Source organism: Hetaerina americana, unplaced genomic scaffold, assembly GCF_022747635.1.
Source record: "Hetaerina americana unplaced genomic scaffold, ioHetAmer1.1.p SCAF_15, whole genome shotgun sequence".
In the NCBI taxonomy this organism is placed as follows: domain Eukaryota; kingdom Metazoa; phylum Arthropoda; class Insecta; order Odonata; family Calopterygidae; genus Hetaerina; species Hetaerina americana.
In genome coordinates this window covers 4,502,159-4,646,337 of record NW_027286625.1, presented here as the reverse complement: position 1 = coordinate 4,646,337, position 144,179 = coordinate 4,502,159, and the positions used below count along the sequence as shown (strand labels likewise).

Below are 144,179 nucleotides of genomic sequence, written 5' to 3'. Positions count from 1 at the left end.
AATGGGGAAAAAATAGAGTAAAATATATTTATGAAACCTATTGCATGACCTTCAGTTCAAAGCTGAATAATGCTCACATGTTCCAATTGATTAGCTAAAAATTTCCCTAGCTCAAAATACATTAAACATATTCTGGAAATTGAGTCAGCAATAAAATGGTCAAATCTGCTTGGAGGTACACCATGAAAAAGAGGAAGTTGTAAGTAAACTGCCCTGATTAATTTATTATTAGAATAAACCTACCTGATAATTGAGGAAAATTTTTATTTGCCTCATCCAGTTTTGGCAGTGATTAGTGCCAAATAGATATTTTCCACACTCGACTTTCACAATGCCTAGGGGATGATTGGCAGGCAGTTGAATTAAAAGTTCTGCTTCAGTATTATCCACAGTGTAAATGGCTATAACTTCACGAGCTGAATGATGAACTTTGATCTGAAAGAAAAATGTTCTAGAATAACAAGCTAAGCAATTTTTAAGCACCATTTGAACATTAAAAAATAGAACTAATTATATATATCTTCAAAGAATAACTAACTCTAATATCTAAACCAGTTTATCATACATAGGTCATTCAATAAGTTCTTGGAAAAATATAAAACCAAATTATTTTGAGCATATTTTATCTCCATCATTTTATTTCCTTTGGGCTCGATCCACTTTTCCCAGGATTTCTCCAACTTTTTAGGCCATACAAAAAGTGGGATTTTGGAAGGTCCTCAAATAGGCATCTGTGTCAGTGATGACCTCGTTCGATGTGAATTGTTTACCGCCAGGCACAATTTTTTAAGTTTGTAAATAAACAGTCGCAGGAGGCAAATCTGTACAGGTGTGCACTCGTGCACTGTCTTGATGGAAGAGAATTTTTTTCTCTGCCAAATTAGGACTTTTTTCTTGATTTCTTCCCTTAACCCCTTGCCCTGAAATGATGAGTCTAGCTCGTTATCAGATTTTCATAATTTTAGCATGATTTAGGGGAACAATATAATTATTTTGAAAGTTTAACAATATTAAAACATCACTAATGTATATAAAGAACTCATATTTCATGAAATATGATGCATTGGAAGTAATAAAATGATTTTCTACGAGAAGCGATAGCTGTGTCCTTGATCTTCTTACTTCATCGCACTTGCTCAGGAACTACTGCTTTGATCGCCATGAAATAAATTGAGTTCTCCTCCATTCATATTACGAATTCGAAGGATATATGCTATTTTAACAGAGAAATTAAAAAAATAGTTTTTCATGAGTATACCATTGGTAACATTATTTGTGAAAGGAAGTTACAATTTGGAATCTTTGACAAACTGTTAGTTTAGCCATCCTCCGTAATATTATTTTCTTTCACTTTCGTATTGGGTGTCCACCTAAAAGTATCAAGTTCCTACTACAGAGTTGCAAGTTTCGACTATCAAGTTTCTACTACAGTTTGTACAGAGTTCACCTTCTTGAAAAGGGTGTTCCTACCCTAAGAAGAGTCATCTTCTCAGCATTTCTTGCAGTGCCTACGCAGTTTCTTCACAATAAGCTTGGTTTGAATGCAATCATTGATGTCGTTAGGCGGAGTCGGTGGTCGTTTCAGTTTTTGTCCCAGTTTGTTTTTTGTCACTGTTTGTCCTTTCTGTGCATATTTGTGATGCACTATTCCATGGAAATCAAAGAACACATTTAGAATCACCTTAATTTTGCTTCACACCTGTTCTTTATTCGGCCTTGGGACTCTGAATGTTTCCATTGCAATGACAGTGCTTTTGTTTCCAGGTTGGACCCAGACACCCATGACTCATCTCTAGTTATCACAGTGTTCAGAAACCATGGATTGGTGCGGGTAGTGTCCAGCAGGTCCTGTGCAACCTCAAGATGGAGTTGTTTCAGTTCTGCTAACCGCAGCATGGGCACAAATTTTACAAATACTCTGTGTATGTTCTAGTCTTCATGCAAGACTGCATGTGCGGCATCTTTACTTATCCCAACCTATTTGGTAATCTCTCAAACAGTCAATCGGCAATCTTCCACTATCGCATTTTCCACCCTCTCAACAACAACTGCATTTCGAATGGTTTGTGGCCTCCCAGAACGCTGGTCACTCACAACTGTTGCATAGCCATTTTTGAATTGGCTGAAACATTCCTTAATTAGTGTCACTCCCATGGCTTCGTCTCAAAACACCTGCTGAATTTTATGAATTATTTCACTTTATCAATCACCATACTAGTAGTAGTATTTAGGGGAGGCGACCGACTGCTAAGGTCATTTGCGCCATTGGGGATGGACAGGAAAGGATGAAGGGTGGAGAGAAACCCGGCATCGGCATTAGCCTACTCTTTATGAAAGGCACCAAGGGGTCTGCAGCTTAACATCCCATCCGACGGACGGCATACTCACTCAAAGTGCCCTCCACAAAGCACCTCAAGTAGGGATTGAGATACCTCTGTAAATATTCAACACTGCCGGGATTTGAACCCGAGCCCTCTGGGTGGGAAGCCAGTACGATAGCCACCGCACCATCTCGATCCCCTACATCTCAAAACACCAGCTGAATTTTATGAATTATTTCACTTTATCAATCACCACACTTCACTTTGAAGCAGTATCTTTGCAGCACTTCACTTGGCAACCAGCAGGCAGTGACCGGTTCACTCAATAGGGGAGACAAAATTTAACCATGAACATTAAAGCTGTCTCCTTCTACTGCGCACTGTGGTGCTGCCCTAGCATCACCAATATGAGCCGGAAGATTCAAGGAGAGATACATTGTTCTACAGACCTTGTACACTCAAAACATACCAATTTGTGGCATGTGCTCTGGGATGCTTATGCGCAAAGTGGAACCATTTCATATAATTTATCTGGGTGTCTAGAAAAACTAGCAATTGCATTAATAAACCAGGAAAGTTACCTTATTTTTTGACTCAGCTATAACTCAAAGGTAAGTTTTGAATGGCCATAAAAGTAGAAAATTTCTCTTCCCATTCTCAACCATAAAAAGGTTTTTCTCAGCACAAGAAGAAAATTCACACTGTTCATCAAGACTATTACTGAGAGCCATGTATCTAAGCACCTTTCACCTTCACCTTTGCATTGTCAGCCCTGATTCACAGCAAGCAAAGGCTAAGCCGACTTTAGATACGTGACTCTTGGTACAGGCCTTATGTCTTAGGGTTAATAATTTCTTTCACATATATTTTACATTTTATACTTATGAGAAATGTAAATTCCTATAATTTATTATACATCATTATTGCATTCATTTTTTTAAGAAAAATTTGTCTTCAGAATTACATTTAACATTATAATTCTTCAACCACAGCAATCGTAGGATTATATAGTCAGTTAGCAATGACCAATAAAAACTTGCCCATTTAGGCAGGTCCTGCCCTGGGTCCTGCTCTTAATCATACATACCATCATGTTAGAAAATGTCTTTTCTTCAGCCTGAACAACTCGCATTTCCTCAGAACTAAGCAAAGGTGAAAGGTAGACAGTTGTCAATTGCTCCACGAGTGAATTGGATCTTGCCTCCAAGTCATTCCACCAATGACGAACAAGTGCTGGTAAGTAACGAAATGTATCTACCCAGACCCAGCATACCAACCTCTCCAAATTTTCTGTGGTAACAGCACCTGTTAGATATACAAGCATAGTGATAATATTCATCTATCCTCCATCAACATTTAATGATGATTAAGATGAGCCAAAATAATACACATTTAAGTATGTAGATACTGGATGTGGCAACATAACTTCCTTTTTTTATAGGGGTTTTTTGAAAAAAGAAAGTTATGTTGCCACACCCTGTACATAGACATGCATACAATATTCTATTGCCACTGCAATGAAGAATCATTAAAATACCCACTAATAGAAAAAATGAATTTTTCCCAATATTATTTTTGCCCAACATTGCCCAGAATTTTTTCAAGATAAATTTCAGGGATTGAAACTGCTAGCATCTTTTGCACTTGGGAAGTTAATTAAAAAGGCTCATCCCTACATCTTCAACCCATTGACCACCTTTTACAGATTGATTGGAAAGAGGTGCAAGTCATTTTTCCTTTGTGTTGAGTGATAATGGATAGTGAAATTTTTAGGGAGTGAGACACTGTTTTCCAATATTATCCTGTAAAAATAGTAACATAATGTATGTCCATGCTTGGGGCTGAAAATTAAGGGAGACAGCAAGAATTCTGGCTACTTTTCTTTGTACCTTGAAAATCATCACAACATGTGTAGGGGCACCCCAGAAAGGGATTCCATAAATGAGTTGTGCATAAATTTCTCCAAAATAAATATTAATTAGCATAATTTGATTAACAGCTTCCTTTAAACAGCTAAACATACAACAAACTTATAATATAGAATATTTTTGAAAGTTTTTAAGATTGACACATAGGTAAAGCTGGCTGGTTGGATGATAATTTCACTTAACTCAATAGGGGTTATATGATATAGAATATTTTGCTTCAGTCTTCCATTTGTTATGACAATATTCAAGTCATTGGGGAAGTAGAAAATGGAGCTAAGTTAGTTAGTTATTTCTTCTAATGACTGCGGGCTATGAAAAAATGACAGTGTCCTCATGCCAATCCAAAGTTTACAATCTTATGGAAAAATTTTCAATCAAATACATTTTTACAACTGTATTTATACACTGAGGGAATTGGTATTAATATTATAGGTAGTTAATCATTTAAGGGAATTACTGCAACACAGTCATTAGTGTTGCTAAATTCATCAAACGCCTTTTCAAAATCTACGAAAGAGGCAAATACAGTCTGATTATATTCTACGTTGGAATTAGTATTATCTACCTCAGATTGGAAGTGATATTTGGCTAAATTTGCTATTGACTTGAGGGGTGAATATTCTGGAAGGTGACATAAAAATATTTTCAGAATCATAATGAAAACATGTTTAGTACAACTTTTCACTTATTTTAAATTCAACGGCATGGAATTCATCTATCTCTGCACATTACAGGTGGATTCAGACAATGATAATTTACATTTGATCTCATCAATCGATTTTCACAGTTCCAGATACAGTGTGCGGCAACATAACTTCCTTTTATAAAGGGGTTTTGCTTTATAAAAACCGAAGTTATGTTGCCACATCCAGTTTATATCACTTATTCCATACTTTTGATTACGGACTTTTATTATTTTATTGCTAATAATATTAAATCGTAATATCATTAGGCAGTGAGGTCACATTTTTATCTGGCATTTTATCAATTCCAAACTTTTGACAAAATAGTTTATAAACACATTGTTTATAAATATTAAGGCACAAGAAACAAATATGAACCAATAAAAAAATATTTTGACATACCATAGTAGGTTTGAGCAGCCAATTTAGAATCAAAAAATCTTGATAGCATTTTTGAAGCAGGAGAATTAACTTGTAAACTGGCTGGAGAATCAACTTGCAAGAGCTGATCTGGCAAAAGACGAAACACATTATGAAGAAGGCTGCTTGAATGGCCTGTATCCCTAAAAAAATGATATTTACATAGAAATTCATTATAAACTTCATATGTATAATTGGTCAATTCATAACCACTATTTATAAAAATATTTAATTCTTACCGTAGCCATTGAACATAATGACATCTAAGTTCCGGCTCAGCAACTCTGCACATTTCAAGAATCACCTTCCATTGCAGAAAGTATGCACTGGTATAAGTGTACGTGTCCGTAAATGCCTGAACAGTGCAACTGTCTCCCACTCTAAAACAGTAAGGTGATAAAAAAATTCATTATTATTTAAATGCATAGCATTTAATGAATTTGGTTTGCCAAATAAATGATTTAAGGGCACAAACAAGCCTTTCTGGTGGAACACATTACTGAAAAGGTTTTAAAGTTCGCCTAATTTGAAAGTTTTGAACGAGGATTGAAATCTCATAAGTTACATTAAAAACATAATTATAATTCCTTGGCAAATGCAAACTAATAAATATAAAATATTAGTACATTCATAATGTGACAGTTGAAAAAGAGACGCCATTTTAATGTGAAGTGAATGTGTCCGGAATAATAATTTGGTTGATTAGCAATGTAGTGACCCTACTGGACAGGCCCTCAGAATTGTAAACATGATGGTTACTGAAAAAGCCTTCAAAATTCAGTAATTTTCGCTTGATAAAAAAGTCTCTGGACTTCGATACCCATTGCAACCAAAATAAGTTACTTCTATTTTCCAAAGTTGACACTCCTGCCATTGACTGCTGTAACATAGGCAACATTCAAAAGCTGTGATGTGAGAGTCTAGAACAGACAAATAGGGATTCCATTGGTTGCTTCACTACTGCAAGTGGTATAAATTTGAAACAAGGAACGGAGTTACTTCAAAGACCATGCAACAGGGTTGCCATTAATTTTCAAGATTTCATTCCTGACTTATCCCAGATTTTCCCAACCAACATGCCAAACTTTCTTCTGCTGCACATACCCCCTCCCGAGTGTTGGGAATCTGATCAGGCACATTTTAAAGTGGATTATCCCTATTCCCTTCATGTTCAAATGATTTTTACAAGTCAGCCCAACTACAGTTTTGGTTTTTCCCAGGTCCTGTAAACCTTATGGTAAACACAAACTGATCCAGTGACCCATATCCGAAACTGCGGTTATCTCTTTCTTAAAGCAAAAGATGCTCCATTTAATTACAAAAAGGACTCAAAACTTGTATCTCAGACTATAAAGACCTACAACTATGTTTTAACAAGTCATGTTCTTGTATTGAGAAAATGAAAATCAAGCAAGGAGAGAAACTCATACAACCTGAAGTCCATCAGCATGGTGTCCACAACAGACTGAGCTTCATTGAGCTGATCATCAAGCTGGTAACACGATAATTTCTCATACACTTTCTCAGAGTCAGAACCTTCAGTAGAAAGGATTTTCTTATCTTCTTCTATTAAGTCAGGAATCAGCCTGTAAAGAAATAATCTCATAAAATTCAAGTAGCGCTGACATTATTTTAAACAATTTAACCCATATTTGTGTCAATTTTATGACAAAAAATTTAGATTTCAATGCCTATTCTGTGAAATAAAATTTTTCTTTTCATCCATATCTCGTGATTTCATAGAAATGTGTCATTTTTATCAATGACCAACAGAGAAAATTCCTCAGACTGTATATTAACCATTTACTTATCTCTTCCAACTACTGTAATATTTAGCTACTGTACGAGGGGGCACACAAATATAACTGGATGGCTTTTGTCCATTAAACTATCATTCTATAACCATTGCCTATCCATTCTTCCATAAGAAAGCTGGCCCTGGTGGCAGCGGGGTAATGCCCTCACCTGCCAACCCAGAGGTCGCAGGTTTGATTCTTGCTAAGGTGGGTCTTTCTCCATTATGAGTTTTGGTGTTTGCAATAGCCTATTTTAAAATTATTATTAAAAGTCCAATGTAAAGGTCAAAGTGCTGTTTTTGGATTATTGTGAAATAAATACATTTTAACATAAGAAAGACATACTTCAAAATCAGAAGATAGGCTGCTGTCTGAAGAGGTATCACTGGTGACCTTAAAGTTGCAACTAATTCAGATGCAAGGAAGCTGACTTTATTAGAGTTGTTGTAGCTCAATAAGCATGGAAATGGACATTTTGACAGACATTTAGCAGGAACCACTCTAATAGACCTGACGATGTCTTCAAAGAGCAAGTTTTCCAGATGACTCCAAGCAGTGTTCCTTTGGGTTTTGCTATCTGTAAAAAAGTATGAGAAATATCAAATAAAGTGAAGACTTGGCAAAATAAATATCAGTAAAATTCACCATGCCGAAAGTTTACAGCACTATTTTACACAAGGAATCATTATTAGTTAAAAATTGGCAATATGGGAAATTAGAATTTTTAATTAATCATGATATTCCACCATATCCCGCCTGAAACGTCTCTTTCTACAAGCATTCATGCAATTCAGTCTTTTTTCCAATAGGCCAAATAAGAAGGGTATTCTAAAATGGACTGAGAACAGAATTTTATGAGATACTGGACCTACCCATTATTTATATTACTACACAATAATAATACTTGTAGATATCAATGACAACTATGTTACATGTGCATCCTCCTCAAAGTCCTTGGAAAATCCAAGAGATGGCGCTCATAGTATCAGAAAAAGTTTTACTTTTAGCTTAGTCTCATCTCTCCCCAAACTTCTGTTAAAGTTACATACATCACGTGGCTTCATTTTCACAATTAATTGAAGCAACAAACTTTTGGTATTTGTAAAATTGGAAAAAAATGAGTTTCGTGTGGCGATTAAACATTTTATTAGGAGACTTAACTCTGAACGAGATGAAAGCCAAATTGAAATAAGTTCATGGTACATCTGTTCCTCTCTTTGTGACTGCTTACAATTGGGTAAATTAGTTTACACTGGTTGTGCATAGACAAACGATGAAATTAATTCAGGATATCCAAAAAATATCTGCAAAATGGCTGCTGAATTTGCTCTCAACGGAAAATAAATGCAATCGTGAGGTCGATTCAGGGGCTGGTTTGGTACTTATCCATCCATTCCTGACAAGTTTCTTTGTCGAAACAAAACTGTGGAGGAAACATGGATAATCTAATACATAAACTCCAGAGACAAAGGAACAGTGAAATCGGTGGGTTTCTAAAGGCAATCCAGCTCCGAAAATGAAGAAAATGAAATTGGCCGACAAGGGGATGCATGAAGAATCATTTACATTGATTACTCTCAAAAAGGAAAAACAATAAATTAAGAGTATTATGCATCATTATTGCACTGGCTGAGTGAAGAAATCAAGACAAAATGTTCTCAATTGGCAAAGAAAAAATTCTCTTCAATCAAGACAATGCATGGGTGCACAACAGCACAATTTTGATGGCAAAAATAATGGAATCAAAGTTTGAATCATCACTACATCCACCGCATTTATCAATTTTGGTCTCCAGGGACATTTTTTATTATTTCCACAATTGAAAAACAGGCTGGGTGGAAAACGATTCATGTCAAAAAAAAAGGAGGTTATTGGCAACACAGATGCCAATTTTTTGCACCTTTCAAAATTGCACTTTTTGGATGGCTTAAAAAATCTGGAGAAACACTATATACAAAATGAAAAATATCTGCCCAAAATAATTTGTTTTTCTCTTTTTCTAAATGAAATATTGAAAAACCCACATTTTATTTCCCTAGCTGTTTTTCAACGGAATATGTTATTCAACATAAATACTTAACAACCTACTAATGTAACATATGTTCTAGTAATCCAATGGATGATATCAGGAATGTTTTACCAGAAATAATAGCACATGTATTGAGTTCATTTTACAATATCTTTATAGTACGATTGGTCCTGTACATTTAAGTTGGCCCTGTGCCCATTTCATGAAGAGGGGGACAACTGTACATGGATTTGAGGAAAAGCTAAACACGATTGTGGGGTGACAGCACATCATCTATAATAAAGCTTTTATTATTATTATTAATGCTTTATAATAACTAGAGAGCTTCAATTTTTTACTGAATGACAATCTAAACTAAATGATTCTAACTAATAAAATTCCAAGTAACTAATAAAGTTTCAGCTAATGAAATTCCGCTAACTTACACTCTAATATTTACAAATTTTATCACCACCTTTGAATTCAATTGAAAACCTTTTTTTACATTCCACCCGAGAAAAAAACCATGGGATATCACTTATAAAGACCTAGTAGAACTTTTAAATTTTAATGAAACCAACATACCTGTCATTAGGGAAAATATCCTAATCAAAGGATGATAAATTTCCGCAGCATAAACATCACGCCATTCTGAGATTAGATCTTCGGGGAGGCAAGCAGATATTAAAGCAGTTCCCTCATCATCAACATCAGCTACTTCAACTGAATCATATCCAAATCCTTCAATGGTTCCCACAACGGTGGCAACAAGACGGAAAATAGCTGAGGTCAACGCTGCATGATCCACAGTATGCCACCAACTCTCTGTAATACAAAATTGATAACTTTGTGGAACAAAATCACCATCGCTGAACAAATAATTTATTCATTGCAAAGTCTGAAAAAGCATTCACTTGAAATGTGCTCATGAAATAATTCAAAAGTTTCATTAATTTTATTTCTGAAATTATAAAAAAAAGAGATGGAGAAATATCCCTTTGAATGAAAAAACTGTCACAACACCTCTGACTTACTAAAAAGATAAGTGGTTTCTTTTAGCTCCCACAGGATAAATGATTGGGAGGAAACATGCGTACATGTTTTTCTAAAGCATACATCCAATTCATCAATACCCTTTTCAAATTTCAGTTTGATCAGTGATGCTATGTCATGGAATATACAATCACATATGATACCATTTATGATTCACATTCATACATTTTTGTAGATTTTCATGCTTTAACATGATTCAGAAAAAATATTAAATACAATGAGAGATTTAAACATTTCTTTCTTAATTCTTAACACTTATCTAATTATCTTTACCTTTACTCACCTGATTCCAGTAGATATTTTGTTTCTTTCCTCCTTTACTACACTCCTGCCGATATGCAAATCTCTCTAACTAATGGAACTATTTTATTTAACTATTGGTACCCAACTAAATACAATAATTAGATGTAGAATAACATTATTTTCATATTCCAGTGGTGCTTCTCAATAACTCCATCTTCACATAGCCTCATGATTTTTTAGCCATCAAATCTTTCTGATTAAACTGGCTTAGTATGAGGTTTGCCGTCAAAACCATTCTTTGTGTTTCTTACTATGACTTTAGAAACCAATGTCATGATGGTCATTAACTCAACTATGAAAGATAAATAACGTTGTTCCTTTACACATGCAATAGCATATTTGCTACAACAATACCTATTCTATAAATCGTGGATTAATGAAATGAAATAAGTAACTTTGGAATTCCACACATACACTTACAAAGTTACTCATTTCATCTCAATATGTGACGTAAATTCCATACAGTTAAAACGGAGACCACAAATTTCATCATGCATTATATAACACATAATGATCAATGTTAAATATATCCTTAAAGAGGCTTTTGAGGCATGGTTATGAATATGAATGTAGAAAATAAGCAGCGTGGTTGAAGAGAGAAAGTTATTCCGTGAAATTCAAAAATGGCAGAGAAAAGGGGTAGAAGAAATACCGAAAGGTTGAGGGATGTTGAAGGCTGTAATCTAAGTTAGAATGGCAAGCAATTCAAGGAGAGAAAGGAACAGAATATAGCTGTTTGAGTGGCATGAATGTTTGCAGAATGTGTGAATAATGAAAGAAGCAATTGATGTGAAGCAAAGAAGAGGAGGCTGATGCATTAGTAGTTATGGACCATTAAAAACATCTCTCTCATCAATTGACTCCCTAAAATGATGATGATGTATTTTGTGTTTTAATAATTTTAGCCCGATCATGTATTCCATGCTGAGCATTTCACCTAACAATTGACGGAAACACTCTGAAATTCCTTTGAATTTCAAACTTCTTATTTTAACAAGAAAAAATTAGGGAGGGGAAAATTATAATCTAAGCTTACTTCTTATGGGACCAAGATGAACATGTCCCTCTGAGGCTGATGCTAAACTCTGTACCCAGGCCACCATTGAGCATAAGAGCAAATCCCATTGATTGGGCGACAATATTTTTCTGCAATTTTTTACACATCCTTCCAAGAAATCAGCCACTTCCACCACAGCAGCCGCTTCCCTGTAGGTCCACAAAGACATATCCCTAGAAAAAATAACCAAAGTTTACAGTCAGTAACGATTGATTTTTCCAAGACAAACATTTTTCAGTTCAATAACTCATAGCTTAAAACCAAGAATTTTCTAACACCTTATGACACCCACTGTTACACATTTCAATTGCCCCATTCCGAAGGAAAAGTCGTTCATTTATTTACCTTGTGAATATAGAACAACTTCCGGACTGTCTCTTGAGAAGAATTGAATCTAGGGCTGTTTTGACAGAATTCTCCATTTTTTTATCTTCCCCTTCATTCCAGGGCACAGCCATACTTCTCACAGCACAAACAACAATGGATAAATAACCATAAGGCCAAATGCCAGCATGAGTATCGTCTTCTTCTGGCACATCAATGGAATGTGAATGCAAAGTATCGGCTGACTTTGAAGCAAGTTCTTCAAACTCTTCTTTGGGTAGCACTGATGAAAAAATCTACAATCATAAAGAAATATGGCTTTAGGATGAACAAGTATCATTTAAAAAACCTGTTTACCATTCAGTCCACTGTTCTCTTTGTCAGCAAATTTTTAAACAGATCTATTTGCTTTTCGTATCCATTAAAAGCACTTGAATATGCAAATACATACATTGAAGGATAGCCTGGTAAATTTATCATTGAAAATATTGTATATTAATTGTACATAATTATCATTTAACACAGCAGCAAAGCTGATTAATTTAAAACCTTATTAAAATTTTAAATAGTTATTAGTTGCAACCACTAATGGCATTGGCGAATATTTAGAATTGCTATTTGGGCATGTAACCACATAATTTTATTTGATTTTTGACAGAATTTTATCATCAGTTAGAGCACACAACAAAACTACAGTATAAAATTTATAATCAGGGGTTGGAATTAGTATTTAGCCATTAAGATATTCCAAAGAGTCTTATTCTAGGTACCAGTACTTACTTTTCTAGAGGCAGGGACCAAAAAATGCTAATAACTTTTCTATGTAAAACTAAACAGCAATGAGTTCACTTAAACTAGTCATATTCCTCAATACATAAATGCAAAATATCCTTACCTGGATTATCTGCACATGATATTGTTGTAAGGAAGAATTTGACCTCAAATCAGCACACACGCTAGTCATATCTTGATCATGCAACAGATCTGAATTTAGAAACCTAACTGTCCAGAGACCAATTCCATTATATTTCTCCACCCTATGAAAGCAAAAAGAAACTCAAAAAGTGTTAACAGTACGAAGCATAATCACACACATGCTATGCAAAACTTCAGATACCTACTGAGCTATTATCATGTCTTTCAACTGTTTTACACCTTGTTCACCCAATAGTCCAAGGACACTTTTAAGATTTGCTTTCAAAAGTTTGTATTTTGGATTGATTTTTGTACTAAGAGTATCCTGAAATATGAATATACAAATTATATTATGCATTGGTCAAATAAATACTCAGTTCAAAAAATTGGTCGAATTTACTCACATTTTTGAAGTGCAGCAAAAACATTTTACACAATGCAAACACATTTAAAGCTTCTGTTAAATGGCTCAAAAAGTTCAATAGAAACTCTTCATAAATTTCTTGCTTTGAGGATCCTTCTTTGCTGACTTCTTTTGGGTACGAGCTGTCCTCAACCTCTATCTTGGACAGGTCATCAGAAATGTCACCCTCCGTAACATTATCACAATCCTCTTCAACATAGCCACAGTGTTTGGCCAAGTTTGAAAGGACATTAACAGTGAATAGGGACACATAAATGAACAGCAAAAACTTCTCTGGATCAGTCTCCTCAACTTGAACCTCCCTCTTGAGGTATGTGGAATTTCTCATGAACTCGGCAGCCAAACACATCTGCATAACCGCTTTGTTACTCATGCCATCCCAAACACAGGAGGGTACATTTGTGCCGCACTTGAAGAATTCTTCACAGAGACTAACAAGGATAGTTTCTTTTGAAAGAACATCATCATCAGCGCATGAATCAAGAGCTGCTTTCATGAAGGAAACTGCTTTCATTGATGCCACTTCCAGTGAAGCCATCCCATTAGCTGGCGATATGGACATCCACGTGGCCAAGGCAAACTTTCTGGTGACCTCCAAGAAGGGTTTCACGTTGCCACCAATCCCCAAGGCTTGAGCCATCAAGGAGACTAGTGTTTGCCAGGCAGTTCCAAGTAAAGAGAGGGTTGAAGTATGAAGTATGGATGCATTATGTTGTCCAATGCAGCATGTTGTGAACATAGACAGAGCTAGATCACAGAGGACACTGTCTGGAAAATAAAACCTTCATGAGAGACTGACATGGTAATATATGGAACACATTTTATGAAACTTTCACACACCAAAACACAACCTCAAAATAATTAGGTGGCATCAATAATTAAGAAATGTCTTTTCTACAGTTGACGTGTTTTCCTACACAATTTCAACAACAGATATTTAATACATTATAAAAATATGAATTATCACCAAAGGAAATATATGAAATGTTTCAAAGGCAACAGTTCTGGAGTCTTCATGGCCTTATACTTGGCTTGGGTGACATATATGGGATCAAAAGTGAACACTATACTGTGAGCAGCCAAAGTACACAGGTATTAACAGGGTTTTGTTGCAGTGGATATGAACTATGAATTTTTTCAGCACTGATCTACTGTGTTCCTTGTTTGAGAGTTATCTTAATGCACTTATTCCTTGATATATGTATGTTATTGCATTGCCACAGCTAAAGAAATAATTAATTTTAACTCCTTGGAAAACAAATTTTGAAAGTCAGCTGGACTCAAATTACTTTTGTCCAAATTTAACAGCAAACTGGTTTAAATAGTATTTAAATTCAGACAATTATTGGATAAACAGTAACAAATGGAATGTCTTCATTTACATCAAAAAGGCTAATAACAGACAGATGTCACTTATGATAAATTTGAAGGCCACGTATAAATTGTACTAATAGCAAGTTAGAGACCTAGGCAGCTCACAGATGAAACTTTAGAGATTCTCTGGTAAATGGGAATTGGAGGAAATATTTTGGCACTAAAGGTATTTCTTACAACTTCAAAAACATTCAATTGCGGACAGCATTACTTTGTTGAATACCTTCATGATAAGTAAGGGAGAAAATACTTTGCGTGGTATAATCATGTGATATAATTTTATTTGCGACTGGTATTGATACAGAGATGATGGATACAGAGGCCAGATGATGCTACTGGGTATTGAATCCGGCTGCAAATTAAATTATATCATGTGGAACAGCAGAGTATTATATTTTCTACTCATCGTTTTGAAACCAAGGAAAAGCTCAACAACGAAACTTAGTATGTGATTAAACAAACTAATAACATAATACAGAGTACTGGCCAAAATGGCAGTATATATTGCTTAGTTTTTTAGCAATATGAATTTTTCTTTCAACTGGAATGCTGCTAAACACTACTGGCACAGAGTTTTGTACTATGTTGGAAGTACAGTTTAAATAATGTTTCAAGCCAGAAACAAATTTCAATTACAGGATAGGTTTTGAGGTATTACAAGTATCAAGGCACCATCACAGGCAATAACATTCTGAATCAGTCTGTATAATGGAGGGCACCAAATTTTCTTTTGAAATCATGAGCCGTACATGGAAGGCAGCAAGATGTTGATTATAATTTAGGGAACAAAATGTGAGAGAGTATTATTAAAGTGATAAATAAAACCAATAAAGAAGGATGGGAGTATAGCTGATTCAACTTTTTGCAGCAAACATATGCAATATGAACCTCTCTTTTAAATTAATATCACTTTTGATCAATGAAACATGAATGGGTAAAATTATATTGCATTAACATATAACTGGTGCTCATGTAATCTACCACATATATGCATGGAGAAAATTTACCGATGTTTTATTTATTCCACATAAATCCGAAAACAGCACTTTGGCATTTACATCGGACTTTTAACAATTATATATAACCAAGAAACAATTACACCTAAGCACTAGATGGAGAAAAACCCCCCAAGGTGGGAATCGAACCCGCGGCCTCTGGGTTAGCAGGTGAGGACATTACCCTACTGCCACCAGGGGCCGGCTTTCTTATGGCAGAAGAGATAGTCAACTCTAACTACATACTCTGCAATATGACAAGATTCCTAACAAATATTCAAAATTTATACATGACATGCCATTCATTGATATGGAATATTATTCATGACTTACCAGCTGCCTGAGTCTTTGGTGAGCCTTCTCCTTTTCCCAATAATATTAGAACCAGAGGGACTGATGAAAATGACTCCCGATTGAAAAGTGCACAGGTCAGCTCTGCAATAAACCTTGCAGATGAATTAGGATCAGCTTGCGTAACTTGTGGAGAAATCTTTGGAGAAAGACCATCCGATAATATTTTCACTATGCTAATCAGAGTATCCATAGTTACTGGAAAATCTGGATCGAGAAAAGAAGGTTAATTGATAATTAACTCACAGATGAATCATATTCAACGTAATTAGGATAAGTATATTCAGAAATAAATTATAAAAGCAGTAAGAATCATCCTCCTCACACCTTACTGCATTAAAAAAAATTTTCACAATTAAAGAGCCAACATTTTTCAATAATGCACGTATGTTAAGTAGTTGATCTTCCGCCATTTAAAGAAGATTTGATAAAATATAAAAAGCTAAAAAAATGGAAGCTCAAGATATAAAAACATTTCAATAAATTGAGATTGGAAAGTTTATAAGTATAATCTATCAATTCACGAAGAAATGTATCAATATAGGTAATTTTGTATGATAATTTCAATGCACCATTACCACTTTTTTCCAACCAAATGGATAAAAGTTACAAAGTTATTTCAGGATATGGCATAGGACAGAACAAGAAACAATTTTTCTAGATGCTTATGATATAAGAATTGGAATAAGAGGCTTTTAATGATTTTCCTAAAAATAGGCAGGACATACAGTTACATAACACAATAAAAATAATACAAACATTACCTATAGGAAGACTTTTAAAACTGATACAAATAAACGATATTTTTTAATATTCTTGATAAAAAAATTACATATTTACTTCATCCAAATTGTAGGTGGGGAAATTAAAGGCATAATTTACAGACATATCCATATCTGAGGTGAAGATGATTGCATTCAGTTAAGGATTATCTGCTTAGAATAGGCAATATTTAAAAAATTACACTGAACACTGGGAAAGGAATATCATAGAAATGAATTTTGAACAAATGGTGTCCTGAGCAAGTTTATGCGTAATGGCTCCTAAATTGAAATCAATAAGCCCTCCAGCTATTTGTTTTAAGGGGATATTATTATGCTTTTTCACTTTCCCTATTCCACTGCCATCCATATTTTTCCAAGAATCATACTAACTCCATTCATGGTAGCACTTCCTTTAACTGTTTCTTCAGTTTTTAAAACAGAGTTCAAAGTTGGCCAAATTTTCAACTAGGTGATGATGTATTTTAATGCTTAGTTTTAATCAAGGCGCAGACTCTATGAGTCATTAATGGCTGTACTCCTCACATGGTAGTACTCTCAAATGACAAAAGTATAATGAGGATGAACCTGAAAATCATCTCATACAAAAAAGTTCATCATCCACAGCTTTAAAAATAAATCATTCTGATTGCACTTCTTGCCTCTCTTGATTTTCTCCAAACAATCCTCTCTCCTCCCATTATTCTGAATACTTTGTTTTTCCTTCCCAATCATTTTACTTTTTCCATTCTTGTATGCACCCACAAATCAAAAGCCTCCAACCTACACATGTCATCTTGCATCATACATGCATTCAGAGAAATACCTAGAGTGCCTAGTGTTTCAAGTTGAAGTTTCTCAATAAAAATATAAAGGTCATAAAGAGGAGGGATGTATTTCTGTACTTACCCCCATCAGCTGTCTTCGAAAAACAACATTTCAACACTTTCCAAGTGGTCTGAAAAGATTCTGTGTCACGAGTTACACCAATGCTCAAACTATTGGTACTAATGTCTTTTACAAAATTAATTATGTTTTCAGACAGCTGAGAACTTTTAAGCCACTTTCTTACGCTGGCATCACCATAATGTGAAGTCACAGCATCAATTAGGCACCATTGTAAAATAAGCACATTCTTTACCTGAAAAAAATTTAGAATATTATTACAGTTAAATAGAAAGTACATATTTTCAAAATCAAAGCTTCTTTTGAAAAGGAACAAGAGAAAATATTCTTTACCTCAAAGAGTGACAGGAGGATTCTGTCTTTATTTTCAGTATCCAGCTGAACTAAGATCAAAAACAATACTTTAACAACATTAGAGGTACACATGGAAGGATCGTTTAGCCACGATAGCAATTTCTCGAGAGAGAAAGAGCTTTCATCTTCGCACTCTGCATTTTTGGCTAAATGTGACACTAATTTGGGGGAATTAAATTCGAGGATGAGATTTGATAATGCATCCACAAACACTTGTGAATTGTTCACAGATGCCCCATGGCAATACTCCACACAAGTTTCCAGGACCAAATTGATTAGCTGCTCCTCTAAATTTGCACTCTCTAAAGCTTCAACAGTAACGGTCTCACTAGAGTCAACAGCGGCAACGTTTTTCTTCTCCTCAATATCAACAAATCCAACCTTCAAATTATCTTTCCTCCTCTGCCGACTGGGATCTTTCAGGTATAATATGAATTCCTGTTGGTTCTTTGCCATGTATGCAAAAGCATCCACGGTCTCATGGACACTTTCTGCAATGACATCTGTGATTTGTTCCCAGAAAATCCTAGTCAGTGCCTCAAAGCATGGTATTTCCGCAGAATTCTTATGCCAGTGGTGAACCAATGATGAGATGTGAGAGTACAGAGCTTTGATGTGTAGTTTCCATTTCTTTTCCACAAATGACTCCTTTAAAACCGGAATGAGCTGTAAAATAATAATAACATACAAAACCTTATCTTACTCAGAAATGTTTAGCTTATATATAGCAAAATGTAGCACAAAGCCACATGATGTTATGATTAGAGCTAATATTCTTATGTCTAAGTACTTATGCGCCTACAATTAAATTATTTGGGTTGAACTATAATCCAATTTTTGAATTATCTGATACAGATTTTAAGTCAGTTTCTCCATAAAATATCTCCATAAAACTATGCATTGTTATAGTTGGTAGTAAAGTAATTTTTCTGTGATTATAAATGCATGAGTTGCCAAAACAATGTCCAATTGCAGAGAAATCCAACTATTACCTTGAACTAGAGTTTAGAATCATAAAATGAAATATTTTCCTCTGACGTGAAGAACACTCGCTATGGATCTAAATGAAGGCATCACCATTCACGATGGAAATGGAAACGTATTTTCTTCACAAAAGCCATTTATTGAGTAATTAAATAAAGCTGAGGAAGAGGGACCATGCCTTCCTAACCCTTTCAGTTTACTGAACTAGTAAAGTTACATTCCTTCAGTAATGCTAGGAACAATATCACAAAGAAGTGTATGGTGATGTTTAGATGCTTTACAAAAATTGAAGTTGGAAGGACAAACAACTGACACAAAAATGAAGAACAAATAACACCAACTACAAATTTGAATTCAAGAGAGCAAAAGGACAACTAAAAATAATAAAACTTTTGGATCAGTTTCAGAAAATTTTTTAACAAAATTAAAAATTCCTCAGTTGATGATAAAGAAGATATTGCTGATAAAGTAGACACTCTACCTGGCCCACAAATCAATTAATTAATTAATTATGCACATAAAAGAATTTAATTAACTCTATTGTCCAAAAAATTAATAAAATTGATTCATTATGCACATAAAAAAATTTAATTAACTCTACGACCAGGGCACAGCGCACAAAAAACGCTTAAAATCAATATTTTGAACAATCGGAAGAGATATACATGATAACATACCTGATTTAACAACAGAGAACTACAAAATGTTTCATCATCCTGATGCACCATAACAATATACCTTAGGCACTCAATGAAAGTAACTGACACAGAATTTGACTCTGACTGACTGTGCTGGACCGATTTTTGATTAAACCTGTTGAAATGAGAGAAAAGGAATTAAACATGCAACTTCAATACACACTGTCACTCAAATGTGCATTTAACTATGCATGAATATAATGCCACATCTTTTTGAATAAAGGGCAAAATGGAATGGTTTTTCATTCAGAAAACACTGCAAATAACCCAAGGGCTGGTTTGATAGGTCATTAAATTAAAATGCCTGGCTGGCAGAGCTCATCATAGAATTGACTATAGTTTTTTTTTTGCAGTTTAGATGTCGGAAAAAGTTTTTTTTTCCCGCCAAATATTTCTTAAATCCAAATTTTTTCTCCATGCATACTACTCATAGGAGTTTAAACTTTCACACAGTAAGTGATTCGCCATATCACATCAAAATCAGAAATGTTTCAACTCTAGTACCTTGTGCACTTTTTAATTTTTAATAAAGTCCACTTAATTCATACTCCATAGTATTGTGATTAAACCACTAATAGCATTATCAAAATAAAGCCAAATTTGTCACACACATGTTTTGGGATGCTACAGACAAAACCATAACTTATGGTATCAGTGCAGTTGCTCACAGTTGGAAGAGAGATCCTAATAGATGAGAAGTCACTAAAATAGGTGAAAGAGTGGGTGTGCAGATACTTTTCTAGAAAAGAGATACAATATTTGACAGCACACAAGACACCTTTTTCTGCAAGATTATGGTTTTAAAAAATCTCCAGCATCTTATAAGTGAAGCTTCGAACTCCATGGTTTAACGTTCAATAAGGAATGTTATTTTTACCCTAGATGGCCCTTCCAACTAATTTTTTGACTCCATTACATTATATATATATCATTATTATTAAATTGAAGAAAATTCTATCAGAGCTTGTTAGTATTAAGCTCATCACCAAAATGTGAGATGAATATTGCCTTGCTCTCTTTTGCTATGTCAAAATAGGTGTAAGTAAAGCGAGATTTTGATCGAACTTGATCGCATTGAAATGAAATGAAAATTATTGACTTTGTAATCCCACACACTTTTATTAAAAACACGACCTAGGTTTCAATGTTTAATGTCACCATCAGGTGGTCTTCGAGGACCATCTGATGATGACCTTCAACGTTGAAACGTCGCTCTTCTTACTGAATGGAATTATTTGACTTGATGGGCCATCACGGTTTCACTCAAACAGTTAAAACTTTTTTCTTGTGTTTGCCCCTCTGAATGAGACTTATACTACCTTGATCAAAAAGTTCCCGGAATAACCACCGTGTGGCGCTCCCATCGTTCCGATTTGAGTTCTGTTTTTTTTGTTAAATTGGTACATCTGTTGTTGATATTCCCTTTAAATCTTAGTGTCATAACTTGACATTTTCAAAAGTTACGGTCGGTTTTCGGTATGTCCATCAGTGCTTCCTGCGATTTTTCCATTACTTCCTCTCGGCTGCTAAAACGCGTTCCCCGTAATGGTTTTTTAACTCGATTGAACAGAAAGAAGTCACAGGGAGCCAAATCAGGTGAATTCGGTGGCTGTTGGATGGTATTTGTTGCATTTTTCGTCAAAAAATTACGAATAATGATAGCACTGTGCGACGGTGCGTTATCATGGTGCAAAATCCACGAGTTTTCTGCCCACATTTCTGGTCTCATTCGGCGAATTGCTTCACGCAAACGTCTCATAACGCCCAAATAATACTCTTTGTTTACTGTCTGGCCTTCTGGCAAAAATTCATGATGCACTACACCGTTGTAATCCATGAAAACCGTCAGCATTGCCTTCTTTTTTGACTGAAAACGACGTGGTTTTTTTGGTCTCGGCTCATTTGGTGAACGCCATTCACTTGCCTGATGTCTGGATTGCGTGTCGTACTCATAAACCCACGTCTCGTCTCCAGTAATGATCCTTTTGATGAATGTGGGATCGGATTCAGCCTCGCAAATCATGTCTTTTGCGACGTCAACACGGTCTCTTTTTTGCATGAAATTGAGGTCTTTTGGCACCAACTTTGCTGCTACACGACGGAAACCCAAATCATTAACCACAATGTCTTGGGCGGATCCATAGGCAATGTTCAAGTCCTCCGCTATTTCTCTGATGGTTAATTTGCGGTTATTGACCAACATTTCTTTTACTTTATCAATTTTTTCACCGACTTTCGATGTCGATGGTCTGCCACTGCGTTCATCATCTTCGATTGACTCACGACCACTTCTGAACCGCTCGTGCCACTGGTAAACGACCGTTTTTTTTAGAGAATCGTTGCCGAAACACTTTTCCAACATTTCCAACGTCCGCGCGCCACTAAATCCGTTTTTTACGCAAAATTTAATACAAGTTCGTTGTTGCAAATTTAAATCCATTTCTGCAATTGTAAAAAATCGCCAACACACACAGAGATAGATGTACTCTTGGCTACGTAACTTTTGCAAATGTCAAGTTATGACACTAAGATTTAAAGGGAATATCAACAACAGATGTACCAATTTAACAAAAAAAACAGAACTCAAATCGGAACGATGGGAGCGCCACACGGTGGTTATTCCGGGAACTTTTTGATCAAGGTAGTACGCCATCAAATATGTATTGTCTCACTTTGGTTTAAGGTAACAAACACGCAAGTACCACAGGTACTAAATGATTTCCTTAGCTGATACCACTGCACTATTCCATGCTTTCTAGCAAATCCATTCTCAATGAAATTAAGAATACAAAGTAACTTTCCACTGTTCTTTATTAGCATACAACCGGTTTCAACGCTCAAGCGTCATCATCATTTCTACGGCATATTCGTTAATTGCGAATATTTTCAATGGACTCGTCTGCCCATGGGGCATGCCCTAGCACCTGCAATCATGCAGAGATGGGCAAGGGCGGTGGCACAGGAAGATTACACACGATTTCAGGAGCCGATGATCGCCTATCTAGACGATTGGTTGTTCGTCTTCCCCCCGGGAACAGCCCAACCCGTCCAAGAAATAGTAAACTTCCTCCGACAGGAATTAGGTATAGCAATTAACATGGGAAAAAGTGTTCTAACTCCCACACAACGGTTAAAATACCTCGGCGTAAATATCTGCACCAGCACCAGGGAGCTATCACTCACCCAGGGATCACTAATCAGAGCAAAGTACATCATCGACATCATTCCAAGACTGAGACGTGCTGATTTCCCCAAGGCCTTGGGTTTTACATCATGGTGCGCCTACATCCTTCGCCTCCCATATTTCCTGATGTCCGACCTTGCTCGAAGACAGACTAAATGGGCATTGGAATTATGGGAGGCGGGGGTGTGGAAGAAAAAGAGACGATTTAGTAATTTCAGCCATCAAGTGGATGTCTACACGGACGCAACGCCATTCCAGGCGGCGTGGGTCATCCCGGCCTATGAAGTGGAGGAAATTTGGGCCTTTGATGACATAATCCCCATCCTGGAGGCCGAATCCTACGCCGCGTTAATGGGACTAACACACGCACTACAACTTTGTCCAGAGAATTGTTCAATTTCCATGTACTGTGACAACACAGCTGTGATTTATTCTATGTTAAAGGGTAAAGGGGCTCTGTTTTCCAACCCCCATTTGAAATATATGTATGTCAGTTAATAAAGGAAATGTCACAAAATGTGACCTGGCAGTACATCTCCACTGCCGACAATCCGGCCGATCGTCCGTCTCGGACCGTCCTTCCTCCCTATGCCAGATCGGCCGCCCATACGGCGGCTGGATGGATATATAGGAGGGACGAGGCCTGAGGCGGCAGTCGGTTGGAAAGTTGGCAAGGAGGGGTGCTGCCGGATCTCTCTGACCTGATGATGACGCTTGAGCGTTGAAACTGGTTGTACGCTAATAAAGAACAGTGGAAAGTTACCTTGTATTCTTAATTTCATTAACATGAATTTCCACAAGGTTGAGCCAGAAACAATTGAATATTTAAATCCATTCTCCTTTTACTTATTACTTTCTTGAGATGAACTTTCATTTTGTCTGCACATGAAATATGCCCTCTCATGTTTGCATTTGCCAGGTCACTTAATTATGCATTTATTGAACAACTACAATGCTTCCTGAACTCATTCTGATGTTCTATATGCAAGAAATATTAATCTTACACATTCTTTGTTAAAGCTGACTTTAGTTAGATAACATGTATGAGAATGAGCAATCATTTTAGTCCTCAATCAAGCACAAAAAGTGGAACCAAATTATACAACCAAAATATCTCTGTACCTTATGATACAGGCAGTACAAAAATGTGTGGGCCAACTAACTCCGAGCAATCCTACCACTGAAACCCCTATTTTGGTTTTTGCAAATTCCAATGCTTAGAGTTTATTAACAATTGGCTACTGTTCATTGCTTCCAAGTATCCAAATCAGCAAATAGACATTCAGGGCATTCATAATTCCTAACTGAGCAAGTTAATCAACTCATATTCCAATAATTAATGGGAATAAAGCAAATATTTTAATAATAAACTAATTAGATTACAGAAAATTTCACTTACCCTTCCCTCATGTTATCAAAAAACCTTTGGTAAAATAAATCTTTATCTTTCAAGAGTTCACTGGGAATTTTGCTTAATAGAGGTAATAGATTAGGAAATATAGTTGCAGCATTCCCTTGACCTCCCTCTTTGAGCACCCGCCACAATTTTGGGAACACGATCTTGTGAGGATCGACATGAGACCAGCAATTCTAAAAGAAAGAAATAAAGACTAGATTAGAGCTGAAAATGATTTGCATAAAGAAATGTTCAAAGTTGAATGAGTGGTCTGTTTCTGCCTAACGAGGACGACAACTTCTTTAATACAACTATGTGAGGTCTAATAGCTATGCACTTGAGAAGTAATACAATACGCCACTCAAAAGTTCACTGGCATGGGAGTCACTGTAAACCATTAATGTACATGTTTGTGATTGAACACACGAGTCAATGTCCAGTTTAATGAATAGGGGAACAATTGTCTCTCTTGTATGCGTGAATTATTTGTAACTCATCAATCCTTTTCACCATTCCCTGAAGACCCACCTCCTGGTTTAGGGCAAGTTTTTGATGGACCTAGGCACTAAAAACTAATGTACTCCTAAGCCCTGATTAACATGGCACACAGTATGATTTAACCCCATATTGCATATTAGAATAATACATATTTCCACAAACTGTTGTTTCTCAGCATTCCCTCCTTTCTGCCACCTTCAAATTTAACCAACAGTCATCACTCTTCCCCTCCCATGCCTAGAAATTAACGTTTTGTTTTCCTTTTTGTCCAACTTATTTTTTCTTCTCCACACCCACATCTCAAAAGCTTCCAATACATGTCTATCCTCTAGCCTCAATGACAAATTCATACAAAACTATACTATTCATACCAAACTCCATATTAGTTTCCACTAGTTTTACCTTTAAATTTTGATTTAAGGTGCCTGTCATCAACTCTTGCCTCTTTATGAAGCCTAGTATGGCTTTAGGCAATTACTATCCAACTGTTTAGTTTCAGATTTTATCAAAGATATTATAGCTTCAAAATGTTATAAACTTGATTATTGTAGTTTACAATGAAGGATAACCTATTGGATATGGTTCACTTCTTGTGAGGTTACAATACGTCCTTCCAGTATTCTTACCATACAATTTGCTGTACACATCTATGATTTTACTGACTAGACAACAAACCTTAATAGTGACGAGAGCATGCAGAGCTGCTTCCCAAACAACTGGTAATGTACTAGGATCTGTTTCATCTAAGTTTCCAAACACAGCATGAGCAACTTGAGAGCCTTGGTTTTCCAGAAGAAAAGGAGCATTTTGACAAATGGCTATTAAAGCTGAAAACCATGAGCTCCTAACCTGGAAATTAAATTCAAGCAGTAGTATCACAATGTTTTTGTTAGCAAAACAACGTCAAAACCCATTGCCGATGGATTTAACACAATATGGTTATTTTGTAATCGTTTCTTTAAGATATATTCTTCATTGGTTGAGTTGTGAGAAACTGAGGGAAGAATGGACACATGACACATTAGGCATAAGTTCCTCGCTCACACTTGTATATTTAGTTAGTAAGAAGGAGCCTCTACACTGGGAGCTATTACAAAACTATTCTGCACATTCTGAGAAACCGCAAAGGACTTGAAGAGCATACACATACTTGAGGAAAGCTTACAGGATTCCTGAGCTGATTGACTTCATTTGTTAAACATATATTGATTTATTTTCTTCCATGAATTCCCAAGCATAAGTAGAACTATGGTGAGCTGAAAATGCTATAACACAAATTCACATGAAAAGTCTTCTAAATTTTGGAGACTTAATTCATATTTATGCATACAAAACACAATATGCACTATCATAACTGATGGGAAATCAATTAATGAAATTATACATGGAGACTTTTGATCCTTGATTAGAACATGATGATATTGTGAAAGGAAAATACTATAATAATTTCATTGAGTAAATATTAACAAAATAAAATAAAAATGATTACAGAAATAACTGGTTTGTAAAAAATATAATAGTCATAACTAAACTTGTAGGAAAATACTGATTACCAGTGATGTCAGTACTTTTACTACATGCTACCACTATCGCATCATAAAGATTATTTGCTTGCATCTATGGTGCATTGAGAGCACACAAAAAACATATCTAAGGATGGTCTTAGGCACATTGTACTCATCACTGTGAGGGAAAAAACCCAATACGAATAATAACTGATCATTAATACTTCGCTTCAATGGTAGAGCCAGCATTGGTAAGATTTCATGATTTTGAACAAACAGATTTTTGACCAATGATTGATACCTGCAGCTAGAAGACTTACAGTATCTACAGTGATAACTGTAGTTAGTTAATATGAAAATTCTAATACCAAGGGCAGACATCTAAGACAGGCAGAGAAGCTATTTGAAGATGAAAAGAACATTGACTACCTTAATTAGGTTACATTGTTATAATAACGACAAGAATGTAAAATATGAGGCTAGCAATGGTTGTTACCAGTTGTTATCAAGCACAGATTTCGAAAATAATGACGTTTATTACTTCCTAAAAGACATGTATGGAACTTGTCACATTGATTTCACATATTGAAAACAAGCACAATTCATTGCAATCAGAGTTTGAATACAAACGATACAGTAAAAACAGTACACAGCGGCAGGAAGAGCGTGCCTAAGAATTAGATTACACACACACTAATCTACAGAGTGAGATATGAATTCGTCCACTGCACAGTATTGACGTAGGCAAGGTACCTGATAAATTTTAGACTTGAATGGCAAAATTACTAATTTCCCTCCGTTTTCTAGGAAATGATTTCAGGATTTTAACACGAGCATAAAAAGGGTTCTTAGCAAACTGAGCAAAGCTGAGTTATGAGCTGATATCTTTAAATCATTACAACCTCTTGTCAAATGAAAATTTGAAATATGCGAAACTGTGAAAATAACAGTTAATTTAACAATACATACCACTGGAGAACTGTTGCGTGCATACTTCCAAAATTTTGGTGAACTAATGAGTTTTTGGTTAGCCTGTTCTGATTTTTTTAATATCTTAACTGGAAGCTGTTGTAAATAGTATGAATAGCCTCGTAAACTAATAATTAATATCCGCGTGTATTTGGCCTCCAATTCTTCAGCAGATAGGTTCCTATGAAGAGTAGAAAAGTATTTCAGGGAACTTAAGAGAAGTACTTTGCAATGGGATGGTGAGACAGGACTACTTACTTTGGATTACCCAAGGTGCTTGCAGTTTGATTAATTAAATTGTCAAAAATATAATTGAATATCTCCTCTTGGCAAAATGTAATTGCTTCCACGATTTTTGAAGGCGGAAAGGCATCCTGCAGAAGAAATATTTTGTCAAATGAATGTCAAGTTGAAGAAAATCTGCATAGGTTTGACACCACAACCAATTTTAACCACCTGAAAGGCTTGGCGAGCAGCAGTTGCTGCAGGTGGGTAAGTGTCATACTGTCCGGTAAACCACGGTCCAGCTAAAGCTTTTAAGTAAGGCGCTAAACTCTTTTTGGTCGAAATTGCAAGCTGTCTTTGTGCTTGGTGGCTTGCTTCCCGGACTCGATGATCTGAATCCATGGCAATGAGGTTGTATATATGAGGCCATTGTGGCAAGGCGCCTTTAATGTCGCTTGCATCAGACCTTTTGCATAAATCTGCAAATTCTTGCAATGCCTGTTTAAATATATCAATATGAATTTGTAGTAGTTTAAACAGTTTTTTAAATTGAGAATCCTTCATTGTCTTACTTTCAACTTGGTGGTTGAATCTTTTTTGTACATTTTCTTCATTACGAGATTAAATTCTGGGTTTCCTTGAGTTTCGATGTCATCGGGATTGAGCGAAAATCCCGGTAAGACGGGCGTGCTTCCATCTTTCACTGTTGTGAAGGCAACGAACGCTGATGTATTCTGAAGTAATTCCGCACTACGACCACTGCTTGATGGCTGAAAATATTTTAAGAGTATGCGTGTTAAACGATGCAAACATATTGAATACTGGTTTTGTTTTAAGCGTGAACTTAATGATAGACATCGTTTTCTTACCCTGGTGTTATTTTTAGTTCGTTGAGCCTGTTTATGCTTACTTCCCATATTCTCTTTGAATCCTATTGCATATATTGCAGGGCGATTATGCAAACAACGTCAATTGCTCTTTGTTTTCCCTTGTGTCTATACATACCATAAGCCATCCACAGAATTCTAGCGCGTACTCGTACTTTTTCACTTTATTGCATATTGATGCCAACTTGTTTAACAGCTGCAACACTCTACCAGCTGCACTGTTGAGAACTTGGACGGAAATTTTTCATATCGTTTGTTATTATTTGTGTAACTCATTTGTCCAAGCGCCGTGAGAAATGTGTAATACGAACAAGATCACAGTCCATGAAAAACTTCATTTGTCTAACTTCGTACTTATTTTTTAAAAATAATTATATACCAGCAGTATAAAACATAGTGTTTGAGTTGAAATGTTACGCAAAATTTGAGAATGTTTGCGTTGAATGAAGAACAGACTTTTCAAAATATTTTCTTCCATTGTGCGACTTCCTTCTGCTATAGTTTAACGATATTTTTATTCTTGTTGCTTTCTGACCAAAAATATGGTTTAGGAAAACTGTCTTCAGTTCATGTCGCTGGAATTTTTGTATGCTTGGAGTGGGCAAAATACTTCTTATCTTTGTATTTTCTCCCTGTGATCGACGAGCCGCTTGGCCGGCGTGATGAGCGAGGGTCTACAGCCTTGAAGAGGCACTTCATGAAAACTAGAGTGAAGGAAATTTTTAAGTGTTTGTTATATTTCGGGATTGCAGTTTTTGTATTTTTCGTTACGTTCATAATTTTTGGCGCTGAAGTTTTTAGCAAACATGAAGAAACATTGATGCTTAGCCTGTTATTGGCTGTTCTCACCCTAGTTCACACGTACGTAAACCTCGGATCGCAGGCAGTTGTAAACATAGTGTCGGGATTGAAACCGTGTAGTGCCTCGGGACAAATGGTGTACAGAAACATACTTGGTGCTATTTTAGGAACTTGGTTTGGAGCATTTTTTATCCCATTAGATTGGGACAGACCGTGGCAAGAATGGCCTATTACTTGTGCTTTAGGTGGGATCGGTGGTTTTGGTGTTTCAAACTTAATTTCTGCCAATATAGCTCTGTATCATCATTCCAAACGAGATAAGTTTGGGCGAAAACTTCTGTGATGGTGCATGTAGCTTTCAACGACACTGTAACGGCAGATGATTGTGTTAACATTAGACAAAACTCTTCATTTGTATTTGAAAGGAGAAGTAACAACGCATGTGCTTCGAATATTCGCACTTCAGCCATGGTAAGAATGTTTTTACTGTCAATACATTGATATATGACCAAATGAACATTTTGATGCATTGGGATGGAATCTTGTCAACGACTTCAGTAATTGTGGCATTCATGTGTTTTTAAGAATCTTTGCAAGTCACCAGGATGCAACATGCTGAATTCTTAGAAAGCGAAGCGTTTAATTTAGTAATTTCTAATGGTGACAAATGGGAACCACAAAGGCCTCAAGAAATATCGAAATAAAGTAAAAATTCCTCTGATTTTCCCCTTCACCCATTGTCAGGGACTTGCTAATGAATTTTCAAACACATGCTCAAATTAGTTACCAAATTGCAACCAAGTGTGCGGCACAAGACGAGGAAGCATGTGTTGCCCAACATCCACTGTACCATTCTAATCCTTGATTAGAGAAGAGATATTGGCTAAAGGACGTTGCCTTCTTAAGATCAAATGAACATTGTACAGGTAATTAACTGAAACCACACTGATTTGTCTCTTAATGTAAATTGTGGATATCCAGAAGTTTTCATGAGGTTGCTGATATCTGAATATCTGTTAGTGTCAGTCTTCCTTTGTAGTTCAAGAAACATGCATCACAAATCACATTATTAATTGGCATTCTATTCCTGCACGAGGATAGCGCAACAAAGCTATTTTCGGGGCCAAATTGTGATTCATTGATAGAGGTTGTATTTTAGACCATGGCTTTCTATAAGCTTCTGTCAGCTTTGCCATTGTAGCCCTAGTGTTCAATAAATGTTGATCACGGAAAAAGAAAATCTGTCTGTATGATTTCCATCCTGTATATTGAGATATTCCTGGAATACTATTGCCGAGATCATGGTATGGTATGGCCCATACTTTTGACTCAGAATGTCATCCCTTTCAAGAAAGCTGAAATATTGAATTTCAAATGTGTACCTTAAACACTAAAATTATTTAAAACATTTCAATTAAGAGTAAATTCAGTTTACAGGTTGTCTTTCCCTTTTTGATTTGCTCATTAAGTCCATATGATTATGAGGAAATTGGAACGCTTGCCTATTTAACTTTCATAAATTACATCCTAATTTTTATGGTTCATCCCTTGAGCTATTAAAAATTTTAAGTGCTTTGGTGGTTATTATTTGGTAGTCATCATTTAAGGTAGGTTTTGGATGGAAAAAAGACTGAATATACCTACATTTCTTAGCCTCTCCTAACGAGACATAACCTGGCACCTCAAATTGCAATAAACTATTCATTCATTTGGAGATAGAAATTACGGAAAGATTCATATAATTTGTGAAAATATGCTTACTCAGGGAAACTGAATTTCATATTAGAGAACCGCTTAACCATAGTTATAAATATACTGCCCGGAAAACCAGATAAATTCTAGTGTCAGTGGCTATGATTTTTTTTTAAATTTTAATTCAATTTTCGTCCAAAATGATATTATAATCAATTTATTTTCTGAATCAAAGTGCAAACTGTGTGGTGAAATATATACATGCCCCTTAGAACTGTGCATAGACATAGCCAGTAACAATACTGAGTTGTATAACCTATTTTTTAGACCCTCAGACTTTGCCTTGTGGCAATTTTTCAAATGGAAAATGAGATTTGTAATATAGTCAGTTTTTATTTCCAACCATGCTTCAATAGTATGTTGTAATATTCAAGGTAATGGACAATGGTTGCATTCAGTTATCTGTTATATGAGACTGTTGGTAGGGCAATTATGTGAGGTTTGGCATGGGAAAACTTCCATGAAACAGTGGCAAAAGTATAAATCAGAGCTACTCTCTGCAAATTTAATGGCTATAAGGGCTTAGAGATGAAAAGTAATCATGAACTGGACTTTGAAAGATATGGCCATTTAGATAAAACCCATTGGGGCTTACAAATATTTCAATCCCAACATTTTAATGATGTTCACTTCATTAAAAATGATTAAATTTTATTTGATACCCAGCAATCAAATATTTATATTTACTTTTCACTAATTCTCTTAGACTTAGTGATGGTAAATGCTTGTACTTACAACTACTTAATTGGCATCAGTTTTGATGTAACTGCTTAAAATCATGTGTTACAAACTGGAGTGCCAGGGTTCAAATCAGGGTGGATTACCAATTATTTTTTAGCTGTGATTTTTTAGGTATCAGTGATTTTATTTGATGAGATTTACAATGATCTTTCAGACCAACTTTCATGTTGGTTGTGTACTGTGGTTTGTTTGGGGGCTCTGAAAGTCTCCATGGTGAAGAAGTAAATACATGAATTTACCACTTTACCATGTCCACCAAATTACATTATATTTCTTCAGTTGTTTAAAATGCTTTAATTTCACCAGTGATGTTTGAAAAATACTTATTTAAACTTCATATTATTTGAAAAAGTTTAGCATAGAAATTTGATCATTAAACCTGTGAATTCTTAAAAGACCATACATTAACTGGCAATCAAATTTCAGGGTTATCCAAGATTTAAGACATGTAAAATTCACACATCAGGTTACTAGAGCCAATTCATTTCCCTGTTCAACTTATGGTTGCCCAGGAAAATGAGGTACTTGATAAGTCACACAGCTTAGATGAAGTTGCCCAGAATCGAACCCAGGACATCTAAGCCATCATTGTTTCAGAGCCATAGTTACATTCATTTTGCATATACATCTAGTCAGTTGTCTATCTCCACACCCAATGGACTACCAGGCCTCCCCATTTGCCATTAGAGTATCATAACTCCAATCAGCCAACGCCAGTGACTTCCATGTGACTACTGTATTATTGTAATGTTTGAAAATTCTAAAGAGAATCTGGGAAGATAATATGCACTTCAAGTCCTAATTAATATTATAATGATAGATTTTTAGGTACAAATAAGCAATGGCTCAAAAGAAAAATACGTAGTTATTGTTAACGAACAGAGAAATGAGATAGAGACAGATATGAGATTGATAGGAATGTGCACAAATTGAATAAGAGGTGTTTTATCAGATTTATATTCCTAAAATAGTTTATTTTGGTGTTGCCATATATTCTCATAACTCCAGATTGAGATTTCATAGGAAGGATGGTGTCTTCAAAGTTCACTTAGATTAAACAAGATAGTCCGTGTTTCCTAATTTTTATCCATATTTACCAGGCTCATTGGTAATTATAAATTCATACAAATCAAGTAGGCAGTCAATTCTGTTATGTACTTCTACATATCAATGCATCATAATTTGAGATTCTTTGGGTGAATCTCCATTTTTATAATAGATTTTGCTATCCTTAGACTCGAAGACTATACTGATTTAAAATACTTGGATGAATAAGTATTACTTTAACAATTGTTTTTTCACTGGTTCACTTGTCAAGTAGTTAGTCGTGTTGTCAAAATTTTCTTAAGCAATAAAATTATTGATGCAAAATTCACAAATCTTTAGAATATTGACTCTTAATTGTATGCGAAGATAGTGCAGTCACCTAATTTCATAATGCAAATGCTGCTAAGCTTCCTATGCATTTTTTCCATACTGTATTTTTGCTTCTGGGCAATGGTCATTACCAGTTGTGCTGCCAGTCACCTTCTGGTTTGTATATCTTGGCCTGAATTAAAAATTATAACAGAGTATATTTTTACATAGATATGATGTTGCTCGGCAGTAGACTATGAGAATGGGAACTGCCATTTCAGTCTAAATGGAAATCATTACATCAACTTTCTACGGCAGAAATCTTTGACATGCTGGTGCTCAGCGATGAATGACCTCAGGAATCAACAAGATATTTTGATCAAATTCTTCAGTGACCCAGATAAATCTTGCAAGTGTTTTTCATGTGGATATTTTTCTCCATTGCATGTCTCTTAAATGACTTACGTCTGTTAAAAGTGTTACCTTTATTTTTGCCTGGGGCCAACTTTTTCATTTTTTCACGAAGCCATCTGAAAGTATAAAAAAATTGTATAAAAATTGAATTATTACTAACATTTATGATTGAACGATGCCAATGGGTTGAGCCAAATAACCTTGTCTTTGAATATATTTTCTCAATATATTTTGGGTTGACTGGCTAATTGGTACAACCAGCCCATTCCACTCGTCTATCAGGTGCACATTACATTTTTTTTAGGGTGAATGGGTGTCCTTATTCAAACCATACAAGAATGGAACTCATGCAAGTTTAATTGTCTATTTCCATATCTATTTGAAAATCTTTGTATATTTCTCTGACAATTCTCATGAATTGAGTGATAAAATTTATTTTTTATTATTGAAGTAGATGCGATGTGAAATTTTGGATTCATAGATAAAATTTGAAGCCTCACAACTGTACATAGGATAGTTTTTTTTATATGTAATTGAAAATTGTTCTTCATCCTGTCATTGCATATTGTCAGTAGCTAACATTAAAAATCTGTTTCCTTGCCCTCTCCCTAGAGCAATGCTTACTGAGATTGAATTACTCATAGGAGCCTCAAACTTGATAAAATATTCTATATTACAGTGCTTAGTTTCATCCACCAAAACCCTCCCAATTTCCTACCTTTACCATATTCATAGAGCCAGGTGAGATCAATGCCAAACACCAGAACTAAAGCCATGGTTGTCACTCATCAGACTTACTTGGTATAACTGTGCAGGTTTCTTCTATGAATATAATGATGCATTCAAACATGGTGACCATATCACTACTATATTTTATCTTTGGATTACCTTACAGTAGGATTATCAATAAGTAATAAAACACCTTAACTAACAAAACAATAGATACAACCAATAAATTTAAAAGCAAAGACCTTGAAACAGCTGCTAGGTGCATTATTATTAAGTTGTAATGCCTTCGGAATTTATTTCTACAAAGTTAATTGGTAAGCATTGTTGGATGTACGGTTTTACATGCATGAAGTCTCAGTGATTAAGTTTGGGTACTATGTGAAGCCCCCTGTGGGTATAGTCCTCAGCTAGTCAGTGATCAGCCTTAGTGTTGGCTTACAGATTAACCACCAGGGTCCATTTCTTAAAGCCAATATAGTCTATACCAATAAAAAAAATCCAAAAACAGTCTTAAATGCAAAGTAAATCTTTCTAATTTCTGTACTGTGTAATGCATATAAGTAGCAAGTGCTGCAGGATTTATTACCATACCATGCATGCAAATTATAAGGAATTGAACACTTGACTTGTAGGGGATAATGAAAAACTTTGTGAAACCCACTAAATAAATTCTGTCGATGCAACCCTGGGTTCCTCACATTGCAACATCATTAGGTCGTGATGCAATGAAACCTAGGTCCTATTAATAAAAATTATCAAGTGGATTTCATTAAGTTTTTTTATTATCTCCAAAATGGATAACTAAAACAAAATAATGCCTGAAACTATTTCCTTCATTGACTTGTGTGTTTGAACAAGTGACTAATGCTTCTCGTAAAAGCTGATCCCTGGTTGACCGGAGACCATAACTCTTCAGAGAACTAACAAATTAAGGTAGTCAAATTGTAATGAGTTGATCTATTCACCTTTTAAATTCACGTTGGCTCTCCTCATGCAATCGTCTTTGAGCTATTTTCTTCTCATACTCTCTTTCAGTATTTTTAAGTTTCTTCTTCTGCCTTAATTCTTTGGATTTTCGTTTGAGCCAGAGTTGGAATGCATTCTCTGCCTCCTGCCGATCATAAACATATTCAAAGTCATTCTTCCCTTCTGCTATCTTCTTTCTCTCAGCTTCCTTTTTTCTAAGCCACTCCTTGAAACTTTCATCATTTTCCTTTCTCTTTTGCTCCTTCATTTCTTCCTCTTGCTTTTTCTTTTCCCATAAATTTTGTCGAATCATTTCAGATTTTCTGGCAAAGGAGGCATTTTTGAGAAACATAAGAAAATTCTAGCATCATTGATACATAAGATCATATAAGATTGACACAATTAGTCACCCCTTCAGAGATTTATAAGTTAGCTCTTTAGGTATCTACCTGAACATTTCTGTATATAATCCCAAATACACAAAGCTAGGCTCTATTGAAATGAAGGTATCAAAATGCAGGGTAGAGTTTTCAGGTACATATTTGTCTAAAGACTATACCATGTGATGCTTGTGAAATCTTGACCATTCTGAAGAAAATGAGGAGGAAATGTATCCTTCAAAAATTGGTATGCAAGATTTCCTTATTAATTTTGATGTTAGTACAGTTCTACCGTAGCATCTACACATATTTATGGTGCTTGGTTGGGGGATACATTTATTCTTTGCACAGTTAACCACTTGGTTTGAAGAACAAACAATTGTCTCTACTGAGAGAATCATGGAATTATATATAATATTGAGTCATTCCTGAATTAGACACATAATATTCACTTTCCCAAGCATCTGAAGTTCTCTTCCTAGTGCATACTAAAAGAGTTCAATTTGATAAATATGAAGAAAATTTAACATAGATTTTTAATTGGGGGAAGAATTACTTTTGAAAACAAGTGGACTAAATATTTATGTGAGTTTCTATTTGATGTTAGAAGCACACTGTGGAAAAACAAACTCATTCCTGACCTTGTGCATGGCTGCCTGTCATTGTTTTATCATCAGACTCGTATGGATATGGTTTTGTTTATAACGATAGTCAAGATAGAAGTAACATAAAAATACATATAATATACGTAAAGTGTACATTAACTTATTGGGTTGATTTTTTGAGCAGCTTTAAAATCGTTAATTTGTTTTTCTATAACATTTTAATATGTCACATTTATATTATAAGTTAAAACACGATATTAAACATGAAATTTCAAAAGTAAATTCATTAGATGAAAACAGATTCTCATAAATGTGATTTGAGGCTGGTGCAAATATGAAGTAACAGAAGGGAAAACTAGAATAAGGCACTTCTACCTTATTTAAAGAAATGCAACTTCATAAAAGTCAATAATACTTAATTTTTTCTGTGAGAAATGTACATTTTTTAGCATCGTTTTTGTGGAAGCAAAAATATTTTTGTTTAAAGGATTAACTTAAAAATTGTAATCCTGAATTAACTCTATATATTAATAGGCTTTAACTTTTGCCTTTAGTCATTTAAAAAATGTTGCTTTTAACTTGATTTAACTAAGCTGATTACCCTTCATTCAATATACCATGCATCCATTTTTTTCTACCTTTTGTTTCTCCAAGCAATCTTCTCTTTCCTCCACCATGCATAGCACTTCTTTATTCTTTTCCCTTTCCGTCTTTTGTTTCCATTTGTCTCCATATTCACATTTCAAAAGTATCACTTGGACTCATAATCTTACCTCAATGACCTAAGTTTCAGATCCACAAAAACTAAAATCTTCATCAGAAACAGAAATATTTTCTTAATGTAAAGCTCCTGGTATTAACTCCATTCACTTGGTAAGGGCCTCTTTACCTAATGCTGTTTTTCTTTTGATGTCCTTATTGCTTAGCCTATCGTCGTCTGACACATGCAGGGTAGGTGAATTGTTCCACCTGCTCTAGTTGGTACCCTACAACTTTATTGTTTTACTTAGCTTTCCTGTTCTTGATAAACTTCTTACCTTTGCTTTCTTATGCTTGATTATCATCCAATACCTATTGCCTCTTAATTCACTCAGCAATGACAGTAATCCTCTGGCTGACTAGCCAATGAAAGCATGATCACTTGCAATTCTGGCTTGATGAGTTCTCCATCTACTTTAATTGCTACCTCCAGTCCTTCCCAAGCTTCTCTTTCTCTTATATTTCCTCTGTGTTTACTAGAGTGAAAACTAAAACACTGTTAAATCCTCCTGCTTATCACTTTCTACCTTATTCTTCATATGCTACCCACTTTTGTGCAATCTGAGCCAAGTGCAGGTTTTGGATAGTCAGGTATCCCATCATTGTACTTGCATTTCCTGTCATTAATTCATACCATTAACTTGGTCAAACCCTTTCTTGAATTATAGAATGCAAGCAAATACATCCTGATTATATTCTAAGTTCCTTTTTATCAACCATTTTATTATTGCTATGGCATGATAGCTCAATACTTTTTCCAAATCATAATTGTTCCTGCCACTAATACTTGCCATATTGAGTTGGGTAGGAGTGTGTATATAAAGGAATAATAAACTGATGTGGAAAAATAATTGGGCTAAAGAAGCATGGTGGAGGTGGGGGATGCAGTGAAAAGCTTACAGAGAAATGGTTAAATTGGCTTGCCAGTTGAAAGCACTTATGGAGGAAAAAGGGAAAATCAATGCAAATAGTCAAAGATAAATCGGGAAAAATATTATTTGGACCAGGGAAGATTCAAGGGAGATGAAAGGAATGTATAGAGGAACTATATAGTAAAGGCATTAGGCTAGCAAGATAAGATGTAGAAAGATTATACAACGTAGGTTTGGTTAGCTTAGGTCCAGGCTTACTTGACAGTGAGATAGAAAGGGAATTGAAATGAAACAAGACTGTGGGGGTCGACAGCATTATTGTGAAACTACCTAAAGGTTTAGGGAAATGTAGTAGGAAGAGTTTTTATGGGCTAATTCATAGCATTTATGAGGGAGAAATTGGGCTGGGAGATTTTGTCAGATCATTGATAGTTCCCATCCCGAGAAAAGGAAAGGCATCCATGTGTGATGGCTACAGAACAATAATTTTGATTTTGCTGGTAGCTAAGGTGGTTCTCAAGATCATCAACAAGAGGATGGAGACCAGGGAAAATGAATACTTAGGGGATGATCAATTTGGGTTCAGGAGAGGGGAGGACCGCTTGATGCCATAGCATTAATGCGGTCTTTAATAAAGACGAACATAAATTACAACCAGGATGTATTTGTTGGTTTTGTAAATTTTGGAAAAGCCTTTGATAGAGTGAATTTGATGGAATTAATGAATAGATTGCTGAAAATAAATTAGATTTGAGGGATGGGAGACTTATCCTCAATCTGTAAATCTCAGACAGCTCAGATGTGAGTGGTGAATGGAGAGTCTGGATGAGCAGTGTAAGAAAGAGGGGTGAGACAGGATTGTTCATTATCACCTGTGCTGTTCAACTTATATTTGGAGGAAATAATGAAAGAGGTAAGGGAAGAACTGGTGGTATGAATGACAATTGGTGGGAAATTCATAAAATTATTTACATTTGCCGATGCTCAATCATTAGATTGCCATATTGAAATGTAATGAAATAATTGACTTTGTAATTCCACACACTTTAAGTTACGCCTGAGACAACAAATTTTATTAGATTGCCAGTCATCCAAGGGTTTGCAAACATTGCAGAGCACTAATGTGATAAATATAGGATGAGAATAAATGTAAACAAAACATAGGTTATGTGGTTTTTAAGAAAGAGAGAAGTTTAAAGTATTAAAGTTCATGAATTAGAGCCGATGGAACAGCTTACATTACTTGGACATAAGAAAAATAAGTGCATGGGGCAATGAAGCTTTTACAAGGAGGAGGGAATTGATGACGGGGATATTTTAAAATTTTGATAAAGTGTGTGGTTTTGTACAGCTAGGAAACATGGTCACTGAAACAAGAGAATAGGCATAGATTGGAGGCTTTTAAAATGTGGGTGTGAAGGATGAAAAGGGTCAAATGGACAGAAAGGAAAACAAGTGAAGTTGTATGCCTGGTGGGGGGGAGGGGTGGGAAGGATTGTTGGGAGTAATCCAACATAAAAATGGATGCAGAGTATTTAGATTGTCAACTGGATGTTTAAATCTGTGATATGGGGGAGAATGTTAGGCAAACGGAGTAAAAATAGGATAGGGATATTGGACATAATGAAGGTGGGAAGAAATTTAGTGGAGTTGAGGTGGGTACTTATTCTAGTGTTGGATATCAGGCTGTTTTGTTAGGAGCGGCGAGTAAATGTATCACTGTACCATTGTATCGGTTGTGCACATCCATAACCTACCCTAACCAGTAGAAGATTGATGATGATAATAATAATAATTCTTTATGCTTAGCTTAAAATGGTAAGGTTAGAGAGACAAATCTCTTGAAATGAATGAAATTGTCCATGGGGAATGAAATTCTATTGGGTGTAGCCATCAACATTGAATAGGCCAAGACAGCTAATCCACCTTCTCCTTAAAATCAATGTTAGAAATCAGCGATTCTTGGCAATATGTGAGGTGAGACTTAGGGTAACTGAGAGTGGGGGCAACTTAACTTTAACTTCCCCACTTAACTCTCTCTCCTCCATGTGTATGCCACTTCTATCTTCACTATGTGCAAGAAATCCAACTTGTGGTCCTACATTCTGCTATTTTAACCTCTTTTGGGTGAGAATTAAATGATTTAATGAAGTTTCTTACTGAAACTACTTCTGCAGGGATGTTATCTAATCTCATGGGCTTATTCATTTTAATTTCTTTTAATGGCATTTCTATCTCAGATTGAAGTGTGCTTGCAATATTCTCTTTCTGTCTAAAATTTATGGCTGTGCCTTAGAATGTATTCCTTCTACCTTACCTGAATCCTACCTGATTTAATTATATATTCCTGTCGTACCTGTGAAAGGATTTTCCCTTCTTACTTTCAGAGGTATTTCACTTTCCTGTGGATAGCAATCCTTTTTACCCTGTTTCCATGAACTATGTAATTAATTTCTTTTCAACATGTTTCTTTTTCTGTGTTATTTTCTAAACTTGCTTAATAATTTAGCCCTGTGTTTCCTAATTCTGTTTATATTATTCCATTCCTTTCTATCATCCATCTTTCTAACCATTTCTTAGGCAACGCTTGGCTTTGTAATCATTTTTCCTATTGTTTTGTTTGCAGATTTCAATATCCCAATTTAAAAAACCATCTTTCTTTTTTGTATGCTCCCACTTGGCACAACTCAGGATTTTATCAAGTTCTTCTAGATATAATGTATAGCATGTTATTTTTCTTTATTTTCTCTAATAATAGAATTAAAAGGAATGGTTCGTATCCCGGTCAAGGTGAATGATTTTTACGCTCAGAAATTGTGTAATTGCATTGTATTTGAATAGTTAAAGCATTGAAAATATGAAAATGCACAAAACTTTAATTCATTATTTATAGATGGTGACCCATGCACTATTATTTTAAATAGTTTTAAAAAGTTACCTTTTTCTCTCTTCCAACATTTCTGCAGTGAGACCATATTCTGAGTTGAGTCCATTATAAGTAGGCAGTCTTGCAGTGTTCCACTTGTAATGCATGAGATATTTGTGATGATACTTACGCAAATCACTTCTATTTGTTTCATATTCAAAGGGGGAAAATGAACGAGGATTTTGATGGGTCATCATCTCATTCTGACAGAGATATTTGTCACTTCTTTTTGTCAGAAAATGATCATTATTATTCTCATTGGCAGAGAGTTCTCCTATACAAGCCTGAGACTTGCAGCTATCAAATGAAGTCAAGGTAGAATTCATGGTGCTTACCTGTTTTGGAAAATATTCATCATCATCTTTCAATTTTTCCCGTTTGTCATCCAAGGGTTCATCATCTTTTTCTTGCAGACTTTCTTTATGCATATCTGTATTTTCTGTCTTTGCGGCATGAAAGTTCATGCCTTCATGAACTAGGAACTTTTCATTTTCATCATCAGTTTTGTTGAACTCCATGTCTTTTAATACCTCATTGAAGCTAGCTAATGATATTTCATTGCTACTTGTATTCAAGTCTCCCAGTTTAGTTTGACTATGGTAATCACTTAAATTAAGAGTAGGTTTGTGGTTTTCCAATCCAAGGACTGCCTTGTCTGGTTGAATAGAATGTTTCCAAGAGTTGTCATTAATATATGCATTTGATTGTTGTGTATCCACATTACAACTGCTACTATTAATCCCTTCTTGTTTCTCTTGTAGTTTGAATAAGTTGGAATGAAGACCATCAGAGGACAAACCATCATTACTTCTGTTCACCGCTCCTCCAGTCACATTATCTGTACCATCTGTAGAGTCTTCACATGTAGTATCTGCAATTAAAAATCCTAGTGCTTTCATAGAAGCTTTTTTAAAGCAACGTAAATTGTACTTTATGTGTGTTAGCATCAGCAATGGAATTCTTTGTTGAATGGCTGTATACTTTTAATAAATTTTTTATCTAATAAAAGCTGTGAAATGAAAATTAATTCTATTGTAAATACATTTATTTACTGAGGCATATTGAATATTGTGTAAGCAAAACAACCACTCGACCAGATTATCTCAAACATGATAGTTTCAGGTTTAACTTTATGGAATTCCTTCATTATGAGGGTAAAAAAGAAAATTTACACTTCCACAATAGACTAGTTTTACAACACACATACTTTAAAAAATATAATAGATTCACCCAAAGAAAAAATTGACATAATGCAACAAAGCGGGGTTTATATACAATTGTGCGGACTGCAACACCATCTATATTGGACAGACAGGGAGGAAATTTGTAGGAGGATTAAAGAACACCGTTCATGCTTCAGAAAGAAATACAACAGATCTAAATTCGCCAAAAACCTCAGATAAAAATCACACCAGTAACTGCAAAGCAGGCATTTTTCACACTGAAATGAAAGGATGCAGGTTGAATGCTTTGGAGGAGTTGGAAATTTGGCAATCCCTTCAGTCTGACAGGTTTGAGGTGGTCAATGAAACAATATACCTCTCCCGTTCCCCCTTAAAATTCTTAAAAGACTCCAATATCTTTCTACACCAACCCCATCCCCACCAAGGCAGAGATGATCATCGACTGTCCCTTAGTAAAGGTCAAACCATTGTATACAGACCACCGTAAACAGACCTTAGTTAAATGTAGAACAATTTGTTAAAGGAAAAATTGAGCCATTTAGGCAGCATGGTCTGCTAATACACAGGTGGGATATTCTGAGCAGAATAGGTTTAGTGAAGACAGCATCTTATCTTACAAAATTTTCACTAATGGGTAATATTGTTAGTTCAGGTATGAGAAACAGTTGATTAAAATTTAAAAAAAGGAGTTTACTTTCCTTTGAATGGAATGATGGGTCTATCAGAGAAAAGAAAATTATAATAGATGGAAGTGTGGTGCTACAGAATTATCATGGAAATAAAATGTATTTTCAGAATAGCCAAACAAAAAATATTATGAAGAGAGGACAAAATGAAAGAAACCTACTAAATAGAAGAAGAGGCAAGCTACTTGGACATATCCTGAATTATTGTAGTTAACTAAAGACAATAATGGAAGGTAACAGAGAGAAAAATTTGACGAGCACCATGAATTATAACAAGCTGGTAATGGAAGACATCACTGCAAGAATTGTGAGAAATAAGTGTTAGTATGTAACATGATAGCCACGACAAAAAGCATTGGATTGATAACCCATGATAATGATCGTAGTAAGGGCAAAAAACCCTAATTAAAATGGCTAAGTGAGTTTTACCTTAAATGTTATCAAATTCCATGTGTCTTTTGTCAATTTGCAAGAAAGATTCCTCCACCATTATTAATTTCTAGAGAATTAAGTACTTTTTTCTGGGCCCTTTTGGGTTTCCTTATACTCCACTTCTTACATCCAGCGATACCCATAGTAGTAGATTGCGAATGACTACTGGGTAATTCGGTGTGAAGAAAAATACATGATGGAATGTTGAAAGCGAATCTTTGACTTCTCATTTAAAAATTGTCAACTGCTTTCGCTTGGATTTAGGTTTCGGTTTTATCTGTTACAAGGTTGAATTTCTCCATTGTATATATAAGAGAAACCACGTCATCAATTCCACGATTGATATTTATTGACGACCATAGTTACACCACCGTGGGGCATAATTACCTGATGATGCCATACAGTGTTGGAACCATGGCCTTATGGTGTCTGTTATATATAGGTTGTAACAATAGGTGCCAACTCATAATAGTGCCATTACTGTTGCTTTATGCCTATCTGCTGATCAAATGAACCAATGCAAACAATAAGAATCAGTATTGCTACGTTTTTAACCCACACAACAGAGTGATACTCCGGGAAATGATTCACATATTTTTCATTATTGTGATTTAACTATGTGCACAACCATTACCATGGGAACCCCTTAGAATATGCAATCAAAGGTAAAGATAGTTGCATTAGCGCTAACCTAATGACGCATAGTAAAAATTTACAAAAATTCGTCGACCAACCATTAAATCACCGGAGGAAATACAAAAAGTGTGATATGCCCTGGTGCGAATTCTCATTGTGTCCCACTACTAAAAGAAATCAATCTAGCCGCTAAGTCCTAATAATGCCACCAGAACGAGTACAGCGAGTTTTATGTTGTCGCCAGAATGATCGAATATAAATGTCTTACCTGAAAAACTGTCGACATCTGGTTCAAAATGCACTAAGTTTGGGCAAAACTTAACTTTAAATTGCTTGTCGTCTCTCGGTGGAGTGACGTCTTTTTTTAGTGCTTCGTTTGCCTCCTTAACTTTTTGGGATATATCATACAGAGGAACTGTTTAAAAAATGCTCAATCAATTCAATTTCGCAGAGAGAGAGAAGAGTAACTGGTTCCATTTGTATACTTACATGTATCTCCATGTCCTACTAATTCTTCAGTAGACAAGGAAATCATTTCGCTTTCCTGATGCGTCCATTTAATCTCAATAACCTTAGGTTTAGCCCCAAAATTTCACTCGACTTAATCCTATATCTTCTTTTCATTCCAAGTTCTTAAGCATCAAATGCATAAATTATATGGAAGGATCATCTAGCGCGACGAAGTTGTTTACATTACGTTGCTACAGCAACCAGTTCTTAAAGAATTTTCGGTACTCATTTCTTTTCACCACTAAATGCCACGCACAGAGAAAATGGCTTCGAGCAATTTTGCGAGGCTTTTTTGTCTCGCATTTTCATGTTTAATTCAAGTAGTGTTATGTGATGAGACGTGTTATTCATATGCTGGAGGAACAGTTTATCCTCAAGGCACAGGAAAAAATCTTGGACACTCGTTGCAATGGACTAATGCAGTTAGTAAGTAATGCCGGTGGTACGATGTTGCTTAGGGATTGCATCCACTCGGTAATATTCCGATATTTCTTTTCAGTCTCCAAACCGGCACCTCATTGGGAAGGGACAGCCGTTGTAAATGGTGAAATAACGGAAATAAAGCTCTCGGATTTCAAAGGAAAATACCTAGTCTTCTTCTTTTATCCATTAGATTTGTAAGTAACTTCAGATAACAAGTGAAATTCCCGTATATGCCAATTGTAAGCAACCCTATTTATTTAGTTAAAATAAATCTGTAAGTTTAACTGAAATAATACCTGCGAAATGGAATCTTGAGATCTCATTTCTTAGGAAATTGGTGAAAAGACTTGTCTAAAGCCGGTCACAGTACACACCAAGCATTGAGCGTTTGCATAACAATGTGCAGAACGTCGGAAATAAGGCAGAGAAGGTGCCAAGCCTAATATTGATTAGGAGATGATTTAATGATAAATTTCCATTTATAATTTTCATATTATAAAAAGTAATTAAGATTTTATGTCGGTAACAAAAAGCTGACTGATAAACACGTCTATGATGAACTCATTTATTTAGTGCAAATAGAACTGTTGCATTGCACCAATTTTCTGCATACATAAATTATTTTTCTCTAATTGTCTACTATCACATTAAATGAATACGTTACTCAACGAAAGTTTTGAAATAGCCATTGTCTTTCAGCACGTTCGTGTGTCCCACAGAAATATTAGCATTCAATGACAGGATACAGGAGTTCCGTAAAATAAACACAGAAGTAGTCGCGTGTTCAGTGGATTCTCACTTTACACACTTGGCATGGATGAATACGCCGAGGACGGAAGGTGGTTTGGGAAAACTTAATATACCTTTGCTATCGGATCTGAGTCACAAGATATCGAAGGATTATGGTGTGTATTTGGAAGATCTTGGCCACACATTAAGGTACTATTTCCTGAACAATTAATTTAAATGAAGATGTATGTGCAATTCTAGCCCAATTGTTAATTTTAAAAAATTATTTTCTAGAGGATTGTTTATTATTGACCATAAAGGAATACTTCGTCAAATTACAATGAATGATTTGCCCGTGGGTAGAAGTGTGGATGAAACTTTGAGGCTGGTTCAAGCCTTTCAGTATACGGACGATCATGGTGAAGTGTGTCCAGCAGGTTGGAAGCCGGGAGGGGATACCGTAAGTTATATTTACAAATGGTTTATCTAGCCATTTAGAATTCACAAGAAATTACATGAAATTTTGTTGCGATTCCAGATAATTCCGGATCCTGTAGCAAAGAAGAAATTCTTTGGAAAACTTCCTGATGGAGAGTTTTAGCACTTGAAATTGTGTAAGTTTGTCTTCCACTGGCATCAGTGACGTTTAAAAACTACAGTGCAAGCCAGTAGAAGATATTCCTAATTTTACATCACATGACTTCCTTCACAGTTGATTGATTACATTCTGATTCACATTGGAGTGTTTTGCTGCTCACAGTTCTCTTTGTACTAGGTGAAAGTTATTGATGCTCACTACTTATTTTTATTGTTCAAGTGTTTTTTTTTACTCACTGCTCAAGAGGTGAACTAATTTGGGTCCAAGATGTTTTTCCAGCTTTAAACCAAGTTATTTCCAAAGAATGTGCGTTGGAGTCATACCTCAATTAACTTGCATAAATTGGAAATATCCAGCACTTCAAGCCATGTGGCTATCACCTTTGATCTCAATAAGGTATTATGGTGCCGTTTAATTTTTATCAACCCAAGGATGTGCAAAGCCATTTTGTATTGGTTCTCCAGCAATTATTTTGTGTTAAAAAATAAAAAAAATGTCAAGGATAATTCATTCAAATCAATTTACTGCCCATACCTTGAAGCCCTATCTCATCAAATGGATAACTGAAGACAGGTTTTCAGTAATCTGAAATCAAATGACTCTGTGCCACTGAGGGCATACTATTAGTCCATGAAAAGGGACGCAATAAGTTGGTGACAAAGGGTAAAAAAAAACAGCTTAAATTCCTCTAACATAGTAAATCTTCCAGGAACCTGCCAAATTAACTGTGGGAGGATGTCGCAACAGTAACTTTGAACAGAGTCATCCGCTAATGTGCATTTCAATGCAACAATTTCAGAGTGTAAAGAGCATTCACCATAGTGAAGGCGAATGATTTTTACACTCTGATATTGTTGCATTGAAATACCAGGAACTTCATTAACAAGACTGATCAGTCCTCAGAAGTTTAATATTAATATTTTCTCCATTCCATAACGAGACTGCTCGATAGTATAAGTCAACAACTGATAACTATTGCACCATTAAAGGGTGTGCCCCACCATGCTCAATTTCTACACTGCAGATGACAAAGAAATTGACAGAATCAGAAAAAAATAAGCACTCAGCTGGGCATGATGATTTACCTTACTCCCAATTAAAAGAAATTGAAAATCCTTCAGACTTATGTCATTACCCATTAATGAATGAATCTCTATATTCAGCCATATTCCTTGATGGACTAAAGACAGCCACAGCCATCCCAGTATTCACAGATGATGATCCATACGACATGAATAACTATACCTTTTTCTGTTTTTTTCCAAGTTCCTTGAACAAGTTATGTATAATATATTGTATGTGCTTCTTAAGTGAATTCAATATTTCCTCAGATTCTCAATTTGGTTTCATGAAAAAAATCAGCTGAAACTGCCATAAATAAATTCATTCATGATATTTTAGACTAACTTGATAAAAAGAATAGAGTAATTGGCGTTTCTATGACTTTAAAAATGCATTTGACTCAGTTGATTAAGTACTATCACTGAGGAAACTCGAAAAAATGGAATATCTGGGATAGCCAATCAATAGTTAAAATCTTTTGTAACAGGGAGATTACCAGTTGTTGAGAAACATTGACTCAATGAGTGAATGGTGTGAAGACAATTTGTTTTTTATTCACAATGAGAAAACATTAATTCAATTTCATCTCCACCCAAGAAAAATTACACCCACCCCTCTTTTGAGGATAAATGTGTCATCTATTAAGTGTCCCATGACAAAATATAAAGGGATACATATTCATGAGTCTCTATTCTGGGAAGTTCATGTCATCAACTTGTGTCCTAAAGTAGCCACAGTAAGCCGCCTCTTGAGAAAAATTGTGACCATATTTACAAACTGCATAAAATTCTATTGGATGCCTTCCATGTGTAGATGAATTACTTCCCTTAAAAATTCTCTTTGCATGGGTAATTACAGTAATAATATTTTTGGAAATTCATGCCCGTTTACCTAGCATTTCCCAAAGTATCCATCACTGGATGAAAAAAAACCATTAGGCATAAATGTTAGGCTTTTTTTGAAACAAACACTAGTACTTTTTTGCCTATCAAAAAACCTTAACTAATGGTAACTTGAATTAAAATAAATTTGTGACTCGGATAGATGCCAGATGTAGGCATTAAATAGAGATCTGTAATTATAAGGAAAAATAGAATGTACGTACTTATAAAAACATCGCCTTCCATATCCATAAAAAAACCAACTACGCACTTGTGGGTCATCAGTAAGAAAGAAATTATTAGTTTAATAAATTTTTTATTTCGATAATAGTAGCTGATAGAAAGGAATAAAAAATGGGAAACTATATAGAAAAATCACATTAGGCGTTTTTTGCTTTTGGGGCTGGACAGTGTTATCAGCTGTACTCTTCGAGGTGTTTTCCTTTGCTCCTGAGCTGGAGTTTTATTCCCATTTGTGAGCATGGGGGATTCGTTTTTTTCGGGAGTCAGTTTTATAGGAGATGAATTATTAATGCTCTCACGACTATCCTTGGAATCAAGTTCACTAACTGATGGTTTCAATTTTCCTGTCATGGGCGATGAGTTTACAGAAGTCTCTTGTGGGTTAATTTCACCTCCTACTTTAGATTTTACATCGACACTTCCTTCAGATTCATTTAATTTTTTTGCCACTTCCTCTTCACTATGTCTTTTGTGGTTCTTGTTGCCATTCTTTCTGTAAGATAATAAAAAAACAGCATTTTAGAAGAGACAAACATAACATTGCATGTACTATCAACTTTCTAATTTCCGTCATTTTAACACTGTGCATGCAAATAAATATTTACTTTTTAATTTCAGCACCATCAGAAGATATTTCTTCTGATTTTCCCTTAACAGAAATGGAAGATTGCTTCATGGCAGTTGGAAGCTCCTCTGATACCTTTTCTTCTTTAGCAGGATTTTTTGTTGTTAATGGGCTCCTAGATATGTCATTTTGGGTTTCATCCTTGGGCTTATATGGAATGCCTAATTCTCCCTCAGTAAATGTTATCACAGAACAATATCCATCAGTGGATGAAACTACCAAAATTCGTCCATCAGAAGACCTGAAAAATATTTCAATGTTCGAGTATTCAATTAATGGGAGGTTCATATTACAACATTTCTTAAATTAAAACCACATTGAAGTAAACAGCATCATTAGAACTATAACCGAGTGAAGTTGCGATAAAAACAAAGAATTCCGTGCAGGAATGGAGAATGAAAATACATTCTTGAACTGAGTTTGGACTTCGTTTAACCTTGAACACTGGACTGAATAGATGGGAAGACTCAAGTTTATAGGCCAAAAACATTAAAATTTGCTTCGTATACACATTGAAGTGCTATTTCACAAGGTAAAAGAATATTAATTCTGAATAAAGGAGATTCATCCTTGGGACATTAAGGGTTTTATCAGGGTATATTTAAGGTTGCCCATTCACAAACAGGAAATATATACAGCCATTTTATTTTAACTAGAATAAAATATAAAATAACCATTGTGAAAGGTTGGAAATTAATGCTCATATCTGCAGTATTATTAGCAGAAGCAAGTTATATGACAACTTGGGAACAATAAATGATAAACATGATGCTTTCAGGTGAAAAACTGGATGAATGACTTAATGTTATGAAGGTCTTTCAAAACATACATATAGCAAACCGAACCAGTTATCAATCCGAAGATTGGTTTGATAGAGGGTAGAGCTCACCCAATGGCATGTGAAATTGGCACATCAAGGTAGAGGGACCAGTTCCTTCCCCTGTGCCATCTATGTTTATTCAGAAAGATCTGTTGCCCAAAAAATCACACACCTTGGGTGGAGCTGAAAGTGCCAAGAGCACTGAGATTCAAACCCAGGCCCTCTGGGTAGAGGCCAGCACTCAACCCACTGGACTACCATATCCCATTAAAAGATTAATGAATATTTTCTTTGATGATATGTGTAAATTGGATCACTTATTAGATATCTTATGTTATAGACTCCTTGAAAACTAATCTTTTTTAAATTGAAATCAGTGTTAAACAATGGGGAAAAATTTTCCAAAGTATATATTGATATGAATATTGTGGGAAATCAGATTTGACGATAATGATTCTTATGTGCACATACTGACAATTCTTTGAAGTACTAAAGTTACCCTAAAAAAATATATTTTTGATAAAATGTAACATATGAGTATTATGTTTTTTCAAAGCCTTAATAGCCTTTTGTTATTTGACTTTGGAAGGCTTTTAAACTACAGGAGTACACTCACTTATTGATAGTTAATATTTTTAGGGTAAGGTATTAAATAGATTACAAAGGGATATTTAAATTATTTGAATTTAAAGTCATCATTAGCTCTGATGTATGTATAATTTACTTATGCAAGCACTTTTTTCATGGTTTCTTGCTTCCAACTCAACTGAGTTCATTATATTAGGAGTGCGGGCCATGTTCTGTAAGTGAGTAACTTACCATGCAATATCAGTCAACCGAGTATAATGGATGTTGGATATTTTGGCAAATGGCAAGGGCTGCTGTGTGTCATATAAAATTACTGAATTCTGAGTGGCCACTGCAAAGACAACTCTGTAAGGGAGAGCAAACAGTGATGAATGCTTTTCCCACGGCTTCTCTTCTTCAATTGTTGCCTTTCTGTTTGGATCTCCTGGTGAACTTTTTTCGGCCGTAAAGGAACTATCAACATCCATCATTTCTTCCCCAGTCTCGTTTTTTGTGTCACTAGATACAGGTTTCTTGTCACTTTCAGCATTTTCTTTTGGTGACTTCGAGTTTTCATCAGTTTCCTCTCCACGTAATTCATATAATACTGGACAGCACCTCACAGCTATGGTATATTTGTCTCCTGTAGGCAAATAAACCACTGGTCTGGAAACAATACAACAATGATAAGATGTGGGTGGAGAAAATGTAGGGCAAGTGAAATATTGTATTAATTTGTCTTGTCCATTCACTGATGAAACCATGAAAATTCCTGGATCATGACAAATATAATTCAGCCAACGAAATGAGTCTGCCTTTTTTGATGCTACACTTATTATGTTTCAACAGAATGCCAATGCTCAAGACCAACCCGTCTACTACCCACTACCAAGGAATATTTTTATTAATTTAAAAAAATTAATTTGTATTAATTCTTATTCAGATTTCCAGGTTGTTCCACACACAAGTTTATGTTTAGGAAAATATTAGCCATGTGCTAGTAGTTTCGTGGAATAACATGGCGGGGTTTTACTGTGATAGCAGGCTTGTACATAATATCCTGCTGCTGTATGCTGGAAGTTGTGTGAAATTATGAAGAATATCAAACACACCATCCTCATCAGAAATTGCCACAATGGCAAAGCATTGACAGATGACCCTCCCATAGAGGAACATGGATTTTCGGGAAAATGAATACAAAATAAAAAACATATTGATTTACTAATTCACTAAAATGATACACCTTACAGAGAATGCCAACAGTGGTGAGGACACGATATTATTTCATTCACATTAGAAACCTATTGTTAACTTAAACTCTAGCCTAAAAATAACTCACTAGAAATATTATACGATTCTTGACAAGGGGTCAGTCAAAGATGAAAATAAAGCATTCATTCAAAAAAATCGCACGCATACAGCTAACACAGTAAAAAATTAATACATGAATCTGCTAGAACATAAAAATATTCAGCAAACACAATTTTTAGAAACTTACTGTATCGAACCAATTTTGATGAGTACAATTTCAACGGAGGGTCAAGTTGGGCAAAGACTATAGAGAGGAATGGAGATCCTAGGTGCAAACTTGTAAGACCTCCGAAAATGATGGGCGAGGTTAGGATTTTTCTTTCTTTTTCCTAGTTTTTCAGGTTGGTGGACAACCTGTATGTTTGTTGCTTCTCCAAAACAAAAAGTAATAACCACATGTTATCATTTGATTCGTCTCTGGTGCCCATATTATGCACATATAAAGTAATGCAGTCTCACGTTGAAATTAAGAGGACAGCAAAAAACAATCTCACAAGAAGTATATCAGGGTTAACATCATACTCGATGTGTGTCTTCAGGCCTCTCTAAAGGTTGATCAATATTTCCCAGAGTATTACATGTATGAGTCGGGATCTTTCTTTTTGCTATAACTTGAATCATGCTTAAATGGCAGTTCATATAGTTCATACAATTATGACTGATGCTTTCCCAACTCTGCTAAGTACAGTCAGAGAAAGTGCAGCCTCTTATGTACAGCTGAAGGAGAGAGAGAAGACTTTGACGAAGTGATCACCCAAAAATCTCTACATATAAGACTTCCCTGCCTACTTTTATCCTACCTCCAGCTTTTTGTAAGCCTCTTATCATTTATTGTGGGAAAAGATGCCGCTGAAAAACAAAGGTGAATAGGGACAGCTCATCTCTCTAACTAACACTGGTTATCTTGACTCTCCACCTGTGCAGCCTGAGAAATGTAAAGGTTTTGGATAAGTCACTTATCCTGCTAGTCTACATCCGTCTTCTACAATACCTTCACAAACCAATATGCCCCAGTTGCATTTTACATTCCTCTCTAAAAGTAACCTTATCATTGGTATGGCATCATGTGTGCCCCCACTCCTTCAAAACTCATATAGGTCTTACCCCAAGTAATCACTTGCTCAGATCCTAAGTAATGATTTATCTGAGAGTGAAATTGAACTTATGATTCTGTAGTTCTCACATACTACTGCCCTTCCCTCTTCCAGGCTGGTTATTAATGCTGGTCTAAAGATATTTTCGGGCCATATTCCTACCTCATACAAGCTATGAGCAGGACTGTAAAAATGTTTCCTTCTACGTTTTCCTAAACCCTTGAGCAATTCCACAGAAAATGTCATCTATAACCACAGCCTTGTTTATTTAAATTTCCCTAAATACTTTCTCAGTGTATCAAGTATGCCCCGGACCTAAGCTATCCTCATTGGAATTGTAATCTCCACCTATATCTAAATCAGTGGCATCTAGCTCTGCCATATAGTTCTTTGCAATCGTTTCATCTGGGCTGAATCTCCTATGCTGCCATTAATACATTTACGGTAGTATCTCTAAAAATATGTCTTGATTTTCTTCATTGAGTGTTGTTATATCAGAAAAGAAAATGCTTTGTTCTTCCATATATATTTTATTAAAGTATAAGACATACAAAAGGAAGAACAAAGTACGAGGGTCATCCGGAAAGTAGTACCCGTTCGTGAAATAAAAAGACAAAAGTAAATATTAACAAACATAAAAAATTTTATTTGAAAGAGGATACTTTAAACTACTTCTCAACATAATCTCCAAGCAAATTAAGGCATTTGTCATAACGTGTGACAAGTTTCTGTATTCCTGCTGCATAGTCCTTCGCCGCCAGCTCATTGAGATACGCGAGGGACCCATCTTGCACAAATTTTTGCATAATGCAGATGGTGTTTAACAATTTCATGAACAATTGTTCGAGAAACATTGGGAAAATGCTCACAGATGTCATCAATTGTGACGCGCCGATCGTTCCTCACGAATTCGTCAACTGAGCTCACCAGTTGGTCTGTAATGACAGACGGTCTCCCCGAACGCTCATCGTCGTGTGTGTTCCCCCTCCCCATGTTGAAGTTGCGACACCACCGCCGAACAGACGACTCGTCCATTACATTGTCTCCATACACCTCCTTTAATTGGCGATGAATATCACATGGGCGAACGTTTCTTGCATTGAGGAATTTAATCACTGCCCTCACTTCACAACTGGCGGCGTTCTCAATTTTTTTAAACATTGTAAACAATCATAGAAACAACACAGGCAATGCTAGCGTCACGCAACTTGGCTCAGAGAAGGCAGACAAGCCACTGAAGCTATCTGACCTCGTCCAGCGGCTACTCGCGTCGTCAGCACTTCATGCGGCACGAACGGGTACTACTTTCCGGATGACCCTCGTATTTTCTTTTCCGATATGAATCGCTTCCACAAAGTGATGCCTCAAACCATTCTATTCATTGAGTGTTGCTATGATCAATTTCATTCAGTAATTGAATATGATGAACTCTTCTCACCTCCACTGGTTTAAATCCTGTATTAGTATTAACATTTTGATGGAAGACTTATCTAACATTTTCAGTCCTGAAGGTGATGGATGAGTTTTCCAAGCATATGCCAGAAAAGCACCAGATCTTTCCACATACGAGTAAGTTTTGAATGCTTGGTAATTTAAATAATTTATTGGAACCAAATAAAAGAAATACAATATCAAGGAAGAAATCTCTAGTGCCGATGGTACCTCCACTGACCTTTCTTACTTAATCTGCCAATGCTTTTATCAATCATACAAACCAGACGTTGCCATGAGTACTCCTGACAGAGGAGTGCAAACATATATTAATCACACAGAGGAGAAGGAGCTTGGAAATTTAAAAACAAATAGAGTAAAGGAAATAAAGTAAAGAAACACATGAAAAAACACAAATAGAGAAATAAATTTACACAAAAAACAAGACATCAGGAATTTGAACCCGGAATCTTTCACTACCCAGTTAAATGATCACAATTAATCAAATCTGCTAAGTGCAAAATTCCCTGGAAATAACTGAAAGAGGGGGATCGAGATGGTGCGGGGGCTAACGTACTGGCTTCCCACCCTGAGGTCGCGGGTTCAAATCCCGGCGGTGTTGAATATTTTTCAGAGGTATCTGGATCCCTACTTGAGGTGCTTTGTGGTGGGCACTTTGAGTGAGTACGCTGTCCGTCGGATGGGACGTTAAACTGCGAACCCCTTGGCGCCTTTCGTAAATGGTGGGCTAATGCCGATGCTGGGTTTCTCTCCACCCTTCATCCTTTCCTGCCCATCCCCTATGGCACAAAAGACCTCAGCTGTCGGTCGCCTCCCCTAACAACTACTACCACTACAATAACTGAAAGATTTAATTTTACTGCATTGATATTTATTTTAATTAATGCCTTTATTGGCATGACATTGAAACTATTGTCTCTTCTTCTACCAAACCCCTAAGCACAACTGTGAAGACAACACAATTACCCATGCCCTAGGAGGAGGAAAACCCACCTGGGCAGGAGTCACCCCTGCAACCTCTGGGTTTGGCAGGCATATTACCCCACTGCCACTAGGATTGGCAAATGCTAATAATATAAATGCTGGTAAAAAAGATAGACACATAGATGGAGGACTCCAGACTGCATTGCTCTGACATGCTTTCAGGAGTGCATTAGGAGGGGAAGGGAAGTGAGGTAGAAATACCACACTCACACACTTAAACATAGATATAAACAAATCTATCAATTTCAGTGTTGCTTATTTCAGTCGGTATTCCCAAAGTAACTTTTATTTGGCACATTAGCTAAATCGGTAGGGCATTCAGCCACGGAAGTGAAAGATCACAGGACAAGGATTTAGTCATACGAGTAGTTTTGCAAATGAAAATACTAGTTAAATAGATGATTAATTCTCCATCATATGCTGAATATAAAAGCAAGATAAAAAAATTCCTTTGATTTTTTTCAAAGCCTTGTTAATTTTTAGATAGCCCTCTAAGAAAAGTTGAAATCCTGGTTGCATTTAGCATGAATGAAATTTCCGCTTCAATAAAAATTTTTCAAATTGAAAAACGTGATACTGAATATGGCTATAAGCTTTCAAAAGAAAACCAGCAGTAAGCCTTTTAATTACAAAATGAAACAGCTTACCTGTTAAGCAAATGCCTCGAATAAATGTAGGTTACATTGATGTTCTTGAGGTCACCATCTTGCTCAATGACACCAGCTGGTGTAATGAGCAATTCACCATCTGGCGTAAAAGATAATCTTCTGAAAAAAGTCTTCAGTGTGTCGTCATGGTAGAGCCTAAAAACCTTTTCCTCTGGGTTCTCTGAATTTCCCACTCCTGGAAGCCATGATTTATACAATCTGCTAACAGCTCGTTTGGTGTTTATGTTGTACACACGGCATAATCTATAATTAATGATCATCAATTTAGTCATTCATCATGACAAAAATAGCAAAATAAATCAAAATTGACAGTTTTTCTGCTGATTAGTTTACCTATCACTGCTCATGGTGGCCACAAACTGATTTTGTGGATCCCAAGCAACTCCCTGGACAAATCCTTTGTGATCACTGAGAATTCCAGTATTTCTTCCTGCAAAGTAATTTGAAAAAGTAAGAAAATTATAATTTATTCAGTGCGTCAACACCACATATACATTAAGGTGCAATTAAATGTTAGTTTGCGCAGATAAAATGGCTTTTTAGGCAAACTAAGTTAGAATATACAGGAATTTTTCTCGGGTTTCCAACCGGGTCAGGTTTCGGAGTACCGACGTTTCGATGGCTGACTCTGCCATCGTCTTCAGGGTTGAAGTGCAGAGCATGGAAATTGCCGGGTTATGCTCTGCACTTCAACCCTGAAGACGATGGCAGAGTCAGCCATCGAAACGTCGGTACTCCGAAACCTGACCCGGTTGGAAACCCGAGAAAAATTCCTGAATACTATTCGCCGGGAAAGCCTGAGATCCTTCATTAAGTTAGAATATATTACCACGATTGTGAAGACAAGTCATTTTCAGAAAGGGTTTTATGTTTGAGTTATGTGATGAAAAGGTACCAATGAACATTTGTAATGATGATCAGAGGGAATTAAAACTTACACCGGACAAAGTTCTGCATATTGAGATTAAGTTTCATAATTTCACACAACTTGTTTAAATGGAGGTGGTTCTTAATTATGAATATCTGAAAACATGGTTTCCTGATGTCATTACACATGTTCTAGGTGGTTTGCTTCATAATAAATGTATCACATGCCAAGGAATGTAAAAATCTTAATGTTTGTGTGATTAAGAATAACTTTATTACAGCAAAGAATAATTTTTTCCACTCAGGGTAAATTCTCATCAAACTGAATCCATGCCCACATTGTTCTCTGTTGTGTTTATCCCTTTTAAATTCTGAGTTTCACCATCACATACAAAAATTCCAATATTATGCTTTCAGTGTGATACTAGACCACTGACTTCCATGGCATTCTCCCCACTTAACTATTCAAAATATCAACCATCACAACTAAATTGCCCTTTCCTCATGTTTAATGAATGAAAAGCATTTTTATTTTTGGATCAAAAAGTGAATTACCTGGCATCCTGTTATCCCTTTTCTTAAATGAAAACTTTTAATTAGCAAGAAAAGATTTAATTGTAATAGCCACAAACTTCTTAAGTAATTGTGTGATCAAGTTAGAAATTTCAATAATAGCTCTAGTCTCTGCACTTGGGAGATGTAACACAATGGGCAAACACACTGGAGTTCATTGCCATTAATTAAAATACTCTGTAACTTCTCACACTTCCTTTATTATAACTGAGCATTGCTTCACATGCCATTAACAAGATGATGTTAACAACAGAGATTAAACCATGGTCGGTTGAATAAATGAAGGATGGAAATGCATAGATTTTTTTTAATTTACCATAATGAATATAATATTTCCACTTAGTAACTCCTGAGGATATTTCTTACATGCTGGTGTACCCTTACACGAGCTCGAGTGGTAGTCACAGTACTAATTCATGTTTCCATTTTCCATGAATTATGACATGACGTTTGGGTTTTTCAGCTGAAGGTTTACTCAAGGAAATGAGAAATGATTTGTTGTCTCAGGCGTAACTTTGTGGAATTTGCATAACATATTGAAATGTAATGAAATAATTGACTTTGTAATTCCACACACTTTATTTAAAAAACACACGACCCAGGTTTCGACGTTGAACGTCATCATCAGGTGGTCCTCATAGAAGCACGCTGGCTATATATACCTTCTGATCATAGGAGGGGGGGGTTGGTCAGAGAGGGAGGTCGGAGGGGTAAAAAGGTTACAATGTAGCTGGGAAGAAAAGACAATTACATTTTTGATTTAGAAGAGTGGTAGGTCTAGGAGTGGGGAGTGGGAGGGATACAAAATTTCGTTGGCAAGATCATCTTTCCAACGGACACATTTCAAAATTTCTAACTGCTCCAAAGCATCGAGCCTTTGACCTTTTTCTTCAAAATGAATAATTTTTGTCACAAAGTCACTTTTGTGATCACTTTCGATAAGGTGTTTTGCAAAGAGGGATGTTATGTTCTTATTTTTTACACATGTTTGGTGTTCTTTAATCCTTTCTTTAAATTTTCCTTCCCGTGACTTTGTGACAAAAATTATTCATTTTGAAGAAAAAGGTCAAAGGCTCGATGCTTTGGAGCAGTTAGAAATTTTGAAATGTGTCCGTTGGAAAGATGATCTTGCCAACGAAATTTTGTATCCCTCCCACTCCCCACTCCTAGACCTACCACTCTTCTAAATCAAAAATGTAATTGTCTTTTCTTCCCAGCTACATTGTAACCTTTTTACCCCTCCGACCTCCCTCTCTGACCAACCCCCCCCTCCTATGATCAGAAGGTATATATAGCCAGCGTGCTTCTATGAGGACCACCTGATGATGACGTTCAACGTCGAAACCTGGGTCGTGTGTTTTTTAAATAAAGTGTGTGGAATTACAAAGTCAATTATTTCATTACATTTCAATATGAGAAATGATGTCTAGACTTGGTGTGGATGATTTGGTCAGTATGTGACCTTTCTAAAAATGGAAAATTCTAATTCCTGGTTGAAATTGGAAACGGTTATGCTAGAAACTTTCCAGAACCTTGCCCTTCCTTCCTTTAAAAGAACCGTATCCTTAGGAATTTAATGAAATTGCCAATGCATGAGGTTGCAAAGCAATGAAACCTGGACCGGGAAGTAAATACTTTGAATTGAATAACTTGATATAATTGAATAATACTTGAATAACTATTTTGAGTTCCTATAATCAAGAATCAACTCCAAATAAACATGCCGAAAACCATTTCCAAGTTTACTGGTGAAAAAACATAAATAAGGGAGTGAAGCCTCATGTTAAGTGTGGTAAAACAAATAAAACAACCCCAAACGAAAGTATAAAATGTAATTTCACATTTTCAATAAATATATTACTACTTATACACCTCATCTAACAAGAAAAATAGGAGGGTCACAATTCAGGGTGAGCTAATCATAAACCCTCTAGTGTTGAGCAGTTTTCACCATCTGGAAATATAGGGATGATCATGTAGGTTGTTTTTCTCCATGTAACAACATAATTTTTATGTTACTCAATTATATAAGTGAATGATGTATCCATAAAAATTGGCTGCCTAAACTTTCTTCATTTTGAACGATGAGACTGACCGTAAGGAATTAATTTGCAATTATTGTTGCAGTGAAATTCAAACTTAAGATTGAAGAGGTCTACAAAGATGGCAACAATTCGCATGGACAATGGCCAGCTCATTCTGACAAACAAAAATTAGCCTAAAAATCAAATGTTATGGTTCTTTATTTTCCATGCCGCAATTTCAAAGCGAAGTAAAACAAAACAATTGAACTTCAAAGTTTTAACAAATATTAATCGGCTCTTCTCCTTTCACGTATGCATTTAAAATTAATCCATGTACTTAGCATTTAATCTGAACCCATTCGTGTAGTTATATATTTAATAAAAATGCTTTGGCTATGAACAGTTAAAGGAATACTGTTCAATTATTAATTTTTGAACACAGGAATTCTATGCTTTAACTTGTTGCTAGTATTATCGAAGCATATACTTTCTTTCAGAAATTAAATCAGAGTACTAAGGGCATGGCTGCAATTATTGAAATATTCATGATTTTAATGGGATAATAAAATTACACCAATACGTCAAAGAATCTAATACTATGGATTTCAATGCAACTACTGTGAAATACTTTTACCTTTCTGAACATCCCAAAATATAGCAGAGTTATCAACAGATCCTGATAAAATGCAGGTGCTGTCAGGGGACCAACAAAGGTCATACACATCTTCTACGTGACCACGAAGAACTTTCATGGAAATCCACTGTTCCTTCGCATTGCCTTCATCATCGTTTGTGGGGAATTCCGGTAAATCTTGATCAGTTTTTTGCTTCCATATAAGAATAACCGATTCTGAAAAACAAATCAGACGAACATTACGAGGGAATAGCATTTGAAAATGTTAAACATTTATTTTTAGAGAAATAAATTAATGATTTCTCGACCCACTCTCAGTGGAGCGGATGACATTTCTATTTTAAAATACACTCGAAAGAACTTCATCAACCAGAAAACACTTCTTAATTTTTAAATTAACATTATTGTATATGTATGTTGTACAAACGTTACTCTGAAATACAAAATCATTACCGTCATCCCCAGAGGCAAGAAATTCTCCCGATGGAGAAAACCGAACAACATTCACAGCCTTTTGGTGCCGAGTCAGATCAGCTGCAAATTCTAAATTGGCAATTCCAGATTCTTGAATTTTTATGTACCAAATCTAAGAAGATACAAGACATTTATGTTGTAACATAGCAAAACAGGTGATATAGTGATTTTCCGACGACATGTTACTAATAAGTCTAAATTTATATATTTTTTAACTAGCCCATCTCTCACATTATTCTTGATAGTTATTTAGTTTCACTAAGTAAACCATCCATTTCATCATTGTTAAGGAGAGAAGTGTCAAGGTCTTTCAGGAAATGTCATGGCCACAATTATGTTAAAAGGGATTTGTGGAAAATCAAGGTAACTTACCAAAACATGAGCGTCAGTTCCCCCTGATGCTAACCTCCAAAAATCATCCGAATTTCCACGACGTGGCTGAACGTCGACACTTAAAACAGGGTCTCTATTGTGCCAAGAAATTTCTGGTATGATACACTTCATTTTCCCGCTAGTTATTCTGGGTTTTACAACAAGTGGGCTCGAGGGTTAAACCATCACAAATTTCACAATAAGATGGATTATTTCAAATGATGATTTTCACGAGTAAATTTTCTTACTACACACGCAAGAACACCACGAAGATACGAACATATTAATATAGCCAAACAGATAGTTGTGGGCTAGCACGTAATCATAAACTTTTCCCGCCAACGTTCGTTCAACCCATAATAATAGAAACTTAAACTCGCGACTGCATGTGTACTTGAGCGCTCAGTGACAATTTTTAGAACTAATTAATAAGAAGCCAATTATAATATCAAGACACAGATATGATATATTATGAGCATTTAGCATAATATCAAAGTTACTTATCAATTTATCACTGCTCCTGGAAAATTATATGATGAAGCATCATATATACTCCATCTAAATAAAAGTGTTACCCCATCTCTTGCCGCCTAATTGAACCTAAAGACTAATAAGATATGAATTCCTTCTTTCTAACTCTATATAACATTCCGTGATATGTTGACATTCGAAATGCGTGGTGGCGCAGTTATGTTTGTTTTTAAAGGTTGTAAATTATGTTTTGCTGGTGTGCAGTAGTTCACTGTTACCTCGATTGAACTCTAATTTTATTATGAATTTTTATCACTTAAATATAACTAGAACGAACGAAATAACGAAGTCCTAGCGGCATGGAGGAGGAATTCCCGTCAATTGTAATAGGCGAAAACACATTGGCTGCTATTGAGGATGCCGAAAAGAGAGAAAATCCTTATAAAGTACCGATTCATAAAAGGAAAGCTAGTGGAAACTATAAATTTAGTGGTGAGGGCATGAATTCTGTGAGATTTCCAACGAATAATTGTATATTGCAAAGCTCGTCAAATCATCGAGAAAACGATGCAGTTGCCCTGGGCATCGACAAAAATAATCATAAAAATGTTTCGTTGTGTGGTTTAAGTTCATTTCTGGAAACATGCATGGATCCTCTATCACGTAGTACTATTCCTAATGACTGTATAGAAGTAATTGGAGAGAGTAAACCTGAGTACAGGCATGTAAATCAAAAGCCTACTAAGATGGAAATATTTCATTTAAAACGCTGTGGAGTGCCTCTAGGAATTCTAAAAGTTAGTTTTGATTTCAATTCTAGAATAACACTATCGAAATACTGTGCACTGAAAATAACTGCGTAATTTACCTTTGATTGTAGAAATATGATGAAATCGGTATCAAGAGTATGTTTCAATGGCAATATGAATGCATTTCCAATGAATTGGTTCTTTCTGGAAAGAATTTAATATATTCTGCCCCAACTTCCGCAGGTATTGGTAATATTATTATAGTTCTGTCTACTATTGGTTCTCATCCTTGAATTTAAGTGCCCTAAATGTGTTCAAAGTAATTATAGAAAAAATAACAATTCACTGTTCATTTTGAAAGAACAACTAATCATTCCTGGCATCTTTTTAATTTTTAAATCCTAGGAAAGACATTAGTTGCAGAGATACTAACGATAAGAAGTGTTTTCGAACAGAAGAAAAAAGCTATAATCATATTGCCATTTGTATCCGTTGTGAAGGAGAAAACTAACTATTTTCAGGTAAGTCGACTAGTTGGGCCTTGCCTATCGAGAGTGTTTGGTATGACCTGGTATAACCCGTTGGTGCGCAAAGGGTTATTTTTAGTCCTTTTTTGTGTCAAAAGGCCCGCTAGCACATTCGCGAAAATGTGAATATTGTGATTTCTAATGTTAACTGTGAATACGAAAGCATTTTTCATATCTTCATTGCAATTAAATGTGGAAAGATCCGATAATTTTCTCTTTGCAAACACATTATTTGTGTGATTACAGTATTATATATCATCCATGCCTGTCAGAAGGGCATCTTAAACTACTGCAATTGTAGATTCAGATCGTTGTGGTACCATCATCATATCTTTCTCTGCTAAACAATGCAATGTTCTCCAGTAAATTTGTTTCTTATTCCAATCTCATTGCAATACTCTTCGTCTATCACCAATGTCCCATTTATCCTGCCAACACTGGCATTGAGGAATATTTTCATAATTAAAACCAAGAAACTTTTGTGATGTCAACGAGTTGTTGATTTGATGGTACGACTGGTTTCAGCTGTCAGGCCACCATCCAGTTCATGGAGACAGTGATTCATATTTCTCTCATAAAAGGAATGGGGAAGGTGGGAGTTGAGGAGGGGGAGGAGAAGTATGCCTAATGGCAGCGGGAAGAAGTTTTAAACCAGTATGTCTGGGGGAGCTTTGACTTGGCCTCGAGGCATAAAACAGGGCTGACAATAGGAAAAAAGATATGTGATTCAGGGCAACATTAGTTATGGTGTGGGAACTGATAACAGCAGGGAAATAAAATAAAAGCTTACCATTTAAAAATAAATACTCTTAGCTGTGGAAACCTATTTCCTTAATGTGATTCTTCATTCTAGTAAAAGAAATGCTGACATGTTTGACTAATATACTAGGAAATGATAACATTTAACACCTTCTTTTGCATGCTTGAGTGCAATGCATGATGCATGCACATTATTCATGTGATTCATCAATAGTTGAGTCGCATATGCCAGCAAACTTTCTTTTGATTTTTTGTGTTGGTAAAAAGCTGTTTCATGTTGTCCCGCTTAATTTATGTCTTCTTTCCCAGAAGGGTCACACTTGCAAGATAGGCCGAAGGTTATGAGCCACACAAAAGGCAGTTGGCGAAGCATCTGCATGTGACCCCAATGGTGTGGTCATTTCAGTGATGATGCCACTTTTAAAATTATCTTGGGGAAGGGGAGCTACCGAAATTATTTTCTCCAATGAAGTACGATGGAACCAAGTATAAAAATTTGTGCGAAGAGAACTATGGGACTTGGCTCACAGAGCTATGTCATGCCTGGCAGTGAAGGCAGCAAGGCCTTCTTGGTTGTCATCATATGAAATCCTTACACAACCAATCAGATGGCACTGATAAACAGAGGTCTGAACCGGTTAGGGATCGGAAATGTTAGGATAATGCTGAGGACATGGAAGTTGGAAAACGTCAAATGAGAGTAGAAAGAAGATATAACTAATGCATAGTGAAGGGGCCAAAAGTCAATGTGGGCATTTGCAAATAATCAAGTGTTAGTTAGCCAGTCAACCAAAGAATTGCAATCATTACTAAACACATTGCACAATCGGTGTAATAATTATTGAATGAAAAATACTCATAAGAACATGAAGATAATGAGATTCTCAAGAAATAGGAAGGCTAAGATATAAATTAAAGTTGAGGGACATTAACTAGAAGAGGTGGAATATTTCTGCTATTTAGGAAGTGCTTTGGAGGGTGGGATGAGTAGTACTCATAGGGATATTGAAAGAAGAATTGCATTAGGTAAAGAAACTAATTCAAATATGTGGGAGTTGATGATTGGTGCTATATGTAGTTTTGTAAAGAAAAAATGAAATCATTGATATGGAGCCCAGTTATGTATGGCTCAGCAACTTGGTCAATGATAAACTTCGATTGGAGGCTTTTGGATGTCGGCACGGAGAAGATTTGAGAAAATAAAATTGACAGAATAGAAAACCTATGTACAATGATGTTGAGGCATGGGGATGGAAGAGAAATGGGCACTAGGAGAAATTCAAGGAAGACAAAATAAGTGGGTACAAGAGACACTGAAAGACAATGAAATGCTGAAGATGGTACTAGAGGGTAGGATGCTGGAAGAATGAGGTAGTGGGAGGAAAAGAATAGGCATTTTGGATGTAATTTGTATGGATAGCTAAATAATTAGTTATTTTGACACATATTATTTGGTTCAAGGATATTTTGTGCCATGTTAGTTAAGGCATAGGAGAATTATAGTATCTAGTCCTAGGGCCTTTGAAAAACCTACCCTAGCCTGGTAAACAAATGCTAATAATAATAATTCGAGTCTTAACAAACATCTGAATTTGTTTCCAACTTCTGCTTCTTTAACAGAACCTCTGTTGTCTGTGTTTCATCCTTTCCTTTTGGTATGCCCTTGTTGTCCATAAGGCAAAAGCTTTTATGTACTCCTGTTTTTGCTCTTTGAGGTTTCATCTCTGTCATAAATTTCAATATGCAATATCTCACACTTAAAACCTCAATTAGTATTCCTTTGCTATGTCTTGTGGAACTATGCCACTCAAGATCTCTTAAAAAATTATCTCTTGATCTTGAAAATCATCCCTTTAAACTTCTTGATTGTCTTTCTTTCACTTGCTTTAGATTTAAGCTTCACTAATTCCTGACTCTACCAAATGAATTAACCTACATAGCTAAATTCATCTTGAATGACCCAAATTTCTGAATAAAATCAGTGTCCAGCCTTCTGGCTGGTACCTTTAGGTAAGGGTGGATGATATCCTGAGCTGAAAAATGTCTGTGAAATGGATCAGGGTATGAGAAAGGATATTCCTTTCCCCATGCTGCCTACAGTTACCCCATGAAGTTCTGATGCATAAAATGTTGTAGCACTTAAAAATATAGTGCTGGGGTTGTTCAAGGTATCACCCAAGATTTGATTCCAGGATGTGCTTATCAGTATCTGGATGGACTACCGAACGCTCTGGACAATACTAATCTTTTGCTTTAGATTAGTGTATTACCCCCGTACCCTCCCTACGTGTTGGCTATTTTCCCTTCCACCTACAAATACTCAAGGCAAATTAGGAATATGATATGGGAATCTGGAATTCCCTTGGAGCAAATATTCATTTTTGTTGTGAGATCAATTGTAATAAATGTAGGCCATTGGAAAAATCAAAACTATAGTTTTGGACTGACTTCAGTAATAACATTAGCACACAATGAGGCATGATTCACGTAAAAATACCTAATCAAATTCCAAGCCCTGGAGAAGTATTTGGAAAACATTGGCATTTTCATTGGGAAAATATTCGGTAATCTATAAAATGAGGGGTCATCCTGCTAGTACTCCATGCTCTGCAATTCTTGTGACTATCAATGAAAACTGTAGTTATTTGTATTACATGTTCAATAGTGAAACCAAATGTTTGTGATTTCAGGAGTTGATGGAGGGCACTGGTGTTCGTGTTGAAGGTTTTATGGGAGGTTATAGCCCTGCTGGTGGTTTTCATCACACGGACATTGCCATATGCACAATAGAAAAGGCAAACAGTTTGATCATTCGGTGAGCACTTTTGAAATGTTTGTTTTCAATTTTTCATGTTTGTTTTACCTGCCTGTATTATTAAAAAATTTATTTGATCTCTAGGCTTATGGAGGATGGAAGTCTTAGTAATTTGGGAGTCGTTGTGGTGGATGAACTACATCTTTTGGGAGACACACACCGAGGTTATTTATTGGAATTATTGCTCACAAAGATAAGATACATGTGTTTTCGGTAAGTATTTTCTACAAATATTTAATAGGATACTGTCTCAGGCTTAACTATTTTTATATTCATGGAGTTCCTTTATACCTTACCTCGAGACGAATATTGTATCTTCATTTTTAATTCATCTCTCCTTGAGAGATTGTACCTTATAACCGCTATTTATAGCTACATTGGGGTATACCTAACTCATCTTGCTGACTGGAGATTACCATCTCCCCTTCCCCCAAAGTTTATTTACTCACTCAAACTCATAATATCATTTAAAATCACTTAATGTGACTGTGGGGATCGGGATGGTGAAGTGGCTAACATACAGGCTTCCCGTATGAGGGCCCGGGTTCAAATCCTGGAGACAACAAATATTTTTCAGAGGTATCCTGATCCCTACTTGAGGTGCTTTGTGAAGAGCATTTTAACTGAGTACGACGTCCGTTGGATGGGACGTTAAATTGCTGACCCCTTGACAAGTAGAAGGGTAGGCTAATGCTGACGCTAGGTTTCTGTCCACCTTTCCTTTCCCAATTATCCCTAATGGCGCAAATGACCTTAGCTGATCGTCACCTCCCATAAAAACTACTACTATGTGATTTTGTGGTCACTAAAAAATTTATTTTGATCACATTCTTACTTATGTACTTGGATAGTTTTGTATGAACTATATTTTAATATTTTTATTTCTGTATTTTTCTCCTAAGCCATTTTTTCAAAAGAGTGCATGTCATTTTTGGTGAAAGAAGACATTTATGTTCTTCTTTAAGCCCTATTTATGTTAGAGGCTTGAGTAAAGGAACTTGATGTTCCTCATGAAGTGTATTACATTTAACTTCGGGATGAAATATTCCTCCTTTGTCATTTAAAAGTTTAAATTCATAAAATTTAAAATTTATGATTGCCCACCCTGGTGTGTGCATTTCATGTGCCTTGAGGTATAGTATGAGGTGATGTCCTCCCTCACTCATTAAACCAACCTTCAGATTGATTAGCATAGTTTTTTCAATATACTGAGATGTGGACTGGACATTTGATGAATGTTAGGCTAGCTTAGGTTCTGTAACACTAGATATAGGGGAACCTCTATTAGCAGACACCACCGTGAGTGGGCACCTAACAGGCAAGAAATACTTCCCCTGAACTAGACCCATTGTACATATTAATGAACACCTCTCCTAAATGGTCACTCTGAACAGTGACTGGCCAGTTTCCTTATTCATAAACTCCTAACACCTTACATTATTTGTCAATCAAGAGGGTATCTATTAGAGCTAGCATGATTTGCAGTACATAAGGACTCTTAGCTTTTATTGCTACCATTATTGATGAAGATAAATCATAGGTGGTGCAAATGACCTCAGCTGTTGGTCGCCTCCCCTAAATACTACTACATAAGTCATAGGGTTAGACATATTGGTGATGAAAGTGAAGTTACCTATTCTCATAACTTACGAAGATGTTCTCTGATTGGTATGTAAATTAGATGTGTTTTTACAGAATTATGAAGCCACACACAACCCTAAAATTATTGTGAGAAGTAAAAATATATTTAGAAAAAATGAAGTGCTTAACATGGTACAAAAACTGTAAAGGAATTTTTAAAAGAAAAACAATGTATATATTGTTTTCTTGATCATATTATTATTATTGATATTCTACCAGTTAAGTTAGGTTTCGGATGGAAACTGCCTATACAATCATGCAAAAATACATTAACTAACATCTCTTAACAAAACACAACATGACATCAGATGCTAAGGTATGTCCCTCTTCAAGTTGGCATACTTCCTTCTTCCCTTCATTCCATCCAACATACCTCTAGTATTCCCACCCCTTCCTCATTTGCATAGCACTCACACTCCAATGATTCTCCAATCAAAATGTTATGCTTTTCTCCCAAAAATCCCCTCTGCTCCCCTACCGCACTAGGCGGCCCCAGTGGTAGCGGGGTAACTTCCTTGCCTGCCAACCCAGAGGTCGTGGGTTCGATGCCCTCTTAGGTGGATTTTCCTGTACCTGAGGCTTGGTTGTATGTAATTGTCTTCAATGTAATGTCTAAGGGTTAGGTGGAAGAAGGGACTATTAGTCTCAATCTTGCCCAATTAAGTTGAAAATTAAATACTTAGCACTTCCTCATTTATTTTCTTTTCTGCCCACTTAAACTTCTCCATCTTTCTCCACACCTACATTTCAAAAAACCCCAACCTATGCCTATCATATTGCCTCTGTGACCATGTTTCCTCACTGTACAAAACCACACTCCAATATTTGTTTAAAAGATATTTTTATATTCATGGCCTCTCCTCTCACCAGCAGACACATCATATGGCAGTCAATTCTTCATTCTCTGTTGGTGGCCATTTTAGGAATGTCCCACTATAGTATTATAAAAGAGTTATAGAGGTAATGATGTTGGCTTTGAAGCTCTTATCTACATGCTTGGTTTTTGCCAAATCGAGTGTGCGCTCTGCACTAATTTTTTTCTGAGGAAAGATCGGGTGACTAACAATTTTTTCCTTTTGCAGAGACAAGATCAAAATCCAGATTGTTGGCATGTCGGCAACTCTGCCTAATCTGGAGATGCTGGCAAACTGGCTACAAGCAGAGCTTTATCAGACTACATTTCGTCCAGTTCCCCTGCGAGAGCTCATAAAGCTAGGGAGAACTATTTATGATAACAGTTTGAAGGAAGTGTGTAAAATTGATTGTGGGTTACCGATTAAGGTAATTACTCATGATGTAAAAATAATTTTGTTGAGCACTAGCCCTTTCTTAAACTGTAAATTTTATTTGATTTATCGATAGGGTGACCCAGATGATGTTACGTTCCTGTGCTTGGAAACCATTGCGCAAGGTTTTTCTGTCTTAATTTTCTGCCCCACAAAAAATTGGTGTGAAAAGTTAGCGGAAGCCATAGCGAAAGACTTTTTCTTTATAGGTGAGAAATGTTTGCACTTTTATTTTTACGACTATGCTTTTGAGAAATGTTCACTCTAACATAGCTATTTTTGAATGATTCAAACTGGTTAACTGTCACCCAGGTACTTCATCTGCTCCTATGGATAAGGAAGAAAAGTCATTGATTGAGAAGTTCATCGATGAGTTAAATAAATCTCCTCTATCCAAAATAATCGATAAATTAAAAAGGTCTCCTGTTGGTCTAGATCCAATTCTTGCAAAGACAGTGCTGCTAGGTGTAGCTTTCCATCATGCCGGTGAGAATTATTTCATTTATTTTTTTTTAAATTAAAATTCCATAATGCTTTTCACAGTCCCACATCTCATTATTTAACCCTTTGGTTGCAGCAGGCTCTCTTCCCTTTTGTTGACAACCCTTTGAAGTGTAAAAATTGGATTCACTCCATGTCCCTCTGACTGCCAGAAATAGCAAACATAACTGCAGCAAAAAAATAATTAATCTATGAGCTAAGAGTTAAAAAGAATGCATTCCATCACACTTAGGGTAATTGAAAAATAATTCTATACGACCAACTAACAATTTTTAAATATGCATGTATGCTAATCCTCTGACTCATGTATTGCATTTAAATTCTTGTTTTCCCAGCTTCACCTTCCAATTTCATTCCAGACTCTCTCCCCTTCCCTTTCCTTTTACCCTCCTATGGGATGTTTTCTTAATCTGTCGTATTTGTTTACATTATGGTATCGATTAGTAAAAATAAAATTATCTAGCCTTTGTGTGCTATTATTCATGTGTTGCTTAATTTATAAATATAATCAGGACTAACAATGGATGAGCGAGACATCTTGGAGTCTTCCTTTCGTTCTGGTGCTCTCCGGGTTCTTGTTGCTACTTCGACTCTCTCATCAGGTGTGAACCTTCCAGCAAGACGTGTAATTGTGAGGACGCCCATATTTCATGGAAAGCTGGTGGACATCCTAACATACAAGCAGATGATTGGCCGAGCTGGTCGAATGGGGGTTGATACAGCAGGTACTCTTTATCAGTTTGTGTTATATAAAAATTGCAAGAGACTGTGAGCAAACATCTGAATTTAGACTACTGAAGCAGTTCTGAAAAATACATCTTTTATTATGAAAAACTTTAATTTTTGATAAATTAACTTTCATGCATGAATCTGCAGAGACATAGGGTGAAAAAGTACTTGATTGGAAAGCAGTCATTTTACGATAAGGAAATAATAGTTAAGCAAGAGATAATCCTGCAATAATTGTCATGTTCTTTCCCTTATCATAGCATGTGATTCCCAAGTCATTATTGTTTTACAAAGAATAATTCCCCGTTTAAATTTATATTATATTATTATTAGGTAATCTACCGGTTGAGGTAGGTTTTTGGATGGACATAATTACTAATTTAATAATTTGTGACCCCTAGCAAAACACAACATCCTACTCTACATCTTAAATTTATATATGGGTGCCAAACCCATATATGTGGTTACCCATGTTAACCTATGTTTGTTGTTGTATTGCTTACTTGCAGGTGAGAGCATACTTGTCTGCCATGAGAAAGAGAGGAATATGGTGGAAAGGCTTCTAAAATCTGATCTTCCTCCAATTCAAAGTTGTCTTGGAAATGGGAGGAGTTCTAAACTTTCAGCAAGTCTGAAAAGAGCTATTTTTGAGGTAATTAGAATTTTTTTTGATACAGTCTTGTTTTGCGTTTCCATTGTGTCTCTCTAAGGGATGGTTAGGCACATAGAGTCATGTCTTTTGGTTACAAGTGAACAGTTTTTCTTTGTTTCCCACGTTAATTAATGGTTGTGTGTTTGTCTATGCTATGTGTTAACCATAACCCTTAAACTACCCGAGAGTTATGGCATAATTAGTTTGCGTTTCTATTTAAATGTATTTTTATTACAGCTAGTAAAGTTTTCATTCTATTGGTCAGTGACAAATATAGCTGGACAAAAGACTAACATACTGACCTTTTTTGGAGAAAGGTCTGAATTTGTGGGATGGAAGGGAATGTGGTGATATGTTTAAGGGGGTCATTAGGATATAGATTTGTAGTTTTGATATCCATTTATTAAAAAATATAATTTATTCATTGGGGGCCCCCAAGTCATTTATTAAACAAATCATGGAATAATATGACTCAGAATTCAATGGGAAATTTGAAAAAAAAAATTATGAAGGGAAGCTCTATAAAATTGTATCCTCATACACGAAACACTTTTTTAAGTTATGAATGGTTGAATTTTAAGTAAATTCCCTCGACATTGTGCAGCTGATGGTGAAGTTCAATGCATGTGTATTATCTTAATTATAATTTAAGGAAAAGTTCTGATTTTTTTGTTGGGAAATGAGTGTCTTTTGATTATTTATGAAAAAATAACTAATGCAAACTATCAATAAGCTGACTGCGCAGGATGAGAAGTTGAAGTTGATATCAACTTATGTTCCTTTTAGTCACCCTTATTCTATGGACAAACCTTTCAAGATAAAAATTTCGTTCTGTAATCTCAGAATATCTATTTTATGATAATCTCTTAGTAATGATACAGTAATATCAAAATCATTCAGGTTATTTTATTAGATATTGTGTATTATTACCAATTATTTTTTATTAATTATGCCTACCTTCGTATGCCTACCTTTTGCTTACCTTCGTAGAATTAGAGTTCTGTTTTCTGTATAAAGAAGCTGAAGATCATATGCTTAAAAATGGACTTTTTTTGCAGTACCAAATCACATAATATTATATTCTCCAAAGCTTAGTGTATCATTACTTTAAAATTCTTGCTAAGAAAAAGAATTTTTCAGTGTGGAATGTGCTTTTATTTTATTTGGTCAGGTCGTGGCGAGTGGTGTTGCTTCCACCCCGGAAGAAGTGGAGTGTTACACGAATTTGACTTTATTGGCAGCAATCATGAGAATAGAAAAAAAAGTAGACCTGCAGATTCAGGATCCACTGCAATCTTGCCTCAAATATTTGGAAGAGAATGAATTTATAAGGTAAATTGTTCTCCTTCATCCCTTTCTGTTTCATTTTGATCCTGCAGAGCCATAATCCTCAATGCTTCAAGTGGGGTAAAATTCTTAATGCTGTATTTAGATGATTAATACAGCATTAAGAATTACAGTATTATTATACAGGTGTATTCATAATGCAAAGTAATGATACTTAAACACCATTGGTTTTAAGTTTGCAGAGATCTCCTTGTACACTTTGGAGAATCTCTGATTATCTTAGGTTCTCAAAACTAAACCACACTTAATATACCAGCACCCTTCTATGCAATAAACCATATTTTTAAAACTTAACACATGTGCTCTTTTCCTTCCTTCTGCCTATGATATCTAACCTCCTTATGTCAAATTTTCATTTCCGTGGGGTGGAGTCAATTGAACTGGAAATACTGCTATTATGTCTATCATAAAAACATGCGTCAAAGTGCTTCAGAATAAATGTTTTATTATCAAGCAATGGTTTTTCTTATTATTTTCATTATTTTCCTTTAGCAATGTGTTCATAGTTCATTATTTCATTACAAAAGGCGATTTACTTTGAAATGTTTATCAACTAGTTAGTAATGAACTTTTATGTGCGTAATTAAGTGAAATGAGTTGTGTATAGAGTAGACAAATATATTTGTATTGATGGATCCAGTCATTTTCAGGATTAGCCAATCAGCAAAATTTAGTTCCTCTCGGCTCTAGACCTTAAAAATAAATCCAGTCCTTGCTAAGCAAATGAACTTATCAATGAGGTATCCAATTGAATTAAGTTTCCTCTCAATCTATGATAGTAATTTATTCATTTTACCAATAACTCATCCCCAAGTGTTGGTAGAGTACCTGTTTTAAAGATTCAGTGTTAATTTTGTGGGTGGCACAACAGATTACTTCCATTAATTTTTGTCATCTTGTCAAGGTGAATAAAATATGAATAAATTTCAGATGAAAATCTTTCAAGTGATGATATTGATTCAGCCCAATATACTGGCAACATCCTCAACAAATGTTCATACCTTTTAATTATGTTTTTGTTGATATTCAAATAAAATTCCATATGAAATGCTCACTGTATTGCATCAGTGAATCGATTATGACATCCTGCCACATAGGTATGGACTAATATAGTAGCTGCTCGAGCATACCATGATTTAAACACCATGAGTTTCACAGGTCTGGTCATACCTAAATATTTCTTGGATAGGGCCCCCAAAAATAATCCCATAAGCATTACGAAATAATATTTCTGGGGATCAATCCATTCTCTCCACTTTAAAAGTAGGAAGGCTGGTATTCCCAACAGACTATTAATGAAAAATATGTTCACTAGTTTTAGTTTTATCTTAACAAACATTTTGAAAATTACATGCCGATACCTTAACCTCTCAAAACCAAACATTAGGTTGATCGCTGTGGTCTTTTAAATTAATTTCAGACTGGAGAATGGCAGTGAAAATGGTGCAATGAAATATGTGGCAACTCACTTAGGAGAAGCATGCCTTGCGGCATCCCTGCCTCCAGATCAAGCCCTGTCTCTCTTTGAGGAGCTGCAGCGTGCCAGGAAGTGCTTTGTTTTAGAAGATGAACTTCACGTAATATATCAGGTAACTTCGGGGACATGAAATGTGGGTGTAGAAAAGTATTAAAAATATGAAATGGACAAAAAGGAAACAAAACAGGAAGTGCTAGTCTTGGTAGGGGGAAAAGAGGGGTTTGTTGGAAGAAATCATAAGGAGGCAGGAGAGATGGATGCAGACGGTGATAGAGGGGAGAAAATTAGGCAAGCAATGATGGGGAGGAATAGAATAAGCATGTTGGATGTAATGGAGGGAGGAGGGAAGGTTGCAGAATTGAAAAAGAGTTTATTGTTATGTCTAATGTCAGGTTGTGTTTTGTTAGGGCAGGCAAAGAAATGATATTTGTACTGTTGTAATTCTGTGTCCATCCAAAACCTACGTTAAATGGTAAAGTACCAATAATAATATTAATTTTATGTTTCATTCTAAAGTACAAACTTGGGTTCCATGCTACATTGATCAAAAATAGCTTGTATGTGGGTAGCCTGTAATGTTTCTGACCTAGCAAATAAACAGGACATTTTTCAGTCAGAAAGTTTTCAGCTCACACAAGCACAGTCAGAATTACTGCAAAGAGCAAATCTACAAATGCTAGCTCCATTTATATTATTATGGTTTGTTTAATTGGCAATGTTTCAGAAGGAATAATCAGAGGAAGTAACACTTAACATTTTTTTCTTTAAATTGTTCAACCAGGTAACTCCGTTTAGTGTTGCTGATCAGTGGGGTGACAGCTTGGACTGGCTCCACCTGCTTAACACGTGGGAATCTCTGCCATCATCATTGAAGCGTGTCGGTGAACTTGTGGGCATAGAGGAAAGGTTCATTGTGAGAGCAATGAGGGGCACTCTTAACATCAGGGCTCCAAAGCAGGTAAGCATTGCTCAATTTATGTATTTTGAGGAGCGTTGATATTTGAAGCTATCTCATCATTCTTGTTGAATAATTTGTTCTTGGCTGCCATATCCATCGCTGAAGTCCATAATATTTTGGATTGCTTTTTTCATTAATCCTAATTAGTGCTACTTTACTGATTCCATTTCTTGCTCAAATAGATTTTGTTAGGTTGATCGATTGATTTAAATTACTTCTTTGAGATCATTGATATTTTTTTTCTGAAATTCATTTTAGCAATTTCACCAGTCAATATGTTTTAAAAGGTGTGTCATTTGTATCACAATTGCCTGTTAATTTTCATGAAATAAAGATGGAGAAAATGGGAATACACAGGAGATTCTACACCGCTCTAGCTCTCCGAGAGTTGGTTAATGAAGTGCCAATAAATGAGGTCGCTCAAAAATATGGATGCAGTCGTGGTATGCTTCAAAATTTGCAGCAGTCAGCAGCCGTATTTGCTGGTGAGTGGTAAAAATGGCATAACTCACTTGAAATAAAATATGCGCTTGTGTAACCTATGTTATATGAATGCTTTTAGGCATGGTCACCCAGTTTTGTCGTCGATTGAGATGGACTGGTTTGGAGTTGCTAGCATCGCAGCTTCAGGACAGACTTCAGTTTGGCATCAGGGGGGAACTGTGCGATCTAATGCGCCTTACAATGCTGGATGGGCAGTGTGCTCGAGCTTTGTTTGATGCTGGGATCGAGAGTCTGGCTATGCTGGCTGCAGACACATCTCCTGCCAAAGTGGACCAAGCTTTGAGGACATTTATACCATTTCAGAGGTACAGTTAAGGACGTCTCTTAATCCTGCATGTATTCATGTACTCATTTACTATTTAATTTTCAGGGCAGTAATTTAAACATTTGCATGAATGAAAACTCAGCCTCACACAGAGACTAAGGGTAATTGATTGATCATGCAAGTCAGTTATGCCTTTTTGGCACACTTCAATGTAGATTAGTTTTTAGCTGTAATTAAATCTGCTCAAATTGAAGGAGTGTACTACCTTGATCAAAAAGTTCCCGGAATAACCACCGTGTGGCGCTCCCATCGTTCCGATTTGAGTTCTGTTTTTTTTGTTAAATTGGTACATCTGTTGTTGATATTCCCTTTAAATCTTAGTGTCATAACTTGACATTTGCAAAAGTTACGTAGTCAAGAGTACATCTATCTCTGTGTGTGTTGGCGATTTTTTACAATTTCAGAAATGGATTTAAATTTGCAACAACGAACTTGTATTAAATTTTGCGTAAAAAACGGATTTAGTGGCGCACGGACGTTGGAAATGTTGGAAAAGTGTTTCGGCAACGATTCTCTAAAAAAACGGTCGTTTACCAGTGGCACGAGCGGTTCAGAAGTGGTCGTGAGTCAATCGAAGATGATGAACGCAGTGGCAGACCATCGACATCGAAAGTCGGTGAAAAAATTGATAAAGTAAAAGAAATGTTGGTCAATAACCGCAAATTAACCATCAGAGAAATAGCGGAGGACTTGAACATTGCCTATGGATCCGCCCAAGACACTGTGGTTAATGATTTGGGTTTCCGTCGTGTAGCAGCAAAGTTGGTGCCGAAAGACCTCAATTTCATGCAAAAAAGAGACCGTGTTGACGTCGCAAAAGACATGATTTGCGAGGCTGAATCCGATCCCACATTCATCAAAAGGATCATTACTGGAGACGAGACGTGGGTTTATGAGTACGACACGCAATCCAGACATCAGGCAAGTGAATGGCGTTCACCAAATGAGCCGAGACCAAAAAAACCACGTCGTTTTCAGTCAAAAAAGAAGGCAATGCTGACGGTTTTCATGGATTACAACGGTGTAGTGCATCATGAATTTTTGCCAGAAGGCCAGACAGTAAACAAAGAGTATTATTTGGGCGTTATGAGACGTTTGCGTGAAGCAATTCGCCGAAAGAGACCAGAAATGTGGGCAGAAAACTCGTGGATTTTGCACCATGATAACGCACCGTCGCACAGTGCTATCATTATTCGTAATTTTTTGACGAAAAATGCAACAAATACCATCCAACAGCCACCGAATTCACCTGATTTGGCTCCCTGTGACTTCTTTCTGTTCAATCGAGTTAAAAAACCATTACGGGGAACGCGTTTTAGCAGCCGAGAGGAAGTAATGGAAAAATCGCAGGAAGCACTGATGGACATACCGAAAACCGACCGTAACTTTTGCAAATGTCAAGTTATGACACTAAGATTTAAAGGGAATATCAACAACAGATGTACCAATTTAACAAAATAAACAGAACTCAAATCGGAACGATGGGAGCGCCACACGGTGGTTATTCCGGGAACTTTTTGATCAAGGTAGTATACTAATTTCCAACTAAAATGTTTTTTTTATACATAATTGTTTCTCATATGTATACACATTTGAGTTATTTTTTCATCAAAAGATAAATTATTTTTTATGGGCAGTAAGCAGAGAAGAATGTAAAAATATAGCATAAGAAGCAGGTTATTGTTTTTAATACTGGAATAAATGCACTCATTTGCAATCAGAGCTCATAGCTCTTTTTTTTAATTTTAAAATTACTCTCAGGATGGGTGCATGTACCTCAAAACAAAATGTATGCGAGTAGAATTCTCCATAATATATGGAGAGTAAGATATTCAGAGATACTGTTGATCTGATATTTCTTATGAGACAAATGAAGTTTAGGCATATACCCAGTATTCTGATATGTTCCCACCATGTAAAGTGGTGGTCAGTTATGGTTCCTTGGAACTCACTGTTTTAAATCAATTCCTGTAATGGTGATATAATATTCCTAAATGAATTCTTATCAAAGAAAATTGATATTTAGCTTTTTGCATGAATAATCATTTTATCATTTTGTCGGAAATATCAATAACGTTATTGACTCCGTCATTAACTCCAAACTGCTTCCTCAAATACACTTGCGAGTATTCTCACGGCCGATCCAAAAACTACTCTTCTTTCCATATGTCCATTACTAGATTGTCACTCCCAGTTTTTCCCCCTCTAATCTTTCGTATTATCATTTGTATTGATGAAATTGAGAATACAAAGTAACTTTCCACTGTCCTTTATTAGCGTACAACCGGTTTCAACGCTCAAGCGTCATCATCAGGTACCCTTTTAATTTCATTAAAATGAATTTCCACAAGGTTGAGCCAGGAACAATTTAATATCATTTGTATTATTCATATGAATTGATTCATTTTCTTTATCCTTTAACACCTTTACCAAACCCTATATCATCTCATCTACATCTACATAATACCCCGCAAGCCGCCGCAAGGGCGTGTGGCAGGGGGTGTTAGGTCATCAACCGTAAAAAGGAACAATACCACATGCAAACCAACAACATGGAAAATTACACCCACAGCAGCGCACTCACTCATGCAAAAATCCCTTCATCCAATACTCATGCAAACACATATGCCATTAATCAACAAACAACTGCACCCCAGGATGCAGCACGAAAGCTATCCAACAACATGCAAGCCAGGACACAACGAGCAAGAATGTGAAACTCCAATACCACATGAACATGCACCACAAAACACTCTACCCCCAGAGGAGACTGTAAAAGGCAGGGAATGCGACCCAACGTTGCAGGTAGCAAGAATTTCCCCCGGGGGATTTAAAGAGGGACGGGGGATTGAAAGGGAGACTTAAAAACAGATGAACAGAACACTAATGAGGTCATTCGGAAAGAATGGGTTATGATATCTCGGTGTAAGTAATTAGAATCATTTATTTCAATATTTGTCAATATTTTGCTACCCATGTTTTTGTTGATGCTTGTATTCATTCATCTCTTTTTCTATGTTTTTTATGTGTCCCTCTATAAATTAGCTGTATGGTATGGTATGGTATTGTTGTATGTTCATGATTTTTCTAAATATGCAAAAATAAATATTTTTCCGACATTACTTTAGTTTTTGAGTCATCATTATAATAACTTGCTCAATTATTGTTTAATCAGTGGGAAAACCAAGGAGGAGGAGCATGATGAGAGAGGCACGAAGAAGAAGTGGATTAGTTCCATGAGCAGTGTACGAAATCTTTTGGAGAAAAATGTAGCCATTTTGCTCATCAAGGAAGCAAGGAAAATAATACAGGTTTTAATTTTTGAATTTTTTAAAAGTTAAATTGTTATATTATATTCTCATATTTACCTTTTATTCTTACTGTAACCATTGCGTCATTTTTTTGTCTTTTTGCCATTTATTTACCCATTTATTCATAAAAAAAGTTAATATTTTAGTTGGAATCTTTTGCAAAATTTATGATTTAATTTTGATATTTTGTGCCAGTTATTTTCGGAATTTTAGCTTTATTTTTGATTTTTTTCCACAAATACTTTTATTTTACTACACGCTAAATAATTTTTCTCCTGTAAATTTTATTTTAGAAAGAACTCGGAGTTGCTGACATGAAATGGAATGATAGCCTGGATGTCAGCAAGGATTGTCCAGAGAGTGATCCCTCTCCAACAAAATGTTATGATGTTCCTCTCCATTCAAGTGTATCGAATGCAGTTGCTGAAATGTCCCCCGTCCTTAGTTTTGAAAATGAGCGTGTAAATGATCAAAATAGTTCTGGGGTGCATTCAAATGCCATCATCAGTGAAAATTCTTCTGCTTACAGTACGGAGAGTATCTTAGCTAGAGTTGATAAATCAAGTATGAATGGAGATGAACGTAAATCCTCTGATAGACCCAAAAGTGGCCTAAATAATACTTTAAATGAATCTAAAGGTGATGTCTCATTTCATGTTCCTACTGCCCATGCGGAAACAGTAAATAATTCACTTTGCAGTAGCCAAATGTCACCTGTTGTCATCTCCTCTTCACCTATTGTTAGCATTATGGCAAACCAATCTGAAAGAAGCAGCAATTGTGATTTCAGTAATACAAAAAGGACCAGTCTTGACATGTTTTCATCTCCATTAGCTGGTGAACCATTAGTAGCGAGTATTAGTAACCAAAGTCCAAGTTTGTTCGGTGATAGCTTCACATTTGACACACAGCTGGAAGCTCTAGTCAATGGATCTTCAGGCTCAAACAAGGCTCAGTCAATATCCTCAGGTTGTGATAATAACCAGGCACAGTTAAGTTGCAATAACAGTTTCACACCCAAGCTGAAGAGTTGTAGTTCAGAAATAATCAAAAATACTTCAGCCACTGGTCAAAGTGCCTCTTCAGATACTTCTGAGTCATTCAAAACCATAAACAAGTTGAACTTCAGCAAGGATAGTCCAGTGCAACATTCCCCCACTCAAACTAAGAGTTCTTTCATTCCGGAAAGCGGGGAGTTTTCAGAAACATATTCATTAGGGGAGACCATCTCCCCAAGCAAATGGATTTTCAGGAGCATGGCTGAAATTGACGAAGATCTTTTTTTAGATACTTTCCACGAGAATGACTCTAGACCTGCTGGCTTAAAATACTCCATTGATGGAGAGAAAAATGGGCATTATGCAGAAAGTGAAACAAAGGCAAAGGTTATCAAGGATTCATCACCTGAAGCCGAGGTCAAGAATTTTTACAGGGGACAAGAACCACTGGATTCACACCATATGAAAAACGTGAGTGTGTGTGGGGATTCCAGGGAAGAGGTCAGAGTTGAAAGAGACATTCCAGGCTCCAAAGTGGATTGCAAGGAAGAGGCTGATGAGGATAGGTTAAAGGAAAGCGAGAATGGTGGTAAAGTGGAACATAATCTAATGATGGGAGGAGGTAATGTGAGTGTCAAATTAAAACGTGTATCGCTTGAGGGTGCGAGCATCTCCTTTTTAGAGAAAGCTTTTTTGACTACATTTGATTTTGAAGATGAGGCAACAGTGAGGGTAGGGTGTGCCGGTGGCCATATTGATAGGGAAGTTGATGTGCATGCTGTAGTAGGTGAGACAAATGAGCCATCAGGTGAACGGAGAGACGTGTCTCATGAGAAAAAAAGAGATAGCTGGGGTAGCCATGTCCACAACATTTCTCTTGAAGCAGTTCATCATAGTATTGTCTGTCCCTCTTCGTCCGATCTATCTGAAGAGGAAGATACAGTGATTGCGGCATCACAGGCAACTTCTGTTTCTAAGATAAAAACAATTAGTCACCTTCAGGAGAACTTGTTTGATGACAAAAAAGAAAGCAGGGATAGTACGTTTATAAAATTTGAACGACACATGGAAAAATCAGTTAAAAGTGAGGATTTCATTGATGTAAATAATGTACACTCCATTACGGGTACCTCTGTACCGAAAGACGATAGTCGAATCACATTTGTACCTGAAACTGTAAAATGCACTACTGCTCTAAAATGTAATACTCTAAAAAATGTGGATGATGGAAATGGTGAAGTGATGAAAAGATTCCATGTTGTTGACGTGTGTAAAGATGTTCATATTTTTAAAGATTTTTGTAATCAATTTAAAAATCAGAAAAAAATTTCATTCTCTGTTGCTCTCTGTAGAAAATTTTGTGATAATGATGGCTGTGAAAAACAAGGGAGTGAGGATATTTTTAATATAAGTAATGATACAGAAAAGCTGCAGATTCGTCAGAAGAGGAAAAGAGCAGATGCTGATGATGAATTTGAATCTTTCCATTTCCTTGGAATACGAAGTTTGATGGAAGGCAATGCTGCAATTTTTGGTATTTCCTTTGTGTGGGAAGATGTAGCAGATAGTGTTTTCTTCATGCCCCTCAACTCAAGGAAGAAAATAGGTGAGTGTCTGATTATTTATTTTAATGAAAGACCTAAAATCATAGTGTTGGCTGTATTTTGTGATTAGAACTAAAACAACTTAAAATTCATTTATTTTCAATTGCATATTGATGAAAAATATTGATTTTAAATGCACATTTGCAGGATGTGACATCCACGTGAATAGGTATGAAAAGAATATTCGCTGAAATATGACAGTACTTGACTAAGCCAGTCTAAAAGACTTAATGTTTTTTAACAGTGAATTGTTCTCAAATTACATATTTTGAAGCACTTGAGTTCAGTTCATTAAACCATCTTGAAACATGGTTAATTACCATGTTTAAATAGTCAAATGATAAAAACCTGCCTTCTCTGGTCCATCTCCACAATACATGGACTTCTATATTTTTAAGTAAAAATGGTACTTTTTACTGTAATCAGTCTTTACGATGTTTTATTGTCCCACTAGCATATCTCTTCCATTAATCCAGTCATGGTTTCATCTACAAAATCTCATGTAGAATATCTAGCACATTTCCTTAGGGTCTTGTTTTAAACCTCTCAAAATGTTGTCAACTAAACACTCTTGCAATGAGGCCAATAATACATTATTACAAACACCTTTCTAAAATATTTATCATAATATTAATTTTCTCTGTTCAACCTAATATAATCATAAAAATATCACAGAGGTGAAAAATATGTTGTTCTTGTATTGCAAATTCAGCAGTCATTAAAGCTGCACTTTCCATGTTAGAATTGCTTGTTGTCAAAATTCAGTGATAATTTTAGCATTTTTGTAGAAGTTCTCATACTAAGTACTTTTGATGTAACTTTTCCTTTGGGGTAGAAATTTTAAAAGCCATCTCAAAGAGAATGATAATTTGGTTATGCCTATTGTTTGTCAGTTTTTGGTTAACATGAAGAATCTTTGTGCCCTCTTAATTCATAAAATTTAAAGAAAATATGAAACAGCATTATAAGCATTTCTTGTAAATTGAAAAAAAATTTTAGTTCCATAATCCTTAATTCAGCTAATAGAACCAAGACCTTTGGAAATTATAAATTAATCTTGTGCATAAAAACTTGAAAACTAAATGTCCTAAAAGTCCTAAATGTTGTTCTGGAGGAGTTATCAGTAACTCCCTCCATAAAAATTGTACTATCTCAATTACTCCACATAAAGAAAAAAATGACTAATTTCTTCCCTGTCAAATGAAAAAGACTCTCAATTGACCAAAAAATATGGTTATGAAATTTTGTAATAAACTTCCTTAGTCTGAAAAACGTTGGCCGGAAACACCATATTCATGAAATTCAATATGAAAGTACAAATAAATTGCATTATTCTGTTAATTAGTAGCTTAATGTTCGCCGTGATTACATTGTATGTTACATATAATGTATGTACACATGAATTTCTCCTTTTTTGCGTATGAATAAATATTTGCTTATTAATCTTCTTTTTTTGGATGTTTTTTATGATTGTTTGCATAATGCAAACTGCAATTCAAATTTAGCAATTCAGAGTGTAATGCATTTAAATTAAAATATTAATATTTTAAGTATTTAAGATCAAAATTAATATGGGGTGTTAGGAACCATTATTTTGCCTTAAATGTTGTCTAATATGAGGCTTTGTAGTGAAGATCTATGGGTGAAATGGAAAAGTAGACTTCTTTGGGGGGGAAATTCTTTCAGATTTTACTATTTTTCATGGCTTGCCAATAATTAGCCATGCAAGATTTATCAATGATGATTAAATAATATGTGCATGTTATACCCTATGTTTGTGAAAGCACTTTAGCCATAGGAGTTACCATTTTTCTTTTTAATCCATACTTTTTTCTCATCTCTCATCTCCATTTATCTCTCCCCATTTGCAGTCATTGCCCATCAAGAATCCATCTACCAAATCTCATTTTCTATGTGGTCATTTTTGATAATCTTCATTTATTTATGTGTACAATTTTTTTGTATGATGCAGTCTCTGGACAAATAAAAATTATTATTATTATTTAAATAGGAGCTGATGAAATAAGTCCAACAGAAGATGACAAAATGAAATTTCTCAAGAAGGCATTCGAATCAAAAACATGTATAGCTATGCACCTCAGGGAGCACTTGAGAACTTTGTTTATTGCTTGTGATGTTAACATAGCTTGGACGAGTAATTTTTGGGACCCAAAAGTTGCTGACTGGCTTCTAGATCCAGATGGAAAGGAGAAGAATCTTGGAAGCTTGGTTAGTTCGTTTGCATATAAATATTTCTCAAAATTTCCGAGGAATGGCTGGAAAAAGACTTCTTCGTATCAAAATAAGATATGTTGAGCTATATATAATAAACATTACTATGCTCAGTTATAAATTTTGAATAATCAATTATTATGTTCGTGGTATATATTTGAATTTGGATTAAACAGATTTTATTTTTCCATTTTAGTGCTAAGAATGCTGATTTATGATTTAACTTTGTAGTAAAAACTAATCATTAGAGTAATGGTGAGATACATCCATTAAGAGTGGTAATATTTATAACTCATAATAAAAACATGAAATTTTTAGTATTTCCTCTTTTCACAACTCTGTAACAAATGCCCTTGAACTCACATAATGATGTGCTGTAAGGTTGTAATAAATGTTGTCTCTTAATTGTTAAAGTTGTGGAAACTGTGACGTTTGTGATTGTATTATGTACCTATGGATACTTGCTTGAAAATATCCATCTGTTGTATTTCATTTATCTATGCAATGATGTCCTTATGACATGATTGCAGAGTTGTAGATATGAAATTCACAAAGAAAAAAAAATTGGATTAAAAATTTAATACTATGCAAAAGTTTATTACTTTAAGTAATTTTCAGATTCATGAATGAAATGAGCTGTTATTAAGTGCCACATTTAAGTAGACTTGATTGTTATCAATTGATTGATGGTGTGACACTTTAATGTGAACTTAATTATTCATTGATGATCACAATGGTTATGGCATAAAGATTGGAAATTATTTAGAAATTTAAATGATAGCATTCCAAGCATTTAGAAAATCTTTCTTGGTACTTGAATTTAAATGCGTTATAAGCCAAATGCATCCTCACTGTCTCCTTTTACTTCCCATAGAAGAATGTAATAGCGTGAAAGTATATATTCTATCTTGGGCGATGCAATAATTAAGCATGCTGTGATTGTAAAAGTGAAACTACACAGTGTTGAAAATTCAACTTCAAGCACACGATACATGTTCATATGTTTTCCCGGAATTAGTTCATTATTAATAACATTTTATCACTGTGCACATTAATTGTGCATGAAAATTATTTAAGATGAGTCTAAACCTTGTCCTGAAGCTAAGGATTGGTGGTTTTGAAAGTAGTGCTTGCTGAACTATTTCACATTTGAATGCTTATCTTTCTATCTGAAAGGGAATTGCTAAAAAAATAATTCTGGTACATATATCATACAAATTCTCCTGCAGTAAAATTTGAAAATTATGTCAATACATAAAATGTATTCTTTCACTGGATATTAATAGACTTTAGTTGTTAGAATGGCTGTGTGTGGTGTAATACATGTACGAAAATACTTAATTACCTATTGTAGGAAGTATTTATAATTACAAGCTCTCATGGTCAATTGTTTTCACCCATACATGTTATTATTAGCTGCCGCAGGTTGCATTGCTTCAGGTAAGATAAATAGCTTCTATTTCATTGTCCTTAAAATATGCTTATTTGCATAGATTAATTTTATTTTCTCTTATTTTGCAAAAGTTAAATTTTACTCCAACAGAAATGTGAAAATAAATTTATTTCTTAGATTACTGTGACAACTTTCAGAGCTTGTGTTGTGTGTTTTATTAATACTTTTGAGTGACCTGGTATGGTTGAACCTGGTGTTATGGTTGAACATTCAGAGAATGAGATCAGGATTTTAATTAGAGTAACTTAAAATTGGATGAGAGCCCAAAATTTTCTCTTCTTTACTCCATTTTTTTAATTTGTTCTCCTATTACTTTCTCTCTTCTTTTCCCCCTTACTTTGAATTTAATGGTGGACAAATGATGCCTCCAACTGATAAGTCAATGGTCAGTTTAATTTTAATAATCATCTGGCATTACTAGATTCTACTGCTTCAAAACTTCTACTGTGGTTCCTGCTATGCTGATATTGATATTATTTGTTGGTTGTTTGTGTGAATGGCAAGTGGCATATGTAGCATGGCATCATTCGTAAATATTTGTAATGGCAGGTGCTCTCTTGTAATCATTTCAGTGCATAACTTACTGCCCAGGGATTTGGAAATTAATAGAGGCCCGTGGCTACTCATCTTTCTGCAGAGGTTGTTGGTCAATGGGTATGGATGCAAGCAGTTCCCTCCCACCCCATCTGCGCTCTTCCATCGAGGCTCTGGTAGCCCTCAAATCAATGTCAGCCCTTGAGAGTTTGCTGCAAGAGAAGAATCTGCTTTCCTTGTTCACTGGTATTTTAAACATTTTTGGAACTGTGATATGATTTTCACTGGTGTTCTTTTTCGTTTCTTGAATTCCATCGTAGATTAGATTGCATGTTTTACTGTTAATTTATGCTTGTTAGGCACATATTTTATATTTGTGATTAGCAGGAACCATTTCTGTTTCACAGAATGCATTTTTATTTGTATCCTGTTTCAACATAAGACTATTGCATTCTGGCATGAATCATAAGTTTTTTCTCTTTTGTATACATTTTACGGTAGGGAAGGAATTGGGTTGGTTTGGTGGTTTTCTAACCCAAGGGCTCAGGTTCAAATCCTTGCATTTGATGGATTTTTCAGTGGTATCCTGATCCCTACTTGGGGTTCTATGGTGAGGACACTGTGAGTGAAGTATGGTGTCCATCAAATGAGATGTTAAACTGTGGACCCCTTGTTACCATATGTTAAGAGTAGGCTAATGTCATCACTGGGTTTCTCTCTCCCCTTCCCCCATGCCCTTAACATCTTACATTTTCCTAATTGTCTACCTATCCGTAATTGTGCCAATTATCTCGGTTATTGGTTGCCTCTCATGATAGCTACTACCCCTACAAGGTGAAGGGGGTCTGGTGCAGTGGAATGTGACAGGTGGAAGAAATGTGTGGGGCTTGGAAGGGATTTGAGGTTGGGTGGTCCTTGTTTGACACCACGGGGGGGGGGGGGGGGGTTGAAAAAAAGAAAAATGGTAGTTGAAATGCAATCCTCTGTGTATCCATATAAAAAATATACACCTTATATTTGGAATGACGGAACTAAAAATAATTATGTTGCTTAAATGGTTATTGCCTTATGGTCAGGTATTATAGATGTAAAATGTTATCATTTGTTAAGCACCTTATTTAAATGCTTATGAAAAATATTTAACTGTAGATTTTGAGATGCCAGCCACATGCTGTCTTGTGCAAATTGAAGCCTTGGGGATTGGTTTCTGTGAGTCACAAGGAATCCATATGAAATCAGTTTTGGCATCAAAGATGAGAGAATTGGAGAAGAAGGCATATTCATTGGCTGGTCACTCCTTCCGAATGTCTTCTCCAAAGGAAGTTGGAAAGGTAATATTTTGTTTTCTGGATTTTGCAGATTTATTGCTTACGCTAAGACACTCATTACTTATATTTATTGAAGTAATGTTAACATGTTTGTATTTAGGGTTGAAAGTGATGACAACCATTTATGATGGAAAAAAATGCTTACACAGATATCATCCTGTGCAGTTAGGACTATAATTGGTTTGAACATTGAAAAACTTTCCTGTGTTAAATGCCTACAAGTACATAGTTGTATCTCATGCACTGTCGGTAGTTCTCAGTCATATTTACTAAATTACATGTGCAGCATTGGAATGTTTTGAAAGTCATCAAGTGCTCTGCCTACTGTGGTACCATGCCCCCATATTGTAACAAGGAGTAGAAAGTGAGGTCACTATTCTCTCAAGGAAATGAGCTCTTTTCAGAATGGCTGAGGGAGAAACTTTCTTGTGCATTGATTGACAGTGAGCAATATCTGTCTGCTCCATTGTACATATCTAATGGAGAAATTTGATAATAATATAATATAATTGGGCTACTTGGATCCAGGTCAATTGCAGTCCATTCATGTAGAAGAGGCATATAATATATATTTCATGGCATATAAGATGCACCCTCATTTCATTAGGGCACACTCAAGAAAAAAAAGGTGTTTAACAGTCTGAGTGCAAGTATGACAACCCACCAACTTAAGTTAAAGTTTCTTTTTGTTCTTACTTTGTAGAAAAGCCATGAGCAATGAGCTTAATAGTAACAATCCCAAAAACAATATTTTTCAGTTGCATGATAAATATAATGATCTAAATACGATGGGGTTAAAATAGGTAGTACTGACCATCTGGGGTAAAAACAACATTCAGTATTGAATGTCAACCTATCAAGTTCAAACTTTTACATGTAAGACGTGAGTGATTTTTAGAACTTTAATTTTGGAGAAAAAGGTGGTTCCAATATGCCATTAAACACTATAGATACAAAATTATCACATCAAAAATAATGAAATTAAAATGAGAAAAACTCAGAATCCTCACTTGATATTATTAATTCCATTGACCCCTACAGCAAGCATCACTTTGGCCCCTTTCATCATGGCAACTGAATGTAGGCAACAACCAGATAAGAAATGTGGGCTTGGGAGAGAATGAGAATTGGCAAATGGCTGGAAAAATATAAGGGAGGTGCATGTGATGTGATGAGAAATGTAATTTGAGTGGTGTGTGTTGCACTGAGCTCAATATGAATGGCTTTGAGGTGAAGGAGGTTTTGAATGGGAGGAAGAGTTGAGATTTGGGGGTGAAACGTGTGAATTGGGGGAGGGAGGGTGGGTGGTTAAGTCTGGGTAGATGTTTGGGTTGGGGCAAAGGGAGTGATCAGAGAGTTGGTGATTAAAGACAGATCCACTTCCTCAAGGCTTGAGATAATTGTGTTTTCATTTATCATTTTTCATACAGGATGGATTTATTTCTTTTTCATATTTTGAAGTGTTTTTTTTTTCAAATAATTTGTTTAACCGTATTATAAATGTCATGCTGTTTTCTCATTTTTATATCTTGGACTCAGTTGCTTGTCACAATGATGATAACTGTAAATTCACACAATCACACCTCCCAAGGAAAAACACCATAATATTTTGAGTTGAAATCAACATTTAAATCAGAATAATGTATTTTAAACTTTTATTGTTGAGATTCCTTCCTCATGCTTAAACTAATTAAATAACTCTCAAATATTTTTTTCATTCCCATCATAGAATTTTTTTTGCTCATGCTAATAATATGATATGTTATGACGAGACCTATATTGTTGTTGCACACCAATCCTTGGGTAAATAAAATTATTATTATTATTTATTGAGAAGTGTGATAAAATCTCAGATAACTTAGTTATGGAGTTGAATGTTTCAATTGGGTGGGTTGTTTTCAGGTTTTGTACCAAGAGCTGAGGTTACCATGGAAAGATCCTAAGGTTTCTGCAACTTTTAAAGGGAAAAGGAAGTGGAGCACAAGTAAGGAAACATTAGAAAGGCTGGCATCGGTGCACCAATTACCTAAAGTCATAATAGAGTGGAGGAAGATGAGTGCCATTTTGTCTAAGGTAATTTTTTTATTTAGTGTTAAATTATATAGTCCAAAGAAGAACATCATTGATTAATGAAGTCTACATATTATGTTCTCACAATTCAGAAAACTTGCTTCATGTCTGATGTTAAATTGTTTTTCTGATGAAAAGAGTCTTCAAGAATTCTTCCAATTTTCTCAGGAATTTGCGATTCGTCTCTTAAGAATTTTTTCTCTATCTTTTGGAATGTGATTACCGTGTACTTTTAGTTAGCAATATTACCTACATTTGTACTAATGGTACTACCATGACCATGGTTTGGGCCGCTTCCTATAAGGATCATCTCCAGTCATTCTGACGGGCATGATATATTCTGAAATGTCTTTATTGCATCTCACTTTCAGCTCATAATCATTATTAAAAAATGCATCAGGGAAAACCTAATAATTTCTTATCCAAGGGACTAAATAGCTAGCGTAAGGAAATAAATAGCTATTTAGTCTCTTAGCCAAGGGAGTAAATAGCTATGTAATATTTGTTAATATTTGTATTTATTATGGAAAAAAAGGTTGATGCTGTTTAGTAGCAATTAAGAGGTTCTGCTGACATTATTGCTGAAATAAAACCTCTCAAAATAATATGAGCCCAGAAACCTAATTTAAAAAAATAAAAGGAATAAGTATAAAGGCAATAGAAGAAGAAAAATAAAATGAAAGGTCATTGATAAGATACATAAAGGGAGCAATCATGCAATGACACTGGTGGTTTAAACCCTGCAGTTGAAAATTAAAGATGAATAAAAGATATTTAAGCCTTGCTATCATCAACCTTTGGTCGACAGCATTCACCCATTCAGGGCTTTAATCATATTATTTAACTCATACAACATGAACCTTTCACTTAATTAAAATCCTTTCATGTTCTGCTGTTCTGTAGACTCTTTTGCCACTACTGAAATGCTGCCAAAGAAATAGAATTCATGGGAGCCACATAACCCATACTTCAACTGGCCGGATTTCTATGTATGAACCCAATCTTCAGAGTATTCCAAGAGATTTTGAGCTATCATCGTTATCACCAGATCTAGAACAAGAATGTGTAAAAAGTAATGGCAAGTTGAAGGAAGGAATTCTGTCGAAGGAAGGAAATTCACTCAGCATTAGGCACTGTTTTGCACCCTTGGAAGGTATGTCTTTACAATTAATATTTCTGTCAAACATTTGGATGTCGTTGGTCGATGAGATTCATTTTATAAAACAGATGGTATGAAAACAAAATTTCCTGGCCTAGATCCATGGAAGTGTGGCACTGGAATTAATGCCATTGCACTTTTTCTTAGATGTTTTGTTTTTATTCACAGAGAGTGGTTTCAGCATTTGACCATCATTCTGAAGGTGTTCCATCAGAGCATTTTAAAAATGATGGTGGTTTGAATTAAGCATGTTATGACTGAAATTAATAATAATGGTATGTCTAAATCTATTTGGTAGGGGATCGAGATGGTGCGGGGGCTAATGTACTGGCATCCCACCCAAAGGGCCCGGGTTCAAATCCCGGCGGTGTTGAATATTTTTCAGAGGTATCTCAGTCCCTACTTGAGGTGCTTTGTGGAGGGCACTTCGAGTGAGTATGCCGTCCGTCAGATGGGACGTTAAGCTGCGGACCCCTTGGCGTCTTTCGTAAAGAGTAGGCTAATGCCGACGCTGGGTTTCTCTCCACCCTTCATCCTTTCCTGTCCATCCCCAATGGGGCAAATGACCTCAGCAGTTGGTCGCCTCCCCTAAATCCTACTACTCTCTACTATTTGGAAATCCCCTGTTCTGATTTAAGTAGATTGAATGGTATTACAGATGCATGTATGAGTTCCAGGTTTAAAAAAAATGATGAAATAATGCTAAAAGTTTACATTTTAAAGCCGTTTTGAATTGATATGTTTTTATATTTTCAGTGAAAAATGTGAAATGTTGATTTTCCAAAACTATGAATAATATAATATTAATGGTGTTTGATAGTAAAAAAAATATTATAACTTAGCATTGAACACCTGCATAAATGATTATGGCATAAAATGTTTTGAAAATTCAGTGATTACCACAGACCGTATATAATAGTAAATATTCGCAGTGTGTGAAGCTTTGTGATTATCAATGTCCAAGTGAATCAGTCCAAATTATAGGGCCCAAAGTCATGTCCAAAAATGCATCAACTGAAATTACACTTCCTTACAAATGCAAACTTCATTGTTTCTGTATTTCTGCATGAGAAAAAATGATTTATATTACCATTTGCCCATTGTATCAAACGCAGAAAGAGAGTGGCATAAGCCAAGAAGATTAATGGTCGTAAATATCTGAGGAATAAATCTTTTTTCCAGCCATAATGCATCCAGATAATGCATGATCTTTGTCAGTGTTGCATAGAATATATATTCACTGCATAAGTTCTTCTATCAGGCTTGTATTAATTAAACTTAATAGATTAATATGGACATTTTTACTGTATATATTATGCAGCATTGTTTTGTGAGTCCCTTTGCCACACATTTTGTCCCTGGAAGGAATGCCAGTTGGTTCAATCATTTTCTACATTTCAACTATAATCTGTGGGGTATGATAATATGTATAACATTTTTGGAAACTTACATTGTATTCATTAAATTTTTTGGAAATCTATTGTATGGTAAAGTAACATTCTATTCATAAGAAAAATTATACGTATTATAAGGATATGATTGAAAAGAAATCTAACGAGTTTCTCAATTTGGTTCACAGGCTTTTTATACCTCTCAGCTGACTATTCTCAACTTGAACTGAGGCTCGTTGCTCACATTTCCAGGGATCAAAAGTTATGCTCTATTCTGAATAAAGGTTGTGATGTTTTCTGTCAAATAGCATCAGCATGGAAAAGCATAGATGTCACAAATGTAAGTAAATTCATTTTCTTTGGGTGCCAAAAATCTTCAGCAGTTTTCATTCAGAGAATAATTGTAACCACACTAATGGCTGAATAACGAAAGGTACATAGCATATTCCTGTTTTTTGTGCAGTTTGTATTAATTCACTGCAATATAACTTTTGAAAATGATGTAGTGAAAAGAATTTTGCCCATCTGAAAAAATTTCAATTTGTTTTCAATGTTGAGGCTAAAATAAACCAATTGAATACTTTGGTTGGTACTACTATTTGGCTTCTTTTGTTCAAGATGGTAGATTGCTTGGAGAGTTGTTTTTAGAGTGAAAACAAGAACTTAAATTGTGATGCAAGCAGAAATTTGGAGCATTTTTAAGATGGGCCCTTCTCAGGCTTTCTTGCTAAAACCACAACAATCAACCTGAAAGTTGGTTTGAGGGGTTAGAGTGGAGCTCACATCATATCAAGCCTTTCAACATTGGATGTTTGCACACCAGGGTAGGGGGGCAATTCCTTTCCCTGTGCGGACTGCTTAGAGCTTGCATTGCATAGCCTCATATTTCCTAGGAATATCTGGAAAATTTGATCCATTGTGTGAAGCTATGTGAATAAAATCTGGGCTAGCCAGTCCGTAACAGAATGCTTTATCAACTAGGCTATAAGTCCATAATATTTCCTACAGCTCACATGAAAAGAAATTGGTGACACTGGAATTTATGAGTTTATATACCCTAATTTCTCCTGATATAAACTGCCATATTTTGATGATAGAAGAAAATTAAATGGAAGAAATTTTGTTTTAAAATTCTGTCGTATTCACAAAATTAAGTGTACTTCCCGTGCTATTATGTCTCAATAATATAACCTTCTTATTAAGAGGCAATAGTGTGTAGACATTAAGGATGGTACTGGAAAGAACCATATATTTTTGGTTGTAAAAAATTCCATAGCCTTGAACTATCATTAAAGTTATCATATTTAGGGAACACACAGAAGCCTATCGTGAGAGGGAGAACTCTTGATTCACAAAACCATATGCATAAATATATTGCTGCATATACCTAAGGGAGAGGTTTTTCAAAATTTTAAAAATATGATACATGCAATAATACTATTTTACAGCATAGGATGGTAAATAATAAATAAAAAATCCCTTTCTTTGGACTCTTGAATATCATACTTCATACCCAAATTGTTTATACAACAAATCTGGATTTTGATAGAAAATGAAATATTTTTCTACAAGTGGCAGAAAAGCTAATTAAGAAAAACTTCTTAGCTTACTCAAAAGTCTCTCAAATAATTCATATAGCTTTAAATTGGATGTTGGTATGTTTGATGACATTTAAATAAATCATGAAATGAAAAATTCCAACAAGCACTGTAAAAGAGGCAGGTAAATGATTACCTTGAACTAATAATTATGGTTCTAATTTTTGTTTTGTCTCCTGCTAATATTTTCCTTTATACTTGTATTTGAATAATTCAGGTCACACCAAATTTACGACAACAAGCTAAAGGAATTTGCTATGGGATGCTTTATGGAATTGGCTGTAAAAGTTTAGCAGAGCAACTTGGGGTGGATGAAAATGAAGCCTCAAATTTCATTGAAACATTCAAGAACTCATTTCCTGGTGAGTGAAAATAAAGGAATCAGTAAAGAATTAGTATTATAATTGAAATAATCAAAGGCCAGTGAGGAGTACAGCTCAATTATTTGCATACCCTTATGTGTATGAACTGGTCTTATTTAGTCTAGATAATAATTTGTTGACCTCCGCATTAGTAGACAGAATATGACAGTGGTCTTATAATGATATCTCACATGAAAATGTTCCTTTCTACAATCTTGTGTTCTAGATTGCCAATACCAAGTGTTTATACCAATCACTTCTTCCCTTGCATTTCTCCTGAAGGTAGGTCATGGTCCTGCATTGAGTATGTGCAAGTCATTAGATATTATGAGGGCCTCATATCTTGGGTAAATTATGAATTCCTCTGTACAGTGTGGTAAAAGTTGGCATTGCATCCGTTTAGGAAATCCCATTTCTTAGTTTCATAGTGATTCAGTAGATCCTCCATCTCAGCGTTAGGTGAGGGACAGTCAGGATCCTCTGAAGGTCTTGAGTGCCATAGGGCAGCAGCTAGGATGAGCAGACAGCCAACCTCTTCATTTCCTCACCATCCTTGAAGGTAACCTCTCACCAGGAGGTTACAGAGTTATTGCTGTGTCTCTCCCCTATAGAAGTAGGTTGAGATGCACTACTATGTTTAGCATAAGTGCTTCCTGCCTACTGTTAATCCCTGATGTTAAACTGAGATAAATGCATGGCACCTATCTGATTCATAAAGATTGAAGTCCTTGTTATAGGTTTTCTCTAACTAGACCTTTATAGGTTCCACCAGACTAGATTTAACCCTTACCTTCAGTCACGAGCCTGCAAGGCAGCTCTATTGTGCTGCCAATTGGTTTGGGTGAAAGGACTCCCTGGCCTGCCCTAGGCTTCCTCTAATCCTCACCCCTCCTTCATAGTTAACCCTCTCCTGGAGAACTTTCCACTGCCCAGTTGCCACTGATCCACTTCCCCCTATTCAGGGCCCAGCTTTGTCCAGGAATGTGATTCAACCTCATGGAGATGGTATTGAGACCCAGATTGACCCTATTCAGTGTCTGAAGTCATCTATGCAAAGAGTCCTGGCCTCAAACTGGGTAGACCCCGGCAGCCAAACCATGACCATCAACCTTTTGACAAAGAGGTCAGCGTCTACAGCCAGTGAAACTTGATTCCCTCAGTGGGTCCCACTTTTCCAGCTGCCTTGGTGATTCAGGATACTGAAGTGTCCTCAAAGACGATCTCCAGTGCCCCATTGATGAATCTAGTCTTTTTTTGAGAGGGCAGGGCCTAGCCCTCTGGTATGGTCTCCCGTAACTCTCATTATCTTTAGTTCTATTTACATGTGCAACTTCTGAGTCATCCTCCTTCGGATAATGGAGGTTACCCAGAGGAGGATGACTCCTCTGTAATCTGTGGGTAGCCCACTTAGATAATTGCACTTTAGTTCAACCCCGTAGTTTCTTGGCATAAGACTTTCGTAGGATTAGTTGTTTTGGGATCTCAGACCAATGCTGGGGGGGGGGTATCCCCAGAGGTTCTTGACCTCTTTGTAGTAAGGGTACCCCTTCCATCTCCCACCAGGAGTTTCCAGGGTGCTATTGCTCTATGCCTACTACCAGGGAGTGGGTCAAGGTGTACTCTCTGGCCTTCAGCTAGGGCTTTCAGCCTCAAAATCTTCTACCTGGCAGCCCCACTTAGCTTGTCCCTTTCCTTGGTGATGAGGGCTTGCATCTTAAATGCAACATACCATGGGATTTAAGGGGCAGCTGACAGGACTTGATACCTGTGTTTGGACATCCAGAGATGAGATGGTGGTTGAGATATCCTCATCATGGACCTTATTAGGGTGCCCAGTTCGTAGTCACTCTTCCATGGAGTGTGTTGGTCTTGTGAGTTCCATGTTGACAGGGCTATTTAGTGCACCTCAAAAGGTTAATTTATTGTTTGGTTGTAATGGTCGTCACACAAGTAGTTAGTGAAATAAACACCTGCCCTTGTGGAGTCCCCATGTATGAGCCTAAAATTGGCAGTTATCAACCCAGAGGTTGGTTTGATAGCTGAGGGTATGGCTCATTTAGTACTAAGCCCAATTACATGTGAAATTCACTCTACAGGGTGGGGTGTCCTTCTCCTCTCCTTATCGTGTCCCAGGAAGCTCCGGTACCCAAAAAATACAGTTTGGGTGAAGCCTAGGGTGCCCAGAAGTATTCCCAGGCCCTTTGGTCGGCAGTCCAACGTGGTGCCCTCTGGACTACCAAGTCCCCTGCATGTGGTTAAATTAAACCCAAGGTCGCTTGGTATCCAGAGTTTCCATATTTGAGACCTCTTTCCCTGTAGATGTGGTCACCTTGGCTCAGAGAACTACTGTTGAGGAGAGCATTTTATTAGGTCCATCATATTCTACGAAAACCAGGGGTACTTCATGGAGGATGGGGCTCTTCACCATGCATTATATTCTTGCAAGATAGTAGGCTTGAAATGCACCCATTGACATGTACTTGGATCCAACGTCCTTCACCCCCTTGTAACTGTTTTAGCCTTGGTTACTTCTAAAATTAAAATGAATTCAAAAGGTCATATTCGAATGGAACGCTTCCAGTTAGCTGTAAATTTATATTATTTCATTATTTTTACAGCCGATGTATCTTGAAAATTACCAGTGTCAAAGTTTGGTTAAGAATTACTATTACATGTCTTTTCTATTCATAGTCATTGGTGCAGAATGCTTCTAGTTGAAATGAATCTTTTTGGTTATAAATGCAATTTTTAGACGGTAAACCTTTTCTCTTTTTTAGGATTGAAAGCTTTTTTGATATCAGCTGTTCAAAAATGCCGAGCAGAGGGGCTCGTGAGAACGATGAGTGGTAGGAGAAGAGAACTACCTGCCATTAACAGCAACAATCTAGCGCACCGAGGTATGAAAAATAACACTCCCAAGAGCTCTTTTGAGAAAGTATAATAAATTAAAGTAAAATATATCCTGAACCATTTCCTGTGACTTCTCTGTTTTCTTGCATTGTTTATTTCCAAACAATCATTTTTTTTAACTCTCCCCCTCAGCTCCTATTTCACCTACTACAATATACAGGTTATTAGAGCTCATGGTCCTTACAATATTGTTTGTAGTGTTATTGTTATAAATACTATTGATGGTGATTTAATAATCTTATAATAGCTAATTATTATGACTTTGCAGCATATTGTAGCCATTAGTGTGGGCATTTTGCATAATAGAAATAAGGATATCAACCAAGAAATTATTAGTAATGATTTATCATACATTTTAATGGCTCTGAAGGATCTTCATAGCATGAATTGCGATATTCATCCACTTGGGGTCAAAGTTGAGGACGACACTAGTTTATCACTAACATGATGCATCAACAGTTAGAGGTGTTAGTCATCACATCTTTGAATGTATTAAGAAGTAAGGAATTAATGCAAATACTTAAAACTGTAATTGTTGCATTTTTAACAATAATTTTTGACATTTAAATCCTCATTTCAAAATTTCTTTCGAGAAAATGGATGTGCTCATGTCATATATACTGTCATTTTTCTGGTGCAAAATTACTTGTAATGTTCATTTACTTGCTTAATGTTAATAACATTGAAAACTTTTGATAACATGCAAAAAACTGCAGAACCAACGAGATTGTCGGGGAAAAGAAAAAAAACTCACAATGTTTCAACCACTCAGATCCAGGACATCACTTAATATTTTCATCATTACTGCCATCTGGAAGAAAGCCTGGGCTCTTCTTGGATATAATGTGTTGACTAGGGTTGAACAAGGATTACAGTCAAAAACATTTTTTAATGTTGCAATAATCCTCCGCACCCACCAATTTCAACAAAACATTAGTCAAAGATTGTTTCGTGTGGATGGAAGTAGTAGAACAGCCTTGTTTCTCCTTAGTGCATACAATAGGGACATTATTTACTTTAAAATCTTCTTTAGCCTAGGGGCATACTTGGGCCACTAAACCTCACTTTTTTCTGATCCAAGCTGGATGAGAAAATTGGAAAATTTTTATAAGTCACTGACATACACTCTTTGGCTTTAATTTAGAGGCCCACTCATACTTTTGATATTGCTGGTTCTAAATACCTTCTCCAGCTGCTGGTCTCAGCTGATGAAATAAGATCAATTGAAAAGGGCATATTATATTCTGTATATGAATTTGAAGCTGTTGACAAGCGATGATGTTGTCATAGGCTGACTTACATCCTGTGTGGCAGGTTACAAACGAGTCTCAAAAAGCCTATTAATCCAGAAAGTATGAACTGACAGCCTGAGATGGTAAAAAATGTGGGCAATTAGGCTTAAAGATTTGAATAAAAATTTTATGATTTTTGTGTCTATGCATATGTTGAATCTATCATAACATTAAATGACCATTTAGGGTGCCATTTCTAGTTCTCCCTATGGCCATTTATTTTACAACTATTCGTAGGGCAATAAGCAGTGCTTTGGGCATTACTTATTATACCAAGGTTTTCTTGTTTTCCAAACCTGTTATATCTGGGTTTCAGTATACTTATTGAACCCAGATTAAGATGGTTTAATATTGAAATACATAATTTACATATATTATAGATCTTATTTTATAATTTTACAAATCATTTCTCATTTCATTCATAAATAGCACACGCTGAGAGACAAGCCATTAACACAATTGTTCAAGGATCTGCAGCCGATCTCGTCAAGGCTGCAATGGTACAGATTGACAAGAAACTTCAAAAGAAATCCCTGTCACTGGGTTCTATCAAATCCCAATATTCTACTTTGGCAAACTTAGGTCCTAAGAGGCCTAGAGTTAATGGAAGCATAATTTATAATAATTCAACTAGTCACATACCATCTGGAGCATTTTTGGTCCTCCATCTTCATGACGAACTTCTATACGAGGTAATTATTTTTATATAAATTTTATTCTCATAGTGACGATACTTGGTTATGGTTAAGCTTCATATTTATTGAAATTGGATTGAGGAAAGCTTGAACTTAGCTGAAAAGGTGATTATTTCTTTAAAAAATAAAAAAAAATGCCTCAAAGATGCCAAAGTTAGCAATTGATACTGGCATCATCAGTGCCACGGAATTTTATGGAATCACGAATATTTCTTTCTCCTTGCCAACTTTTATATTAAAATACATTTTGGAAGAATTCTTGGGAAATTATGGGAGGAATTTTTTTTTGAAGTCCCATAGGTCTACAGCACATGAAAATTATCTTTTTTCTTCGAAATTTATGCCATGCTAAATTGCCATCATGATGCATAGAATGTTCAGGCTCTTTGTCACCCAAGAATTTTCAGCAAATTAATTTGGCCTACCTGAAGAAAGAAGTAGTGACATACCAAGAGTCTACCTCTGCAGTTCTTTCTGAATGTGCGACTGCCCGAAAGGCAGATGTTAGGATGAATCATTTGAGCATCATGTTTGCTAGATCTCTTCAATTTTTTCAAACCACTTTGATTTAGCGATGTGGGTCAGCATAGGCTGAAAATCACTTTTCTTCCTGTGGTTCAGTGACAACTAAAAAAATCATTGAACCTAGATTTCTTTGAGATTCACCTAAAATTTTCACATAATCAAGTTCGCTTGGATTATTAAAATAAAAATCCATGAATATAAATCCAAAAAAGTTATCAAATGTACATCATATATGAATTTTAGAAAAGTATGAATGTCTGATACTGAAGGATTTGAAAGCTATAGCATGCACGGCAAATTGAGTCTTGTAAGAAATTAGTTAGCTGCCAATACATTGCAAATAGATATAAGGCATTAAGTTGCATAGGATCTAAATTTCAAGGGCTAACTTATCATCTTTTGCTTAACTTACAAATTAATACTACCTTAAGCAGCAGTTTATTGACATTGAATTCAAATAAACTTGCAAAATACATGAAAGTCCTTAGATAAAGTTGAAAATAAATTAAGAGATGGACTAGTCATAAATATTTCAGAAATTTGGAAAATTTGTACTGGAGCTCTGAGAGTCAAACATACTTGAAATCGACCTCTACCTCTTCTTCCAAAATCAAGTGTCATGAAGTGCACTACTTTTTCCTATAAAATAGAGTAGCCAAAGGAATGATTATTTTCTGACTACAATTGACTGACAAATCTAGCTGAAGAATAGATTTTCCTCACTTTTGAGATAAGAACTTAAATCTTTTAGACTTGGTACATATTTTGAACTGATGGGCACCACAGGATAGCCAAATATTTAGCATTTACACAAAGGCATTAACAAAAAGGAGTACCATTTTCAAGTGTCCTTCTTGCATAATGCACTTCTATCCAACTTTTTAATTTTATAGGTAAAATAATATATAATCATTGATTTTATTTATACTATGATGTAAATGTTAATTAGGTCATATTTTGCAAAGCTTGTTTATAAGGTAAACACCTCTTTATTTGAATTGTTATTACAGTTTCACCAAAATGAACCATGAAATAATTCATGTGTATGATTTGTAGGTTTCCACAGATGCACTAGAAACTGTTGCACACATAGTCAAATCTGAAATGGAGGAGATGTGGAAGCTGCAAGTTAAATTGCCAGTAAACTTGAAGGTGGGAAAATCGTGGGGTGCACTCTCTAAATACGAGAACATCATTTGAAAACAAAACACCAATATGAATGTCAATATTGGATATTTATTGTTAATAGAAGTTCATGGCCATCTATTAGTGATTGTACTTTTATCAGCAGAATTCTATTTTTATACATTTAACTTATTGAGAAGTTTGTATTTATGAAACTTTTTAATGTTACCAATAAAATTCATTATAAAAATTGATTCTTGATTTTGACTATAAACAATCTATTTTGCCGATCATCTTAATTCTTGGATATAATTTCTTTTTCTTTCATGGGGATCTTCTGAGGTAGATTAATACCAGGTATGCTACGAGGAATGCTTCATTTCTTCCAGGGCCAAAGCCAACTCTGCATACTTCTTTTGTAATGCCTTCTCTCTTTCAGTTTGTCTGTTGACATCATCAGTAAGAGACTGCAAAATAAAAAAACAGCAATAATAATACATTCATTTCACTATTGGAAAACTATTTGCATGGATACAACAAGTGATAGTACAAAGTAAAAAACAAAAATAAAGTCCATTTTACATTTTTGACAATAAGTCTTTCAGAAAATTAGACACTGCTAGTAACACTTTCTGGCAAGAAATAATTTGACCCTCATTTTATAAAAAGGACCCCCTTGATTACATTGGTAATTCTATTGAAAAGGACTGAGGCAGAATGGTAGGTACCTTATAGATAAATAAAGCTGGAGTATTGATTAGAGTGTATATTATTTTTTGAACGTGGAGTAATCACAGTAATCAGCACTGTTTGGAAATTTATCAAGGTTTGCTCATTTAAAACACAAGTTAGTACGTCCAGTGTAGGTAGTGTTAAGATATTGACTCAAGCAAAAATAGGTTTACCCAGGGTATAGATAGGAACATGATATATGGCCTGGATAGCTTACTTCTGAGCAGAAAAGGCTCTTACGGCAGCACTTGAATTAAACCGGAATAAGATACAATAGGAATTATAGTATATCTTTGTTAATGTTTCCACTACCACACTCGGCATTGTTACTGCCACAAATGATATTCAAATTAAAGTGATGAGAATGAAAAATATTAGCTGCCTATATTACCAGGAAACAAACAAGAAGGGAAATAAACATTAAACAGGAAATATATTGCTTTGGAAAAGCAAATAACATTAAGAAAAATAAAAATGTTAGTCCTGAGAGAAAAATGACTGTGGAGGTGACTATGTCATACTTCACATTTAGACCTGTACCTGACTCTTAATTCTCTTGATCATTTCGCTGGTTGCTCATTGAAGTCCGAGGTTGAGTACAGCTCTTTTCAACATTGAAGCAGCCGATTTTTGCCTCTTATTCAAAATATGGTTGTAAATAAGTCTCTTTCTCTCCCTGCACAACTACCTTTCATACCACACCTTGCTAACTTCTCTCTGCCATCCTAATTCCCATTCTCCATAGGGGTTTGTTGGGATATGGCTAATAAGAAAATTCAAAATAAATTTGGAAAAACTTGAGACTTCAAAACATAACAGTTTCAGGTTTAACTTTGTGGAATTCCTTCATGATGAGGGTAAAGAGAGAAACTTTGCACTTCCACAAAAAGAACTGAGACTTCAAGAAATTTACAGTAAAAACTATTGAAAAAATATGTTATTTGGCACACTATAAGGTTGCAGGTTACCAAAGTAAACTAACATTTCTTGCAATTTCACGTGTTGCAAAAACATTTACCCCTAAATATGATATAGGTTTGTGCCCTTGGGTAAAATCAAATTATATTCTTAACAAGATACTACTGCATTGTTTTCATGTACTCACTTCAATCCTCCTTGGTATGGCAGCCATCTCTTGCTGTTGAAGAAATTTAAATGTTGACAGTTCCAGGTGGGCTTGCTCTAATTGCTCATGTAGTTCTTGGAGCTGCTTGATTAAGGCTTGTGCTCTGGACTGAAAAAGACATTAAAAATATTTTAATCAGAGATGGATTGATGCAAGTTTTTTCTGGATAATAGATACAGACTAAAATGCAACTAAATATTTATGATATTACTTGTTACCATTAAGGTCAGTTATTAATGCATACATTTGATATTTTTAGAAACATTTTGTCCCTATATCACAAGTCAAATATTCAGGCTTACTACTACAATAAAAATAGTATCATATTACCAGCAGTCTTGAGGTATAAGAACATCAAGCATCTCATTCCTAAATTTAACTGATATCAATAAGTAGCCAAGAAAAATCTGAATTACAGTAATTCCTTGATTAATTCCCAAGATTAATGCTAAAATGTGTTTTGTAAATCAGAAAATAATTTTCCTGACCAATATAACTCATGAATCTACCTATGCCTTGTTTCCTAAGGTTGTATTTTTGCTTCAGAGCAAAACATACTTCAATATTCAGATGTGATATACAAAACTTTTATCATCTCCCATTATATAACTTACTTATTGCCTAGGTCTATATGAACATTCGTTTTGGCATTGGTAGTAGTCATTAAAGGAAGTGACTAACATTTAAGATCATTTGCACCAATAAGCAGGTAATTTTGCAAGAGTAGGATGTTCAGGGAATGGAGGAAGGGTGGAGAGAAACCCGACATTGGCATTAGCCTACTCTCTAAAAGGTAAACACTATAACACCCTATCTGATGGATAGCGTACTCACATGAAGAGTTCCCCACAAAGTACCCCAAGCAGGAATCAGGATACCAGGGAAAAATACTTTCACCTCTGGGATTTGAACACTGGCCCTTGGGGTAGGAAGCTAGTATTTCAACTGCCACACTCTCCCAATATCCCTTTATTCTGTAGGACATATGAATTTATAAATGCATAGGTCCGACAGAATCTGCTACATATCATGAAACACCTGTATTGATTTTGGATGCAGAGCATTACAACAAATCATTTGGTGTAGCTAAAAGCTGTAAGTTGGCACAGTGTAGTAGGATGTACATTGTAAACACCCTGGGAAGATCCTCGAGTCTAACCATGCAGAGGTAGTATTTGCTTGGGAGATATTATTGTGAATTCAAGTGGTGGCAGAAAATGGGAGAGGGACATATTAATATGAAGGCATTGAGAGACCTAACCTAACTAAAACTACTCACCTTTGACATTGACTTTCCCCTTCAACCTTTCTCTCTCTTCCGAATTTCTCTCATGCTACCTATTATCATCATGAGTGATGAATTCTAAAAAAAATATTAACTTTAAGAACTTTTGAACAAAGTTCATGAGAAGGTGCTATAATTTTGTTTAGGAAATAAATGACTTTCCAAATATTCAACTACCAAATCATTGTAATTTTTCTCGCAAAAATCATGCTAATGAATAATTGTCCTGCCTAATCCTGAAGGTGAGTCCCCAAATCCAAGTATTATATTGGAATCCGTATTCCTTTTTCTTCAAACTTATCTCACCAGTTTTGGATCAGGAAATTAAATGCCAAGTTTAATATTATGATGTTACCCCTTGAAGAAAGTGAATAAACAATTCATGCATAACCAGTCCCCATTACTACATTTAATAATCCTCAAAAAATATCCAGAGGCAACCCATTCCCACACAAAAATATGCCACACACCATTCCTCTTAATCACACACCCTTCAACATTTACCCACAACCAACTCTTTACACCCTCATTTTTAATGATACAGAAGTATTTGTTTGCTTTTCATAATTAAAGACACGAGATGATTCCAATAATTGAAATCGGTCATGCTCATTTTTAACAGCATTTTTCACTGCGGAAAAAACATTTCAAACAAATTTGTGTTTTCCTGAGGCACTAAAGGAAAAATTATACTTAATTAACTTATGCTGAAATCTCACCTGATATCCTCCAGTCAAAACTTTCAATTTCTTTTCCATTTTGGCTGCCCTTTTGGCTTCTCGTGTCATGTGGCTCCTGTTTTGTTCCAACCTCTTATCCAATGATTCAAGCCGATCCTTTTTACTGGCCAAGTTGGCTCGGGTGTATCGATTTTGTGAAGGAAGAAACAGTACCTGAGAATGAATTTATCACAATTATGTAAAACATAACACCTTTTAATCTTCACCAAAATAGATAAATAAATTTTGGTCTAAAATGTGTCATTTGACTACTTGAAGCATATTCTTTCCATAATGAAGTATGCCACTTTTATTCTTTTCTATTTCCTATTTAAGCAATGGAAACTTAGGTGAAATTTGATTATGAATGAAATACATCACCAAATGCATAAATAATGAATTCATGAATGCATTATGAATGTCCAATGACAAGATTTCTTAAATTCTAGGCAATTACTAAAGCCTCCACACTTACTTGAGCCAAGCATTCCACCCACACTTGGGAGTATGCTTCCAAGGATAATTCTCCATGTCCCATTCCATGTTTAACCACTTCCATTTCCTGCTTCAGCAATTCACGTGCCTGTATGGGGAAAGTTGTATAATTTGTTTAGTGAGATAGTGAAAGTAGTCTGTATTACAACATAGATAAAATAAAATATTACACAGAGCCATCTTAAATTCTTCATGATGGAAGAGTAAGGTATTGAAAATATAAAGAATTCTGAGGGAAAATAATAACTGTACAGGTATAAATTAGGTACCATTTGTTGCATGTTTAATCGTGATGGCTGAAAAAATCTTTTGTCGTTCATTCAAGACATTGTCATGGTTTATGAGACGATGTAGCCTTCATCTGGGATATGGTGCAGACACAAGAAGCACAGTAGACTCTTGTTAGTACATTTTGGAAGGGACCTGGAATAATGAATGCACTAAATGTGCAAACCTGTGACAGTTGACCTTCCATTGCAAGCTGAAGTTGTAATAGAGGAGCATAATTCAAGGGTAGGCAATTCAGGATGGAGTAACTTATTCACTTCATAACTTGTTCACTCCAGAGTTTATTAGTGATAATATAAGGCAAAATTTTTCATTATGTCAATATTATGAAACATATGATGCATTTTGTGTAAATACCAACATATTTGATACTTAAGATAACAGGGATGTTACAATTTGGCAACAAATTTGGTTAATATTAAATTCTTTTTTACCAATGTACACAAAAATGAAGTTTAGTTTATTGATACTTTCCAAACCATCGAAGGCCCTTAGGAAAGAAAGAATGTCTTACTTTTCAATATCATATGTTGATGACTCATACGATCCTTCTATTTCTATCACTAAATATATATTCTAAATCTGAGAAAATAGCTGCATGACATAAAATTCGGTTTTCATTGCTATTATTTTCTTTCCTTCTTCTGTAATGTGCTCAGATTTTAAATGTGAACATTAAACTTTCTACCAAATTCTCCAAATTCAAATTTTCAGCTTTAGCATGATTTTCAATCTGTTTAAATATTCTTTCAACCTTTGTAAGCCATTTCGGTGTCAGCTTCCATCAACTGGCATACAATAAAAATGTCAAAACTATTTTGATGAATATGGATAGAAATTTATATAGAATCGAATCTTACTATTGTGAAGCCTAATATTTTACCTCCACTCTTTACATTTACAGGATATTAATTACAATTTAATCCTCCTGGTTTCACTCCATTTTAAATTTAGAATGTAAACAAATGTGGCACAAAGATTGGCATGCAGTATTTTTTCATAACACCCCAAGGATCGACAGATCAGCCTACTGGCATTATATGGGTCAAAGCACTCTATTTCAATACTAAAATGAACTTAGATACAAAAATCCATATGGAAAACTGTCAGGGTCTTAAAAACTTATCTAAATTCACACATCTGAATTTGGGTTATAAATTTGATGGGTCAAATTGGGATAACTGAGTGAATAAGATTTTCCAACAAACCTTTCCAAGGTCTTCATCTTGGTAAGTGACATATGGATGGTTCTCCAAGTAAGCTAAGTGCTGTGCTTGTGACATGATGGGTGTGCTCCCTCCTGGTCCGCCTTTCCTTCTTCCTCCAGCTCTCTGATCTAATTGAGCTGGGGTTGGAGAATGGACTGCATCATAGTGAAGCATTGTGAGCATGTCTCTCTTGATCAACTCTTCAGCCTTTGAGATAAGAAACATAAATGAATCAACTAAGGAATACTTTGCTGCAAGGCCATATGCAATAGCACATGTTTGAGTGCTTGAGGTTGCTTCAATACACGAAATCATATTTTACAACACTTATTCATAAAAAATTATTCAGATGATAAATATAGAACCGAAAGTCTTGAGTGACAGGTGCTAAATTTCTTGAACCAGAAATTTAAATGCTTTCAAGTGAATTACAAGGTTTTGACTTGGTGATATAAAAAATACTGATCTGCATTAACAGGTCCAGTATCAAATATTAGCAGTAATTGTGTTAAATCAAATTTGATTAAACTACTTCTGATCCACCTAAACCTTTCACATTTAAAATAACAAGAATAACTTTTCACTGGACCAAAATATTTTGAAAATTATTGATTTCTGAAAGTTTATGAAATAATTAAAAAAGTTTAATGACCTTGGGCATGCAACTATGAATAGTGATCCACTAGGAACCAAGAAAAAGTATTTTTTTTTAAGTTGGTAAAAATATGATAAAGTCTCTGATGATCTCAGATATGTCAGCAAGCTCATGAGAAAAAAATTGTAATAAAGACATAAAAAAATGACACAGAAAAGTATTTTTGATGATGCCCAAAATAAACCTGAAACATTAATAAATAGTATACATTCTTATTACATGTCTTGGGATAGTGCTCCACTCTTAACATATATACATGTATTAAGTGATTAACCCTCTTAGTGCGGCGGGGATTCCAGGGGTACTAGTGAGAAGTGCGAAGGGTAATTTAAGAAAATGTATCACCTTAGGAAAAAAAACATTATGAAGTTATTTGTTTTGATATCCATATGCAGTTTTTTTATTTTAAAATAAAATATTGTAGTTAAATATATTGTAGTTAAATATATTGTAGTTAATAATGATGGTTTACATTTTTATCATATGAAAAATAAATGTAATTATTACAGTATTATAAATTTGAAGAATATTTTTTTAGCAATAATATTTCGATTTTTAGACACAATACTAATATTTTTATAATATCATTTTTCAATAAAACTACGATATTTAAATATAATAAAGAATCAAAAAGACATGTAGAAAATATTATAAATAAATAAAGAAAAACCAGTGAATTGCAAATTTTTTTGTCAGCCTCTGCATAGTTCGATTTTGTTGAAAAGGCTGATCTCACTGAGTCAAATTGGGACTTTTCCCCTTTCCTTGAGACTGCGGCAATGTGCTTACAATCTAAAAGCAGAAAAAAACGAAGTTCTAACTCATAGAGAACTGCTGACAATGTAATCCAACACACAGGGCGCAATTGATTAGATCGGATGGACGGCAAGAGAAACCAAAATGATTACAAAGCAGTTTATCTGTAAGCTCTTATTTCCATCGTATCAACAAAGTCTGAATAAGCAGCTATATATTAACACCACCACACCATAACACATTCAAAAGATTACAGATGAAAACAGATTAGTAGCCTTTCAGTCGCTTTTCATAGTGGAAAGACCACTCAGAAAAAAATGAGCAAACAATTAGGCTGAGCTTCCTGACATGTACAAAACCGAATGAAAAATTATAGTAGGAATTATACTTTTTGAAACGCATTTAAAATTGCTAATAAAAAATTAGTAATGTAATTCTATGGAATTCAACCTATCGATAGCACAAAAACCATAAATAATTAAAGAAAAAACCATAAGTTACAACGATTTAAACAATAGCCTACGCAAGAGCCGATATATCGGCCCGCCGCACTAAGAGGGTTAAGGCCTCATCAATGGGCTAAATACTTTGTAACTAAAAGTTAACACAATTATTCCAACCCTATTCATAACTAACCTTTTGAAGTTCTGTTAAAGGAGGTTCAGTATTGGGCGGACGTAGGATAGCCATGTTAACTTCCTGCGGCCGAGGCAAATCTCTCTGCACTGCCTGAGATCGACTTTTCATTTCCTTTTCACCTGAATATTTTTTTGAGTAAAACAAGAGAACAAGTTAAGGCCACATGGACTTATTAAATTGGAGTGGGAAGAAATTTAAAAAAAACTCAAATTAAAACTATGATTGATGAAATAAAAATATTAATTTATTTTTAAAAAATTCAGAAAAACATGCAGTGGATACAGCAAAACAGCTTTAAAAAAATTATTTTCATTTAAAATACATTTAAATCACTTTTATTAAAAAGATACCATTACCTTTTCAAATCCTACATACTGTCGGTAAAAAACAGTTGAAACCCTTGAGCTCAGAACCTTTATCTTTCAAATGAGGAAATAAAGTAAAATAATTCTTTTGCAGAGTTTTTGCGCATCAAAAACTTTCTGTTTCCCTATATGAACTTTTATTTAATTTTGTTTGAAAAGGAGCTATTTTTCAGCAACACTTTCGCACTTCACAGAAAATCAATGTGTTTTAGATACATGTAATTGCATCAATTGTTAAGGGGGATCGAGATGGTGCGGGGGCTAACGTACTGGCTTCCCACCATGAGGGCGCGGGTTCAAATCCCGGCGGTGTTGAATATTTTTCAGAGGTATCTCGATCCCTACTTGAGGTGCTTTGTGGAGGGCACTTTGAGTGAGTACGCCGTCCGTCGGATGGGACGTTAAACTGCGGACCCCTTGGCGCCTTTCGTAAAGAGTAGGCTAATGCCGACGCCGGGTTTCTCTCCACCCTTCATCCTTTCCTATCCATCCCCTATGGCGCAAATGACCTTAGCTGTCGGTCGCCTCCCCTCAAAACTACTACTACTACTACTATCAATTGTTAAATTACAGATAACAAGTCAAGGTAATCAATCAACCTTCCACAATGACAAACATAAGCTAGCCACCATATTTTCTCATACCAAATAATACTTACATAAAGAAAATTTTCAAAAACAGTTTTCACAGATAAAAAGCAGTGACTTAAAAAAAATTATTTTGAAGTAAACATAAATTAGACTGGTAATATGCTGACAGCAGTGTATGCATGAATAGCTCAGACCATACTAAAATGGAGTAGTGGTTAAGAAGTGCAATTGTATGATTAAAAGCACCAGTATTTCACTTTAATAAGCCAGGGAAAACTTTTGCAGTCGATTGAACGCCATTAACCACTAGCATAGAGGGGAGAGAAGAGAAGCAGATGGGAAAGAATGGAATACCTCCTGCTGAGACCACAGAATAATCAATCCATCAGATAATTGGTGCATGGCTATATTTAATTTCCAAACAATGTTCCACTTTCACAGCTGGAGTTCACAAGAAATTTAAGGCTAACTGCAAAGGTATCTAGAACCAATGGGACTGAAAAATTGATAGCCGTTTAACTGATAGTGAAATAAAAAAAACACTATCAAGGAAGACATTGGGGAGCTATCTAAATCTCATTCATCCCATGAAAAATAATGCATATTGAAAACTTTGGGACTCAGACCAGTTGTACAGATTTTGTACATGGTAGTAGGAAATGCTAGATTTTTGTAGCCATCGTCACTCTAAATTCTTTGCATAGGTCAGACAAGAGCAGCAGAAAAGACGATGAAAGAGAATTGCAACCATTACACAATGGTGCTATGGAAAGTTGGGATGATTCTGAGAGCACAGAAGTTAACAAACATTAATGATATAATGTAGATGAAGAGACAGAGAAAGCCCAAAAGGTTTAGATGTAACCACGGTTATGTAGTTCCCCGGATAGTTACTGGAAGGAGAATGTTGATAGTTTAAGCTATCCACTTGGAAATAGTTGGGAATGTTCTTCAAATAGAACACTTAATACAGAACACATAAATTCCAAAGAAACTGCGGGAGATCCAGCAACAGTAAATTTTAATGGAATAATCCGCTAATATGCATTTCAATTCAACAATTTCAGAGTGTGAATGATTTTTAGACTGAAATTGTTGCATTGAAACAGAACACACACTTCAATTACAGAGGTAAGAGGATTTGCAACTCACGCTGTGCTCTTTCCTCAGCATCTCGTCTTGCATCAACATCTGCTTGGTCTTCTTCATTTGATGCCAGGTCCTCCATGTCCATCCCCCCTGTGCCCTCCTCCTCCTCTTCAGGTACCACAATTTCATAATCATTTCTAGGGGTTGGGAGGGAGCTAAGTCCTTGCCGAAGCTGTTCCTTCAACTGCTCAATAAATTAGATACATATAAAATTAAAGTCATAAGGATCTGTAAATTATAGCTCAAGTGTTTCCATTTGCATGTAAACGAGATATTTTGGTTACATTGATATCATATCAGATGGAGTCAATGTGAGTAGAAACAGGTGACAGCAGATTGACATGATTCATGATTAGTTGAAAATGATTGACCTTCTCGAAGAGGAAAAGATATACAAGGCAGAAAAAGTAAGACAAATGGGACTCATGCATATAAAATGAATGTTACATATGAGTACGTTTAAGTTCTGAGGTCATCCAGTTGTTTATCGGGAATGGGAGTTGAAAGAGAGACATGGTTGAGCTTAAAATATGTGTCTTTATGAATACAAGGAATAGCTGGTTGCACCATTCAGGGCACAGAGTTTATATAGCTGCCACTAGATTAAGGAGTTCCAATACTTAAAATAGCATAATTTAGGCCAGGTTTTATAATGTCTAGTTAAACTGAAAGTTAACTTTAACCGTCAAAACTCAGTTTTATGATCATTAGTGAAGTTCAAAACCACCTGTTAAACAGCTCAATAACTGATGGGCTACCATGGTTACAATGTTCACATTCACTAAAAAGCAATCTTATTTGTTTATAAAATCAGATTTTTTATAATCTCCATATATTCGCATTAACTAATGATTGGATATAAAAAGATATTAAAAATATGGGCATTAGTGTACCAGAACAGCACACCGTTTTCTTCATTCGTATGGTTTAACACCCATCAAAATTCATCATCAATCAAGTATGACTTGTGGCGATGGTGCTATGGATGTGAAATAATTTTGTGCATGAGTGCAAGAGTTCACACAAGACTAAAGGTCATGTGACAAAAAACCCAAGAAGCCTTGGCCATGGACCAGCCAGGTTTTTCCAGTGGGCAAAAGGAATCCCTAGAGAGGCGTTCTTGACTGTCATATAATCATGGTGTCAAAATTATGAAAAATATTTTTGTCCGCAGGGAGATTATATTGAGAAGTAGCAGGAGTTTTAACTTCCAGGTACAAGTAGTTTGCCATTAAAATTAGGAGACTTTAAACCCGAATGAACCTCATACAGTAAAACCTTGATTATCCAGCATTTGCCCCCCTAGTCCCCGCTTCCAACTGGATGGCCAACTAGGATTGCCTTCACATCAATGTGGCCCCTTTGCATTATACACCATGCAAACCTCAAGGAATCTGAGCACCTGATTTTGACTCAAGGCTTTCTATTTTCCTTGTCTTTGCATACATACTTTCCCCACTTCCATCCTATTCACCTTGACCTTCAAGAGAGACTCAGAAAATTCATGAATAAAAATTTAATGCTGTTGAAAAAAGTTAAGTATCCAGTCAAAAAAAAAACTTAAAAATTACTAAGCATGAAAATGTAAAGAAAGCAGTCTTCAAATGGTACTCAACAGTCTCAACAGCAATTTTTCCATGCATGGATTTGTGGTGATTAGATTTAAGCTTCAACTGGTTGACTTGAAGGACATTTGTTCCTAAATTTAAGGCAAAGAATGGTTGGCTGTCGTATATTCCAAGAACAACAGGATTATAAATAAAAAAGGCGAACCTTGCAAGTGCCGGTGAAGAGACTCTAAAGCCCACTTTAAGAAATGTTAAGAGAACTCTTGATTAGTGCAAGACTTTGTTAAGCTAGCTCTACATTTTATTAAGATACATAACATTATTGATGAGAATATCAGTTGTCAAGATGCGAGCCTTCAATCCATGACCAAAAACTGTCAAAAGGATGAATTTTTTTCCTCTGCACCAACGCTGATACAGACACTGCCTAAAATCATCCAGCACCAATGTGCTCTAAAAATTATTGGAACAAACTTCCTCTGCATTGCTGCAACACTTCAAGGATTTGATTCTCTTAACATATCATACCACATTGGCAGAAAACTTCAGGTAGAAAAAATAAAAAAAACTTCTGACAATTTCAAAGCTCTACTTATTCTCAACATTGCCCTCTCATCCCAGCACCTAAAGTCTCACCATTAGCGATAAGAAAAATCAAACTCCTAACTCTACTACTAAATACAATCTATTTTGTACCACCAAAATAATAACGCATTTTAGAGATTATAATGAGACTGCACAGGAGAAAATATTTGGATGAGGTGATTGTGGTGTTGGAGAATGACAATGACATGAAGAGAATACCCGAGGGCAAAAGACATTGCAAAACAAGCATTAAAGCAGTATATAACTGGTCAAGTGCTCAGGATATGATGAAAACCCTAAACCCCACAAGTGGGTGAATAATCTTTCACCTGGCACTGGTGTAGGCATTGATTTCCAAAGATTTGAGCCAGATGCCTACTAAAGTTTTCTCATCAACAAGGTATTCATGCTATTAGAATGTAAAGAATTTTTACAATAAATGGGTTTAAACTAGCCATTCTGGATGAATTTCTTCACAGTTTCAGGTCGAATGATGAACACAAACCTGTCTCCTGTAACTGCGAACAGCCTGGGGTGTGTCTCCTACATCGAGAGCTTCTTCAGGGTTAATGTTAAGTTTGTCTCGCACAGGTGTTGGTGTAGGAGTGCCACCTATTTTCTGGCCAGCATCTGATGAAGGTGTGCCAAAGCTGCTTCCTCCAGCTACACTCACCGTGCCTACAGTCCCTGGCGTTCGCCCTGGAGGAATTGGAAAGAAGTAAATGAAGACCATGAGTAAATGCATAGTCATCAAAATGACTCAACGTAAACACCGATGTCACCCACCAACCAGACTGAATTTGACCATACATGCTTCCTATGGTCTTCCAGAAAAAATTGCATTTTTAGTGAAAAGTAAAAAGCTTCAAAATACTCGACGGTATCAGGCTTGACGTGGAAATTCATTTTCGAATGGAAGAAGAATACTAAGTATTTTCCACAAAACTTGTTATTTGGTACAACTAGTTTCAACGCAGAGGAAATCACACTCAGATACCCGAGGATAACACCTATACATTGAAACTAGATGCACTAAATAAAAATTTTGGAAGAAAATACCTAGTTTTCTTCTTTCATTGAAACCATCAACATGATATTGTCAAATGCACACCATGCGATAAAATATACCTTTAACCAAAGTTCATAAATTATTTGACAGCATTAAAGGTGGGACTTATCACAAAACACTTAATTGTGTTTCAGCATGAAATTCAAGACAATTGGCAAAGAGAGCACTCAAATCTCTAAATGATACACAGAATCATGTGAGTATACAATGATTAAGTCAACGAAGACCTCTTCACAGGGCACATAGTGAAGTGAATTATCATGCAAACATATTGTTAAGTGGGGACTGAATGCGATGGGTTGAATAGTAAACGCAGGCAATTGGGAAAATCTGCGGAAGATGACAACTGAGACTACGTGCATCATTATTAGTTTTTGACCAGCTCACCATATAAAAGTGTCAAGCATGAGACTAGAATGACATTTCACAAATGATAAAAGAATATATATTAAAAGTAATGTTCTTACCATCAGCACCACGCACACTTCGGAAAGGGGTAGCCAAAAGTGTATTGGGAGTGGTCAGTGCATCTCTCTGAGGAGTCACCCCTCCAAAATCAGACTCATGCAATGTAGTATTCAAACCTCCTTTCAGTGGGGTGTCAACATGCGTCAGAGCCATTATATTTTGAGCCTCCTGCAAGTAGGAATAAATGAGAATGGAATTTGGCAATAAAAATAAAAAATATTCATGCATTAAACTAACTTTGACTTAAAAATTCCACGACTTTCAAGATAAAATTCTTCCACCATATTTTTATACTACAGTATGGCTGTTTGACAGGACCACTTCAAAGGCAGTCTACAAATTAAAAATATTACTGAACGATTAGTTCCTTCCATTAGTTTAAAATATTCATGAACTTATATTGGTGACTTTTTCCAGATGCATTTGAAATGAGAATGAATTTGAATGCTGAAATTTTAACTCAAGGTTAAGAAGCTTAATTTTCTCATCAGCATTTATGCAATGCAACTGTATTTTCAAACAATGAAATATAACTTCACTAAGAATCGATACCCACAAAATGTGTAGGTCTAGGCTAGATCCTGGGCTTACTGGATACCCAGGAGATTACTGTACCTGTAAAACTTTGTCAGTAGTAGGAGCAGGTGTTCTTGGAGTACGCAGGGCTGAAGATGCCCCACCGCTTCCAGACAATGATGTGTAATCTGCAAGGAGAACATCAGATGCAGCACCACCACTGGCTTCTGTGGCTGCCTCTCTAGCAGCTTCACTTGCTCTTCCGAGCTTCACGACTTGCTCCAGTTCCTATTGAAAAAGTATATCCTTCTTGTAACTCATGGCAACCAATCAAATTAAACTGCTTTCTTAAATAATGATTCTGAAAAAATGGGGGCACTGGCAAACTAACATTTAAACACCATCAATCAACCCTAAAAATTGGTTTCGATCCATGGGGATGTAGTTTATCTCAAGTTTTATCATATTGTATTCATAACTTTAAAATAGGATAAAAACTTAAATTTAAAATCTTAAAACTTAGGATATTGGAGCCATATATTTACAAAATCACAGAGCCTTAACTTTTAGTCAAAGTTTCCCAAATGTGGCACCTGCATCTTAAACCCTATTTACTCTATAAGGTACCTGAATTCACTCCCCACAAGGCTTCAATGCCAACTTAAGTGTGCTTTATAAATAACAGGTATCATGATACCCCCATTCTCACATTGCCACCATGGTTTAACGTGGTAGGGAAGAGTTATCATATGCTAACAAGTACATCTACAAACATACTTAGCAAGGTCACAAATAAATAAAATGAGCAGCCAGAACCCCAGCTTTGAACATTTAAACACAGGGAGCTATGAATTGAAGTACATGGGAGAAGAATGATCAGAGCCAAAACATTATAAAATAACTGGCAGTGCCCAAACAATTAGACTTAGGGAATCATGTTTGGAAGACAATTATTTATTTTAGTCAAAGATTGAGAGGCTCCAACAATGATGTACATATGCCAAAATTACTAAGGCCATAATCACCAGGAGATTCAAGATACATAGATTATGAATCACTTTCAGTTATCTGAAGATCCAACAATTCCAAGATTTACTCCATAATAGTAGTAGATTTGGGGGAGGTACAGGACAGCTGAAGTAATTTGCACCATTAGGGGTGGATGGGAAAGGAGGAAGGGTTGAAGGAAACCCGACATTGGCATTAGCCTACTCTTAACGTAAGGTGGCAATGGCTCCGCAGTTTAACGTTCCATTCGATAGATGGCATACTTACTCAAAGAGCTCAAGCACCTCAGAATTGGGATAGTGTGGTGGCTAACATATTGGCTTCCCACCCAGAGAGCTCGGGTTCGAATCCTGGTGGCGACAGATATTTTTCCATCGTGTCCTGATCCCTACTTGAGGTGCTTTGTGGAGGGCACTTGGAGTTAGTATGCCATCCGTCAGATGAGACGTTAAGCTGCGGACACCTTTGCATCTTTCATTAAGAGTAGGCTAATGTCGATTCCAGGTTTCTCTCCACCTTTCATATCCATCCCCTATGGCACAAATGACCACAGCAGTAGGTCAACTCCCCTAAAACTACTACTACAAATCCCCTTAAGCAGGGATTGGGATATCACTGAAAATTATCTGCTATCTCCAGGATTCGGACCTTGGCCCTCTGGATGGGAAGCCAGTACGTTAGCAACCGCACCACCCCGATCCCTGATTTACTGGGTTGGTTCATATTGCTAGGACAAGAGTTTTGCAGGTGCTGCAGTTGGCATCATAAGGTCAGAAGTGCTTGATGCTGGTTTTTTCCCATCTCAAACCTGTATACCTCTCTCCTCTGTTCAGGTGTGCTTTGATGGGCCAATTGAGTAATCGTCTGCTCTCTGGTTGAAAACACCTTTCTAGGGGCTTGAAAGCGTGTAACTATCTTCTCTTTTGAAGTTGCTCAACTTTTTGCAATTTCCATGACTTCCAAAAAGAGCCACGGGAAGCAATGGCTTTCTTTTACAATTACTCTAGTGAGATTTTGAAGTCAATATTGTGGGTTGGTCTGGTCCAAGTGTGCTCTGCAATGACAAGGAGGCACAGCTGTCTATTCTTCGTCATTCACTGACGTTCTTGCCATTTTAGTGTCAAATACAGGAACTTCCACAGCTAAATTTTGCCTCACTGACAACACTTTGAATATCCTTCGCGAGCCGTTTCTTAGTCTTGCAGAGGATGTCAGATGCCTTCGTGACACAGTTATGCCATGTAGTTATGTTGTGTTTGGTGAGGGTTCTAACTATCTTCCCCATTTAATTGATGGTTTCGGGCACAACTTTATGGAATCTGTTCATATTAGAAATGAAAAAAGTAACTTTGTGAATCCACTGAAAATTTTTATCACGAGACGACCCAGGTTTCGACGTTCAACGTCATCTTCAGGTGACAACTATGGCAGACATCCATCTATATATAATACACTCCGGTAGGGGCGGGGAGGTGCCAACCATTGGTTTTACACCATTTACACCAATGGTGTAAAACCATTTGCCTTGACTGGGATACCAACCCGGATCCCTCGATGTCCGGCCAAATGTTTTGGCCAGTTAAGCTACCGAGGCATCCTCTTATACTCTGAAATTTTCAATTATTATTTACATTAATAGCCATCAAGAAAAAAGTTGCCTAGGGCAATGCTGGCATATTTGAGAAAATTCATCCAAATCGCTCAGAGCAACTTTGGAACCTAAGAGGGTTAAAGGTTTGGTACCAAAATCCTAAAACTGAAGGTTAATAACAATTGGTTTAGTATAGTTCCAGCAAATGAATGACCCAACACAATTCACTCTCAATAAATGGATTCTGAACATATATTACTGAGAGTAAATTAAGTCTCTTGACCCAGATACATGAATGAACGTGTTAACTAGAAAGCCCATACTGACCCAGTACTTACATTACATTTTATACCATACAAAACTGAAAGATAGGTCATCGGAAGTAAAAATATCTTTGAACTTCTCTTTGGTATATTTACTATTAGTTAGTGTACCTGATCTGATATTTGTGGATCTGGAAGTACAAGCTTGCTTCTTTTACGAGCAGGTTCTTGATTCTGTAGCATAGCCACAGGGATATCATTTTCCTTCCTCTGCTTCAGTTTCTGCTTGTCCTTTCGCCTTTCCCTCTAAAAGATAATAAAATAAAAGAAGTTTTAGCAAAGTAATAATCACCTACAATATTTTAGTCTCGGTAACTAACAGAAAATTTTGACCAGAGATATCAAAGTTATATGATTTTGAAATCAATCAGGGAAACCAGTAATCGCAGGGAATACCTGGATCACATCATCTTTTGATTGAAAACTTATTTTTCAAAAAGAAAAAGAAGTTACTCATTAAACGGATAACAGCTTGAAAAAATTATGTACATACTCAAAATATTCAATTTTGATGCTTTCTATGATTATGATTTAACTGCTCGAGTCAAGAGGGGAAGGCATACATTTTATCCTAACATGTATGCAATCTAACAATTCTTTTAATTACCGCTTTAAAAAATACTTAAACATGAAATCCAATGGTAATGCAAAAGAATTTAGCCTTCCTAAATTTACACTAGTGTTACTAAAAACTAAACAAACTTTCAGCCCTCCCTATCTTCTACAATCATCACTCACACACTTTGAAAACATATAAAATCATAGCCATTAAGCCACGCTAGATGCAATTTGATGTAGGAAGTGGTTCTTTCGGGTTTTCTTCCACATGTATCCATTTTCCGGACAATATTTCGCCAACGTTCCAGTTGGCTTCCTCAGGTCCACTGAAGTCCAAGGAAGCCAACTGGAACGATGGCAAAATATTGTTCGGAAAATGGATACATGCAGAAGAAAACCCGAAAGAACCACAACGTACATAAAAATCTCCGCGGAAGCCTACATGGAAACTTTAGATGCAATTTGGCCATTTTTACCATTCTGTGAGAAATTTTGAACCCAATGCTATGATGAAAATCCATTGGGACGTGGTAGTGCCCATAGTACTTGTACAAAAAAATTAAATAAAAAAGGCTCACACAACATACAATATTCATATGAACCATCATGAACTATTAATGGCAAACACTCTTAAGCACTTACTCATTTTCCTATCCTTGCACTTCAGCGGGTACTGTAAAATAAACCCAAGGAAATATGTACAGGGTGAATTGCTACACCAATGCTTACCTAATGATTTACGTATTTTCATATATTTAGGATTCATCCAGAAACATCCTTTTTAGACCTTCACATCAGATTTAACATGAAACTAACTACAGACAAATTCAAACACCCAAACCCTGGATTGAGGAAAACCTACCTATGGATGAATTGAACCCCTGACTGGCCACTCTGGCAGGCAGAGACCTGCCAACCCAAAGGTTAGTCTAATTGGATATTAGTCAATATGGCTATTTTCTTTCTTCTTACTATGTGAGCTTTGTGTTCATCTATTTCTCTGGCAGTATGTGGAACCCAGCACCACTTCTTGGCCAAATATTCAAGGTATTTGTTTGCATAAACCCCCCCATGACTATAATTAGGATTCTTTGCTAGCTCGATTGGTAGTTTGTCAACTTGGCAAGTAGAAAACCCATGGTTCTAGTCCAGGACAAGGACATTTTTTTCTACTTGGAATCAGCACCCTTTCACCTTTCCTGACTAAGTTTCCCCCTTTCTTAATCGGTATGAAAAAAAATTTTATTGCTCCAGGTTATGTAGTTTATCAGAATTTGAAAGAATTATTTGTTCTGATAGAATAAGTAAGACAGAATATTATAAATATTATATCACGATATTTTATATTATTATTAGGTAATCTACCGGTTAAGGTAGGTTTTTGGATGGACGTATAAGGAAAGACTCGTAAAAACTTTGATATGGAGCGTAGCTATGTATGGCGCGGAAACGTGGTCATTAAAGCAGGAGGATAGACGTAGACTGGAGGCTTTTGAAATGTGGGTGTGGAGAAGAATGGAGGATATTTTATATAAATATATAATAACAAGTAAAGATCAGAGACCTCAAAATGATATAATTACACTGACACACACAATGAATGGGTTTGCCATGCAAATATATACAGCAGGTTAATTGTTTACGAGAGGGAAAGATACCCAGCTCTTACAAGAATTTGTGGAAACTAGGCAACCACTGAACCTCTGTAACTTATTTTAGACACTTTAATGTTGCTTGCTTTCACTCCATTCACACTGCCTTCGGCATTAAATAAATAGTTAGAGTTTGAGTTTTTCAAAATGAAAAAAGGCCGCAAAATTTAAAATTTTAGATGGCCACAGGCAAATACGTTCAACAGCTAGAGATCTTTCATTCATAGAGATGCTTTTCAAGGAAATAAATATATTCACAGTTAACAACAATAATAAACACCTAAATCATTAAATTAAAAATAACTGAGACTCGGACTTATTTCTAGCGGCCTTAATTCTAGAACTAAACATGTCTGATAAGACATAAATTTTTACCTCCTCTCTTTCAGAATGTAGTTCCCCATCTAAATGCTGCTGCCTCAGGCGAGCAAAGTCAGGAGCCATTGGATCATATTCCTCGGTGCTCGTATCATGAAAACCTGGAGCTGGTCGTTTTTCAAATGGGATCTCTGCATTGTAGTCAACACCTCGTTTCTTCTTTTTTCGTGGAGGCAATTCAATTCCAGCAGCTCGCAGTTCTCTTCTTTTCTGTGGAAATGGACAAAAATTATAAGTTTCAAAAGAAGTATACCTTGGTACATAAACTTAGAAAGAGAATTCTTAAAGAAAACTTAAAGAATATTTTCGAAATTTGTTGGCTTAAAATTCCTTGATGCACACATGGGCACTATGAAATGACAGCAGTATTTTTCATTACTACACGTTGATTACTCTCCACCATTATCCTAGAAAGGTATAACTTCTGTATTTAAGGAGACACGTTTTTCAATTAAAGTATCTGCTGAGGTTTAAAAAAACATTACGAGATAATAAATTCTTAACTTTCATGTCGTAAATAAACTCAAAAATGCAGTTAGTAACCAGTGGTAAGCATTCAATTTTGGGGTAAAAGAATGGGTAAATGTTTACCTGCAATGCAGCAAGTCTTCTGGCTTCTTCAAGCTGCTTTTCTCTAGCTTTGCGTTTTGCCTTTTTACCTTGGGTATTAGCGAGACGAGCTCTGGCTTCAGAAAGCATCTCCAATTCTGGAAATATGTTGAATTACGAAAATGCATTATATTAGCCAATAAGCATTAAAATTTCCATTTATTTTATTCTTATATATTCAACACGTCGAGATAGGGGCAAATGTTACCATCTTCATCCATATCCTTGGGGTCTGGTCTAGCAGGCTTGGTTTCTGGATTTGGATCAATTTCTCCAGGTTTCAATTTTCGGGGGTCATCTGCAGCGTCCTCGCCTTCTTCCTTCTTTTGAGCCTGATCCCTGTAAAAATTACATCAATTTTAACTCAAACATAAGAAAATCCTTGATAGAATTGGAAGTTAGGAGCCACATCCTACGCACAGCAGGTATTCGTATCTTTCCAAGCACTGGGCAGCCGTCCGGCCAATAATGGGAGAAATTGTTCTCCATTGAGTAGGCATCAATTTTGCTAGATGTAAAAGCTTCTCATCTTCTTCTCTGCTCCATTCTGTTTTCTTGATACTTGGATCTAGCCATTCATACCAGCGAGCTTTGCACTGTTTCGCGGATTTCCTATGCAGGAGCGATGCAATTCGAGACCACTGATTCTTGCCATATTTCATAACAGCTGCTTTTAATATTTCATCCTGTAACAGTCATTAAATGAATAAAGGTCATTAAACATCATTAATAAACAAACGGGATTGTGTCAATAATAAAATAAATTCTATAACTGTAATGTCTCACCTCGGTGTTCCTCCAAACACCTCCTTTAATCATTATACGCGGCATCTTCAATGGGGAAAATAAAAATCAGCAGGGAGCAAAATATTCGGTCAAATTAAATGCTTCTCACAGAATCCTCCTCACACAAACACAAACCACACATGCGCAATTTCTATTCTCGATTGTTTATATTGCATATCATCTGATACATCGATTCATATCGTGTTCGATTATGTGCATACTTCGATAGTATACGGAGCTGTAAGGGACAAAAACGTGAATTGCGGTCGTTACGGTGAATTTACAGTTTCCCTATTGCAATGGCCAGTACAGCTAAAAGCAGTCCTAAAAAGTGTCCCATGTCATTCTTTGACAAGTTAGGGTTAAAGCCCCTAAATAGACACAACATTTTATTTTTCTACGTGCCCCTACAAAGTGCAACGAGCTATGCAAGTTTGTCGGTTAATGTTGTTAACCCAAATTTGGTGGCAAAGTATGTGGTAAATCATTATTTGCTAAATTGAACTTCTTCACAGCGTACATAGTTCATAAAATTGCTTTCTTTCATTCTCAATTTCTAATAGAGTAATGCCCCGGAGCGACATTACTAGTATGCTGCTGGCCAATTCCATAATTGGTTCTGGTCTTTACATCTATAACCGACCACACCTTCAGAAAGCCGCTTTTAATCAGCGAATTTTGTTCAGGTATAATTACAACACGGATACTTTTGCTAATTTTTTACGAGTTAATGTGTTAACACTCTGCTTCTCTTTCAGTGCCTATGGTGCAGTGGTGTTCAGTTTTGGTTCTGTTCTCTTGTGGGCTGTTATCCGTAGTCTTTTACCCGAGCAAAACTGTGTGTGTACCATCTTAGGGTTAACATCTAGTGTGGCATTAATAGGAGTCGGTACAAAATATCTGGACTATATTGACTCGGTGTCCAGGTTTTAAAGTGTCTGATTTTTAAATGAACTTACTCGAGATCTAATCATATGTCAGATCGGGTGATTACTGTAGTGAAGTCACAGCGATGTTAAATTTTAGTAGTTAACCCCTGTTACAGGCATTATAAGGGCATTTTTTCCGGGAAACTCCATCAGTGTACAAATCCATAGAATGAATTTTTAAGAGGAGAGTTTAAGCTGTAAAATAGGATGTGGGTTGTTGTACAGCTTTGATATTTCTGTTTTGTGAATCATTTGTAAATAAAATCACCGGTTTTAAGCAATAAAGTTTACTAGTGACCCTTATGTTTCATTTTCTCATCGTAGAGGCATCTGGAAAAGTTGAATGAAATTTAGTGGTAGGTTTAATAAAATTATTTTATTTGGAGATTGTACAAAACTAATCGCTCACGTTTTCCTTAATTTACCATGTTTACACATAAAATAACCGTGGGAATGGTCTTTCATTGTATGAAATGACTATTTTGACATGTTTTTAGGTGTATAAATTTACATCATTACCTTCATTTCAAACATAAACATGTAATTGATGAAACGTACAAATACCTCACGTGATTACATATGTTTTTACAGCAAGTGTCACATTTTAATAACTACAATTGAAACAACCATTGATTACATTCGTACTTCTTAATATACACAAAACAATTTACAGCCAAAAACTAACTATTTTAATTTGATGTTTAAAGTTATCATTGCACCATTCATTGAATTTACTGGAACAAATAAGATAATTTAAGTGATGTAGTTGTCGTTTTGTACATTGGATGAAATGGGTATCCTTTGTTAACCAACACATTTTTAGGATCTTTAAACCCTAAACTCGTGAAATTAAAGAAAAACGCAATGCCCCCTTTCCAACATTGACGTTCAATATATTAATGTCACACCTAATGACCTTTAGCAATCCAGTGTGAAATTAACTATTTTTGCCACTGAGACAGAAACAATGCCATCAGAAGTTACTGATAATTTTCGATCTGGAAGTTTGTGTTGAAGACTGTTGTTAGTTAACCATTTTCATGATGATAAGGTATACTTCCAAAACTGAACATCCACATCTAATATGCCAGTATTTCTACAGCACTGGTGGGTAACGTTATAATTAAGATTTGTAGGAAATTATTTTTTTTAAACATGGCATCCTCATGTTGTACAAAATATTAAATAAAGAAGCTTTAGACAAATTGAATGGTGTTACTCTTAATGCTCTAATCAACTCATCGTTGTCCTTCTAAATGGAAATAAAGTGGAATATACTTAAATGGAAATTACTGGAAAATATTGGCATGGATGAACTGCTATGCAGCAATGCAGAAACTAATTACTTAGGTGTGACCAAATTAGTTAATGTAAAGTAGGGAAATGGATTCATTTTGCTGGAGTATTTTCATCATATTTGAACTAGGAATTTTGTATACATCTATCTAAAGGTGAACAAATAACGCTTAACTCCTGGGAGCATAATATTTCGAGGTAGAATATTTTTTGTGTAGCCCAGAGACTTTTGTACATTTTAAAGCCATTGTATCATTTTTTTTAACATCTAAAAGTTTGCAACACTCGTAGATGATGGGAAGAACAAATCCTATGTTTTGTTACAAGTGGCATTAAAACAACAAAGCAAACTTCCACTAAGACTGGAGAGAACAATTAATGATTGTTAGTCATTTTGAATGGCTCACTGATAAAGAGTGAGATATGATGAGAGACAGCTAATGATCTGTACGAGAGACTAATTGCTATTAATTGATGTTCCACCAGATCATTCGATTAGAACTAGTGAACTGAAGCAAATAATGAACCGAAGAGGACATGATAGATAGCTCTTAAGAATGCTTCATGTTGCAGTGGAGGTTGAGACAAACAGTTTTTTACATTGGGATCACATGTTTAGTTAGTACCTGTTATTCTATGAGTTCTTTATAACTACAGAACAGGAATCTGTGGAAAGCACATCTCTATTTTGATCATGAAAATAGGATATTGATTTTATGGAAAAATCAATAGGGTACCTTTTTTTGCTTCAGCACGGAAAAAGAAGAGGGAAACACTGGCCAACAATCAATTAAATAGATTATTTATATCATAATGTATAATACTAGTACCAAAGGTATGACCAAAATAATTAAGTCACATTAGCGCACACTGTTATTGCCAAATGACATCATGGCTCAGTAAAAATGAAATCACCATCCTTTACCTTTGGCACCAAATTGTTCTACACCCATTGTAAATTGAGGATCAGGATCCATTTTGTAAAGCAAAGAATGAAATGAGTAAAAGGATATTTATGTGACAATATTAAGTCCAGTAGAAAGATTGTCGTTGATCACAGGCCAGGTAACATGAAAATCTACCTGTATGACCGTCAATCTTTCATTAATTTTAACCATGGCAACTTAATTCCTTTTGGCATATTTTACCTGCATTATTTTAATGCCATAAGACAACGATTTCTCTTATGCATTTTTAAATTGCACTGAAAATACACATATGTGAAAGATTCTTCCCAGAAATATACAAAGCCCTCAGATTCCCAATAAATAAGTTATGTTGTGGCTCAAAATGTTCAAGGCTGCGGATGAAGCAAACAAAGATCATTACTCTTTGTGATAATTATCTACAATCAGGTTTAAGGGCTTTCTAAAATCAGGAATGGTACAGTTTGAATGAATAATCCATATTTTATAAAGATTTATCATGCTTTCCAACAATATTTCTGTGAGAAACTGTTTGGGTATCCTTCCTAACCAATACAGTTGATCCATATTAAGAGGAACTTACATAAATTTCATATTAAAATGCGTAACTCTACTAGGTCTTTTGGTTAGTTTGGATTTGTCATTCAATGATGCCTTTTTAATATTTTTGGACTGAAAGGTTTTCTAGAGCACAGCAACGGGCAATCAGAGAGAGATCTGGCTCATAATGTATTCATAACTATATAACTGCCTATATGTGAAGTAAAATTCCTTTGGATAGAGTTCTGCAATTTCACATACCTAATTATAACCTCAAGGCTGTTGGAAAAGTTAACATAATCCTTTTTTTAAACCTAAATTCTGCAGTACTTTAACTTTATATAGCATACCATCGTATTTTTTAAATCCGTGGGTCAATGATATTCAGAGCATGGTGCAAATTAACAAAATAATGTATCTAGGTGGATTGGCTTCTGCCATGAAATTACGTTGCATGATGATGTGATCCATTTTCTTCTGAATATCAATGAGATGAAAATTAAAGGGTCAAAAATAAGCATGACCACTGTTCATCTCATTACAAATAAGGCTTTAGTGCAACAGCATCAACCATATTGTTTTTTTTTATGGTCCCTCTTCAACATTTACTTTAATGAAATTACCTATTTAAGTTGATATATAACGTTTAATATGGATTAATTAATTATGGAGCATTGAATTATTATCTACTTCCAAAAATATTGATTTAATAACTTTTTGTTTTATGTTGATCATAATTTGTGTGTAACATCATTTTGTTATAATTATGTCTAAAGATGCAACTTACATGAAAACTTGAGAATATTCCATTGAATTATCTTGGTTGATAGAATTTTTCATAGATAGCAGTTGAAAATCCAAATGAACTGGAATGGATTTAAAGCTATGTAAAATCATTACCAGCATTTTACAGGCCATTCAAATAAATAAGGCGATATGATCAACTTATTAAACCTGGTAATAAACTGAAATATGCACATGGATACTTTGATTAGGATTCAAATGAAAAGGTTAAATTTTTCGGCACGTATCCAACCTTTTCAGAGTGATACATTTCATAAATAAACTCATAATCACATTGAGTCATATGCGGATCATTGCACATCTCAATTATGTAATAAGTGTCCACTACATATATTACTTCAACATCAATACACTAAAAGTCATGAAGGAATTGTTAAAGAGCATTTTAAGGATATAACATAATGAAGAATAAACTAAAAACTGGTAATTATATCCTATATCAAGATTGAACAACATCATAAGCACATAGAATGTTTAGTAGTTTGATTTATCTCAAAGCATAAATATAATTTAGTTAAAAGAGTACTACTTGATGTGAGGTTATTCTTTGCCAATCTATCATGGTTCTTTCATTAAGAATCTCACTACATTGAAAAAATACACGCAAATACACTCCATGCAAAATCAAATAACCATTGAGCTACAGCATACTTAATTTCTTCTCTCAATGAGATGCCATCCAAGGCAAAAATAACAAAATTATTTCGCAACGAAATGTTAAAACAATGAAAATCTACATGAATAAAAGGACTATTCCCAAAACATAAATCTGCTGAAATTTAACTTACCAACACCATACATAAGTGAAAATTTTATGAATGATACTAACTACAACATGTATTTTTAAATGAGATATAATTTAGAATTCCTTGAGCAAATCTAAATGTCATATCTTGGACCTTATCCATATTTTTTAGATCAGGCTAGTGTGACTGAATGTTTGACTAGCCATGCATTTATTTTTTTGGCAAAATGCAATTCAACTTTCATAAATTTAAAAAATATAAATGCCACTGGCTACAGATAAATTGAGGAGATATTTATAAGGACACTCATAATTCAGAAATTTTTAGCTTTTGGCCTTCTTCAGGTAAGATACTCTTGGCCTTCTTCAGGCCAGACACTCTCAGCCTTCTCTAAGTCTTACCTGAAGACGGCTGAAAGCTTAAAATTTCCAAATTGTGAGTGTCCTTTTACTTGATATCTATTTTATTTTTGTGTTCTATTGTGCTGTCCAAAAAAAAAAAACAAAAAAAAGAAAACACACGAAAACTCTGAACTTATGGGGCGAGAAGGAACTGTTTCTTCTCTCCCTTGCAACTTCTCAGTTCCTTCTCTCCTTTAAGATAGGTGGCACTGCCACCGAAAATTCAGAATACCAGTGAATTTTCTTTGTTGTGTGTTTCTGTTTTTTTGTTCGCCAGTGCAATCTTGGTGTGTGTACATTATTATTCATATCCATGATACTTTCACACAAGTTATATCTTCCAAATAGAACTCTCCTTGGCGATGCAGAAATGTGTTAAAACAATTACATAGATTTTTAAAACAGAACCGTGCCGTTGAAATGTCAAAACTACGTAATTGAGTGTCCTTTCTTTTTGTTTATATTATATATATATAAAAATATATATAATTAAATATATATATATATATATATATGTATATATATGTGTATATATATATATATATATATGTATGTATATATATGTGTGTATATATATATATATATATGTATGTATATATATGTGTGTATATATATATATATATATATATATATATATATATATATATATATATATATATATATATATATATATATATATATATATATATACACACACACATATATATATACATATATATATATATATATGTACATATTTTTTATATATACATATATTTCCATATTTAACTCTCATTAAAATACTGGCAACAAAGGATTTGTTAATTCTGGAATGGTACGGCCATATCTATGGTTTAATTGTTTCCAAGTTTGTAGATCCCTCAGAAACACATGAGTCCTCAAAGCTCTACTTCTTACTCAGAAAAACCATTAAGTGTAAACAAGGACAACTAATGAGGTGAAAGTGATGATAAAGCACATAATTCAATGCATGAAGAGGTCGTTCCAATGGTCTTCATGATTTGATGTAGCTAAGAAATCTTGAAGAATGTCTTTTTGAAGTATTATTCATTTTGAATTTTGCCTCCATACAAATGCCATATACTCCATAGTTTGATTGGCTCATGCATGCATATTTAATATCAATTAAGCAGGCATAGATCAAAGTTAACTCCTCAGATCACTGAAGACCCTTTCACAACACATACTTATGAGATTTCAAAGATGAAATTGAAACATTAAAAAAAATAAATTATTAATTGGGAGTTCAATAAATACAAACTTGGATTTTCAAATAATTTAGATAAAGCTGTGTTGTGTATGTGATGACAGCACATTGAGAAAATTTTCCCAAAGAAGGTGGGAAGAGCAAGGCTTTTTAGTCACGCCTCACACTTAAGTGGCATTTGTGGTTTCATGTGTATTTGCTACCATTAGTTGGGGGTCAAATCCTGGGTTCTATTTACCTGGTAGACCAACAACATGCCATCTCAATCAGCAGATCCTTGTTTAGCCAGTAATCACAAACTGACCGAAGTTAATGAGAAGCAACATTTTTCACATAAATATAATCATGTTCATGAGGTTCACTAATAAGTGAAATTATAAGCTTAGCCATTCTTTAATTTGGTAAAAAAACATGCTCAGCCAGTAGAGAAAAATCAAACATTTAATGCAAGAATCATAAAATACAAAAAACTTGAGCCACAAAATTGACTCAAGCCTGTTCATAAGCATCCTTCAAAAATGAACAACAATAAAGGCAATTGGAAGGGAAGTTTTAAAAACATAGTTTTAAGAAATTTGACATGCAGGACTAGCATTGATTAAAATAAGCACATGAAATTTCACTATAAAAATCCAGAACTACAGCAATGTGAGAACGCCATTGGAGAGTTCTAGCAGTAACTGATAAGCAACTTAAAAATAATAGACATAACAAATTATTTTAACACAATTTACAATAAATCAAGCAATTAAAATGCATATTTATATAACTTCTGAATGAATGAGTTTTTGGTGAAGATTAGCACAGTAACTAATGAATTACTTATCATAAAAACATTAACAATGTTCAAATAATTCAAGCCTAATTACATTTCTTTAAATGCTTCTGCATTGCAACTCATGTTTGGAACAAAATAAAGCATATACTCCATGCCTGCATGACTAGAGCGGTTCCAAAATATATAGCTACTCAGTATAAATTTTTACAATTCAACTCCAAGTAACTCTAAAAACCATCACAAATTTTTTTCGCATAAAATCTTGGGAGAGAAAACTATTTCTCATAACAAAGAAATGAAAAATAAAACCATTTTTAACAACATCATACATTCATAGACTAATTTTCATTTAACACAATTATAATACTTCAAAGTTCAAATTAAATTACCTTAAAAATTATGGAATCACATAGGTACTAAAATTCATCATGGGAGATGAATTTCCGAGTTGCTCAAATAAAACAGCTGTAAATTACAACTGCATTGGAACCATGGTTTTTTTTTTTGACTACACTTTCAAATCAATTCTGAAAGACCTTAGTATTTTACATATAAAAATTCATGGTTGACAGCACTACCAATTTTAATCCCTCATCTAAACATAAAAAAGTTGCAAATATTTCCATGTATTCACAGAGAAGACTTGGCAAAGCCGTTCGTCCCACACTCCATCCCTTTTCCGTAACCTAAAATTGTTTAACAGTTGTTAATACAGTTTCAGGGACAAGATGATTTATATAACCTAACACCAATTTGTACTAATTTTATTTTAAGATTCCACCAAAACTGAATTTGCACATAAAAGGAAACTAGTATGCAATAATAGAAATCAAATAATTACATTTCCTATAAATTATACCATTCATGTCTAATTGTGCAAGCTTAAAAATAAATTAGCTCACTGGGACAATTTACTGAGAAATACTACAAAATAAGGTGTTTTATCAAACAATATTTAAATAAAATATTTTTTTAATTTTACCACTATAACAAACTTCATTGATTTTCTACATATTCTGGTAAGATGGACTTAATACATCAAATCATTGAATCATTTATTTGTCTACATACTGACTTTATAAGTGAATCATTTTGCATATGTTTATATTCTTCTATTTTCTAATAATGTAAGAAAATTTCAAAGAATCATAATACTGTCTGCCAAATTAATGGCATTTCATACAAGGGGAAATGCTTCTTTTCTGTTATAGAAAGAGAAATAATAACATGCACTAATTTTAAAACTAAATTCCTCCATTTCATTTTCTAATCTATTATGAGGGTATCACTTTATAATGAGATTTTTATTAACATTTGTTAAATCTATAAGTTATTATTTTTCAAGAGTAATATTAAGTCTTGCCTTACACAGTTCCAAATGTCTAGGAGTCCAGTTTTGCTATCTCCGCTGTATAAATTCCAATACTTTCCATATCCTTCAGAACAAAATAAATCTGCTTCAAGGATGAAGACATAACATTGACAAAGTAGGAGCTTATGGCTTTCAAAATTGTTTGGGCAGCTTGCTGCTTTGGAAATCCAGCCCTGGAATTCGAATGAAAAAATTCAGTTATAAATGTACACATGAAAGAATCCTGTAGTTTTGGTACAAGTATTAGTATTTTTATTTTGATGAAGTATTCTCTCAAAGAGAAGCTCAAAAAAAATAAAATTACAAAAGAATTTCTCATGGAACTCATAGATTTAGACCTAGTAGAGCATAGAGGCAGGCTATGTAAAATGTTTGCATGCATATAATTTCCACTCGCATCATGACCTTTCAGTTATTATGTATCCTAACATACTTCTCATGAAAATTATATGCATGTACATTTTATGGACCATATCATTATGATACTGGCATTTTTCCATTGACTCCAAATATAGCCAACCTTTTCCGGAGTATTCCATCATAAAAATCAACATCATTCATGGGAAATGTTCACAAATATTTCACACATGTTTAACACAAAAAAGTGGTAATATTTAGGTTAGTGTCCTAGAGTAAGGTATAGTTATAAACAACTGAATCTCATGGCTAACCAGATGAGGGAAAACAACTTGGTCTTTTTTAAGTCCCTTTAAGAAGCACAGGTAGCTTAGGGGCATTGCATAAAGATACCAGAGAGTGCCTAATTGATTTTTTTTAGTCAAGTATTTTAATCCAGTGGGCAGAGTGCTCGGCTACTGACAGGACTCAGGTTCAAGTCATCTAGGTACTATCAGCTACTCACATCTAGGTACAAAATCACTCAGCTTCACCCCAGCTGAGTGATTGTGATTTTTTTTGGAACCATCTACCTTGGAAACCACCGGCAGCAGTTGGAAAGTGATTGCCCCACCTACCCAGTGTGAATTTCACACACCATTGGGTTATAGCAAGAGTCTAACTCTACCCTCTCCTATCAAACCAACCTTCAGGTTGATTAGATTACTGTTGTCATGCAGAGCATGGATACTTTACAAATAAATTTGGTTGATACAAAATATACGTAATATGTAGCAATTAGATGCCGAACTGAATACCGGTATAGTGCATATCCGTGGAGATAAAAAAAGCTACTTGAGTAATTATCGTTTAATACTTGAATATACACTCATATATTTTTTGATACTATCATTATTGTTCACAATGCAACTGAACTCATACATCACTGTTGTAATATTTGTTGAAATAAAAGTAAGTTAAATTCATGCAATATATATTGTGATATCAAAAAAAATTGTGATTGTTGACCAATTTAGAGATGGTTTCAGGATGATAAGACTTTTCCCATTGCTGTGAACTTCTAAAACAAATCCAGATACCAGTGAGTGGATTCTAATGATCTAAGTTTATCCCGTACATGTGTGGAATGTTCATTTGTCATGAAAGAATGGAAATCTTTCTCTAATTATCCATTGCATCATGCAATCTTCCATCTTTTCAATTTCCATACAGCCACAACCATATTTTTCATCCTCTAATACTTAATAGAGACAATAGATCCTTCTAAAACACATAGATGTGACCCATGGAGTGTGATAACAGACCCCACTTTTACAGATTTAAGAAATGTGCTAAAATAATAGTAGTAGTAGTATTTATGGGAGGCAACCGACAGCTGAGGTCATTTGCGCCATATGGGATGGGTGGGAAAGGATGATGGGTGGAGAGAAACCCGGTGTCGGCATTAGCCTACTCTTCATGAAAGGCACCAAGGGGTCCGCAGCTTAACGTCCCATCCGACAGATGGCGTACTCACTCAAAGAGCCCTCCACAAAGCACCTCAAGTAGTTGAATATTTTCAACACCGCCGGGATTTGAACCCGAGGCCTCTGGGTGGGAAGCCAGTACGATAGCCACCGCACCAATCCTGATTCCCTCTAAAATAATACAAAACGTTAAAATGGTCCCACCTGCCACTTCCTATTGAAGGGATCGCCAGGGATTTCAGGTTTTTCTGGTCTGCAAGTGTAAGTAAACTTTTCACCGTCTTCTCAAGTTTTTCAGCAGCATCACTTTCACTCCAAGTTGGTCCATTCACATGTATCACCCATTTTGCTGGAAAATTATGGCCAGCGCAAACAGCAGCTGTTTGGAATAGAAAACAGATAATTCAATTTCAGACAATGACACATTTTTTTCAAATCTCAGGATTACTTTTCATTGACCACAAGGAGCTATGTATTTTGTCAATCACTGTTTTAACAAACATTGAATTTTAGAATAATCACAAAACTAGAGACTAGCAGAGTGGCATAGGGGGTATAAGATTTAAGATATTGATATGCTAATTTCTCATTACTTTATTTATGCATATTAGGATTTTTCTGAACACTATTTACTCTTGCCATTTATTATCTTTCCAGTTCCATTAAGTTTTTACGATCGAAAACAGTGAATCATTTTATTTTAAGATTGATGATCATTATTAGCGCTGATGGGTTATAAATAACTATGTGATATAGGGATAAAATGAGAAATAACTTCTTCAAAAAAATTTTTAGACTACTCCAAAGGAGTTAACTAATGATGAATGATAGTATCTTAATGATTCTAAAGTATGCTAATCTTGATGAGTTGATACTATCAATTAGTTTACCTGTTGTGGAATCCAAAGAACCATGACTAGATCTGAGGTCGTGTAACTCCTGAAATAAAGATGATCCTGTTAATAAATTCCATAATTTATGCATTCATTATGAATTTTTAATGTTAGGTCATATGCAAACAAACTACCTTTCAATAAGGAATGAAGAAATACAATGCAAAATCTAAAGGAAACATAACTTATTCACCAACATCATTTCCTCACTTATTTCAAATTACAAGAGAAAACATTGTCACGGAAAAGCAGCAGGAAAATTACCAAATAAAAAAATAATTGAGCCAAAAACAATTACTAAGAGGCAGATATATATAGTTTACTTTTCATATTTCAGTGCACAAATCACATAAGGTGGAAAATTATAACTATAAGTTTAACGTTTTCTATATTTCAGATTATAATGATCTCTTATCTCCCGCAAAAGGTTCAGACAGTAGCAAGTTTTTGAAACACCGAATGACTGAGTGAACACCAAAAGCATGTTAAAAATTGCATAAAATATTTTACTTTCTACCCAGGGTTATGTTTTGGAACAGTGAGAATGTTGGTTATGAATAAATGGTCGAGGAAAATTTGAGTAGTATAGGATTTTTCAAATGTAGGGGGAGAAATTATGCAAGAACTATATTTAAAAAATATTTCATTAAAAACAGCATGGTGGGGACATTATTTGAGCATATGCAGATAATAGTACGCTGATAGTAAATTGAAGAATATTATCATGAACATTGTATCCCAAATTATTGCAGTTTGGATATCTTTACTCTTTCCCACAAGAAAATCAACAACTTCGTTTTGCTACTTGACCTTTTCAAACAATATATCAAGGGGAGAGGGCTGGTTGTGTAGAAGGTAAAACATTCAGCTATTGATCATAGCTTATTGTTTCATCTCCAAGAGAGATAATCATTTCTTTAATTTATCCATAAACTGAAAAAACATTCACTTTCACAAAAAAATATGCCCTTTCCACTGTAAGAATCTTTCACCTGCAAAAATTCTTTTCCTCCAGCTTTTTCAAGAGCTTGGCCCACTTCACCCATCAGACCTATGCTGGCATTTGTGGGATGAACCATTGCCTCCACTGATATACTGGTGATATCACCTTCCACCACAGTCAGCTGTAAATAGAATGATTTTCAATCAGTTTCAAGATGAGCGATTCACCACTAGCTGATGACACAATAAGCATTAACTATGAATGGCTTTCTCTTCACTACCTAATCTTTTTGTCTGCAGCAAAAATATTGTCTCTCTGGGTCTTTCTATCTAATTTAAATTTTATATTAAGCTTTTCCAATTACCAGTTTTCAAGAATACAGGAATCATTAGACACCCTCAACAATGCTATAGTCAAACAGAGAAAGATTTGCTCTCACATGGAATGGGAATAAAGGAAGGCTAAGTCCTTTGGTTTTGTTTACACTTCCAGATGTACATCTTGATAGAACAGCAAAAAATTTCCTAAGGATTAAGAATCACATACATGTACAATACATCACAAAGTTTATGGTCCACTGGCACAGCCATTTCAAGAGCTGTATTATCAGCCTTTTTGTGTCTATGAAACCTTGTCATCACTTTTAAGCTTTTCAGTCGTGAGTGAAATGATACATATGTACCAGGGAAAGAAAAGTAATGACAGAAACTGGTATGAAAGTGAAGTACACCCTGTATGAGGTCTGTCCAGAAAATATCCAGCCATGCAATATTTTGTGAAAAATAGCCTACCTAGAACAATGATGCATTAGTCCCCTTTGAAACACTCTCCTTGGGACCTCACGCACTTATCCCAGTATCCCTTCCACTTTTCAAAACAATCGGCAACATCCTTTTTTGGAATGGTGATCCGTTGCCTCGTAATGTTCCACTTTATCTCGTCAACCAACTGTTGGGAAGACTGGCCTGTTGTTTGGGTGATAGCTTCACACCCCTGACTCATATCCATTAATGACCTTTTTTTTAGAAAACCTGGGTCATCATTTGCTGCTTGGAGCAAGTAACTTGCAACTGCAGTACGTAATTCTTGATGTTGACAAGATAAAAGATATGTGATGAAGCATCTGATGACCATTTTGAAAAAGGACTTTGTCAATTGCTTACAAAAGTGGAAGAGATGCTGGGATAAGTGTGTCAGGCCCCAAGGGAACTACTTCGAAGTAGACTAATGCTTCATAGTTCTAGGTATGCTATTTTTCCAAAATATGGCATGGCTGGGTCCTTTCCGGACAGACCTCGTAAACACGGTGTCACACCTGGAGGCATACTCTAATTTTGTCCCCTGAATTCAAACATGAACCTGAGTAGCAAGTGAAGCATATGCTGCGTGCACTTGATTTTGAGTGATCCAAGCAAGCTTGATACAAGATATAGATTCCCAGAGGGAGGATGGAAAGGCTGAGGGAATAAAACAATGAAATGAGAAGAAATCCAGGTCTTCATGCTTTACCTACCAATACCTCATTCACATGACTATGTCTTCAGGGGTAAAAAGAAGAGCCAAAAAACTGGGACGTCATCTTTGGAAAATAGGTTGAGAGAATATGGCACTTTCACCAATTGGACCACACTTGTAGAGTATTGATCCTGAAAATTACCGTCTGGAAGGAGAAACAAATCCAGGATTTGGCTCTACAAAGGAACTCAGAGAAACAAAAGAAACTGAAACTGGCAGCACATGTCACCATTCTATAAGTAGCAGGGACCAAGGAGAAGATTGCTAGGATACCACAAATATATGATTTCATGGCATGCTTTAATTGCACCCAAACTGAAGGATCTCATTCCACACACTGCCCACGAGAAGGCCTATGAAATGAAGTGTGGCTTTGGGAAGTCCTAGATAGGACAGACCTATCAATTCAGGGCCACTTCCAGTATCAGCAAAGACCCCTGAAAAACAAACAATTCCACCTTTCAGCAGTGGTAGAATATGCCTGGTCAGAACCTGGGCATAGGATAAACTTGAAGGTAGCCAATGTTATCTTGAAAGAGTCATGGTACCATACTAGGCTTATCTGTAAGGTCACTGACATTACTAAACATCCTGCAAATTTAAACAAGGTAGATGGTTACCAGCACCACAGCACGTGGTAACTGTTGTTTCAAAATTCGACCAATAAGAGAGTAGCAATGCTCTCAAACCTTGTAGCTATGTCAGGGCGGCCAAATCACATTGTCACTTTGACTTGAAGATGAGCCAGCTGTGACATTGGCAAAACTGTTGTCAGCAGGAAGCAACATATGAGGCGAAACCTAGAAGCATTCAACCTTCATAGGCTGAATTCTTCTACCACACTTCTTGATGAAGATTTGCTGGATTGCATAGAGTAAAATACCTGAGAGAATGCAAAGGAACCCAAAAATGTGCCAGAGGTGAGAGCCATATCAGGAGTGTAATTCTAACACTAATATTTCAACCTTGCAAAGTTTTTTTACTTGTGAAAAAAACTTTTAATTGTTGGGAACTTAAGTGATTCTGAATTTATTGATCTTCAAAGATTAATAGGAAAACTCATTTTTATGAGGTTGGATAGATTTAGTTTCTCTGATAAATCCTGCAACATCAACTACCGGACAGATCTGCATTCATGGATTTCCACTATGGCCACCATGTATTTTTGAGTGAAATTTCAATTTTTATTCAGTTGATTAAACTGCACTTATCAAGAAGCCTATTTCTTATGCCTTTTATCAACTGAAAGTGATAACATACTTGGGGTAAAAGCAAAAGGATGGAGTCAATTTAAGGTACAAATAGATAACTTCAACAGAAAATAAATGGTGTTTTAAAATAGTGTTTCACCAAAATAAAAGATTAAACTCATTATGAAAATATCAAAAATGATTCATCAAATCAAACAAGCAATTCATTTAACTTAGAACTCTAAGAACTAAACATTGATAAAACTGAGTAACACCATCATATCATGATGATAAGTTTCATATGCTCCCTAATTGATACATAAGTAGATTAGCACAAAACGGACGATGCTTTGGTTCCCAATTCAAACGCAACACATCAAAGCTCATAAACCACAAACATTGGTGAACAGAAAAATGGAACAAATCCAGGCCTTTCTTATGCGTAAAGGTCCATGGAAAATAATTTTAGAAAACAAAAATGGCAATTATCTCAATATTACACAAAAAATAAGTACAAATAACATTCCCAATTTCATCATACTTATTACATACTATATACTATTCAGATAAATATTTTTTTCCAGTTTTGCAATCACATTCATTTGAAGTTTCAATTGCAAACTTCATATGAAACTTGGAAAAACCTATTTGTTTTGCAGAAAAAAAATGGGTAATAAATTATAGTCATAAGAATTATTATTCAGTAATATAGAGGTTAAGGTGAGTTTTGGATGAACACCACACCAAATAAATATTTTGTGACTCATAAAAAACACAATCCAGCAACCTACTCTACATCAAGTCCCTCTTCATCTCTGTGTGCTTCCTTCATCCCGTCCAACATCCCTATCCTGTTCCTGCCCTTTCCCCGTTTGCCTAACATACTCCCCTAGATTACAGTCTACAACATCCCAGTGCCCATCAATACTCCCTTCATCCATTTTTTCTGCTTCCATAGGATTTCTCCCAAAAAACCCCTTTCCTCACCCAACATACCTAGTACTGCCTCATTTGTTTTCCTTTCGGTCCATTTAACCTTCTCCATTCTTCTCCACACCCACATTTCAAAAGCCCCGAATCTACTTCTATCATCCTGCTTCAATAACCACGTTTCTGTGCTGTACATAACTACGCTCCAAATTAAAGTTTCAATGAGTCTTTTCTTAACATCTTCACTCAATGTCCCTATCATCAACTCCCTCCTCCTTGTGAAAGCCTCTTTCCCTAGTGCAATTTTTCTCTTTACGTCCCAAATACTTTGACCATTCTGGTCCAAAACATTTCTGAGATACATAAACTGTTCTACCTGCTCCAGTTTTTGCCCTCCTATTTTAATGTTTAGCTTGGCCTTTTTCTTTCTGGAAAATCGCATAACCTTTGTTTTGTTAATATTGATTTTCATTCCATATCTATCACACTGAATTCCCAATTCACTCAGCAATACTTGAAACCCCTTGGCTGACTGACAAACTAGAGCTAGGTCATCCCCTTCCTAAACCCAAACTGACCATCCCCTGAGAAATAATTTGCCCTACTATTCATCCTTTTTTGATGGTCCTGAGAACAACTTTAGATGTGTGAGAAATCAAACTTATTGTTCTGTAGTCCTCACATGATGCACCCTATAACTATTTCGAAATAGGAACTAACAATGATCTCAGAAAGTCTTCTGGCCAGATTCCTTCCTTATAGATGTAATGAATCAGTCCATACAGACCCTTCTTCCCATATTCTCGTAAACCTTTCAGTAGTTCAACAGGAATGTTGCCTACACTACCTTATTTGATTTCATCTCCCCTAATGCCCTTTCTATCTCACCATCAACCATGCCTGGACCTAAGCTATCTTCCTCTATGTCATGTTCTCTTTCTATGTCTAAGCTTGTTGGCCTAAGTTCTTTACCAAACAGTTCTTTTATATATTCTTTCCATCTCTCTTGGATCTTTCCTGTTTCAAATATTACCTTACCCGACTTATCTATAACTTCGTCCTAGTGATTCCTTTGATTTTAATACCATGTTTTTTGGGGTTTAATATTTTTAGTACCTTCATCTTCATGTTGTAACTTGTTTCTTCCTCCGCTCCTTCCCCTGGGGTTATTACTACAGTGTACGTTTTGTTTGCCTTCTTGCCCCCTATTGGAGACATCTCGCTCATGTACTCATTCCTTTGAATGGAAGCGATTTCAGCAAAAGATGGGCCCACTGCAGGTTTCGAACAGGAGAGCTTCAACTCTTCTCTAACTATATGTCTTATTATTTTTACATTTACATCATTGTTTTCAAACTTGGCCTCTAGTTTTCCTAGAGCCCTATTATGACTATTTATTAGTGTCATGAACAAGTCCTCCAATTTCTTGATTTCGACTGTGATTTCGCCTTTTTTTAACGCTGAAATTTTTTCACTGCCCACAAGACAACGCACGGCGTCACTTGCTACACTAAACTGGCTTGCTAAAGAACTGAGGTCTGCCTCTCCATGAGAGGCATCAGTCCCTGCCATTGCTGCGTTTGATTATCACTGCACTAAGTGATACTCAATCCCATTTATTCCATACCCAATGTTTAAAGACCATTCATACGCTCGTTGATATGATAATGGACGCTTCAATTAGACGTCCAACAAATTGGGCAATACCTACATGAGGAACCGATTAGGAAAATATTGGAAAGATTTATCAACAAAAGATAAAGTAAGAACGGGGAGAGTAACGGAAAGGAATGGCATGTAACTCATATTTTGTAAAAAATTAACGTGATTGTATTGGGGGTTTAAAAATAAGGTACCCCAAAAAATTTAAACAATAAATTGCCCGATTCTAATCGAACAGGCTAAATTATTATTATTATTATTATCTATAACTGCTAGCGTAGATCTTCCCTTCTTACTTCCCGATAGTGATTTAACTTTGCTATACTGAGCACCAATTTCACCCTTCTTCTTCAACCTTTCCATATCCTTGCACTGCATCTTCCACAATGCTTCTTTTGCTTTACGAGGGTGGTCCCAGAAGTACCCGGCCTGACCAAGAGATGGAGGTAGTTCTTTGAAAACTATCACTGTATTAGAAAGTACGCAATCTACAAGAAAGCATATATTTCAAGTTTGAAGATGCCATGTTGTTTAGTATTTGTTTGGCTGCCATCATTAGTGAATGTTATCGGTGAATCTGTGAAAATGGAGAAAATTGGTCATCATTATGTGATACAATACTTTTATTTGAAAGGCCTCAGCTCAACCAATATTAAAGTAGAACAGGATTCTGCTCTGAGTGAGTCTGCTCCTTCATTTACAACAGTACAATATTGGTTAGCAGAGTTTAAATGAGGCTGTATCAGCAGTCAAGATGAGCATTGCATTGGTCGACCAAATGAGGTGACAACTGCAGAAACAGTGAAGAAAATCCACAAATGATACCGGATGATCGTCAACTGAAAGTACACGAGCTAGCAGACATAGTAGGCATTTCAAAAACTGCAGTATATCGCATGAAAATGTGGACATGAGAAAGCTGTATGCAAGATGGGTGCACCATTTGCTCACACTTGAGCAAAATCAGTGTCGCAAAGATATTTCGATTGAGTGTTTAGCAAAGTTTCACAGCAACAAAGCAGAATTTTTGCACTGTTCCATAGACATGGATGAAACATGGGTCCATTACTTCACATCCAAGACAAAAGAACAATCAAAACAATGGATTCAAATGGGAGAACTGGCTCCAAAGAAGGCGAAGACCGTTTTATTTGCAGGCAAGGTCATGGCATCGGTTTTTTGGGATGCATGTACGATAATTTTCATTGACTATTTTGAGAAAGGAAAAACTATCAACAGTGAGTATTATGTGAACTTATTGCCACAATTGAGCGAAGAAATCACGCAAAAGCAGCTGCATTTGGCTAAGAAGAAAGTGTTGTTTCATCAAGACAATGCACCAGCTCACAAATCCATTATTGCAATGGCCAAAATTCATGAATTTAAGTTGGAGTTGCCACCTCATGCACCCTATTTGCCAGATTTAACCCCATTGGATTATTTTCTATTCGCAAACTTGAAAATATGGCTCGGAGGTCAAAGATTTTCTAACCGTGAAGAAGTGATGTCGGCAGTTAATGGTTATTTTGACGAACAAGACAGTTCTCACAAAAAAAAGTATCGAACTCATTGAACATCGCTGGGAAAAGTGCATAGAGCTGAAAGGAAATTATGTTGAAAAGTAATTACATTTTTTTCCAAAAATTTTGTGTTTTCTTTTTGGGTCGGGTAATTCTGGGATTACCCTTGTATTTGTTGCCCATCTCAATTTATTATTCAACTTTTTGTACTTCCTTCTGCCTAACTCTGTATTTTCATTCTTCCATTTTCTTCTATCATCTATCTTTCTAATCATCTCATCCGTGATCCATGATTTCCCTCTCCTTTTCCTGTTAATGGTTCCTATGGTTTCTTTTGTGGATTTCGATATCCCTTTTTTGATGTATTCCCAATTTTCCTCAATAGTACTCAGCTCTTTACCCTCATCCATGATTTTCTCTGCAGCCAGCTGATAGTCCTTCCTGGACACTCTATTTAATGCTTCTACATTCCATTTCCTAACCTGCCGCCCCTGCCTTATCTTTTTGAAATGGATGCTACACTTCATTACAACTAAATTGTGGTCAGAGTCCGCATCCACTTCCAGAATGCTGTGTGATCTATCACACTTCCTAAACCTGTGCCTAACCATAATATAGTCTAACTGATATCATTCTGAGTCACCTGGCATTTTCCATGTATACCTATGCCTGTTGTGGTGTCTAAACCAAGTGTTGGTGATGACTAACCCCTGTCTCCAACAGATTTCAATTGCTTTCTCCCCGAGGTCATTCCTCGTACCTAAACTGTAGTCCCCAACCTCATCACCATCTCTTTCTTCGCCTACCATCACTATCAAATGTTTCCCTGCAAGAACATACCCAATTATGTCCACTAACTGATCGTATTTCCTATCGACTTCTTCCTCCTAATGATTGCTCGGTGGCATGTGTACCTGAACAATGACCAAATTTGTTGGTTCTGACTTTACCTCTACTAGTAATACGTATTCTATCTGTTGCTTGTCCTACGTTAACTACCCTTCTTCCTACCGGTTTATTCAATATTATGGCAACCTCTCATTGGCTCTCGTCCTCGCCACCATATATTATTCCATAAATATCACTCCAGGAATCCTTGCTATCCTTCCAACTCATCTCGCATAAACCTAAAATATCTATATGTTTTCTTTCTATCTCTCGCTTAATATTCTCTAATTTTTCTTTCCTCAACATTGTCCTAGCATTTTAAGTTCCTATTTAGGTAACTAATTTGGTCTTCTTCTTCTGTGTCTTCGGTCCTGCTGCTGTCGGTTTTCCTTCAGAAGGGTTTCATGAGATGACGACCACGGAAACCTTGCCTCTCATGCTGTTTGGCATGACACAGTGCTGATTGGGCCGAGTCTCATAGTTGCCAGGACTCATATTCTCTATACTGTCCACCATTGTATCCTTGGGAATGATAATTGAGGTGGTTTCCTGTTGCCTTCCTCAATAGCGATTTTAATGCGACACCATCACTCAATGGCCACTCCACTGGGGTCAGATGCATTTGCAGCTGCCTCACCGAGGAACAAATGCTGCGTGGACTACATTTTGTCTGAATCCTAATCTTTGACCTATCTGGCATGGATGACCCTACCAGGAGCGATTATCATTGCTCCCACCAACGCAGCTCTAGGGGTCATCAGAACCCACAAGTCCTTCCACCACATCAAGGGTGTAGTCCATGGGAGGGATAAAATGTGATAAAAACCCTCAAATAATGAATTCAACCCAAATGTTGATTCACACAACTAGTATTTCTAACTGTTAAAACAGAAATATTCTTCACCAAGAGGTTTCATTGGCTCCCTGAACCTATACGGCTTATACAGGACCATAGAGAGTAAAAATGGTGGTAAATTGTACTGAAGGCAAGAAAATCTGTCACACAAACAAGGTAGACATTTGAAGTGAGGGAGGCAGCAGTGTTTTGGTACCACTACCACTGCCCACAGTTAATTATCTATAGACACTGCAACCAAGCCATCACATGAAATCTTTGACAACAGATAACAACAAATGAATTAAGATTCTGCCACAAAAATATGGCTTGATATGACATATGAGTATGAGATGGCAAATAATGCTCACAGAAAAACATTATACTCCAATTATCAATGTTTGGTTGCTATAGTGACATCACTAATAGTCAGAGAATCTTGTACATGAATGTACTATTATTACCTCAAATAGCTTGTAACAATCATAAAATCATTCACCTTTAATGCTATAGCAACGATTGCTATCAGTTATAGTTAGACACTAGGTATTTTTAACAACTATTTGTATTTTTACTTTATCTCCCAACAGCTGATTTATCAACTACCCCTACGGGGGTAATTGATATTAAGTATGTAGGGAAATGACTACAAACCTTTTGACCTAAGAAAAGTTTCTTCTCAGAAAGAATTGTTACTCCAGAGGCAGCTGGAGAATTTGCCAAACCATCTCTTGTTTTCATTTTCCCTCTGTTAGGCTTTACTGGAAAAAAATATGTTCCACATAAGAGATATTATGATTAATAATTATACATACATCATTAAGAGGAAGGGCATATTTTTGAACTTCTCATCCACCTAAAGTAAAAATTTATTCCATTTCTTTCATAGACAACTTTCTTGCAAGTTTATTAAATACTTGGATCTCAAAAAAGTCTATTTTAAACACTACTGAAGCATGCTGGCCTCTGAATGGCAGGTTCACATGCTTTATCTGACCAGTTAGCAGAATTTATTTCACAGAATATAATTACATGAAGTAAAAATAATGACTATTATTTGCAATTAGGAGAAATATGAGGACTGCTCAATAAAGAGTAATCTTAAATTTCTTCAAATGTACATCCTTTTGATCTAAAATAACTTGAATATGCAAGACTTTAATTTTATGTTTGACTGTTAGCTTGAAGTGTGCTGTATTTGTGGTACAAGTTTCATTGATTTGACTCTAGTATCACATTAGCAGTAACCATTGCAAGTTAACACATGCTCCATATGTCTTCTCCTGCTTATGTTTATGAAAGAGGCTTTTCAGAAAGGTGTTTCTTTGAATTGGGGCACAAGAAAAAGTGACACAGAGGTATATCTGGACTGCAGGGATGATAAGGAATCATCCAATGAAATTTTCAACTTTTCTAATAGTGCTCTTCTTATAAAACCTAACTAAGTGGATAACGTGTAGCTAAAAATGGAGTGTTTGCTACAAAATATCAAAATTTGAAATACTTTGGAGTCACAATGCTTTTGAGTGAAACAATTTTGAGCTCAGATCCTCATATATTTTTGCTATCAATGAAGATACAAATAGGACCAACTAACCTGAAGGAATAAGTATGTATTCTCAGTAGTCCATGGTTTCTGGCTCAACTTTGAGGAAGCTCATGTTCATTAAATGAAGAATAAAATGTAATACAATTTTTCCACCAAACTTTCCATTAGAAAAATACATTGCGTTCTTCATTTAATGTATGCTCAGGCATATGTTCCAGTCCACCAGAGAGTATTGCTCTTTTTTTTCAAGCATTTTTGAAATTTTCATCCACACATACTGACTTTAGAATAAACGAGATGGTCAGCAACCCAACTTTTTGAAACATGGGAAAGTTTATTTCAATAAAATTTTTTTCTCTTGGAGAATGGGAAAATCTAGACAAATTCTTTTGATTTCTTATCTGGTGAAGTCATTACAATATCTTCTGTGCATGATAAAATATTGTAAAAAAATAGATCCAAAACAAAACAAAGTATTTCCATTCATTATAATAAGAATATTTTCTAGCATAACATT

General features: G+C 35.6%; 8 protein-coding genes across 8 annotated transcripts in view; 3 read left to right on the top strand and 5 right to left on the bottom strand.

The window, feature by feature from the left end:
- The window catches only part of Ltn1 (E3 ubiquitin-protein ligase listerin), a 30,329-nt gene extending 1,856 nt beyond the window's left edge, over positions 1–28,473 (bottom strand). The window contains exons 1-23 of the mRNA XM_071583797.1: positions 28,302–28,473; positions 28,005–28,202; positions 27,664–27,930; positions 27,466–27,581; positions 27,208–27,388; positions 25,409–25,582; positions 24,239–24,429; positions 19,635–19,770; positions 17,953–18,639; positions 17,623–17,854; positions 15,935–16,159; positions 13,213–14,000; positions 13,015–13,133; positions 12,789–12,930; positions 11,915–12,189; positions 11,549–11,742; positions 9,742–9,981; positions 7,494–7,725; positions 6,786–6,938; positions 5,592–5,732; positions 5,335–5,495; positions 3,409–3,626; positions 244–435 (exon numbers count right to left, since the gene is read on the bottom strand). Coding sequence (XP_071439898.1) covers positions 244–435; positions 3,409–3,626; positions 5,335–5,495; positions 5,592–5,732; positions 6,786–6,938; positions 7,494–7,725; positions 9,742–9,981; positions 11,549–11,742; positions 11,915–12,189; positions 12,789–12,930; positions 13,015–13,133; positions 13,213–14,000; positions 15,935–16,159; positions 17,623–17,854; positions 17,953–18,639; positions 19,635–19,770; positions 24,239–24,429; positions 25,409–25,582; positions 27,208–27,388; positions 27,466–27,581; positions 27,664–27,930; positions 28,005–28,202; positions 28,302–28,349 — 5,310 coding nt within the window. The 5' untranslated portion in view covers positions 28,350–28,473. The remainder of the gene's footprint in view (positions 1–243; positions 436–3,408; positions 3,627–5,334; positions 5,496–5,591; positions 5,733–6,785; positions 6,939–7,493; positions 7,726–9,741; positions 9,982–11,548; positions 11,743–11,914; positions 12,190–12,788; positions 12,931–13,014; positions 13,134–13,212; positions 14,001–15,934; positions 16,160–17,622; positions 17,855–17,952; positions 18,640–19,634; positions 19,771–24,238; positions 24,430–25,408; positions 25,583–27,207; positions 27,389–27,465; positions 27,582–27,663; positions 27,931–28,004; positions 28,203–28,301) is intronic.
- Positions 28,474–32,562: 4,089 nt separating this feature from the next.
- On the bottom strand, positions 32,563–44,242 carry LOC139686761 (coiled-coil domain-containing protein 181-like). Its single transcript, XM_071583796.1, has 5 exons — positions 44,048–44,242; positions 43,827–43,973; positions 40,633–41,491; positions 35,078–35,401; positions 32,563–33,499 (listed from the first exon to the last, which is right to left on the bottom strand). The coding sequence occupies exons 1-5, from the start codon at positions 44,091–44,093 to the stop codon at positions 33,358–33,360; spliced, it is 1,518 nt and encodes a 505-aa protein (XP_071439897.1). The 5' UTR covers positions 44,094–44,242; the 3' UTR covers positions 32,563–33,357.
- An 81-nt stretch (positions 44,243–44,323) lies between these two features.
- Prx4 (Peroxiredoxin 4) lies at positions 44,324–46,316 on the top strand. The gene is made up of 5 exons (XM_071583914.1): positions 44,324–44,494; positions 44,568–44,685; positions 45,191–45,430; positions 45,515–45,680; positions 45,759–46,316. The coding sequence occupies exons 1-5, from the start codon at positions 44,332–44,334 to the stop codon at positions 45,819–45,821; spliced, it is 750 nt and encodes a 249-aa protein (XP_071440015.1). The 5' UTR covers positions 44,324–44,331; the 3' UTR covers positions 45,822–46,316.
- A 1,800-nt stretch (positions 46,317–48,116) lies between these two features.
- Positions 48,117–60,790, bottom strand: Caf1-105 (chromatin assembly factor 1, p105 subunit). Its single transcript, XM_071583913.1, has 8 exons — positions 60,470–60,790; positions 60,077–60,209; positions 59,624–59,839; positions 55,859–55,955; positions 55,505–55,768; positions 50,269–50,682; positions 48,610–48,870; positions 48,117–48,497 (listed from the first exon to the last, which is right to left on the bottom strand). Exons 1-8 carry the CDS (start codon positions 60,599–60,601, stop codon positions 48,137–48,139), a joined length of 1,878 nt encoding a protein of 625 aa, XP_071440014.1. The 5' UTR covers positions 60,602–60,790; the 3' UTR covers positions 48,117–48,136.
- Positions 60,791–61,835: 1,045 nt separating this feature from the next.
- On the top strand, positions 61,836–99,986 carry PolQ (DNA polymerase theta). The gene is given in 27 exon segments (XM_071583948.1): positions 61,836–61,932; positions 62,095–62,210; positions 65,666–65,790; positions 65,875–65,994; positions 68,514–68,712; positions 68,794–68,935; positions 69,060–69,203; positions 69,731–69,943; positions 70,457–70,599; positions 71,771–71,931; positions 73,367–73,535; positions 74,205–74,381; positions 74,716–74,866; positions 74,944–75,190; positions 78,386–78,521; positions 78,815–80,558; positions 80,907–81,125; positions 83,135–83,352; positions 85,381–85,588; positions 86,492–86,673; positions 88,573–88,743; positions 89,644–89,893; positions 91,479–91,630; positions 93,106–93,250; positions 96,028–96,147; positions 97,882–98,144; positions 99,729–99,986. Coding segments are annotated over 27 exon segments (6,144 nt in total). The 5' UTR covers positions 61,836–61,847; the 3' UTR covers positions 99,873–99,986.
- On the bottom strand, positions 99,823–121,063 carry Cdc5 (cell division cycle protein 21). Its single transcript, XM_071583795.1, has 16 exons — positions 120,916–121,063; positions 120,550–120,815; positions 120,338–120,468; positions 120,112–120,227; positions 119,518–119,730; positions 117,044–117,178; positions 114,110–114,298; positions 113,494–113,662; positions 112,463–112,656; positions 109,808–109,988; positions 107,698–107,819; positions 105,651–105,857; positions 104,135–104,242; positions 103,660–103,833; positions 101,635–101,763; positions 99,823–100,264 (listed from the first exon to the last, which is right to left on the bottom strand). The coding sequence occupies exons 1-16, from the start codon at positions 120,958–120,960 to the stop codon at positions 100,160–100,162; spliced, it is 2,484 nt and encodes an 827-aa protein (XP_071439896.1). The 5' UTR covers positions 120,961–121,063; the 3' UTR covers positions 99,823–100,159.
- Positions 121,064–121,133: 70 nt separating this feature from the next.
- LOC139686759 (uncharacterized) lies at positions 121,134–122,141 on the top strand. Its single transcript, XM_071583794.1, has 3 exons — positions 121,134–121,387; positions 121,479–121,601; positions 121,674–122,141. The coding sequence occupies exons 1-3, from the start codon at positions 121,215–121,217 to the stop codon at positions 121,846–121,848; spliced, it is 471 nt and encodes a 156-aa protein (XP_071439895.1). The 5' UTR covers positions 121,134–121,214; the 3' UTR covers positions 121,849–122,141.
- Positions 122,142–128,187: 6,046 nt separating this feature from the next.
- The window catches only part of LOC139686836 (core histone macro-H2A.1-like), a 21,320-nt gene continuing 5,328 nt past the window's right edge, over positions 128,188–144,179 (bottom strand). Inside the window, exons 4-9 of the mRNA XM_071583912.1 lie at positions 142,768–142,874; positions 133,623–133,754; positions 132,628–132,676; positions 131,942–132,116; positions 129,911–130,087; positions 128,188–129,228 (exon numbers count right to left, since the gene is read on the bottom strand). Of these exons, the coding sequence (XP_071440013.1) occupies positions 129,925–130,087; positions 131,942–132,116; positions 132,628–132,676; positions 133,623–133,754; positions 142,768–142,874 (626 nt within the window). The 3' untranslated portion in view covers positions 128,188–129,228; positions 129,911–129,924. The remainder of the gene's footprint in view (positions 129,229–129,910; positions 130,088–131,941; positions 132,117–132,627; positions 132,677–133,622; positions 133,755–142,767; positions 142,875–144,179) is intronic.

What these genes read in the sequence shown, in the direction of transcription:
- Caf1-105 (XM_071583913.1), bottom strand. Translation starts at nt 60,601, where the DNA reads ATGAAGTGTATCATACCAGAAATTTCTTGGCACAATAGAGACCCTGTT. An exon ending in TCTTGCCTCTGGGGATGACG is followed by an intron (nt 59,840 to 60,076) that starts GTAATGATTTTG and finishes TTTGTTTTTCAG; the next exon opens with AATCGGTTATTCTTATATGG. An exon ending in ATTTTGGGATGTTCAGAAAG is followed by an intron (nt 55,956 to 59,623) that starts GTAAAAGTATTT and finishes ATTACTTTGCAG; the next exon opens with GAAGAAATACTGGAATTCTC.
- Cdc5 (XM_071583795.1), bottom strand. Translation starts at nt 120,960, where the DNA reads ATGCCGCGTATAATGATTAAAGGAGGTGTTTGGAGGAACACCGAG. An exon ending in CAAGGATATGGATGAAGATG is followed by an intron (nt 120,228 to 120,337) that starts GTAACATTTGCC and finishes ACATATTTCCAG; the next exon opens with AATTGGAGATGCTTTCTGAA. An exon ending in CTTTAACAGAACTTCAAAAG is followed by an intron (nt 105,858 to 107,697) that starts GTTAGTTATGAA and finishes CTTATCTCAAAG; the next exon opens with GCTGAAGAGTTGATCAAGAG.
- LOC139686759 (XM_071583794.1), top strand. Translation starts at nt 121,215, where the DNA reads ATGGCCAGTACAGCTAAAAGCAGTCCTAAAAAGTGTCCCATGTCATTC. An exon ending in AACCCAAATTTGGTGGCAAA is followed by an intron (nt 121,388 to 121,478) that starts GTATGTGGTAAA and finishes AATTTCTAATAG; the next exon opens with AGTAATGCCCCGGAGCGACA. An exon ending in AATCAGCGAATTTTGTTCAG is followed by an intron (nt 121,602 to 121,673) that starts GTATAATTACAA and finishes CTTCTCTTTCAG; the next exon opens with TGCCTATGGTGCAGTGGTGT.
- LOC139686761 (XM_071583796.1), bottom strand. Translation starts at nt 44,093, where the DNA reads ATGATTTCCTTGTCTACTGAAGAATTAGTAGGACATGGAGATACAT. An exon ending in AGTAGGACATGGAGATACAT is followed by an intron (nt 43,974 to 44,047) that starts GTAAGTATACAA and finishes TTTTTTAAACAG; the next exon opens with TTCCTCTGTATGATATATCC. An exon ending in AGATGTCGACAGTTTTTCAG is followed by an intron (nt 41,492 to 43,826) that starts GTAAGACATTTA and finishes TTTTAATTGCAG; the next exon opens with ATACTACATGTGAAGACTCT.
- Prx4 (XM_071583914.1), top strand. Translation starts at nt 44,332, where the DNA reads ATGGCTTCGAGCAATTTTGCGAGGCTTTTTTGTCTCGCATTTTCATGT. An exon ending in GCAATGGACTAATGCAGTTA is followed by an intron (nt 44,495 to 44,567) that starts GTAAGTAATGCC and finishes ATTTCTTTTCAG; the next exon opens with TCTCCAAACCGGCACCTCAT. An exon ending in GGAAGCCGGGAGGGGATACC is followed by an intron (nt 45,681 to 45,758) that starts GTAAGTTATATT and finishes TTGCGATTCCAG; the next exon opens with ATAATTCCGGATCCTGTAGC.